This window comes from Zootoca vivipara, chromosome 4 (genome assembly GCF_965207765.1).
Source record: "Zootoca vivipara chromosome 4, rZooViv2.hap1.1, whole genome shotgun sequence".
Taxonomy (NCBI): Eukaryota; Metazoa; Chordata; class Lepidosauria; order Squamata; family Lacertidae; genus Zootoca; species Zootoca vivipara.
Genome location: NC_142587.1, coordinates 24,512,692 through 24,649,722, shown reverse-complemented (window position 1 = coordinate 24,649,722; position 137,031 = coordinate 24,512,692). Strand labels below are relative to the sequence as shown.

Sequence of the window (137,031 nt, the reverse complement as noted above, 5' to 3'; positions counted from 1 at the left end):
CATAATTCTAAACTCCCTGTGAGAAATACCGTCTCCTGTATGCGAAGGGCTGCTTTAAAAGCAAAACAAAAAACACCCAGTTGAAAATCATATGCATGCCTACTCAGAAGTAAACGCTGCTTAGTTGAATGGGACTTACGCCCAGAAAAGTGGTTATTACCAGAGCTCCTCCTTTAAATGTGTAGTCCAAAACGGTTGCAACAGGATCTCTCAGAATAGGTTTCTAAAAACTGAATCACTTGACAAAGAAGGGGGCAAGCCAACAACCGGGGAAAAAGGAGATGCTACTGCAGCTGTCGAGCCTTCTTTTACGCGCGCGCGCGCTACAAATGCGTGCCAAGGTGCGCAACGAGAGGGAGGGCAGGTGAGGCGACCTAAGCCGGGCAGCTTCCGGGCTGGGTTGGGGGGAGATGCCGTTCTGACACTGATGGAGGGGCGGGGCTTTGCACTTCTCCAGGAACAGCTTCAGATGTCTGTAAAATACCGAATTAGAAGAGCGACGCGCTGCCCTTTCGGGCCGTTTGAATGAAGTGTCGCAGCGTTGCGCGCCCCCCGGCGGAGGGTCGGTTTGTTCACACCAAAGGATGAGATCATCAAATCAAAATAGCAGGACTACGTTAACGGTTTTATGGTGCAATGAATTAAAAGGGAGGGATTTTTTCTTTGTGACAAGGGAATGCAGAATCTTAACAGCCAAAAGGAATATTTATCTGGGTCACAGATCTAGGAATAGAAGTTATTGAAAATAGGATGTGATGGCTCAAAAAAAGTGGGAGAGACTAAAAAAATCCTCATTGCATATTTTTAATATTGATCACGGATTCTTAAATCTGCCACAAATCTCTCTCACCTAACACCATTTGGATCATATTGTTCAAGGCTAAAAAATACATTAGAAAAGCATATGGCTGGTTAAAATCAATAAAAATGTGGACACTTCCCTTTATTCAAATGAGGCACTCCTTTTTTATGTGCGGTGGAGTCCAGTGCAGAAACCCTTCTAGTAAAGACCTTGATTAGCTGTTTTTGAAATCAGAATATATTTGTTCTTTGCATTTAGCTTCTGTGGCAATATAACCCAAGATGACCGCATTTCTATTTGCTTCACCTGCTGATTTGTCATAGCTGTTGGATAAATTAGATTGTACCATACACTTTTCACAAGTTCTTTCGTATGCTGTTATTGGCGGTTCAAATCCCCGCGACGGGGTGAGCTCCCGTTGCTCAGTCCCAGCTCCTGCCAACCTAGCAGTTCAAAAGCACGTCAAAGTGCAAGTAGATAAATAGGTAGCGCTCCGGCGGGAAAGTAAATGGGGTTTCCGTGTGCTGCTCTGGTTCGCCAGAAGCGGCTTAGTCATGCTGGCCACATGACCTGGAAGCTGTACGCTGGCTCCCTCGACCAATAAAGCGAGATGAGCACCACAACCCCAAAATTATCCGCGAGTGGACCTAATGGTCAGGGGTCCCTTTACCTTTACCTAAAGGTAAAGGTAAAGGGACCCCTGACCATTAGGTCCAGTCGTGACCGACTCTGGGGTTGCGCGCTCATCTCGCATTATTGGCCGAGGGAGCCGGCGTATAGCTTCCAGGACATGTGGCCAGCATGACAAAGCCGCTTCTGGCAAACCAGAGCAGCACATGGAAACGCCGTTTACCTTCCCGCTGTAGCGGTTTCCTATTTATCTACTTGCATTTTGACGTGCTTTCGAACTGCTAGGTTGGCAGGAGCTGGGACCAAGCAACGGGAGCTCACTCCGTCACAGGGATTCGAACCGCCGACCTTCTGATCAGCAAGCCCTAGGCTCAGTGGTTTAACCACAGCGCAGAAGCTATATTCTTTCTTTCCCCACCACCCCTTTTCTGTTGCATTTTGGCATTCTGCCAGCAATGCTTTTAGCAAGACACAAGTTTGGCAAGAAGAAGTGGGGGAAATGTGAAGCTATGGCAACCCAGGACCCTTCACCTATATTTGTGCCAGATGTGGGGAACCACTGACTCGCCAGATGTTGCTGGACTACAACTCCCATCAGCCCCTGAAAGCATGGTCAATGGCCAGGGATGAAGGGAAGACCAAGGATTGCCAAACCTGCTTAATACCAAAAGGTTGTTAAAAGGTGAACAGGTTCCCCCTCCACAATTAAAAGCTAGTGTATCTAACACTGAAATCTTTAATAGATGCAGTTTTCTCCTTCAACTGTTTTGATTCAAGATGTCCACTGCAACAAATTTGTTAAGTTAAGAACTGGTGGTGAGCTTGTTTTCCTCCTTTTTTCCTTTCATGTCATGTCTTTCAGACATGGATGGTATTATTATTTTTTATGTATAGATTGGTCATGTGCATACTGATTTTTATGTGCACCTGTCAAATGGTTTTAATAGGCACATAAAAGCATGGCATATAACATGAGAGAGAATGTGAAAAAGTAGAGAGATGCATATGATAAGGAGTAACCAGGGCAAAGAGAGAATAGTTTTATGTATGGTTAACCTTTTTTAAAAGAAGCAGGGAATTGGCTTTGGGCATTTTTCTTTTCTGTGTTCATATTTTGATATAATGTGGAATGCTATGTTGCTGGAAATTGCTTTTGATGAAGTGGCACATATTCTGTAACAGCACAGTTGCACCTATTTTAACTATGTGAACTACTTGTGGCCCATAACCATTGAGGCATTGATATAATAGATTCTGCCTGTATCTTCTGTTCCTTTGATGACACCATTTGACTTTTAAATGCTAGTTAATCTTTGGAAATAGGGATTACCAGCCTACTAAAGTTAAATTAGTTGTGCTGTTGCCTGAAATAAGTCTGCTGTAGTGTCAAATGTTGGCATCATTATTATCATTACTGTATCTATAAAGCACCTACAATTTACTAAGTGCTATATAAAGGGGGCGGGGAGAGAATCCCTGCCTGCAGGTTTACAAATGCAGTAGACACAATGCAACAAGAACAACAAGGGTGGGAAGAGAAGAGGAAAATAAGCAAACTCAGACACCACTTATTAATTACACATAGCAGTTCTTATGCTGGCCATATAGGAGGAGTTACAGGTAGGTAGCCGTATTGGTCTGACGTAGTCGAAACAAAATAAAAAAAATTCCTTCCAGCAGCACCTTAGAGACCAACTAAGTTTGTCATTGGTATGAGCTTTCGTGTGCATGCAGTTTAACTGAAGAAGTGTGCATGCACACGAAAGCTCATACAATGGCAAACTTAATTGGTCTCTAAGGTGCTGCTGGAAGGATTTTTTTTGTCTGTTTTTTTTTTTTTAATTTTATAAAATACCTTTATTTTTTTTGTCTGTTTGTTTCATATAGGAGGAGAAAAGTTCAGGGGGTAAAGGAGCCAAATTCCAGTTTATTCCAGCTGAGCTGGTGGAGTGGGTTCTGCTTGTAGGTACCAAAAGAATAAAATGTCATGTATCTAGCAGAATATATTGCACAAAGCCTAGTTCCCCTGATTAACTTGCTGAGGAACATTAATTTTAGCAACATTCTTTCGCCAAGCACTGATAAAAAGCCCGCACACGATGACTCAAGTCCAGCTCAACTTCGGCACCATTTTTTTATAAAAAAAATAATTTTTATTGAGGGTTTTCTTGGTTTACAAGGATGTGTGCAATGTCTCTCTTGGCATTCTTACATATCAGTTTCATTTGTTGAGACATTGGTGAGGAGAGGGGAAGGAAAGTAGATGGGGGAGGGTGGGGTGGGGTGGGGTGACAATGTTTCTGTTTTGCTTAATAGGTGGGGGGGTTCTGTCAGCGTCGCGCGTGTAGGTTCTCTACTGTTCACTTGTTTTCTTTTGATAGTGAGAGATATTGGGGTTGGCCTAGGATATGGTTGTTCCTTTGTGGTTGGCTGTGGTGGTCTTTGTTTTGTGGGTGAGTGGGGTGGGTGAGTGTTTTGGGTCAAGTTAACCATATTGATTCGTATGCTGTTGGTGGATTACTTCGGCAACATTTTTAAAGTGGAAAAAAAATGCAAAATATAATGTGTGACATCTCCTTCAGCACTGACAGACTGCAATATAATTTTCTATCTATAAATATAATTTAGAAAACAATTCCCTTTTTGAATTTCACTCACCAACATGAGTTCAGCACCTGTTTTACCAGGGTGGAGTGGGAGGAAAAATACAAAATACACTGAATACGATTTCTGCAGCTAGCCCTTTCAGATGCTGGTGCTGTCTTTCAGGTAATAATCTTTTTGCATTAGATTTCTCTCTAAATTCTTCTAAATTCGCCCTCCCTTCAGATGTATATACTGTATGCTTGCCCGTTCAAGTTTACACTTCCCGTGTGGACGGTAGTCCACAAATGTTTATGCCATACTTAAATTTGTTAGTTTTTAACATGTTCCAAAACACTGTTGGTTTTGCTAAAACAGATTAAGACAGTTACCCTTCCCAGGAACTTGTGCTCTGTTAATTTATTTATGTTTACTATGTTGCCTTTTATTTATTTTCTACTTGAATTAAAGGAGGACATTATTTTCTTTGCATCCATTTTCCACACTATGCATGCAGATTATTGTATCCCTGTTTGCACAATTATGAAACTGGGCCCAGTGAGTGACAGTCTATATCTGCCATTGAGGCTTTCACTTCATTGCCCAACATAATTGCACACAGATGCCTAATTGCTACTTAGCTTGAGTGTACCTGTGTACAATATCACAGTAAAGAGTAGGCAATACTCCATAACTTAATTAAATTAAGCAGCCTGTGCACAAGTATGCTTGTGATCAAGCACATCACCTTCAAGTATTGAGACATATTCTAATCGGGAACACTTCTTGTGAAGTTTATGCATTCTTTTTACGTTTGCCTGAATTCATGCATCTTCTGTATCGTATGTGGTTCAGCTTCATCACAAGGTAATAAACTGATAAATATATACTGTATGTCTCCAGTTCAAGCACTTTGTGTGAACAAACTTGTACACTGATTGAGCAGGCACTTAAATCAACTGCTTGGCAGACACGGTTGTTGAATGATGGCGGCACTTATCTCCCAACAGAATTCTAACCATGTTGACTGAGGTACACCTGATACTTCCAGGTTGGTAAGCACAAGGGATGCCCCAAAATCTATTTCCTTCCACTCATAAGCAAAGACATACAAAGAATCTGATCATCCCCACCAATCCACAGTCAAGGTTCATATGAGATCCAATTGATTTGCCTCTCAAGGCCATACCCAAGACCTATTCATCTTGCTCATGCAATACCAAGGATTTGGGACTGCTTTTGTGCTAAGATATAGGAATATGCTGTGACTTTACTGCATGTGCTGACGACTTCTTTCACTTCAGTTTTCCAAAGACTAGGTAATTGCGAAGTTGCCAGCAGGTGGTGTGCTGAGAGCTCAAGTGTGCCCATTGTTCCTTTCAGGAACAATGAAAAGATGAGTTGGTGAGAGTGGAATGGCTCCTACACTACATCATTTCATTCTGTGTTAAACGTATATTCAGGTATTGGTCTACCAAAAGGTCTGTGGGTGAATGTGGACAAACATCAGCAAATGTGCACATTTAGCTGAAGAGAATGTGCACATATTAACAGTGTTCACGGGCAACTGTGCATGATGCCTGTGAAATATGCTTAACCACAGAGCAACGCTGGAGAATGGGAGACATTTTAAAAACTGGCTAGGTGAAATGCATATCATAGAATCACCACAAGGGCCATCCAGTCCAACCCCCTGCCAAGCAGGAAACATCATCAAATATGGCTTGACATATGGCTGTCAAGCCTGTTTGAATTTCATACATTGAATGCGCAATATATATGACTTCTCCACATGAAGACTCAGGTCCAAATTAGCATTTAGCCCAATGAGGTTAACAGAATTCAAACTATAAATGCATCAAGCTTCCTTACATAACAGCAATTTATCATAATCTACCTGGTTATAAGGGATGCGGGTGGCACTGTGGGTTAAACCACAGAGCCTAGGGCTTGCCGATCAGAAGGTCTGCAGTTCGAATCTCCGTGACGGGGTAAGCTCCCAATGCTCGGTCCCAGCTCCTGCCAACCTAGCAGTTCAAAAACACGGCAAAGTACAAGTAGATACTGTAAATAGGTAAACAGCATTTCCATGTGCTGCTCTGGTTCGCCAGAAGTGGCTTTGTCATGCTGGCCACATGATCCAGAAGCTGTACGCCGGCTCCCTCGGCCAATAAAGTGAGATGAGCGCTGCAACCCCAGAGTCGGTCATGACTGGACCTAATGGTCTGGGGTCCCTTTACCTTTACCTGATTATATGTCGGTGAATAGATTTAATCAACAACTAGGAACTTGAAATCCTTATAATCATCAGAATAAAGTTCTGGATGCACCATTGGTTAAGTGTTCCATGGGATTACTCTCATGACTATAATGATTTCCAGTTATGTTATGCAATGGTAAATGGGTTAAATGCTATTTGAAGTCACATTATCTGGTGTGTATTTTGGGTGACAGTCACCTGCCTAGGACACTATAAAAACATAGCTGCCAAGTTATCCCTTTTTTAAGGGATTTTCCCTTATGCTGAATAGACTTCCTCGCGAGAAAAGGGAAAACTTGGCAGCTATGCTATAAAAAGCATTAAGTCTGTAGGAGCCGCACCTGCCTATAATTTGGGATGCTTGCAGTGGTATTATCCCCTTGGAAATCAATGTTGTTTGGAATGGGTTTTTTTACCATTAAACTCCCTATTTTCTAATGTAGAATAAATTAATTATTTTTGTTTGTTTTTTGTTTAATAACTTCTTTTCTGAAGTTCTCCCAGTTGTAGAAAAAGTAATCAGGGTCTTGAAACATTTTTGAGGTGGTGAGTTTTTTGTTGAGAAGTTGATACCTCCCCCCCCCCCCTAGCAATTAATTGCATTGGTTGTATGAATGTTTGAATTTTTTATGGGGAATATTTTTGGAAGATACATCTGAGGAACAGGACCTTATCCAGAAGCCTGTCTGCTGCCAGCTGAGCATTCTTCAATACAAATTATAATAATTATTTTTGTGTTGCATGGTTCTTTGCAAGCCTCTCTGAAATATACACTTTGCAACGGCAATAATATTTTACCTACAGTACTTTATTGTAAATAAATTCTCATTAATATATACAATATAATATATAGTATAAAACCGGCAAACTTTTCAGAATGGGTGTTCCTTTGTTTCCCTCCTTTCACCATTCCTATTACAGTCCTGTGGCCTTCAGCACTTTTTGCGGCTGTTCTATAGAACTGTGCTCTTGCATGTGATTTTGTATTCTAACCTTAGTACTATTACTCTCCATACTGTTCTCAGGATCCATTAAATTATAGGGATACAGAAGCCCAGTAACACTGCCAGCATCTGTAAAGGATTTAAAACATCTGGACAAAATGGACTGAAGACCATATTCTCTTGATTTAAAACGCATACACACACACACACACACACACACACACACACACACACACACAATTAGCATACTTAGAATTCTCAGCAGTTGTAAACTGAAGAGTATTTTCTGTAATGTACACTCTTAATTGAAGCCATTCCATTCGCACAGGATGTACTCAACGGAAATTAACCCAATCCCCCTCCCTCAGGCAGTCTGTCATACTCCCAAAATACTCCAGGATGTGCTTGTCAACAAAACTGTGGGCCTACATTATTTACTGGGAACAGAAATGTTGGCACTTCTTTGCCTTGCTGAATGATCAGACATTACTTGATATACAATGCTGATAATTAAGCAATAACCTCTTCATTTTTCTTTAAAGGTTCTTCCCTGTTATTTAGGCTTTCAAGCATATATATCTGATTACTATAAAAGGGCAGGAGGAAAAAAACCTGAGGGGGTGGGGGGGTGGGGAATAAGCCAAAACTAGATAGGAAGCAAGATTTCAGCTTGATATTATGCCCTTAAATGAAATTACACAGAAAAATTAAAACAGGCAAAAACTGTTCTCACACAGAATTGTAGCATTGGAAGGGACCACAAGGGTCATCTAGTCCAACACCCTGCAATGCAGGTATCTTTTGCCCAATGTGGGGCTTGAACCTCCTACCCTGAGATTAAGTCTCGTGTTCTACCAACTGAGCTATCCGCAGTGTAGAAGGAAAATTTTATAAGAGACAAAAAAACTGCTCTCACATGTGAATAAGCATTCATAAGAATTATGTATATGGTGTCCAGTGCAATCCTAATCACACTTACACAAAAGTAAGTCTCACTGGGTTCAATGGGACTTACTTTCTAATAGTTTTGTTTAGGGTGGCAGCCTTAAGCATCAATTAATGCTCCCAGGGACATTGGTTCAAATAACCTTGGGGGGGGGTATGTTATACATAGCCCATTCTGAGATACTGACTGAAAAACGTTCTCAACGTTCTAATAAGGAGAAGCCAGAACCACACCTGGGCCACAAATCTGATTGGCATCATCATCCAGGAACTTATCAAGAGAGTAAAGGTGCGTTTGCAGCAGCTGGGAAGGGAACAGAGGGAGCTGGCCATGGGCTAAGATGAGTGGGTGGGTTGGTGAGTCCATGGCATGCTGGCCAAGCACATGTGCCTAGGGGCGTGGGCATCAGGAGAATGGAGGAGCAGCGCCTCCTGGCACCAGGTATGTTGCAACTGGTTACGCTAAAGGCAATGTCATCATCATTATGAGGGTTAGCTGCTGTGAAAATTTTAAGCCAGAGATGAATATTGCATGTCAGTGCCCAGGCCATTGTGAGCACATTCCTGATGTGCTGATGGCTACCGTGCACCTCATCAACCATGCCATGGCAGACACCTCCTGACCATGTTATCACCCCAAACAGCCCCAGAGCATGCTGGGCCATAGCAGAACAGAAGGTCACCTGGAGCAGCATGATGCATCTGATGCCACAGCCTCACTCCTTATTTCTCAGTCTTCCTCTTTCTATACTGGCCATCTAGTAGTTAGGGAACCTTAGGGAACCCATCCCTTGGTGAGAGCTGGACCATAAAGAAGGCTGATCGCCAAATAATTGATGCTTTTGAATTATGGTGCTGGAGGAGACTCTTGAGAGTCCCATGGACTGCAAGAAGATCAAACCTCTCCATTCTTAAGGAAATCAGCCCTGAGTGCTCACTGGAAGGACAGATCCTGAAGCTGAGGCTCCAATACTTTGGCCACCTGATGAGAAGAGAAGACTCCCTGGAAAAGACCCTGATGCTGGGAAAGATTGAGGGCACAAGGAGAAGGGGACAACAGGGAACAAGATGGCTGGACAGTGTTCTCGAAGCTACCAACATGAGTTTGACCAAACTGTGGGAGGCAGTGGAAGACAGGAGTGCCTGGCATGCTGTGGTCCATGGGGTCACGAAGAGTCGGACATGACTAAACAACTAAACAGCAACAACAACAACATCCCTTGGTAGCTACCCCTGCAGAGAGAGAGAGAGAGAGAGAGAGAGAGAGAGAGAGAGAGAGAGAGAGAGAGAGAGAGAGAGAGAGAGAGAGAGAAGGAATGTATAAGCAAGATTTTTTCTGAACTGTATTCAATAAACATGTTCTTTATCTTTTCCCCCATGCAAGTCACATTGTTTTGTTATGGTGGGCTTTATGGACAACCTTCCACCAATTGCATGTTTCACCTATGTATATAGTGTGTCGAGATATCCCCCATGGAGGTGGCATATCTAGCACTCTGTCAGCACAGGAGAACCTATGCCAAAGCCTCTCAACCCACAGTCTTCAGTACAGCAGAAGGAGAGTTGGGAAGCATGGTATTTCCATCAGGTTGGCTGTGAAACCAGCTCCATCTGGTCTTCCCTTCTGCAACTACTGTATCACCTACCGTAATAGCAGCCATTCCATCAATTTATAGCACAGACAGAGAGACAAAGACAGAGGTCTGAAGCAGGGTCATGCTTCTCCACGGAGTCCCGCTCTCAGTGGTCACTGGGCAACAGCCATTTCATCAGCTGAGGGAGAGATGGGGAGGAAAAATATAGCTCCATCAAGCTCCTCCTCTCCCTGAACTGTTTCCATTCCTGGTCATTATAAGAACCTGAAAAACCGGCAAACTTCAAGGCAGCAACTGTCTAATTTTCATCGCTTGTGTTTTAACTGTTCTGGAAGGCTTTTGAGCTGAAGAGCATGGCAAAGTAAAAAATAAATAAAAATCATTATATAAACCACACTTCAGCGTGAATATGGCAATGAGTAAGTCTTTTAGCTTGTCTTTTAGCTCTGCAATCTGTTATAGTTTTAGCTTGCTTTTATTTTGAATACAGTCATACCTCGGGTTTAAGTACGCTTCGGCTTGAGAACTTTCTGTTTAAGTACTCCGCGGACCCGTCTGGAACAGATTAATCCACTTTCTATTACTTTCAATGGGGAAGTTCGCTTCAGGTTAAGTACGCTTCAGGTTAAGTACAGACTTCCGGAACCAATTGTGTACTTAAACCAAGGTACCACTGTAGTTTTTTATATAAGCAATGTAACACAGGACTGTACACAGTATCTCAGAAAAGCTCCATGGCTTAAACTGTCAACTGAAAATGATGACAGTAGTATACCAAAAAAAAAGAGGGCATAATGGCTACACTGAATCTGAGTCATAGGTCTAACAGTTAATTTAAAAATGAGAGCAGACAAAAAGGTTAGCAACAATGGGTTCCTGAATGAAGAGGAAGAATACCCATACCAATTTGAGCTGGGCAACTAGAACAAGGAAGAGCCAGAGGAGAAAGAGAAGATGTGAATAATGTTGCACCTGACTTGAGCCACAGATTATATTTACGGCTATCAAAGCAGAGTACACACACCAGCCATGCCCACAACTTGTTGTTCACCAAGCTAAATGCAGCCATCAGCTAAACGTGCTTCATAGGAACACAATAAGCCTCTATTATAGCCGCCTGTCTGGCTTGGAAAAAAGCAGGGAGAAGTACGTCAAGATATTGGCTTGCTGCATTGGCTTGTTTTAGTTGGAGGGTCACAAACTGTACAAGCCTGCCCATGCTGAATCATAGTCTGGAACTTCAGTCCCCTCTCACTCATATGCCATGCTTTTCTATTATTTGCCTGACCTGTATTTGTCAAAACACTTTTGAAATTTGCCACAGTTGCTTGCATATGTAGTGTATTTAGGGAAAAAAAAGGTTAATCCAGTGTCTAGTGCAGCAGAACTATTTCCAATAGGAGCCATGATCCCACAAAGAACATTGGTGTAAACCCCCAAAGCATGCCTCCCACACTGAAGTGTTAGTTGGTCCTTAGGTTACTGTAACACTTCTGAATTACAGTTTTACCGATTTACTCTCAATATTTAGCCCCCCCTTTCTGTTAAAAATAAAATTGTTAAGTTAAGATACAGTACCTATTATCTTCTCCCTGGGTTTCCTTACCAGTTCTGGGAATATTTTAATGAGATTCTTTCTGTGATCAGCCAGCCTTTGGCTATGACATTTATCACAGAGGGTTGGATTCCTATGTGCCTGCTCAGTGGTGCCGGATTTTCATATAAGCTAAGCAAGCTATAGCTTAGGGCCCCACTCTCTTGGGTGCCCCCCCCCAAAGTTCACTATTCATATAGCCTACTTCTTAATTGTATTTCAGTTCAACAATTACTTTGATAAAATACATATTTTGTTATGAGCAAATGGCTTTAGATACCTGTTAGGTCCATAAATTACCATATATCATATATATTCAACACAAAAAACCAGCGAGAATTTGTTGTTGACAAAGGACAGCTGGACCTATAAAGGGTCCTATTACCTTCAGTATCTTAGGGCCTCATCAAACCTAAATCCGGCCCTGCTGCTCAGTATGCCATCAAGGTGCTAACTACTGATCAGCAACTTCAAGGATCCTGTTTTTCCATGGGAAAAAAAATTGTTCAGGTGAACAATGGGTGAAAAGTTCTAGTTCCTTCTCTTAGGCTGTGTGCACTCTATACCTTTAAAGCACATTCTTTCCCTCAAAGTATTCTGGGCACTGTAGTTTGTTAAGGCTTGTTGTGAATTTTAAATGAGTAAACCGAGGGCCAGCCCACCCATGAGGCAAGATTACTGTAGGTGAATGCCTCAGGTGGCAGAATCAGCAGGGGCAGCAGATCCTGACATCATTATTAATTCCCTCCCTTGTTTCTGATGTAGATCTTCATTCACCCCTTTCTGTGGTTCGCCTCAGGTGCCCAAATGTCTTGTGCCATCTCTGAAGAAACTAGAGTGCCCAGAATAATGTGAAGGAAATAATGTGCTTCAAATGTGTTTTAAATGTATAGTGTGTACACAGCTTTATGTACATGACCTTGATAAATCCAGCCAGGTACCAAGAAACCGCTTGGCTCCTTTCTAGACATTTAATGTTCATATCTAGATACATGTTCTAAGATATGCACCATGTCCATAGATGGCATCTTGGCTTTCTGTACCCTCTGACCATCTGTCCAGAAGTATCACACCCACTTATTGGTTAGTCAAAACAGTCAAAATGACAGGCAAAGGAGAGGTGATGTGTGTCTGCCAGTCTCTGTGAGCAACATGACTTATTTGGGGGAGGGGGATTCTGTCTCACCTTTAAGAGTATTTTCCAATTATAAATTTAATTTTACTTGCTGAGGAAAACTCATGACCTCTATCTGACTAACACATGAAGATGGCTTAACATTCAAAAACAAGTAGAAAGATGGGTCCACTCTGTTTTTAAGTTATCTCATTCCTGGCACACAGCTGTATACAAGGGTAAGATGAATCACAAAGGACTGACTAGCTGACCTACAAGACAACAGCTGAAGTGACATAAGAGAAGGATTATTAACAGAATCACCCCCTCTAATAGTGAACTCAGATGTTGAGCGCGGGCAGATATGTATCCAAAAGAAGAGCCAATGACAGACCAAAATTAAGTTCTCAGCATGTTCAAGGAACCCCAAGGATTGCAGGAATACAAAATAACAGCAACAATGGATAAACTTGAGGACCACACAAACACCCTCTGGTATTTCAGCGACCCCAGAAAGCTGAGTGTCATTTGGGGAAGCATACGGTAATTTTCCACACTGGTTGGAAAATTAGGGAGAGGGACAAAATACTGGAGGAGGGCCTGACTAGAACTCTGAAAAAGTGTGTGTCCCTGTTAAAAGGGGCAGATACACAGCAGCTTTTGGTTCCAAGCCCCATTTACAATAATGCTTTTTTTCCAGATGTGGCAGAGGACTGAGTCATTCAGAGCTCCCTGGTTTCATAAACTACAAGGAATCAACTTAATTATCACATAAGATTAATCATTGCAGTGCACTTTTCAGCAGACAAAATACATTACAATGCCCTGAATCGTTAACAAAAAGACAAGAAACTATTGTGCTTCAGTATTCCAAATATTTATTTTGGCACGACAATGAGACTGTTTTAATCCAGCTGTATCCTTTGCTGGGCCTCAAGGAAACACTAACATCAAGTAGCAAGGATAAATTACTGCAAGAGGTCCAGAAAGGCAGGAAAAATGAAAAGGGATGCTTGGGAAACACTGTGAAGCAGTAGACATATTAATTATTCTAACAACACAGTAAGATCCTTTCCCTAGCTCTCCCCTAAGCAGTACTGCAATAAAACTTACTAAATTAGACTTCAGGGCTCACAGTTATATTCAGAAAGAGAGCCAGAAGTGAAGTCAATTGGCAAAAGGAGAGTGCAGAGGCAGCATAAATTGGATAACTATTCTACAATAAACAAACATAATATGAGCATTAAAACTTTTAAAGTCATGTCCAGTGAATAGTTCCATTCTGTAATGAAAAGGCAAACTACAATACTGAATTACAAAAAGAAATGCTATGGAAAATATTTAATATAAACTAAACTTAAGCACCCTGTCCTGGAAGATCCCATGAAGACCATCAGCAGCTGGAGCAAGCTGGGCAATGTGGTCTCTTGGGAATAAAAGCATAAAGGTTGGGCTTGCTGAAGGAAGTGGTTACCTAAGATCAGAGAATGATGCTTACGGAGCCAAGGGACATGCCTGGGATGTTAGCAAGGTGATGCACCTCAGTTAACAGTATGCAAGTTCACTCTAAAAAAACAACTTTGGTGGCTATAGTGACATGATGCTAGAGGCAGGGTGGGTTCACTCATCCTATTTTTATTCCCCTTTTCCTCCAAGAATTGGGAGCAGTACACATGGTACCTGGTAGCAGTGGTGGGGTGAATAATTTTATTTCTTGGCTCTATGAGGACAGAAGTAACTGTGTTGATAAGTAGATTTCTGAAGTTCTTTTCTTAAAAATAATACAGGCAACCCTCCATTTACGTGCATTCAGTATGTGTGCGAGCGTGCAGAAATGCATCACGTTGAACTCTGAAGTGACATGAAAAAGTCAGAGAAAACAGGGGTCAGCAACCTTTTTTAGCCGTGGGCCGGTCCACCGTCCCTCAGACCATATGGTGGGCCGGACTATTATGGGGGGGGGGGAATTAACGAATTTTTATGCCCCACAAATAACCCAGAGATGCATTTTAAATAAAAGCACACATTCTACTCATGTAAAAACACGCTGAATCCTGGACTGTCTGCGGGCTGGATTGCCTACCCCTGACTTAAATGTACGGTGCCTCGGAACATAACCCTGGGTAAATGGGAGTTGCCTGTAATCATCATCATCATCATCCAAGTATATGCATTTAACACTGAAGAATAAGAACCTGGTCACAGTCCTTGACTCCATGACTGAGTTTAGGTTACCAGCACCCTGCATTCAGATTTCTCCTGAATTGAAAGGGGATTAATAATACTACAGATTAACATTTGAACACCTACTCATAATAAACCCTGTCCCACATTGACACCTGTGAAAAGTGTACTTACAGCCCACAACCCACTGCCTGCCAATACCAAGTTGCATCTGCTCAGCAGCAGTGATTCAGCTAAGGTTGGACCTTGAGGCTGAGGTCATAAACATAACTGGCTAACCCACCCACCCCTGCCACATAAGACCATTAAGTCTAGGGTCTAAAATTACTTAGGTGCCCCACTGGTCAACACTATTTTATTATTAGCCCAACAGAATGCTGGCATGAGCCTTAAGAGCTGTGCTGGATCAGGCCAGTCCAGCACTCTGTTCCCAGTGGCCAACCAGTTGCTTCTAGGAAGCCCACAAGTCAAATGTGAGCCCCACAGTACTATTCCCCTCATCCTCCCTGCTGTGCCCAGAAATTGGTATTCAAGGGCGTACTACCCTCTAATGCTTCAGGTAGCATAAGCCCACTGGTAGCGATTGATCATCACATAATGTGTGAATCTCTCTAATCCCATTTTAAAACTGCTATTAACGGTAGCCACCACCACATATTGCGGTAGCAAATTCCAAGTTTTAACAATGTGCTATATGAAGACGTTTGCCTTGAACCTCTCACCATTCAGCTTCATTGAGTGACCTCAGGTATTAGTATTGTGTGAGAGGCCTATCCACTTTCTACACACCATACATATAATTCTATATCATATCCCTTCCCCTTGTTTGCCTTTTTTTCTTCCTAAGCTAAAAAGCTGCAAATGCTACATGCCAGTCAACTTTTCCTCATAAACCCCTAGTAATTTCCCCACACCTTCCTGCTTCTCTAGCTATCAACTGGACAAAAAGCCACAACCCTTCAGGCCCAGCTTGTAAGTGAAATGACTGGTCATAACCAGTTGAGCCGGTCTGCATGCACATCTCTGGAAGACCCACCCTTACCCAGAACAGATAAAAATCAAGCCCTTCTAAGAAGAAGAAAAACATCTGATGATGTTAAATCTTTTCTTTCAACTAAATGTTCTAGTCACTTCACTTCAAAAAGAATATTGTATAGCTAGAAAGGGTTGTTGTTTAGTCGTTTAGTCATGTCCTACTCTTCGTGACCCCATGGACCAGAGCAGGCCAGGCACTCCTGTCTTCCACTGCCTCCCGCAGTTTGGTCAAACTCATGTTCGTGGCTTTGAGAACACTGTCCAACCATCTTGTCCTCTGTCGTCCCCTTCTCCTAGTGCCCTCAATCTTTCCCAACATCAGGGTCTTTTCCAGGGAGTCTTCTCTTCTCATGAGGTGGCCAAAGTATTGGAGCCTCAGCTTCAGGATCTGTCCTTCCAGTGAGCACTCGGGGCTGATTTCCTTAAGAATGGAGAGGTTTGATCTTCTTGCAGTCCATGGGACTCTCAAGTGTCTCCTCCAGCACCATAATTCAAAAGCATCAATTATTTGGCGATCAGCTTTCTTTATTGGTCCAGCTCTCACTTCCATACAACACTACTGGGAAAACCATAGCTTTAACTATATGGAAAGGGTTGGGGAAAGGCTAATCAAGGGGATGGAGCCACTTCCCTACAAGGAAAAGTTACAACATTTGGGGCTTTTTGTTTAGAAAAAAAGGCAGGAAAGAGGAAACACAATGGAGGCACATACAATTAAAATTTTTGTAAACCACTTTGAGATTTTCGTACAATCAGTGTACAGTATACATTTTATGAAATAATAAATAAATTATTCATGGTGTGCAGAAAATGGATAAATAAAAAGTTTTCTTTCTCTCTTTTAACTCTAGAGCTCAATATGACATCCAATGAAACTAAATGGTGAAAAATTCAAGTCAGGTAAGAGATTCCCATTTGCTTGGAAATGAGTATCTTCTCTTCACATTTTATGGTGTGTAGCACTACAGACACCAATGTGCACACATGAAATATGCCTATATTGCTGCATAAGTAAATCGTTTGTCTTCTAAGTTGTTTTATTCTGCTATAGTATATGGACTAACACAATACATGCTATTCTAATTCTGAATCATGTGTGACTGGGACAAAGGCTGAGAAACTGTTACGGTATTTGCTATATTTCTACACTAGAAAAGCCCAGGATATGAATTTTCATTCTGCCAACACCTAGAACTCCTAACTCACCATGCTTTAGTTTATGAACTTGTTGAAGTTGCTTAATGGCACTTTTCACGTGTTCCAAACCAGACTCGGCACTGACCCCAGGATCCCTTACTGTTGTGCTGTACAAAGGGTTGGGGCTAGTTTTTCTTCTTTTTCTTCCTCTCCTCCTCATCTCTCTCTCTTTTAAACAAGTGTTAATTTATAAGCAAGACTAAACATTTAAGCCAATCCAGCTTTTGGAATTTCCCAATGGAAAATTGCAGTCTTTGAGGTCAGTGTAATCTTAGCACTAGGACTATCAGTCACTTGAAACTTTTCCATTATAGAGGAACAGTAACTTCTACAAGCTTGCCAGCTGAACCAATTTTATCTGGAGTGTTTTGATGGAAGGACCCAGCTGGTGAAACCATGAGAATCTTGGCTTTCCCCCAAGCAGATGCAGACTTTAAGACTTGTGCATACATAAAAACAAGACACATTGTAAAATCCCAGAATGAGCCAAACAATTTTTAATATTAAGTACACCAATTTACTTGTTCAGTTGGAGGGTTTGGGGCTAAGCAGCAACTCAAATTAGACCATTAGATTTTTTTAATACTCTGTGTTCAATTGTAAAAATACCTAAGACAGCATTGGCCCTGCATTTATTGAACAGCAGCCCTCCATGTTCCATAGAAATAAGCTGCCTTTATAACTGAAAAATATTTCAAAAGCAGCTTGTGATTTGGCATGGGGCTCTGCTGTTCTAAGGGGAGAAAGGTTTTCCAAAATCTCACTAGCATACCCCAGCTCTTTCAATGAACCTAAAGTAACTCTTTTGAATAGCCATTCTGTTATGATTGGGGCTCTCATCCTGTGAGCTCATAACATTTACAGAAATGAGGCCAAGGTAGGGTTGCTGTACTTTATGAAAAGCCTCCTTATGTGAACACTTGCTTTACTCCTACTCCACCTATTCTGCAAATATTTTGAGGGGGTAAAAGAAACTACAAGAGTCACCAACAGGAGAACAAAGACCTTTACCTTTAACATGCATGCATATGGTGCAATAGCAGAAAATAATGGCTGCAATTTATTTTTTCAACCTATGATGTGATAGCAGAAAGGGAAAAAGAAACACTAAGAAGTAGATATAGCCCCTTCTGCTGTCCGTATGAATTATTCCTAAGGACAGGATTTTGGAAACAGTTGGAAATCTGCCAGGATGCTTCCAGATAAGAGTGTTCACAGTGCTACCACTGCTTTTCTGCTGTAAGCTAAAAGCAGAATGGAAAGCAGCCATTATCCATGCTTCTGGAGTCTTGCACTGTTTGGTGTGTGCATCTCACTATATTACATACCTATGGTGGGCATGGCATAGCTATGTGAGCAGTGTTGCCCTCTTCCCCACCCCTCAATCATACTTCTGACATTTTGAAGCATGTGCTTTTCAGAACGATTTTAGCACAATTTAGCACCTGGATTTGTGTCTATAGAGTGCCTACACTACGGGTCAAGATGATTGCAACTCATCTTACTTCCAAGTAAGCATGGTTACACAACTGGGCTCTAATTCCTGTAGATTTCACCTGAGGATGCCAGATTTCTAATGTAGCCAATTCCACAATTGGATCTAAAACAACACAATTTCCCCTGCTTGTTAGTTGTACTATCTAAAGGTAAAGGGTAAAGGGACCCCTGACCATTAGGTCCAGTCGTGACCGACCCTGGGGTTGCGCGCTCATCTTGCATTATTGGCTGAGGGAGCCAGCGTACAGCTTCCAGGTCATGTGGCCAGCATGACAAAGCCGCTTCCGGCAAACCAAAGCAGCACATGGAAACGCTGTTTACCTTCCCACTGTAGCGGTTCCTATTTATCTACTTGCATTTTGACGTGCTTTCAAACTGCTAGGTTGGCAGGAGCTGGGACCAAGCAACGGGAGCTCCCCCCGTCACAGGGATTCGAACAGCTGACCTTCTGATCAGCAAGCCCTAGGCTGATCAGTGGTTTAACCCACAACGCCACCTGGGTTCCCTAGTTGTACTATCTACTACAGCACAATTCTGGGTTGTATTCAAACAAATCTAACTCAGAGTAGACTACTGAAATGAATAAACCTAAATTACTCATGTCAGTTAAATCTGATGGGTTTATCTGACTAGGACTAGTGTTGTGCACTACTTTTCTTTTCTTTTTTACATAGTGTCTTTAGTACAGGGCTGACAGATGCCTGCCTTCCAGGATTATAGGTGGAACCTACATAGATTTTCTAATAAAGCAAGTACATGGCTAGAGGTTTATAACGTTACAGGATTACAGAAAATTTTTTACATGTCTGTACTTGGAAGCAAGCACTGCTGTTTATGGTGTGATCAGCTAATTAAATAGCTTAAATTGAAATGTGTGGGTTGAGGAAATCTCATTCCAGGAAACAATTAATTGGTTGATCAAGAGAAAGGATTTGTGGTGCATGGCATGAAATGGCTCCAAAACCAGAAAAGCATAGCAAGCAGTGGAGAAAGGAGGAACATACCTAACGTGTAATTACCTTATCCAAGGACAACCCATTCCATTGTCCTATCACCATCTGTAAAGAGCTGGCAATATTTACCTCCTTAACAGATTTTGAATAGTAAGGAAAAATATAGAGGAATCATAGACTCATAGAATTGTAGAGTTGGAAGGGACCATGAGGATCATCTACCGTAGTCCAACCCCCTGCAATGTAGGAATTATTTGCCCAATGTGGGGCTCAAACCTCAAACCCTGAAATCAAGAGTCTCGGTTATATAAAAACATAGGACAATATCAGTTACAATGCCAATCTGGACTACCCTCCCTCTGATAAAATTGCATTAAGGAGGCATAGCAATTGTACATTAGACACCTCATCTGGAAGCATTCCAGGCTTGAAAGTATGAAGCACATCCTCCCAAAGTATTTTTGATGGTCAAAAACATATGAAAAACTGCAAAAAAAGTTCTTACAGCATCTGAAAAGTGCCTTTACTCTTTAAGAATGTGAAAAATGTTATCTAGCAGCTCACAAACCTAAGATGATATTTCTCAGTCTTAGGTATGATGATTACTCAAAAGTTAAGCTCTATGTTTACTCAAAATTAAATATGCATTATTTATCCAACTAACCCAGGTGGCGCTGTGGTTAAACCACAGAGTCTAGGACTTGCTGATCAGAAGGTTGGTGGTTCGAATCCCTGCAATGGGGTGAGCTCCCGTTGCTCGGTCCCAGCTCCTGCCCACCTAGCAGTTCGAAAGCACATCAAAATGCAAGTACTGTAGATAAATAGGGACCGCTCCGGCGGGAAGGTAAACGGCATTTCCGTGCACTGCTCTGGTTCACCAGAAGCAGCTTTGTCATGCTGGCTACATGACCCGGAAGCTGTCTGTGGACAAACGCTGGCTCCCTCGGCTTATGGTGCAAGATGAGCGCCGCAACCCCAGAGTCGGACACGACTGGACCTGATGGTCAGGGGCCCCTTTACCTTTAAATATGCATAGGCAAACTAAGCATGTCTAAGATTGCAGTTATACACATCTATATATATATAAAATGTAGAAGCTTTGTCAGAGATCAAAGTGGCCTCCTCCAGTGGGGATTTTACAAGTGTTCTGAAGTTGGGTCAACCTGTGTTCAAAGTGCTTCATGTACTTTATTTCAGTAATCCTTCCAGCAGTTCTACAAGGTCACTATTAATATACTCATATTGCAGACTGGGGAAAGGGGTGAGGAAATAATGGTTTGATTGTTTACAATACTGCACCAGCTGTTTCCCATTCCAGTTAAATATAATTTTTGCCTTCTTAATAACGTGGTATCCTTTGACTGTGCAACAGCAAGTTGTTGTTTAAGAGCAACTGTCTGCCTCCTCCAATTTCATCATTTAGAAGCAAGACAATGAATCAATTAAGACTTCAATCTTAAGCAAATTTATGAGAGAGTATGTCCTATTTAACTATGAGATACTTCTGAGAAAACATGGTGTTATGTACTGAGCTAAATCCTAGAACAATAGGATTCAGAATCAGCGGGAGCTACCCAATCCAACTCCAGGTGGAAGTGAATCCGCAACCTGATTGGCCTGCTGGAGCAGCCAATCAGGCGGCTGGCAGAAGTGAATCTGCTACCTGATTGGCCTGTAGGAGCAGCCAATCAGGCTGCAGGCAGAAGTCAATCCACAATATAATTGGCCCACAGGTGTAGCCCTGAAGTAGCCAATCACGCAAGGCCCATTGTGTAAATAATGTATATAAGCAGATGGTTTTGGGAAAAGAGCCATTCGTCTTCTCCTTGATGAATATGAGCTGAATAAAGAGCATGAAATTCACTCTCGACTCAGAGTATATTTCACTGGCGACGAAGGTGGGATCCTGCTGAGCTGACCGCCACCACGCACTGCACCGCAGCACCGCCACCTGCTGCACCGCTGCATCGCACCGTGCATCCAGGCTTCAGCTCCAGGACCCAAGGAACCCAGAATGGCAACCGACAGCAGCTTCTTGCCATTCAAACCAGCATCAGGAGACTGGGAAGGGTACGCCGCCCGTTTCAACTTCCTCCTGCAAGCGAAAGAAGTCACCAACGATGCCATGAAGAGGGCGACATTCTTCAGCGTCTGTGGAGAGGAGACGTTTGAAATCGCCCGGGCTCTCCTTGCACCTAGAGATGTCGCTACCGTCTCTTACAAAACAATAATGGAACGGCTGAAGGAGCACTTTTCACCACAGCCCTCGGTGGTAGCTTGCCGAAATGCCTTCTACGCAAAGCGGCAAGCCCCGGGGGAAACCATAACTGGGTTTGTGACCTCCCTCCGCCAAGCCGCCCGGTTATGCAACTTCTCAGAGTTGGAGAACATGCTTCGTGACCGCCTCGTCGGTGGCCTGAGGGACGAGATGTTGCAACGACGCCTCTACGCCAAAAAAGACCTCACGTTCCAGATTGCTCTGGAGGAAGCCCTGGCAACCGAAGCCGCCGAGAGGTCAACGCAAGAGGCACGACCGGCCCCGCCATCCCAACCGAGGGTCTACCACGAAGACCTCACCGACGAATCCGAATCTGACAGGGAGGAAGTACACCGAGTACAGCGGCGCACTCAAGCAGCACACACACCACAGCAGCCTCGACGAGAAGGAGGGAACTGTGCAAGCTGCGGGGAGAACCACGAGAGGAGGACCTGTCGTTTCCGCAACGCAGAGTGCAGGCAGTGCAGAAAATTGGGACACATCGCCCGGGTGTGTCGGGCTCGACTCACCCGTCGACAACCATCAGATGACCGACCCAGGAGCCCCAGGTCACACGGCACCATGCACCAAGGCAACTCGACGGAGATCACGGACTACCAGGTATTCCAGTTGCCCCATCCCAGCACAGAGAAAATTTATATAGAGGTACAGATAGAGGGAGCCCCATGCCGCATGGAGCTGGACACGGGTTCAACTCTATCCATAATCTCGGCCCGAACATTAAGGGAACTGTGCCCTAATGGGGGTCCCAAACTAAGGCCGGCCCCATTCACCCTCCGGGACTTCCAGAAACGTAAGGTCCCTACAATGGGGGTGGGGACCTTCAGGGTGCAATATCGAGGGCGAAAGCAACAATTGGACTTGCTGGTAGTTAAGGGCCCCTACGTTAGCTTACTGGGACTGGCATGGTTTGGACCTCTGGGGCTAGCCGTTACCGGGGTGAACCGCACTAGCTTACAAGTGGACGTGGACGCCATATGCAAAGAGTTTCCAGGGGTTTTCGATGGGGCATTGGGACGATATACAGGACCCCCCATTGCCCTACAGCTAGACCCCGCTGTACGACCCATCAGGCACAAGGCCCGCCGGGTCCCGTTCGCCCTGAAACCCCGCATAGACGAGGAATTGGACCGGCTCGTGGAGCAAGGAGTGCTGGAGCCGGTGCCCAACGCCCCCTGGGAAACTCCAATTGTCACACCCGTCAAGCCTAACGGTTCGGTCCGCATCTGTGCAGACTACAAATGCACCATAAACAAGGCTCTCACGGCCCATGCATACCCAGTGCCAGTGGTCAGCCATGTCCTCGCCACCCTGGCTGGGTCAAAAATCTTTGGCAAACTGGACTTGGCCCAAGCGTATCAACAGTTGCCTGTGGACGAAGCCACAGCAGAGGCTCAGACGATTGTGACGCACAGAGGGGCATTCAGAGTAAAGCGGCTGCAATTTGGCGTTAGCGTGGCACCAGGCATATTCCAGAATCTAATGGACTCTCTCCTTAAAGGGATTCCTGGCGTCACCCCCTTCTTCGATGATGTACTGATCGCCGGGCCCACACCAGAGGAATTTGAGGACCGCCTCCGCTCCGTCCTGCACCGTTTCCAGACGGCGGGCCTCAAGGTGAAGCGGGAAAAGTGTTTACTGGGAGTGCCGCAGGTGGACTTTCTGGGATTTAAGGTGGACGCAGAAGGGGTCCATCCAACCGGTGACAAGGTACGGGCCATTTGTGAGGCCCCAGCGCCCAAGAGCAAGCCCGAACTTCAGTCATTCTTGGGACTATTGAACTTTTACCATGCCTTCCTTCCCCATAAGGCAGCGGTAGCGGAGCCCCTACACAGACTCCTAGATAAAAGGGCCCCTTGGGTGTGGGGCCAGCGACAAAGGGCCGCATTCCAGGCAGTCAAGGACTTGCTCGTCTCAAACTCGGTCTTGGCACACTTCGACGAGAGGCTGCCAGTGGTGCTGGCATGCGACGCCTCTCCCTATGGCATCGGCGCTGTCCTGGGACACCAACTCCCGGATGGAAGAGAGGTGCCGGTGGCATACTTCTCCCAGACGCTTGCTGCAGCCGAACGAAACTACTCACAGATTGACAAGGAGGGTCTGGCAATCGTGAAGGGCGTAAAAAAATTCCATGATTTCTTGTACGGGCGGCCCTTTACCATAGTGACTGACCACAAGCCGTTGCTTGGCCTGTTTGCCCCCGAGAAGCAGACCCCCCAAGTGTTGTCTCCACGTGTCCTCAGGTGGTCAATTTTCCTTGCCGGCTACCAGTATGCACTAATCCACCGCCCTGGGAAGGCGATGGGCCACGCAGACGCACTCAGCAGGCTACCACTACCAGAAACAGGCCCCGACCCAGCGCCTGCGCAAGAGGTTATGACCCTGGAGCTGCTTCCCGACCGACCCATTCAGGCACAAGAAGTTGCGCACCATTCCACAAAAGATAGGGTCATCTCCCGGGTCCTGGACTGGGTGTGGCGAGGATGGCCCAGCAGCAGCCCCGGGCCAGAATTCGCTGGCTACACAAACCGCAAACATGAACTGTCGGCCCACAAGGGGTGCCTGTTATGGGGAAGCAGGGTTGTTGTTCCCCAGCCCCTCCGCAAAAGGGTCCTCACAGCCCTACACGAGACACACCCAGGGGTAGTGAGGATGAAGGCCCTTGCCAGGAGTTATGTGTGGTGGCCGGGGATTGACAGAGAGATAGAGGCCTGGGTCCAACACTGCCAGACCTGCCAAGAATCCCGCCCGGATCCCCCAAGGGCCCCAGTCCAGCCCTGGGAGTCCGCCCGACATCCATGGTCACGCTTGCACGTGGACTTCGCTGGCCCCTTCCAGGGAAAAACATTCTTCATAGTGGTGGATTCCTACACCAAATGGCTGGAGGTCGCACTGGTACCGTCCACTTCTACGGCGGCAGCCATCCGGGTACTACGTAAGCTGTTTGCAACCCACGGGCTCCCTGACACCCTCGTCTCGGACAATGGAACCGCATTCACGTCAGAGGAGTTCCAGACCTTCACAGCGCAGAACGCCATCCGCCACATTCGCTCAGCACCATTCCACCCTGCCACCAATGGCCAAGCGGAGCGCATGGTGCGGACCACCAAGGACAGCCTCCGCCGCATAACACAAGGGGACTGGGAATACCGCCTTGCCGCATTTCTTCTAGCACAGCACAGCACCCCAAGCACAACGACGGGCCGGAGCCCAGCTGAACTACTCATGGGCCGGCGCCTTGCAACTAGACTGGACCGACTTCACCCCGACAGAGCTCAGGATGAGGTAGTGGTGGGGAAAGGCAGGAACCCCCGGACATTTGTGGCCCAGGACCCAGTGTATGCAAAGAATTTTGGGGCAGGCCCAGCATGGGTACCCGCCACAGTCACCAAGGTGACCGGTCCCGTGTCGTACGAGGTACTAACGGAAGGGGGGCAATGTTGGCGCCGCCACTGCGACCAGCTACGGCGACGATTCCCAGGAGGAACCCGGGAGGAGAGCGGGACAGAGGGGTCCCAAGGGGACAGCAGGGCAGTGAGGCCTGTAGAGCGAGAGGGGTGGGCAGGGGAAGCAGAAGCAGTAGGCACAGAGGGGCGCCCCGAGGCTGGAAGGACACCGGAACCAGAGTCACAACCTAGTGGTTCAGTGGCGCCAGACCAGACAGCCCCGGCACAGCCAGCAGCCTCGGAACACGAGCCAGAACCAGAACCCCTGACCAAGGAACACCCCAGGCCACAACGCACACGGAGGCGGCCAGCAGACCTTGGGGACTACGAATGCAACTTCCCGGGCAGGACTGGAACTTAGAGGGGAGGGGTGTTATGTACTGAGCTAAATCCTAGAACAATAGGATTCAGAATCAGCGGGAGCTACCCAATCCAACTCCAGGTGGAAGTGAATCCGCAACCTGATTGGCCTGCTGGAGCAGCCAATCAGGCGGCTGGCAGAAGTGAATCTGCTACCTGATTGGCCTGTAGGAGCAGCCAATCAGGCTGCAGGCAGAAGTCAATCCACAATATAATTGGCCCACAGGTGTAGCCCTGAAGTAGCCAATCACGCAAGGCCCATTGTGTAAATAATGTATATAAGCAGATGGTTTTGGGAAAAGAGCCATTCGTCTTCTCTTCTTCTCCTTGATGAATATGAGCTGAATAAAGAGCATGAAATTCACTCTCGACTCCGAGTATATTTCACATACATTATTTTCTGCCTTGTTAACTTTATAGATGCACTTACCTGGGAAAAAGAACCAATGAAGTCTGTAGGCATACATTGGACTGGTATGTATAAATGATGCTGTGCAGCCAATCATTTGTATGTATACTCAGATATGAATCCTGATGTGTTCAGTGTGGACTTACTTTTGAGTAGATGTGCAGAGGGTTCTGATGATGAAGATTATAGTCCAGGAAAGCTTATGCCACAATAAATTTATTATTGTTAACAGCCTCCTTCACTCTTCTGTCCCAATAGATCAGCACTGTGACTCCTCTGGAATTCCTAAGCAGCAATCTAAACACACCAGGAAGAGTCATGTACAGGCTCTGTACATGATGCACAGATATGAAAGGTTCCAGGTTCAACCCCGCCCATCTTCAAGTAGGGCTGAAGAGCTGCTGCCAGTCAGTGTATAGTCAACCCCAAGACAGGAGACTAAACTAATGAGGAAGACATTTCTGATGGTAAAGAGCTGTTTGAAAGTGGAACAGTCTCCCTCGGGAGGTGGTGGACTATCCTTCCTTGCAAGGTTTTTAAGAAGAGATTGGATGGCCATCTGCCATGTATGATCTAGTAGAGATTCCTGCATTGAAGGGGGGGGGGTGTTGGCTAATTATCCCCTTGTAGTCCCTTCCAATGCTACGCAGACCCTCCAAGGATCCCTATTTTACAGGAACAGTCCCAGATTTACAGCAGCCACCTCTGTTTCTTATTTGATACCGGAATGTCCCGCTTTTTCTTAGGATGTCCCTATTTTCATCAGAGAAATGTTGGAGGGTATGGAGTTTTGAGAGCCCCGAGCCAAGGAGCCTTTAGGAGACATCTGATGGGAGCCCTTTATAGGGAAGTTTTTATTATGTTTTTATTTATGCTGGAAGCTGCCCAGACTGACTCCCTGCCACTTCCCCATGTTAACAGTACAATCCCCAATGGCCAGGCATAGGCAACTCCGGCCCTGCAGATGTTTGGGACTACAATTCCAATAATAATAATAACAATATATTATTTGTACCCCGCCCATCCGGCTGGGCTTCCCCAGCCACTCTGGGCATCTTCCCTAGCTAACAAGGTCAGGGATGATGGGAAATGCAGCCCCAAACATCTGGAGGGTCAGAGTTTGCCTATGTCTGCCCAATGGCGTTTAGGGAAACTCAGCAAGATGCATAAATAGTAAAATATAGTAATAATAATAATAATAATAATAATAATAATAATAATAATAATAACTCAGAAGTGAGTCCAGCTAAACTTAACGGTGGTTCCCCTCTGGTAAACTCAAATGGAGGACAACGGGGCGAGGGGATGGAAGGAGCGAATCAGACGAATCGTACACAGAACCGAGGCGGCTGATATTAACAGCGCTTCTCCCGACGCCGCTCAGGCTTCCTCCCCTCAGCGTGCAGAAGGCCCACTAGCGCCACGCCGTCGGGGCCTGCCCAAAACGCCCGCCTCTCGTAGGGGGCGGAGCCCCTTCAGGCCCGCCTCGCTTCCTTTGTGTTCGCGGCTTCCACACAGCAGCGGCAGTCGGCGGGGCTGGAGCTGCGCTGTTTGCACGGCGGCTTCTACCTCGCCACCACCCGCCAGCTTTTGCCGGGCGCCTTCGGTTCTTCCGTGGCTCGAGCGCCGCCGCCGCCATGTCGCTGGGATCCGGACCGGAGGCGGGTTTCTCCAGCGAGGAGCTGCTGACCCTGCGCTTCCCTCTGCACCGCGCCTGCCGCGACGGGGACCTGCCGGCTTTGTGCTCCCTCTTGCAGAGCGCGCCCCGAGAGAACCTGGCAGCCGAGGACTCCTTCTACGGGTGGACGCCCATCCACTGGGCCGCGCATTTTGGAAAGGTATGGCGGGGGAGACACACACAGAGAGAGACCAGAGACAGGGGGACCGTTTCCTCAGGCGGCGCCAGGCCGTCGCGCGCGCGGGGCTGGAGTTCTACGGCTCGAGCTGCTGGCGAGGAGCAACGGCCGGTGGGCGCGCGCCGGCGCCATCTTAGAGCGCTTCTCCCGCCTTGTTCGCACCGGAGGGCGGGGAAGAGGAGGCGGTTGCCGCCATTCCGCCCGCGCGCGTGTCTTTGTTTAAGAATAATAAAATTATAATAAATTTAAACAAAAACCCTCGCATGCCGTTAACTTCCTCTCGGGGTGGTATTGCAGAGGAATAAGAAGGTGCCTTGGAAACGTTGGGAAGGGGGGAGTGGCGCGCGGCACTTGCTCGCGTTCAGTCAGCGCAGGCGAGGCGGCGCCGTTAGCCGGCCTGTGTGGGTTCTCCTCCCCCTTTTTTATTTTTAAATAATGAGCCGAGAGCGATGAATTAGCAGATCCCGGCGGCGAGCAGCATTAGCCCCGTTACTCGGCGACCTCTGAGCGGCCTCGCACAAACCTCGTAGGCGGCAGCCTCGGCAGTGTGAAGCGTTATCCCCGGCCTTTTGCCTCAGCCGGCGCTTTGCGAAACTGGCTCTCCAGCCGTATATTTAACCTTGGGGGGGGGGGTCCGTAGGATCGTGGAGTTGGAAGAGAACCCCCCCAAACACGGTCATCTAGTCCAACCCCCTCCCTGCAATGCAGGAGCCTCAGCTGTGGCTTCGAATACAGTACTTATTATTTATTGAATGTATATACCGCCCTACACTCGGAGGTGGGCGGTTCACAGAACAAAATCAAAATATAAAACCACAACATACATATAGTCAAAATAAAAATAACAAACCAACAACCCCGCCCCCCAAACCCCCACATTTTAAAAGAGAATATGAAGCATTGAGAGATTTAGTAAGGCATGAACTCTCTGTACCTAAGGGAACGCCTAAGAACAACACTCTTAAGTCCATTGCTACATAATGGACTTCACCTTATCTTGCTGTCAAGGGGACACAGATGCCTCTCCCCCCCCCCCGCAGGCATTCCCATCAGCATTGTAAGTTACTAGTGAAAACCTACAACGGATGGGGAGTATTCCTGTTTAGGATGGTCTCTCTGTGAATCTTGCATCTTCACATTTGGTTGCTTCAGCCACTTTCCTCCCATCTTGATTCCGATAATGTAAGTAAGCCAGGAAAGCATAAAAGTATTTGTGGTTCTTTGATTATTGATATACAACTTCCGGTTTTTATTGTCGCAAGTCTTCCCTTGATGCTGCTGTACTACAGTTCCCATCATTTCTAACCTTGGCCTTGCTGGCTGAAGCTGATAGGAGTTGGAATCCAGCATCATCTGAAGGGCCACAGGTGGTTCCCCACCTATATGTCATACTTGTCCAGTATTTATTTGTGCATGGTCTTTGGCTGCTATGCAGAGCTGTGGTGTTTGCCCTACTACAACAGAGTAATAGTGGCAACCTTCTTTCCATATTCTTCCCCTTTCCATCAAATGTTGGGTTGCAAATTCCTCCCCTGTTGAATCAAATTCAGAAGAGGAGAGGGCTCCTGCGTCTTGGGATAATTGTGTAGAAGAGATCTCAGCAAGTTCTACATAACTATTAAAGGAGCACTGCCATCGTCCACATCTGGCCACCCGAATTCTGAATCACAGTTGACCTCCTTCCTCTCTTAGCTACCCTGTTTCTCCTATTTTAAGACGTAGTCATAAAATAAGCCATAGCAGGATTTTTAAGCATTCAGTAATAATAATATAATAATAATAATAATTTATTATTTATACCCCGCCCATCTGGCCGGGTTCCCCCAGCCACTCTGGGCGGCTCCATATAAGCCATACCCCGAAAATAAGACATAGTGATAGGCACAGCAGCAATGCCGGCCACGGCAGGAGGAGGAAAAATATAAGACATCCCCTGAAAATAAGACATAGTGTGTTTTGTTGAGGAAAAATAAATATAAGACGGTGTCTTATTTTCGGAGAAACACAGTAGAGAAAACAGAACTACACCCACTGCTAGATTCCACTTCTGCCTGCTTTCCATTGGTTATCCTTTGTGCTACACATGGGATTGGGTAGATGTGTTCTTGAGTTCATTGTAAAAACCTAATCTCACCTTTCCGCTTTGGTTTGCCACTTGTTATTAAAAACTCTGTCAGCCACCTGTTTGTGATGTTCAAGCTCTTGAACACCTACGCAGTTTGCTCTGACACTGATGTATTTGTTATAGCATCAAAGTTGTTCAGTCCTAGAAGAAAGGGAGTGTTCTGACTGCAACCAGTCCTCTGCCTATGTTTGGCAACAATAAATCTTACAGAGAAATGATCCTCTGATAGTGGACGAAGATTAAAGTAATCAGGACTCTTTGATATGTTGTACACTGGTTTTCTTAGCAGTATCAGCTTTTTCTATGGTTCTGATACATTTTTCTGTAGATCCCTACTGTTAGTAGAATTTAGTTGGATGCAACCAGAAGAATAGGCAATGGTTAAAAATAAAATTCCTTTGTGAGTGTAAGCAAGTACAAACAACTTTATAAACTGACACAGCATGCCAAGTTCCTGCTCCTAAATTATTGCAGCTTCTGTTTCCTTTCTCCCACTCTTGTAATGTTTCTTTTTCCTCATCTCTCATTTTGTCATCCTCTAGTGTTTGCCAAGAAGATGAAACCCTAGGATATTATTAGGCGCCAGGCAAAAACATTCATCTTCTCCTAGGCCATATTGAAATAATGTATGGTCTTTTAAACTGGGGTGGGGGAGAGAGAGAGAGAGAGAGTTTTTGTTTGTTGCTGTTACATATTTTTGTGTTTTTGTATTGTAAACTGCCCTATCATCCTCAGATAAAGGATAGTATAAGAAGTAATAGCAAATAAATAAATAAGAGGAAATAAACAGTATGTAGTGCTTTTAGCCTAATTACTCCCTGTGTAAGACATTTCTTTGTGATCTTATTGGAAACATGTTAACAGCACTAACTGGCAACAATTATCAGTTTGTGTTCCAAAGCAAAGTATGTGTTTACTAAATTACTTTCTCCCAAAGTAGGGTGGGTGAAAATAGATTTTAATAGGGCTTATTATAATACTGCAATTGAAACCCCTTCTGCACCAGGCAGGGATGGGTTGGACTGGGTAGTGGAGTCCCTCAGCCAGGCCTTCCAGCCTCTGCCTGTGAAGTGACACTGCCATCATTCTAGTGGCATGGAGTTCCCATTTCTGCCTGTAGAACACGAAGGCAGGTGGAAGTGCCACCAGTGGAATATCCAATATCTGTTGGATCTGAAGCCAGCCCCCACTACCATCACATTATAGCATGGGTCAGCAAATTAAGGCCCAGGGGCCGGATCCGGCCTACGGACAGTCTGGGAATCGCCGTGGGAATTCTGATCATTCGGACTGTGCCATCCCCCACACACACACCGTGGCAGTGCCTCCTCCCTCCCTCCTCCTGGCTTCTCCCCGCCCTGCCTAGAGGAAGAAGGGGGTTGGCCTTTGTTTTTTTTTTTTTAAACATACTTTTTATTAATTTTACAAACTGCAAAAAAAAAAAAACGGTACATACATAAACATCTTTTCCACCTCCTTCCCACCCACCCACATGGATCCTCCCCTGCCACAGAAGTATCCCATGTAGGTGAACAGTCAGAGATGGTCCATTTTATGCTTGGATTTCTGTCCTCCTCCCCCTCCCCTGACCCCAAAGCCCCCCCCTGCCACCAGGGAGCTCCAGCAAACCAGGGCAGTACGCAGGAGGACATCCATCCAACCATCTATTGTCATACCAAAAAAAGAAAAAAATTGAAATAGGAAAAAAGAGAAAAAAGAAAGAGCAAAAAAAGAGAAAAAGAACAGTACAAAACAGAAAAAATATTTCTTACATTCATAATTGTAAAACCATATTTTGTGGGCTTCCCCCCCCCTTCCCCGGTTTTCATCCCCTTTTTATCATCTTTAACAGTTTCTTACTTTATAAAAATACACCTTTAAATCTTATACAACTTATAAATCAATTGTTATCATTTTCACCTAATGTTCAAATCACTGAAAAATTAAACTCCCATTTTATCTTCCCGTGCCTAATTTTTACTCCCTCTATAAGCCTCCATATTTTCACATTTTTCCAAAATCCATTCACTTTTAAAACTATAACTATTCTCAATTTAACCTTACATCCCCGATTACCGGCTCCACCCCCCCAATCCAGCAAATTCCATAATCAGCAGACCAGTTATAAACCTGTTAATCCATCCTTATAATCACAACATCACTTTCCCTTCACCCCACCCCCTGTTTACAGTCTTTTGCCATCCAGGCCACCATACAAGACCCCTGAATTTCTTCTCTTCTCTGCATATTTTTTCCTTCTTCCCTGTGGGTGTTCTGGAGTTCCAATAATACCAATCGTGCCCCCCTCAAATGCAGGGCACTCCATCCAACTTTTTGTAGAGTAAAGTCATCATTTTTTTCGTGGTGTGCTTCATTTTGTGTTGAATCATCACAGTCCTCATCTTCATCTTTTTCTTCCAAATCACAGTCACCATCATTGTCATTCTCACATTCATCTTTTTCAGTTTCAAAAGCTTCATCTTCTAGAAAATCATATTCTGCCATCACCATCTGAAATTGTTGCTGTAACTCTTGCCGTTTTTTCTCCTCTTGACATAGTTCTATTCTTGTTTCCTACATTAAGGTCAAAACAGACCGCTGGAACTCAGGGGAACACTTTTTTGTTGACATACCGGTAGTTCAATCCTGCCAAGGTCAAAACTTGTCACGTGGGGTGGAATATGATCACAGTTTATTTTCTCGACTCCATTTTAACAAGCTGGCTGCATTCTTCAAGTCTTATTGACAATAAAGTTCGAACTCACATTTCACAAACATTTAAACCAAAAAAGAATTTCCACAAAGTTCAGAAATACAATGAAATAAAAATTGACTTATAAATCCTGATCAACTCACTGGGTTGTCTGGGCTGCCGGCTCCCGAGGAAAAGAAAGGTTTTTCTTAGTCTTTACCTCTTGCTGCAGGGCACTCACAATCACAGTCTCTCTCCCCTTTCACCCTGCATTTAGGGGAGATTCTCTTTGATGCCTTTGAGGGATCCTTTTAAGTTAAGATCTTCTGTTTACGGCTTCGGGTTTCTGTTTACTGTCTCTTATGTTACCATGGGGGGGGTGGCTTCCTCTTTTCCCCCTCTCTCCCAAATCCAAATTGCCTTAATTTAAATTCCAAACAATCCAAATTACTCACAGTCTATTCATTTGCTAATTATTCTTGGAAGAATTGGCCGCCTCCACTTCCCAGACTCACAGCTTCGCGCTCTCAGAGCAGCAGTGTCAGCCTGTCCGCCGCGGTTCACCTCCTCGCTCTCGGGGGCTTAAACAAAGCCGATCCGGGGAGGAGAGAGCCCGCTTTTGGCGCCGCCAGGCAAAATCCGTCCCCAAAAAGCTCGATTTGGGGCTTTTAAGGAGGTTTTGCTTCGCTGGAGCAATTCCCTCCACCTCTGAAGCGCCGAGGTCCGCTCCGCTGATCGGACCCCCGTCTGAGCAAAGATGGCGCGGTCAACCGGAAGCCTCGGGGGTTGGCCTTTGTTGAGCCGCAATTGGCTGAGCGCCACTTTAGGGCCAGCCTTTTCACGTCACTCATCGTCCCAGCCCCTGCCGCTCGCAAGGCACAGGTAAGCAGCCACCAGGGCTCGTCTGGTGCTGTGGAGAAGGGAGGGGAGAGTCAGTGGGGGATATAGTCAGGCCCCCTGCAAGGTCTGAGGGACAGTGGACCGGCCCCCTGCCGAAAAAGTTTGCTGACTCCTGCATTATAGCATTGAGCCCAATGCAGGCCCAATTGCTGTGTCAGCTGTAGGCTATCGGGAGGTGCAGTGGCATTTTGTTGCAGGTTCTACTTCTAAATACTGTATATTTATATATATATAAATGAAAACTAGTGGCCATGTCTGTTAGTATCCACATTTCACTGAAACCGCTTGACCGATTGTGTACCGGTATATTTTGTACCAGAGACTCAGTGGCGGAGCTTCATGCTCCGTCACCGGGGACGGAGAGCAAGCGGGGGCAGTGCTGGCACGCGTTCTGGGGGAGTGGCGTGTGTTCGGGGGTGAAGCGCCCAGCGCGGGCGGTGGTCAGCTGCAATGGCGCCCTCGGGATCGCGCTGCCCGGGACGGGGCGCCCCCATCGCCCCTCCCTTCCTAGAATTGGCCAGCTCAAATTATTGTTTAGAATGTCTTTTATTACCCCATAACACACCTGATGTCATATGTGGTGTTGGATGAGGGGCAGGTGCAAATGTGGCTCCCAGTGCACAAGTGAGAGACTTAAAGTGTGTTCCTGATTGGCAGTGACAGCAAGGCTCCCTTGCCAAAGTGTAGCCACCTCATTGGCAGTGAGAGCAACCCAGCTGGAATCAGCTGTGCTATTGAGTCTCTCACCTAAGCACATACCAGCTGGCAGATGCTCACTTCTAGCTTCCTGGAATCTGCTGCACTGCTAACTTCCACATGATGAATTCAATAATACAGCCAAGTGGAGCTGGAACTGAGCACTGGCAGTTGGTAGGTGCTCAGTTCAAGTTCAATTTTTCTGCAGAAGTCAGCTGCAGATAGCCCTGCTCAGCTCTTTGAAGTGCTGCCATCACCTGATGATGTGCTGTTCAGTGTGTCGCCCCCCCCCAAAAAAAACCCTGTCACATTTGGCCCACAAGGGGTATGGGGAATAAGGATCTGTCTTACCAGACAGATCTAGCTCCCCACCCCTGGCCCTAGGGGAATTTCAACAGCATTAAAACTAACATACAAATCATAATCAAACACACAAACAATATATGGTAAATTTCATAAATATGTACAATAGTCTGATTTCACATGCAAAGTTATAGTAAGTTATATATTTTGTTATGTTCTTGTAATGACAAACCATGGCTTATTTTTATATCTGAGAAGCTTTATGGTGAACAGGAATTGGCCACAGATTCTTTTAACTGTTTGTGTGATATCAGGTTAATACAATGAGCTGTTTATATGACACAAGGTTAATAAAGTGATGTGTATAATTAAACGTGCTTTTTCTGTTCTTTGTTTCTTTCTAAAGCTGGACTGTTTAATGCAGTTAGTGAGAGCGGGAGCTACTGTTAATGCCTGTACAACGCGTTTTGCCCAAACACCAGCCCATATTGCTGCTTTTGGAGGACATCCTCAGTGCCTCATCTGGTTAATTCAATCAGGAGCCAACATAAACAAACAGGTATCGATTTGGGGGGTTTTCTCTAATCTTATGCTGTAATTGTCAAACTACTGTACACTCATAAGATTTTCTGGTTTGTGACTCATGTTATTTGAATATATCCTTGAGAGTGGTACAGTGGAACCTTGGTTTATGAACACCTTGGTTTATGAATTTTTGGTTTACGAACGCTGCGAACCCATCTGGAACAAATTAATTCACTTTCCATTACTTTCAATGGGAAAGTTTGCTTCAGTTTATGAACAGACTTCCGGAACCAATTACACCCATGCTTCGGGTTAAGTACGCTTCAGGTTGAGTACTCTGCGGACCCGTCTGGAACGGATTAATCCACTTTCCATTATTTTCAATGGGAAAATTCGCTTCAGTTTATGAACGCTTCAGTTTAAGTACTCCGCGGACCGTCTGGAACAGATTAATCCACTTTCCATTACTTTCAGTGGGAAAGTTCGCTTCAGTTTATGAACAGACTTCCGGAACCAATTACACTCATAAACCGAGGTACCACTGTATTTCAGTATTCTGGATAGGCTGTCTCTGTAGATTTGCTCCTGCTTGAATGACCTTTTCAGAAGGTGATGCTGGGGATCATTGCGGCACTGGCCCATGGTTGTCATTTCCTGTGCCATTCAGTACCGGCATCAAATGGTTAGGACATGTTATCTGGTGAGGGCTGAGGTTTCATCAATCTGCAGATGACACCAAGCTACCGTGTTTCTCATATTATAAGACATGTCTTATATTTATTTTTTCCTCAAAAAAACACACTATGGCTTATTTTCAAGGGATGTCTTATTTTTTTCTTCCTTCTCCTGCTGTGGCCGGCATTGCTGCTGCACCTATCACTATGTCTTATTTTCGGGGTATGTCTTATATTCCTTGAATGCTTAAAAATCCTGCTATGGCTTATTTTATGCGTATGTCTTAAAATATGAGAAACAGGGTATACACACCCTTTTACATCATATCCATGTGACACAGTGGTGTTGTAAACTACTATAGTCCATGGTTATGGACTGGATGAGGGCTGAAATGGAGACTCCGTTTAGACAAGATAACAATATTGTGAATGGGCAATATTCACATGATCTTCAACTTGTTTCGGATGGGGTTTCACTTCCTCTAAAGCAGTGATGGCCAAACTTGGCCCTCCAGCTGTTTTGGGATACAACTCCCACCATCCCACCCAGTGGTCAGGGATGATGGGAATTGTAGTCCCAAAACAGCTGGTGGGCCAAGTTTGGCCATCACTGCTCTAAAGGATCAGGTTTGTAGCTTGGGGGTGCTCCAGCTTCCTCACTTTTGAGGTACAAGGTATAGGTGACCCCAGTGAGTTGAAGTGTTTTTTATCCTCTTCATTTGACGTACCAACTGTGGTGCTGTCAAGACAAGAGATAGATGGAAATTTTAGCTTGTCCAAAATAAGTGGTCAGAAGTTGATGCTTCAAGACACCTGGAACTCTTTGAGCAGTAGTTTTATTGTTTCAAATATATACTGCTTTTCAGGTATAAAAAATAGTCACCATAGGCTGTATCAGCTGTGGTATGATGATACGTAGCTGGAAGTCTACATGACTCATGTTCTACCTGCCTCTGGTCAAATATTTGCACATCTGTCCTATAGTACAGTCCAAGTTGCTTTGCTAATCTGTCATTACCCATTTTTTGTCTTCGGTCCAAGAATTCTTATTTTAACCTATACATATTTGGTATTAATCTGCTATATATTTTCCCCCAGGATTATGTTGGTGAAACTCCTATTCACAAAGCAGCCCGGTCTGGTAGTATGGAGTCCATAAGTGCCCTTGTGGCTCACGGAGCTCAAATAGAGTAAGTAAGGTTTGGAGATATTTTGAGTAGTTGTGTGTCTAGTTAACTAACATAGAGCAGTAAACTCAGGTATTAACTGAGAAAAGCAGAACAACAGGCAACTAATCGAGATGATTTCAATTAGACATGTTGAATTATGCTAAGTATTGTACCTTTAACATGTCTTGTAACTTTATACATTTTACAGTGCAATCCTATACACATTTACTCAGAAGTAAGTTCCACTGTGTTCAGTGGCCTTTTACTCCCATGCAGGTGTGCATAGCATTGCAGCCAAAAATGAAATCAATGTCTGTCATCTATGAAAGAGTGCATTTTTAAGTTAACACTATTAATTGCACTTTGTAGAATAAGCTATTAAGTATTTAAGAGTCTATAGCTATATTTAAAAATGACAGACCAATTAGTTATTTGTTAGAATAGAATTTTAGGTACTGTATGCACATTAGTAGGATTGGTAGTGTTTCGTAGTAAGTTCTGTTCTTGCACTTTTAACTTTTTCTTTAAAGGTACTGTGTTCTTCAAAACATTCAGAAAATCTCACAAACAATGGCAACATACCGCATGGACAAATTGGATGCACTATTCCCTAGAACTGTTGAGTATAAGCTGTATGGCTTATAATATAAATGACATTAGCTTTTTCTCTTACAGCTAGTTTTAGTATTTAAATAGTACTTTGTATCTTAATCTGAAGTATAAACTTTCCTTTGAGTTTAGTGCAATAAAAGTTCACTGCTTGTTTAACCCTTTGGTTTCCATTTAATAAATCGGCTAATACTGAAACTCAGTAGAGAGATACCTTAAATCCTCTTACACATTTTATAAAGTTATTCAACACAATGGTCTTGCTCAAAAAGTGTATATATCTCATAGGTCTTCCATTGAATTATTCTAATAAAATCTTTAGACCTGTCCAAAATCTTTGGTCTTACCTGAAACTTGGTAAGTTTTCTCTCCCCACCCCCCACCCTGTGTATACCCTTTATAAAGACATGAAATATTATACTGAAGTTTTCAAATGCGGATGCCTGAATAGAGCCACATCTCAATTGGAGGACAAAATTTTATCTTAAATAGCAAATCTGACAATAAAAAATGGAAATATCAGAAAGATATAGAACTTGCTGTGCAAGATAAGTTGTTTGAAGTAATGATTGGGGAAAGTAAAATAAGACTTTGTGTCCTATATAAAGCAAAATTATTGTATTTTGTAAGAACTGTGTTTCAGAATATAGTTGCTGTTAAATAGTTATATTTGCTGTACTTTCAGACATTACATATCAAGCAGAGCACTTACTAGCACTCATTGTTCATGCCAACTTAATACGTTTAGCTTTTCTCTGGCTTTTTCCTGTTAGTTTCTCCATTAGGCCCACAATCTTGACCCCATAGAATTATAGAATTGTAGAGGTGGAAGGGACCCCAAGGGTCACCTAGTCCAACCCTCTGCAATGCAGGAATTTCAACACTCGGTCCCCAGTCATCAAATCATCAGTGATTTGTGATAAAGTGCAATAGGCAAGTAACTTTTGAGTATGCGCAAAGTGTCTGTTCTTACCAATGATTGATTTAAAAAGTAGATTTCTAACACAAGCTTAGTTTCCCTTCTTCCTTTCTGTGCTATTTTAGTTTCGGAACACGATAAATCCTCAACAGATAAGTCATCAGACTCAACTGCTGTAAGGTTACTCAGATTAATTTTAAAAAATTATTCCAGGCTCCATAATTCTATCCCCTTTTGTCACAAAATAGATGTTAATTTTGTCTGGGTTTTGACCATTAGAAACCCCTTAATACAAAGCACCTTGAGTTTCCTACATGCTGGGTTATATATGTATACACCTGCTCATCTCAGGGAACAGTTCTTTAGAACAATGGTGTTTGGTAACAACCAGTTTTGTGTTAGGCAAGCATGGAAACAGATGGAATTAAATTGTTTCAATAATGTGATATCTGAAAGTACTAAAACTTCCAAATATGCAAAGCAACCATTTTTTAATCAAACATTTATTTCATGCCTACTGTCATAATAATAAATTTACTGATCTACCCGCGAACATTTCAATTTGCTTTTGATGTAGCAGTAGTAATGCAAACTATTTGTATAGTATCATAAATATGCCAGGCATTACGTAACCAAGGCATATAAGGGGCTATACATAGGCGGGTGGTTGGAAAAACTGATGAGCACTACTAGAACGATATGAGAGTTTCAGTTCTCGGTTCTAGTTTTCAGATCTTGATGTTGAAAATAAAGATGTTCTCATTAGTTACTGCAAGGTAATTGGCAATATAGGTATCCGCTTTGAAAACTGAAGTTTAAGAGGTGGTCACATTGCACAGGATAATAAGTGAGTTTTTTTAAAATATAAATATAACACTTTAAATGTGTTAAGATTTAATCTCCATACTTTTTTGTCTTGCCTAACTTTGTTCTGATCACAAATATTCAGTAATGCTATTGAAAATAGCTTTTGCAATGTGTAAATCGTATTATGATACTGTATATCAGTAGAATCCCTCCACTGAATTTGACCTTGGTTTTCTCTGGAGCTTAGTTTTAACCATATCTAAAATATTGACATTTTAAGAAAAGATTGGACAAAATGCATTTCTAGTATTTTCATATAACTTAGTTTGCATAGGCAGATATATTAATCTGTCATTTTGGAAACATGGATTAAAAAAATAGAATACAGTAATGCACATCCACCCTTAGGTGTGAAATGAACACATACCCAAGGCTTCATTGTGTTTTTCATGGTGAGAAATCTTGTAATGTTAAATTCACATTACAGTAACATTTCATCATTGAAATACTGTTTTAAAGCATGAATATTTTGCTTGCTTTAGCATTTTTATGTTTTACTAATAACATTTTTGCCAGTTTAATTGGGAATGGAAAGCTCTTAGTCTGAAATTTTTAATCAATTCCTATTTTAAAAAAAATAAAAACCGCCTAGCAATTCTGAAATAAGGGGATTAAAATAAGAAAGTGTTGCTTTCCATAATGCTGAAGTTAGATCCCTTGAGTTGTGTATATTTAATAGACAGCAATGTTAAATGTACCCCAGTGGAAAATATTTTGATGTGTTTGTTGGATTTTACCTTCTCATTTTAGCTGGAGCATATTCTGTGCACTCTATACCCAACAGATATAAACATGGTTGCTCCTTTAACTTTGGTTCAGTGTGCAGGGACACGAGAAGAAGGGACGCAGGTGGTCCTAATGTCCTCATATCAGTAAAAGGTTTGAGGTGTAACTTTTTAATGTGGATACATAATAGTGACTTGATTTGAGAACTGCATAATGACAAATATTTGTGCATTTTACATATTTAATCTTGTACCAGCACATGTACAATTTTGGTGCCATGTTTTCTTTTGCCTTTCTAGTGTAACATTCAGTGAAAGTCAATAAAAATAGTTTTTTAAATCTACATTTTTATAAGATAGCTGAAGTATGTATCTAGGTAAATGAGTGTGTGTAGTATTAAACAGAAGAACTCTTATCACTTTCCTGCAGTCTCTGTCAAGGTTCTTACATCTTGTATTTCTTCTAGAAATGAAAGATGGTATATAAATTCTTTTAGTTATAACTACAATATATCTTCTGTTCATCACATCTTCAAGTACTTCAAGGTAATTGAATGATTGTTTCATCTATATAGACTACTTCAGAGCTACAGCAGTTCAGTTGAGCTGGATTATAAATTTCTGATGAAGGACTATTGGAATTACAAGTTTTCCTTTGTGAACAGCTCTTTAGGTTTTAGCACAAAGATGCTAGAGATGAGACAGGATGAATTGGCTCGACTCTTGGGTATCCCAGGGAGGAAGAAGAAGCACCCTAACCTGCGTGCATATATATATGACAACAGGTTCCCATAGTCTCACAGGGGAATCCAAAGGGGTCTCGCAGAACAGGAATCCAAGGGGAGAGTACCCCAACCCACAATTTCTACCTAATGCCAAAGCACACCTGTACTCATGAAAAGCAACCAACTTGCATCTATATATAAAACCTGCAGATACGTAATTGTAACAGTATAAATTGTGTTATACAAATAAGATTTAAGATTTTTTTTTCTACACAGAATTCTAGAGTCATGAATGTAGTACCTTTCATTGAAAAGTTCATGTGTTCACAACTAGTTGGAGTGGGCTTTGCCAACCACAAGATTGAGTCCAAGACTAAATAGGAATCGCTGTGGTCTGCAAAATACTGCTGGCTCATTACAGTTCTTTTGCTATAAAGCTGACTAACAAGTTTCATTTATATAGAGCTATTAAATAGAAGGCAGAAATGTGCACTATTTTTCCATTACAAGTGAAGATTTAGGACCATAAATAGATTCAGGGTCCCCAAAAGAGGAGAGGTAATGGAATATGTTTGCACAAGGTAGACATACCCAAAATAATTTTTGGGCATTCTGTTCTACTAGCTTACCTGATTTGCTTCTATGACCTTAGCAGGATTAAACCAGCTTCAATTTACATCTTTTTAATCTACATTTATAAACTGAACTCAGTTTTTGTGACAAATTCAAGAAACATTGTTAGGCCTAGTGTTAGCAAAGTAATTAGCACAAAAGTTACACTTCCCCTTTTTGGTGGATGTGAATTACATCAGCTGTCAGGAGTGAGCCCGAAACAAGGTCTACTCAGAGGAGCCATGCCTAATGAGCACAGCAGCTCTTCTCAGTAGGTGAAGCAGTTGTGCCCCCCCCTTCCCAAACTGTCTAAGGCTCCTCTACCAGGTCCATCCCAAACAATCTGAGACTGCGGGCACACTCTTTTCTTCTTCATACCTTTCCTGATCTTGGGAGACCGGGGGAAGGGCTGGCACAGCAGGAGGGAGAGGCACTCTGGCTTCTTCACCAGCCCAACTCATCTATGGTTCTTGGCTTCCCTCCTCCCCTGCTTCTGATTCTGAGCTTCTCTGCAACAAACTTTCTCTGGTCACTAAACCCTGTTAGCTTTTCAGCTTCTGACACCACCACCTCCCAGTCTTCTCCCTCTGAACACTCATCATCATCCCACCACCAATCCCTGGACTTAAGTCTTCTTCACTTGGGGGTTCCCTAGCTGGTGCATTCCACCATTCCTCTGTGTTCACCCATAGAATCCATGATTTCAATTCTCTTCCTCAATGTATCAGCTTTTGTATTGGTTTGTAGGGAAGATAAGCATATGCAGCCAGTTTTCATCATTCTGCTTATCAGAGGCTGGTTCTGTAAGCACCCACAATATATATTTTCTTGGGGCTTCTGTGGAATCCAAGCCATTCTTTATTTTCCCAATTATATCTTCACTTTACATATGATTTTATGAAGTCTCAAGGTTGTCTTCTGTCTCTACATGCAAAGCACGAATACACTATACCTGCAAGTTGTAATAATATTTTGGTAGGAAGATTAGAAATGTTTGTAATTTTTCCTCTTGTTTGGTATGTAAAAGTAGACGTGAGCAGTGTTGTTACTTAACCTCCAGTTCCATAGACAACATTTAATGCAGAAAGGCAGTGTCTTATTAATTTTTTTTTTCAAAGTACACATTCCAGCGCAGTGTAAAAGGCAACCTGTTAAATTTTTGCCTGGATATTAGGGTTTTTTTTAATAGAAATTGCATTTTAGCTACTACAGAGCCTAGGGCTTGCCGATCAGAAGGTCGCCGGTTCAAATCCCCATGAGGGGGTGAGCTCCCATTGCTTGGTCCCTGCTCCTGCCAACCTAGCAGTTCGAAAGCACGTCAAACTGCAAGTAGATAAATAGGTACCTCTCCGGCGGGAAGGTAAACGGCGTTTCTGTGTGCTGCTCTGGTTTGCCAGAAGTGGCTTTGTCATGCTGGCCACATGACCTGGAAGCTGTACACCGGCTCCCTCAGCCAATAAAGCGAGATGAGCGCCGCAACCCCAGAGTCGTCCATGACTGGACCCTAATGGTCAGGGGTACCTTTACCTTTACCTAACTTGGTTATTTAAAGCTTGCTAGCTAGTAAGAGAAGGATAGCTCTTGGATCCAAAATGCACAGTAGCTTTTAAAAAGAGTAAATGCAACATTCAGGGTCATCTTCCGTATTTTCATTTCAGACTATTTGTAAATGACGTTTTACAAATCCAGAATGCTTCAAAATAATTCCCAATTAAGGGGACTGGATTGAACAGCATCTTGCTTTACATAATGTAAGGCTTCTTGTTTCTGTAGTCACTTTGTCAAGATTTAACAGTGCTTGTGTTTTGGCTATGTTTGATATTGCCACCTGAAAAAACTATTGATTTGTCTCATTTAATACACTCCTTGGATGTTTCTTCATCATATCGAAGTACTGTAAGTACTTGTAAAATCCCACAAGAAAGGGTAACACTTAGGTTACACAGAAAGTGCAAACTTGCAAAATATTAAATTATAGCTGATTCAGGGTAACATACCAGTGGGCCAAAAGGCCATCTTTTTTACTTTGTGGGAACCTGAGCATGTCAATTCTTGTCAGCTCCGTGATTTCCGTTATATTATAGGAGAGTGGCAGACTAAAAGAATTGGGAATCTCTTTCCCCTTTTGTACAGGAGTAGTTAAAAACGCATATACAACGGGTTCAGGAATATTGGAATTGGAGGAAAATACATTTATTAGGACTAGTCAATGTTACTTTACACAGCTTTGTGCTCCCTTTCTCACTGAATGTTTTTTTAAAGTGGGGAAATGCTTTTCTTAAGAAAACAGTTTAAAATTCTGCCTGCAGTCTTATTTCAGCTTTATGGCGACAGTGTAGGAAACTTCTGAAGGCTCTTAGACTACGATATGTTAGAAGAAGGAAGCAGGGAGAATATAGTGGTGAGCAGTTCACCATATCTGCGTATTCGATATCAAAACTTGAAGATCTTTGTAAAGCAAAGTACGGAAGCAAAGAAGAAATATAATAATCCTCATGCTGACAAAATGTAGATAAGTTTTTTAATGTGAAATGAAAGCATGGCACCATAATTATGTATGTATGCAGTACATTTCTGCAGCAACTCTTTAGTGAAGTTTTCCCCAATTGGTCTCATGTTATCCGTTCGCCACAATTTCAAGATCATTTTGTTGTACTTTCTATTTTTGGATGCCAAAGGGTTAAAACTTTCAGTTTAGCTTCTTTATCTTATTATTATTATTATTTATTTAATGCTTTAACGGTCTTAGGCTGGGGTCTGAGGAGCCTGTGGAAAAAAAAAACTTGTTCACTTCTGCAGTGCTGTAGCAAGAGTTTTATTCTTTAATCCCATGTATTAGCTACCTTTTTTGTGTAGGCATAGTTGGTAATTCTCTTTACATGCAATTTACCAAAATTTAAAGTAACGGAAGCCATGAATTGACAATTTGTTTCTAGTACATATCATGTTTACATTTCAGAGAACTGACAGAATTACAATGGGCTTCAGGATGAAAATCCGTGCTTGAGAGTCCGTGCTTGAGTCAGGCGCACTGTCTCATTGTTAAGGTGGTCACATGATGATGGCTTAATAATTATGTGCTACTGCACTTTATGTATGTTAATATAACTTTTAATCTTAATGTTGCCTGCAAATATGTGATCCCTTATGATGTAAGTTTCCTGTTTTATGCACCATTGCCCGTTTTTTTTTAAATCAAAGAGAAGATTCTGAAACTATAAAAACTACACATGTCAATGTTTTACAGCTACGTAATTCGAATTGAATTGATTTTTTCAAGTAATCCTAGAAAGGGGGAGCATTCCATATAGAAACTGCTGAAACTGCCACAGGTGCTTCTCCGAAAACCTTACAGTTGTGGCATTGAATGTTCAGTATCGCTTCCTTTCTGCACACAAGGCATACTGTTGAGGTATTTGTTGCGGTGATTGGTTTTAATGCTAATCTAGGAATTCAGATATAGCATATATAGATTTGCATGCTTTTGCTTACCCTAATTACAGTTTTATATATAAAAAAATGCAAACTAACAATATATTAAGTTTGACTATTTTTAAATGGGCATATTACATTAAGAATTGAGGTTTTATTTTCTTAAGATTGTCTCATGGCATTAATGAAGAAACATTTTAAGCTACAGATAAAGTGGCAATCACCTCAACTTAGGGTTTTTTAAATTTAGACCTTTTTAACCCCCCTTTTTAGAGTTTTAAGTAGACCTATGTTTTGTTCAAAGTATGTGACATTATAAGTGGATGATACATTCAGGATGCGAGCGGTATTCAACTCCCCTTTCCCTCCCCTCCACCCAATCGGCCAGATGCAAAATTGCAAGGAAGAAAAGACTAGGGGCAAGTTTCCTTTTGTCAACTCAGAAAATTAACTCAGTAGACCCCCTATCACATTTGTATGTTTATAAGCCTCCTAGGGATACTTTTTGGAAATTTGAATCATCCCTCAATTATTGTAATTAGCAAGGTGATTAAAAAATTTAGGTTGATGCTCTTAAGTGTTTGCTCTCTGTATTCCCCCCCCCCCCATTAAATCAGTTCATCCTGTTGGAATTATCTTGAAAAATCGATTATCTGACCACATGTATAGGATGGACTACCCTTTTCCTTAGGTCACATTATTGAAAAGAAGCAGTAGTTATATATATCTGACAGAGAGCAATCTCCTGGCACTTTAGATTCCTGCAGTGAAAGTTAACTTTGCATTTAGGATAAGGTTGAAATTCCTATTGTAGTCAATGAATATCTACTTGATGACTGATCAATTGGAGTCTGATATGCCCATGAATCTTTATGGCAAGATTGCAATATATTTATACTAAAAGATTGTATGCTGCATCACTGCCATCCTTTAATAGTTGGTTTATAATATTACAACAGTCTCAAATGAATCATGGCCCTAGAATGGATGTCATGGTGACATAGCTAAATGGAAACTCAAAACAAGAAGAGTGAAATCCACAGATGAGAAGACTCCTTGTCAAGACTAATCAGTAGTAATGAAGATTCTGGAAGCAGCACATTGCCCAAGAGGAAAATGGATGAGACAAAGGGGGAGAAATCTACTATGAATGTTACCCTTAGTACTACAAACAAAGGTATACATGTACATCACTGTTAAAGGTCAGAAGATAAAGAATTTAACTCAGATGAAGTTTAATCATGTATGATATAAATGTACATTCAGATACTTCACGCCAAAAGCATTTGGATTACTAATTTTGTTCACACTGACCCTTTGCATTTGGAAGGACACAGTTCTTGCCCCTCCCCCCACCTCTGAACTTTAGTATTGCTGTTTTTATCTCAGTAAACTCTGAAATATGTCCTATGCAGCCCTAGATTAAAGAGATCTTCTATTCCCACCATCTAAGATTATAGGTTACAGGTCTGGTGGTGGTGTTTTTTGTTTTTGTTTTTTTAAAGCATATAACCATCTCTGATTGCAGCAGCAGCAACGGAAGTTAACATCAGCAGGACAAGTCTTAACTTCTGTGCTTGTTTGCAATCTAACTTGTCACTCTTTGTATATTGTCTTTGCAGACTTGCACTATTTCATGAGGGGTAGAAGGGCCATCTAGGTGCAACATTTCAATAGGGCTTGATTTCTGTTTTTCTGACTTCAATTCTATTTCACGAATTATTCTTGATGAATAAAACCTTTGTGCTCTTGCTCAAGTATCTTCCTTTCCGGTTTAAAGCTCAAATTAGTTCCAGAGTTATGTATTACTACCAGTTACGATTTGTTTCACGTAAAAAAACATATTGAGGGAAGCTAACCAGGTGTATCATAGCATTGAAATGAGGATGATAGCAAAAAGGGAATCATTTTGCAGGACCATTTTTCAAAAATGAACAGGAAGACTCTGGACCTTGACTTTTTTTCTGTAACACAAAGTTATGTATTTTAGTAGGTCTCAAGGCCTGCTACAAGTTAATGAATGATCTAGATTTTTTGCACTAGCAGGCTAATCTGTATACTAGTGATCAAGTTCACAATACAGTGTGGGCGTCTTTGCTTTTTTGTTAAGGGCCAAGATTTTAGATCAAACCAATCACTCTTTTAACATGCAGAATTCCCTTATATTCATATTCCTATTTTCTTTGGGTAGGTTTGAAATAATAAAAACTGCCTTAATTCTTGGTAGAGGGGCAAATAAACTTCTGTGCTATTCTGTTCTTGAATATCCTCTTGCTGATTCTTGCAGCTGCCTTTCTCAGAATTCCCAAATACCAGTACTATTAAGCTTATTGCTTTCATCAGATACCGTACTACTTCCTTAATAGAAAACATGAAAGTCTCTAGGTGTTTATAAGAAAAGGAAGCTTTGAGAAAGTCTTAATTAGATCTCACACATATCCCCCTTTAAATTTAGTGGCTTTGGTGAATAGAAAAATAGAACAGCTTTCTTTTGAAAAACATACGCAATTCTCTTCTTTTTCCTTTGTTCCTGTTATTCCAAGCTTTAGCATGTGCTAGTGCGGGCCCTGGGTTAGCTTTTATTTGCCACTCTGAATGGGTGACATTTTGCTTTATAAAATGTCCTTCACAAAATTGTACACTCCTCTTCTTTTTTTGCAGGGAAATTCCCTAAGGTTGAATCATTAAGATTTAATATCCTTATTAATCTTCTCTCTTAAAAACTATGAGTTTCCACTTTATTGATTCTATCTTCCCGCCATTTATTTGCTTCATATTTGGAGCTTTTAATACAGCTTTAAAAGATGCATGGAGGCTTGGGGACTGAAGTAGAAAGTCAGACCCAAGGCTATGTCTTGTTGCCATTTTGGCAGTTTGCTGCCTCCTGGTTATCCGTAATGTGGTGACAATAATCTAACACTGCCCCTCCATTCACAGTTTTGTGTGTAATAGGTGATTGGGACTCTGAGCCCTCTTTCTTCCACCCAGTGGCCCAAGTAACTCTCAGGCCTAGGAAGGAGTGGAGCTGCCAAGTGCTTTTAGGGGAGGTGTGCCCAAGCAGTTCCATTGGAAGTCAGGACTGGAGAGAGCAAGTGGAGTGAGGAAAGTAGATTCTATTGAACCCTATGCCAACCCTCATCTATGTTCAGATAGCTTGCCCCATTTGTTAAAAAAACTTTTTTGTTATTCAGTCGCACACTAGATTGTTTAGCGTCGAAATACATGCTATATGCTGAATTAACTTCATCTAGCAGATAAGCTACATTCTTACACTGAAATCTTGTTTCATTGGTCCATCTACCTATTCACAGATAATTAGCTACATAGCTAAAAAGAAGCTCATGCATCATTACAATTATTCTTCCAGGACTTCCTAGTGAATATTTCATTGCTAGTCTTTTGTGCTATTTTGTACGTTACTACTTGATTGTCCTTTAGAGTATGTGTGTGACAGACAGAAACTATGTAAATATTTTTATCGTCAAGGCAAATCATGAATTCCTCAACTTAAACTGCATCTGTCTTACCATCTTTCAGTTTTAGAAGTTCAAATAAAACTCTTCTGTTCCCATGATCATGGGCTAAAATAGTGAATAATACATTACTTATGATGTCACAAATTTTGAAATAAGCTGTGAGCTTAATAAAAAACACAATAGCAAAATAAAGCAATATATGTGGATATATATGTAAAAGAATTTATTGCACATGCATACCTAGTTTTTATGATTAGAAAGAACGGCGATGTATTTTTGTGGTGTTAGATTTTAGAATGCCATGGACAACTATTCTATAACAATTTTCTTGAGTTTATTTTGTTCAGATAATTCATTTTATCAAATTAATTAGTATAAGACGAATTAAGTCTGAAGTTTGTGTAAGTGTTCAGATACTTCAGACCATAGGCAAGAAATTTTAGCCTTTTCAGACATTTAAATAGGAAGCTTTTACTTTGTGTCACATGATACTTAATTGTACTGCTTCCCAAACTTTGTTTAGAATACAGATATGTACTAAGGGATTAGTTACATAATATACCATTTGATAATTTAAAACCCTTAATGGGAATTTGCAAAATTTTCATCACCTTAGTAGAATCAGCAGCAACCACCAGGTTATATTTATTATGGGGTATAATTCAATATATTTGTATTGTGCAGCTTGAGAAATGCCAGTGGCCTGACAGCAGCAGATCTTGCACATACCCAGGGCTTCCAGGAATGTGCTCAGTTGCTCTTGAACCTCCAGAACTGCCCGCTGAACCATTTCTATAGCAATGGCACTTTAAACGGGGCCCATCAGAATACTAGCCCCAGTCTCTTCGGTAGAGGCATAAGTCGAAAACGATCCTTTGAAGATATGAACAGTGTTGGAATGAAGAAAGCGAGGACTGAAGGTGAGCCATTGGGTTTCTGTCACTGGCTGGAAAGTGGTTTGAATGCAGAGGCCCAATTCAGCCCTAATGGAAAACCAGGGTAGTTCTTTGCGGTCTCTGTGCACTCACACATCTTTTTCAACTACTCAGTACATACTGCTCTTGGCTTAAAAAAAAAGTTTGGAGGTGGCAGCTCTACAGTCACAAGAGATTGCTGTATGAACAATGGAACCTCCTGGTTTCCTCCAGTTCCCCCATTTGCCCTCAAATCTAGTTGGGGAACCTCAAGCAGATGGGGCATATGGGGGAAGGAGAGGAAACAAGCCCCTTTTACCAGTGCAACCCCAGTGTTGCAGCAACAGACACAACCCCAAATCTCCTCTGTCTACAGAAGAACTCTTATTTTCCCGCATCCTTCTCTCCTACCTTAAAAACATAAAACCAAATGCTGTGCATGCTCCATGATACAGTTGCTGTAGACCGCAGTCTCCTGTGCCATGTGGTCCACTGTTGTGTAAAGAAACTTGTATGAACTTGGAACTATTTTCAACCATGCCAATGAAACTGTCTCAAAATGTTCCTGTCCAGTTTACTTTTCCCTTTGAGTTATATGCTATCTACAGTTGTTAAAGATACGGTTTCGTCCAGTAGACTTGCTGAAGTCAGTGGGGTGTTCATTAATTTGAAGGGGCTGGTCTGAGTAGGCCTAGCATTAAATACCACCCATAAAATGTTACTGTAGTTAAATTAAGAAATATTCACCAGTTTAAATCATTTTTTTCCTAAACAGGTCAGAGTTTTGGTGGTCTGATATCTGTGATAAATGGAGGAACTGAAGATGATGCTGACAATATGCATGTTGATAGAGAATTTCCTGCTATATCAGGTGGGAGTGGACAGTTTCCTGTTAACCACAACAGCATTCAAATGGTTGAAGATACCATGCAGAAGAGTGGTTCTGTTGGACCCAAAGAGATTGACATATACACAGTTTCTGCAATGCAGACTCCTTGTCGTTGCAAGAATCAGTATGCATATTATCTCTAACTTAATCTTACTGCACATGTCCCAAAGCCTTAAAACTTATTTGCGTTGCTAAAATACCTTTATAAGATTTTTTAAAAAATAGCAAAATTATCAGTTTTGTAGAAGATGTAAGATATGAGGGAAGATGTTGATGACAGATCCAGATAGATGATCCCATGATTGTTCCTGTGTAGAGATCTGCATGCCTTGGGCCTTGATCAGAGGTGATCCTACTTGCTTCTTGGAAGAATATTCAGCATTTGATTAATGCAGCAATTATTTATTGTAATTAAAAAGGTAAAGCTGCACTGCCTTAGTAATCATCTGATCAGTGTATAGGATTGTAAATTTAACTTGGCAAATGCTACTAGTTTTGCTTCGTAGGTAGCCTGAGTGCATTAAAACAATGGGATGGGTCCTGGGGCAAGCATGTTTCATGAGTCCTGCTCATGACAGTACCCTGAAAGTGTCCCACTGAGTGTCGGGGGGCCCTCCTGAATGTGGTGCAGAGGGGAGTGGAATCCCAAAACGTAGTCCCTCTATCTGGTTTTCAGATTTTACTTGGAGGGGCATACCACAGCCTGTCACATTTAGCAGGGTCCCCTATCCCTTGGAACATAGGGGGGGGGCTATTAAAGCTGCCAGAGTGGACTGAGGGATCCAACCTGATATCTATGTCTTGGTTGTATTGTTAGTATTCAACTAAATTGATAGTCAATGGATGCTTCGGGACTTTAGTTACTATTTGCAACCCATGAAGAATATCCTATTCATACTCCTTTGTTGGAAGTCCAGTCATTAGTCACTCTTCCAATTTCAAGGGCTGCTGGAAATGCATGAAAGTGCATCTCTTCTCCTAAGGGCTTCCTCAGTCACTTCAGTGGAGAAAGCTGCCGAATGCATGCAAAGAGCATACAATGTGCAGAGCTGCTTCAGCTTCCACTGAGATGAATGGAGATGACTGCGCACACTGTTCTCTAAATCGAGTATGTTTTTCATGCTCCACACAGCTTTCTGGATCAGCCCAAATCTGTTAAACCTCAGACTGGTGGTAGTTCTACATTTTAAATGACTTATTGATGCACTTTTGCATGTGTTAACGTGCACATTTGTTCTGGAGAGAATATTTCTCATCTCTGGTGTATAGGAACATAAAGTGGATTGGGTTATAGTCATTGCTGTATAAAATGGAAGGGGGCAGAATCTAATGACCCTTGATACTACTTTTTAAATAGAAAACTAATTGTAACTCTTCACATTGTGTTGTCCCAGTAAATTCAACACAAGTGTTTATATTGTCATTAGAAACATGCCTACATGAACCTTACACAAACTTTAATGAGGCAGTTTTTGTTGAGTAAGGCGGTTAAGTAACAACTTGAGTTGTTTCCATTATAATTGAATTAATGGATGGTGCTCAGTGTTGCGTGAACAGATTTCCCCTTGCTGTCCTCTCCATCCCACAAACTGTTTGAGTGTCCCCCAACTCTAAAGCAAATTTGGATGGCTGCAGGGAAAGGAGAGGAAGGGAAAGTTCATTGTATGAGCATTTCTGCTAGCTGAGTCACAACTGGATAGTGCCCAACGATTTTGCACGGTATCTAATACAGTCCCCCCACATCTGCTGTAGAGAACTGGAGAATCACAAAAAAATCTTCCTCCATTCTGCTAACAGATGGTGCCCTCTTTTAAACTTACTGATACAAAATACTGGTATGCCAAATTATTTCCCCTTTGGGGAATGATTTTTTTGGGGGGGGGGTTAATATTGTTAAAACATGGCATTTTGCCAAAACAAGGCTGAAATTGAGCTATGAGGCAAAAACACCTTCATTTTTTCGTGAACTTCTGCATGTACCCAAAGATCATCCCTCGAATCCATGTAAAATACTGACTTGTCAAACATAGAAATGCCTTTTTTTTTTTACATGTAAGGGAATATTTTACCTTGGTGATTTAATTTATTTTTTCCAAATTGATATTTTTATGTCCTGCTGCTTCTAGTCCCATTATATAGAAACTTCTACTTTAAAAAATATATAAATATATATAACTAATGAGATAATAATGTTTACAGAAAACTATTATTTTGCACTAACGAGTAATGAGAAAAGAGACCATTGGCTTGTTGCGAAAAATTTTTAAAACACCAGATCTCTACATTTTGTGGTGGCCATTCATGGCGTTTTTGCAGCTAGATTGTACCGACTCTTGAAATTCCACTCTAAGGAAGAACATAGATTCATTCTGTGTCCAATATTAAATATAAAATTGATATAAAATAAGTTCTGATCTTATGACATGTTGCATAATCATTCTTGCATTTGCATAAGGCTTTTTATATGCCTGCTTTACTGTGTGCTCATCTGAAATTTAATAAAGCAGAGTTAATTAATATTGGCGTAACCTTTAATGCTTTGAAATTCCAGTCTACTCACACGTTTGGTTTGTATTTCATTGTAGGGAGTTTTATATTCTAGTTAAGAAGTACATCTGACCATTTCTTTCTCCGATTGTCCAAAATATTGCTTGCAGTTTTGTATGACCCCTTTCATAACTGTTAGAAATGCACTTATATACAACCTCTATGCATCTTCACTTAAAAATAAATTCTATTGTCTTCAATGGAGCTTCTTTCAAATAAGTGCATGTGTAGGATTGTGATCTTAACCGATTAACATTTTGAGCATAGTTTACCTGGAGCAGCAGTATGTAAACTTTAATTACACCTTGTACAGAAATTTTGTTTATAAAATGTTTTACCAGACACCTCTGTTTCTAAGGTGTATTAGTAAAAAATAATTGCCTAAAGCATGAGACTACTGGGTTTGGTTTGACCTTAATTTGGAAATCTTTTAATAAAACTTCAGTAAAATGGGAGATAACTTTTATTTTGATCAAGTCAACTTGTGGTGACTGGTCTATTTCTTGATGCAGATATGAATTGCAGTAACTCCATATTGAAAGCATTGACAAATGGACATATCGTCAATGAACATTTGGACTTCACTTCCCCAGCCCAGCTCAATGGAATGAGTGCCAGGCACGAAGAATGCCTAACATTGATAGCATCTAATGCACTAGCCTCTGCTAATAAACATACAGTCAATGTGGGCAATAGTGTTGAGGAACCAGAGAAGGTTGTAAACGGCTCTTCAGAAATGTGTGGCTCTTTGCATCTGAATGGAAGCCCAAGTAGCCTTGTGTCAAGCAGGCCATCATGGGTGGATGATCTCGGAGATACATTGCACTACGGACATTACCATGGTTTTGGGGACACTGCTGAAAGTATTCCTGAACTTAACAGCGTTGTTGAACATTCCAATTCTGTTAAAGTTGCACAGAAATATGATAATACTGTCTTGGGTACAATGTATCTCTATCACGGTTCCTAAAGTTGTCAATACCACATTTTGTGGGTGTCGGAACATATTTTGGAAAAAATACTACTAAGCAATGTAATTTGCCTGGGGGGGCAGTATAATCTGAAGGATGCAGCAAGTAACAGTTTTTACACATTGTTTAAGAGAATTTGACACTTGATAGCCTTATGCTTCTGGGTTTGCATGCACAGAATCCATTAGTTATACGAATAGGTGCTTTTTCAATGGAATGTTTGGTCTTTTTTATGACGAGTTCTAGTTTTGTACTTTTTTTCCTACGCTTATAAACACTGTACTTTAGAACTTTTGTTTTTCTCTTTAATTAAGCTCTTTTAAAACAAAATTTTGTGGCAAGAATCTCATTTTTGATATTAGGAAAGTAAAAATTCTCTGATTTAAGATATTTCTGTTGAGACTATGGTAAGCAATATCAGTGCCAGCTAAGACTATGCAAGGAGAGGGTGGTGACAGTAAAAGCATTTGACGCAATCTATTTCCGCGCTTCTCAAAAGGAGTGGCTTTTCTTTTAATAAGTTAATAAATGAACTACTAATAAATGCAGTAAGTAGTGGTTGTATAGTTCTTGATACGTTTTGTTTCATAGTTATATTTGGGTTGCTGCTTTTTAAAAAAAATGGGTTAGGTTTTTGTATTATAAAGTTCACAAAACTGTTTCCTAGTATACAACTGAAAGCAGAAATGGGGCACTTTTTGCTTTTGCTTTGCTGCAGATATGCATGCTATTTTACCATAGCTCACAGAATTGCATGATGGCACCTTTTTACTATGTATGTGAATTATTAAAAAAAAACTGTTACTCGTTGAAATGTTGTCTGGTCAATATATTTCAGCTTCATGTTTTGTTACTCGTCTAACATGAATATATTTCCTTTTTTTAAGAGGAAAAACACATTGCTTTAAAATGTTACATATTTCCAGCCTGATGTAGGGGCTGTGTTGTTGTTTTTTAAGCCAAATTCAATGGAAATGCATTGTTTGAAGAGTGAATAGATGTATATGCAGAATATGTAAACGTGCACTGCGAAAGCTTTGTAATATTACTTTTGTGATTTTGGGTAAAATTGATGGATGAAGAAGGTGTTGAACTAAAAGCAAACTCTGTGCTTAACTTGTGTTTGTATTTTTTCGTTTCTAAAGGGACCTTTACAAATTGGAATTTAAAATAAACAAGCAAACTCCATCTTGCATTTTAGTTTAGTGTTTTTGTGCAGCAGTATCTGTCTTACGCCTGTCATTTGGCTGCCAGAGCGTTTCAATATGCAGTGACATTAAGTGAACAGTATACCGTGTTTCTCCGAAAATAAGCCATATCCCGAAAATAAGCCATAGTGATAGGCAGTTTAACCTTGTAGGTTAAACTGTACCATACTTAATTTTAAAAAATTAGACATCCCCTGAAAATAAGCCACTGTGTGTTTTTTTGAGGAAAAATAAATATAAGACGGTGTCTTTGGAGAAACACGGTATTAGAATTTTGCCAGATGTTGCTAGAGGGCATTACTAATACGGGTGTAGCCTCCTATTGGAAGGATGAGGCAGATAGCAGTTTTGGGGTTTTTTTTAGTCCTGGCTAAAACGTAGTTCAACCTCTGATTTTGCTATTTCTCACAATTCAGGAGCACGATGGGTGCATTTATCGAGGGGAGAAAAAGGAAAAACCACAGAAGCCCCCATTATGAGGTGAAATACTATACAGCATAGTAAGGGACAAAACTGAAATAAAACGTAGTCTGACAATGTTAAGGCACACGGGCTTCAATGTGGTTCACTAGCAAAAAGTCATCCTGTATACTTAGGACTTAAAACATGTATAAACATATACACACTCAATCTGAGAATCTATTTGGATAATTAAAGTTTCCCATACTAATTTAATACTGAAATCCCATTAGCATGCCACACCTGTAAGATACTTCTTCTTGCAATAGTTGTACCTGCTCAAATATACAGGCATTACACATTTAGGACATTGTTTCACAGTTATCTGATTCACAGGAGCCTCTGCATATGAAGAGGTGCTCATGCATTGGAATTTCTCTGCAGATAGCCACATGCAAGCTCTTTGCTGTTGCAGAAAGAAATGACAGCAGCAGGGCTAAAAGGTCCTAATTGCCCATCAACATGGCTTGCACATGTGTAGTGCATAAGTTAAAAAAAGATAGTGTGTTCTGTCACTCTTTTTTGGTCCTTCGCATCAGTCTTGAAACAACCTAAATAGCTATCTAGTGTATCGCTAATGGAATGCTGATCGGAATCATTTCATACTGTTTATCCAAGTGTAGATCCTTACATAACCAAAACAGCACCATTCGTGCACGTAGCAAGCCAGAGAGGGGTGCGGGAGGACTAAATGGTTTGCAGTGGGGACCTTGTGTGATCAATGAGCATGGAATCCTGGTTAACTACTAGAGGCGAGGCAGAAAACCGGATAGGTGGAGTAAATGGAATGGAAGACTAGAGGGTATGGCTGGCCCCTAATAACCCTGCACACCTTTTTGTTGGTCCTGGGATGGGCAGGCGGGACTTCCATCTGAGAAGTGGCAAAGAGACTTGCAAAACAGTTTGACCCACCTCTCACTCATGTGACATAATGGTGCCATGTGATTTAACAGTTGGGAAGCCCCAACTACCTGTCAGATTTGGCCCGCAAGGCCGATCCCAATAAGGAACTGGCCTGTGGAGCCAAAAACATTACCAACCCCTGTGATAAAGGTGTTGCATCTAACAGGCATGAGTTGTGCTTTTGTTAAAGCGTGCTTATTTAGAAGTAAGTGTTGTGTCAATTTCAATGGAACATCTCTAGACTGGTATCAACCCACAATTTTCTGAAGAAAAAACTACCTTTGTGCCAAATTTCCTGCTCCCATCTGCGTGAACATATTGAGGAAAGTACTAGAGCATCACACTATAACATAGAAAATTTATTATGATCACCGACCAATGAAAATTAACACGGGGTAATTAAGATTCAATGGGGTACCAGCAGCAGAAGAAAAAATACCTGCTTCCTAATTTCCTATTGATAATTTCCTATTGATAAAAGAAAATCAACTGCTACCTGTTCAATAACATAAGAACCATTAATCACTCGAACAGTAAGAGACCAGAGTCTTGCGGGTACAGTTGTTAAAGAAGAAAATTCAGCCTTTCTCTGGATTCCTGACTCCATTGCAATATTTAAAAAGCATAGCCCACAGAAACTCCCAATTCCACAGGGACAAGTTCCTTAAGTGGAATTGTGTTAAATTGGACAGGTTGCAAATCTCAAGGCAGAACATTCAAACTAGTGTTACAGTACTGTTATCCTGTATCTGTAGACAGCTAATGTCTGCAAGTATAAAGCTCTAGCAACTCCCATTATTTAGTAAAATTGTGGTGAGCAAGACATGTCGGATTAAATTCACATATGGTGCAAATCTAGGTTTATTTGCCCTGAATACAAAAGAACCAAACCTTTAGATTCTAATTACCCAAAGGAGATGCTCAGCATAATTGTGACCTGCCGCCAGCTGCAAATTCAACAATCATTTCAAGGCATTTTTTTTAAAATAAAAAAACCATAGTCACTTCAAGATACACAGCCGCATTCCACACATAGGACAGTAAACCTAAAGTCTTTGTAATGAAACTCTTGAACCCTTTTCCAGTTGGAAGTTGAAGCTGGTATTCCACGTGGAAATGTCAAAAGTGCCTTCAGCCAAACACTAAAGGTAAAGGTAAAGGGACCCCTGACCATTAGGTCCAGTCGTGACCGACTCTGGGGTTGCGCGCTCATCTCGCATTATTGGCCAAGGGAGCCGGCGTATAGCTTCCAGGTCATGTGGCCAGCATGACAAAGCCGCTTCTGGCAAACCAGAGCAGCACATGGAAACGCCGTTTACCTTCCCGCTATAGCGGTTCCTATTTATCTACTTGCATTTTGACGTGCTTTCGAACTGCTAGGTTGGCAGGAGCTGGGACCAAGCAACGGGAGCTCACCCCGTCACAGGGATTCGAACCGCCGACCTTCTGATCAGCAAGCCCTAGGCTCCGTGATTTAACCACAGCGCCACCTGGGTCCCCTCACTACTTTGTATTAAAGCTTGAATAGCTAATAGAATAGAATGGCCACCCCTAGAGGTGGCTTGTCACCACAGAACGTTAATTATGCTTTGCTCTGGGCTAACAAAGCACTTTTGGAAGTGTGTTTTAGTTGCTTCTTGTATATTTGTTTGGAAAGGCCTGGATTAATTAGAATTGTAGAGTTGGAAGGGACACTGAAATACTATTTTATTAATTTTTTTGCACATTAGACAGCAAATACTTGGCCGATGGTTTCAAATCATGCGATTTTCTTCTGAAGTGTCTGGCTATTGCCAATGTTTTCCTTCTCTCACACTCCTTCATTTGTGCTTTTCATTCCACTGAGCCACACCCTCTCCAGCACCAATCCTTGTAGCTCTTGGTGTGCAGTCTTCAATTGCTTGGGAGAAACCCTGGCGAGGAGGGGACTTAGACGGCTGCGGGGAGGCAGGGATTTTCCATCTTGGCAACTGATCCATGTAGCAAGACCTCCTGGGGGTGAGCTGCTGAACTCATTAGGCCTGACACTCCTGGACAGAAGGTGTTTTTACTAATAAAGAGTTGACTCCAACTTGCATGGTGTGATTAATAATAATAATAATAATAATAATAATAATAATAATAATAATAATTTTTTATTTGTACCCCGCCCATCTGGCTGAGTCTCCCCAGCCACTCTGGGCGGCTTCCAGTCGAATATCACAACAATACAGCAATAGCACAATTACAAAAGTCACAAACAATACATAAACCACATCAAAAAATACACAACCGAATAGAAAACAATTTCGACATAAATCAGTATCTAAAACTAAGAATACATCCTTAATACAGTTTAAATAACATAGGTAAAAAATAACAGGAATTTAAACAAAACAAAACAAAATGGAGCCCTCTCTGCCCAGCAGCAGCGGCGGCAACAGTCCTTTATAAAGCCCATCAGGCCCTGGCTGGTAGCAGCAGCAGTTCTTATAGGCCTCAGGCCCCGCCCAGGCCAGGTGGTGAGTGGCAGGACTGGGGCCTTCAGGCGCTGAGCAGGGGTTCTGGCTTCTGACATTTATTACAGCAGGGGTGGGCATCCTGTGGTCATTGCTGATTGGCTGAAACTCTTGTCAGCCCCAGTTTTCAGTAGGCTCTCCCACAGTTTGTTTCCAAAGATCAAAGTGGCAGCTGTGTGCAACCAAATCATACTGGAGAAAGAAAGGTACGTGTGTCAACCCCAATTAAAAATTCCCTGTCCACCAGTTTGTTCTGTGAAGGAACACATACTGCTTGCTCTGTGGTTCTTGCATGTTCACCACAGATGGGGGAAATAACTCTTGTTGAAGAGCTTAAAGGTAGAGGTACCCCTGACCATTAGGTCAGTCGCTGACAACTCTGGGGTTGCGTGCTTATCTCGCTCTATAGGCTGAGGGAGCCGGCCTTTGTCCGCAGACAGCTTCAGGGTCATGTGGCCAGCATGACTAAGCTGCTTCTGGCAAACCAGAGCAGTGCACGGAAACGCCGTTTTCCTTCCCGCCGGAGCGGTACCTATCTACTTGCACTTTTTGGCATGCTTTTGAACTGCTAGGTGGGCAGGAGCTGGGACCGAGCAATGGGAACTTACCCCATGCACGGGGATTCGAACCACCGACCTTCTGTTCAGCAAGCCCTAGGCTCTGTGATTTAGACCACAGCGCCACCTGCGTCCCATTGAAGAGGAGGCCATTTTAATTGGGAAAACGGCATAGGAAAGGGTTCTTACCACCTTCCCTTGGTATTATGGCAGCCGTTGGATTTGGTGATCAAATCAGCTTCTATGGAATGCAAGATGATGTACATAGGGTTCCCAGGAAATACTGCATCTGTGTATTGACTGGACCTCGACTTGCTTAGCCGAAGCAGTGTTTTCCTTGGGCTGTTTCTAAAAAAAGAATTCAGAGATCCTAGTCATATATCTGATGTCCCATGTGACAGCTACTTTGGCCTAAAGTCTCTCAATTCTCAGCTGGCAGTACACAACCCGAGTGTTCACAAAGACAATAAGTGTGTGCTTATTCATAATTGTTCTTTGTTATAAGTTAATGCTGTTATGCTGCATATTAGTTATCTATCTCCTATCATCTATTTATCCAAACTATCAAGTACTTAGCCATCTCATTAATGGCTGCGTTTTAGCCTGTACTTTCATCTTGTGAACCGCCCTGACATCTTCGGATAAAGGGCTGTGTGCAAACATGATAATACGGTAATACTAAATAGATCTCAACCCATCTTGATTGGATGCTCTGTAGCTGGGCTCTCACATCAACTTTCACTCCTTGTGTCTGCTGATCAAATACTTCTTCAAGGTTGATTTAAGTTCCTTGGCAAATCACTAATTTAATTTCACTATTCTTTCTTACACAGTCATACCTCATGTTGTGTCAGCTGCGGGTTGCATTTTTCCAGGTTACGAACGTGGCGGACCCGGAAGTGTTTACTTCTGGGTTTCGCCGCGCATGCATGCGCAGAAGCGTTCTGTGCTTCGCGCATGCGCAGAAGCGCTCTATTGCGCTTTCGCTCATGCACAAAAGCACCACTCGGGTTGCGGACTTTTCGGTGTGCGAACGGCACCCCGGAATGGATCGGGTCCGCAACCTGAGGTTCCACTGTAATGGCTTCTATCTTCTCCTGGTAAAATTGTCTGATTGCTGTTAGCTCTGTTTATTTTATCTTGGCATGTGCACCAGATCAGTTTTTCCCTCCAGTGAGACTTCTGCCTAAGTCGGCTACTCCTCACTTCTCTGAAAGATGAAGCACGCTGGAGTAGTCACTACCTGGATAGATAGGGGTGTATGTGTGTGTGAGAGAGAATATGAGAGAGCACATTCAGTGTAATATCAGCTTCATTTACAAATACACAGCGGAACCTAACGGAAGCAGAACTACAGCAAAACTCCTAATACGGCATCAGTTTCCCAAAGCAACAGTCTAGAAAGATCTGCACACATGCCACATGTACACAGGCTGCTTCCACTCTAGCTAAATTTAGAGCTCAGAATTATCAAAACTTTGCTTCTGTTCAATTTCAAAACTGCGACCAAAGTTCCTCTGCCCCCTTCCCACTGGCAAAAGAGTGTCACAGGCCAAGGGTGTGTGTGTGACATTTCCATCAAGGGCCATTCAAGGTGAGAGGCCCAATTACATTAATCAAGACAGTCAGATTCCTGCCACTATGTTTCCTTTATTACATTCTTTGTTTTCTTATCAGGCTTACCAATTTGTAGATAGGAGCCTTCAGAGCTATTGTTCTTGCCTTCAGCGTTTCTGATGGCTTAAATTCCTCCACGTAGAGGAAGTTAACCTATGAGCTAGTGTAGCCACATGGTCCAGCTTCAGCACAGATGAACATATTTCATTTGCCAAGAACTATAGCCTGTCAATATGGTTGTGTTTAACAACTTCTACGTGGCTGGGATAGGGTGCCTCTTCATAGAGTTTGCAAACTAGGCATTCAAATGCTATCGTTCAAAGCCCAGAAAATGAAAACTCTAGTGAGAAGTTTGCATAAGCAACCTTAAAATTTAATCTATTGCAAAAGATGGTGAAATGAAGAAAGTATTATAACTCCCAACATAATTTCAAGGGTTGTTTTGCTGTAGTCATGCAACCAAAACAGCTGTTCCTAACTCTGCACCCCCGCCTAGTGGAAATAAAAGGGAAACCATGCTCCATCCAGTTTTCATCCTAATTCCAGTACTATAGTATATTTTAGCAGTGTTTTTCAAAGCTTTTTCTCTGGGCCACACAGAATAAAAATTCGCTCGTGGCACACTGAATATTTTATTGGTACATTGTAAAACACAACTAGGATTGTCCTCTGTATCACTTGATGCTCTTGCTCTCATTTTGAAAAGATATCTGTTCTACAAACAAACAAACAAACAAACAAACAAACAAACAAACATTTTGATACTATACTACACTGAAATGTCTACATGTTTCTTTGATTGTCCTTGAATCTTCCTGCCACACCCTTTCAGAACCACTGCTTTAAAGTATTCCCCCATTACCAGAACAAATGTGCCTTAAGCAATGTTATATTTAGCAGGATATTTCTGCTTTTGCTGTTCTAGTGACAGCAATCCTTCATAGTCTTAGAGCCAGGGTAACAGTGCTGCTTTCTGCAACTTTCCCACTACAATTTTTTTTGTTTTTAGCATTTCTCTGGTTTTTAACTTTCAGTTCTTTTTGTTTCATTGCAATATGGTGAGTTCATTGGATATATATTTGCATTTGTTCTTAATCTGTTACTATCACCTCACTTTGACTTAAGGTTTTGTTCAGTTATCATTCAATCTATTTCTGATGGTTGGTCAAGTAGGCCACATATTTAGATCCTGCACAGCCCCACCCCTGGATCCAGCAACGGGATCTGTAGAGGAGATACCACAGCATTTCCGGCCTGCAGAATGGCATGCTCAGAGGGCAAGTGAAATCATCTGGCAGGAAAGGCGTACTCTATGGTAAAGTGGCGTCAAGAGAGGCAAGGAGAATTTCCCAGCGGGATACTCTGGTGAAGTGCATCCAGGAAGTCTTTCTGGATTTGCCAATCCCTGTACCAATGTACTACAAACTATGTAGGAGCTTCCAGACTATTGTGATTTTTGTGTGGAATCCAGTCATATCCTAGCCATTTCAGGTTGCACAGTTATAGTGAAATTACGAGTGAAAACAATTGTGACTACAAAGGTGCTTCTCCAAAAGACAGGACTGTTTGCAATAAGGAAAGTTCTGAGGAAATGCACTGGAGCTTGTGGGGTAACACATGCTTGGATGCAAATAAACCTCTCCACGAAGAAATAAGAATGAAGGCTCATTAAATAGGCATGCCTGATCTCACCTCAAACAAATCTGCTCTGCTCTGGTCAGACCTCACAGTACTCACCTGGAGTACTTTGGCCAGTTCTGGGCACCACAGGACCCCAGATTTGCAAATCCTGTCCCCGGAAAACGTGGCAGTGGCAGCCTCAGCAACCCGGAGCCAGCCTGGTAGCGCAGTTGGCTCTTGCTGGCTTCAGGAGCTGTGACGCCCACGATTTTTCCTTGCTGGAAGTCCCCATCAAGAAGGATACTGAAAAGCTGGAATGTGTCCAGAGAAGGGCAACCAAAATAGTCAAAGGCCTGGAAATGATGCCTTATGAGGAATGGCTTAAGGAGCTGGTATGTTTAGCCTGGAGAAGAGAAGGTTAAGGGGTGATATGATAGCCATGTTCAAATATATAAAAGGATGTCATATAGAGGAGGGTGAAAGGTTGTTTTCTGCTGCTCCAGAGAAGCGGACACGGAGCAACGGATTCAAGCTACAAGAAAGAAGATTCCACCTAAACATTAGGAAGAACTTCCTGACAGTAAGAGCCGTTCGACAGTGGAACTTGCTGCCAAGGAGTGTGGTGGAGTCTCCTTCTTTGGAGGTCTTTAAGCGGAGGCTTGACAGCCATCTGTCAGGAATGCTTTGATGGTGTTTCCTGCTTGGCAGGGGGTTGGACTAGATGGCCCTTGTGGTCTCTTCCAACTCTATGATTCTGTGAAAGCAGGACTAATGCTCAATAAATAGATTGTCTGAAAGCACCTGTTGTGTATAGACCACCAAGAAAGAACACAGAATGTGTGATACTGGGCAAAGTTCTCTGAGATGCTCAGCTTTAATTTGAAGACACCCAGATTTCTAGCCCTTAAAACTCTGCACACAGTTATAGGTTTATAGCCAGATTGTGGGGAGGAAGCAGAACAAGTTTTGCAGAGGGATGGAAGAACAGAGCTTCAGTACACTGCACCACTCATTACCTCTCCCCGTCACTAGCAAATCCGGAACAAATCTGACAAAATAATAAAAATCACAGAACGAACTGTGCAAAATAAGAGAAACTATGTTTGTCTGTCCAACTTGTTCTGGGACAAAATTGCCACACTTCTGTAGGCTTTTGAGAATAGGTAGGGATTCTTCCATTCTTTAGGTGTGTACATGTTATAGGTTTTGCTGCCTGCTTAAATTGTAATTTTTTATGTCTGAAACAGCATTTATATATTTCGCCACCTTCATTTTGTATAATAAACCAAGCTTTCTTTATTCCTTTTGTGTGGGAACTTCTTGTGGGCATAAGGTTAAGGGTAAAACACATATTCATAACGGACACTCTAGCAAAGGATCCTAAACATTAGTGTGTATATTACAATACGTGAGTGCTGAACATGCATGTGAGTTCAAACACGTGTGAGTGGTGCTGTTTTGGCTATACAAGCAATGTCACTCACAGCCCAAGCGTAATAAATAGATTGAATGATAACTGAACAAAACCTTAAGTCAAAGTGAGGTGATGGAAACAAAACCTGCTTGGATGCTAGATGAAAGAGGATCCACAATTCCTATTACCTAATTGTATATGCTTCTCAGAGCAAAGGTTTGAAGGGAATCACATACTTTATACAAAACACACTGTATGAAAGAGAGCTTTAATTACAAAGAAGAGGGTTGTCTGCACTTCCAATAAATATATTTGCAACCTGGCGGGAACCGTAACAGAAAAGAGGAGAAATTCGTTGAAGGAAATATTTGAAATTGACTTCTGTGAGAGCTAAAGCTGTGAGAGCACGGGGTCTGTGGGGAATACATTTCCTGGCTGTTTCCTAGAGCTGAGCTTTTGAAGCATCTATATACCAATGAATTTGGAAGGGGAACCAGGGGTATTTCCTTGGCTGGTGTGCCAAGCCTCCCTCTGCCTTTGCAGTGCCTTCTTTTTCAGTTAAAGCTCAGAAATGGTGCATAAGGTGAATCCATGCCTGCCGTCTTTCAAGTCTGAGGTTCAAGGCCCACACTGGTTCTGTTTCTGACACTGTTTTCATATACTGAATGGAACTTTTGGCTTGGTGGGCATCCCTTAGCGCCTCCTCAGTGCCTAGAAACTTTGCTCAGTTTGGAAGTAAAGGGTGGGTCTGCCAGGTTTGGTAACTAAAATAAATAAGCGGCGTCTCAACAAATGAAACTGATTTGTAAAAGTGTTACGAAGACATTGCACATAGTTTTGCAAATCAAGAAAATCTTAAATAAATAAATGAGCAAGCAACAATTTGCTGCTTTTGAATTGTACCCAAGTTTGCTTGAAGCGGCCCCTTGGCTGTCCCTATCCACTGGCATACAGGCTCATATACTGTACAATAATGAGCTTTTTTGGCTAGTGCCATTATATAGTTCAATCACTAGGTGGTGCTGGACTTTTTTGTATAGAGGTGGAGTTAGGTGCTTTCCTTGTTCAAGAGAGACAATACATGTAAATGTATTTACTAGCTTTCCTGTTTGTTGTGTTAGCGTCTAAGTTTTCCATGAAGATGCTCCTTGCCAGGAGATGGTCTGTTCCATTCTGTATCCGTTATAAAAACCGGCTCAGGGTCAAAATCACGGTGTGTGTGGCATTTTTAGGCCTCGTTCCCTCATGGACAAACTTTTGGGTGCTTACCAGTGGTGGATGGAGCAAGATGCAAAAGTGGGCAGGGGCTGCAGCTCAGTGGCAGAGCAGGTGTTTTCCACGCAGAGGAGGTCCCAAGTTCAAAATCTGGCCTCTCGAGGGAGGGTTGGGAGAGACTGGCTGAAAGCCTGGAGTGCTGCTGCCGGTCAGAGTAAACAATACTGAAATAGGTGGACCAATGGTTTTGCTTGGTATAAGGCAGCTTCCTATGTTCCTAGGTTTCTACATCAGCGTTTCTCAACCGGTGTTCCGCGGCACACTACTGTGCCGCGAGACGCTGGCTGGTGTGCCGCGACGAGAAGGGCGATTTGCATTGTCACGTCGCTGACCCGCTGGAAAGGAAGCCGGCCGGGTCACGACGCGAGGCGTGCGAGGTTAGTGACGTATATTGGCGGCCGCCAGGCACATGACAATGCAAATCGCCCTTCTCGTCGCCGCACGTCGCAGCAAAATTTAGAGCCGGCATCCAGCCGGAGGCCAGAGAGGGCGCCGCCTGGGGAGGAGGAGGCAGGCGGGGAAGGCTGCGCAGGGCTTCCCTTGGCCGGGCCAGAGCGGCGGCGGCTGCCTGGGGTGGCCGGGAGGGAGGCGGCGGCAGCTGCGCGCCCGTGTCTGTCCGCCTGGGGTCTGTGCGTGCCGTCTAACGTGTCCCCGCTCGCTCCGCAGGCTCTGCGCCTGGTGGGTCCGCCTGGCTACCGTGCAGCAGTTCTTCAGTGGCATGCTTTACGTCTCCCCTCCAAACTAAACTAAATATAGGGCGGCACAGAGTTGGTGTGCCGCGGGATTTTTTTTTATAGAACAAGTGTGCCGTGGCCCAAAAAAGGGCATGAGTCAGTAAATAGTATTTTAGAAAATATCTGCTTAATTAAATCTTCAATCCTACCTCTCAGTACAGTGGGGTGGGGAGATCATGTTGCACTAATATAGTCACTCTGGAAGAAATGCATTCCTATGGAGACCCTAGCCTAATTTTTCTTTTAATGACAGTACACTTTTTATTCAAGGTGCATTTCAACAATTTGAGCAACTGCATGCTTGATTTAAGGCTAACACGTTGAGAAACATGTGGATATTAAAATGTATTTGATGCCTCGTTTGGCACAAGAAATAGCACTTACAGTATTGTGCAATGACCAATCTGATTTTTTCTTGCACACTGCCAACAAAAGTAAATTACGATAATAATAATAATAATAATTATCATACTCGATCATAACTGAAATTATAGCCATCAGAGGAAAATGAAGAAAAAGCAATGCACTTGGCCTCAAAAGAATTTGCATGGAAGATAAATGCAACAACAAAGTCACAATGGTTGCAAGTCAACACAAAGAAGTGAGGGCACAACTTAAATTCCGAAGCAGTGTTGAAAAAAATCATGCTTGGTTTTAGTTAAATTTCTGTCTGAACCTTGGAGGTGCGAACGGCAGACACAATCAAAACTAGGACATTGGAGTAGGATGAACTTTTGTTCAAATGTCAACATATTTTGGGGGACAGAAGAGGGACAACAGCTAGGCTAGGCTTACACCAGGGTTCAGCAAACATTTTCAGCAGGGGGCCAGTCCACTGTCCCTCAGGCCTTGTGGGGGGGGGGGGACGGACTATATTATTTTTTGGGGGGGATGAACGAATTCCTATGCCCCACAAATAACCTAGAGATGCATTTTAAATAAAAGGACACATTCCACTCATGTAAAAACATGCTGATTCCTGGACCGTCCACAGACCTGATTTAGAAGGTGATTGGGCTGGATCCGACCCCTGGGCCTTAGTTTGCCTACCCATGGCTTACATCGTTACAGTTCACATGTCCCCCCCCCCCCTTCTTAATGTTCTTTATTGAGTTTTACATTGATTAAATATATACACTTTCCATTCGTTCTACAAAATATGTTAACTTATACACAAAGGTAAACCAAAATAAATTAATACTTCTTCGCAAGTGACTTCCCTCCACCTTATTGCGGATTCTTCCTTCTTCCTTATCTTTTTAACTGTTTTCCTTATTTCACTTCTCTTACGTAATATATGTTGTCTATCTGTTATTTACTTTGCAAACTTTAGTCAAAACACATCAAATATTTTGTCTGAGAACAATGGTTCTCCAGCTCCTCTTTAAAGCAACCCCACTCTTTTTTAAACCCTGTAGGGAATTAATGTGGGGCAAATGGCAGGTGGCTGGGCTGAGAAGGGGTTCAGCCCCAAGCAGTTTACTAAGAATTTACTAATTCAAGTGCCTTCTATAATATCACATCATGAACAGTTTAATCACCAACAGTTTTCATATCCCTTTAACATTTTTCTGCAGTTTTAAGTTGTTTGCCTTTTATCATTTATGTTTTTCTGCTGCCTTGACATTTCAGTGGGCAATTACTTGCGTCTCTTAAGAGAAATAGAACTTCAAGCATGACAGTGCTTGATAAATTGCTAAGCGCCTATGCCTAACACTCTTAAAGAAAGGCATGACAGTTTTAAAATTAACTTTGAACCAAATTTCTATGCTACCCAATGGAAGTCAGATTGCAAGTCAGATTGTCTGATTTTGTTTATGGAGCCATGCAGTCTGCCTAGAGATTGAATTCTTCCAAGCTTTATGAAGGTTGATCACCAAGGACAAGACTATGGCCCAGGTGATTGCAAAATCATTTTGAAATGTGTGTAACTTTCTCTCTTTCCCTTTATTTTTATATTTTCAAAGGAGTCACTGGCATTTAATGCCATAGGTGTATCTGTTCAGTACTGTAATAGCATGCCCATGTCCCAATCTTTGGAACATGTGTGCTAAGCCTAGTATGGCATTAGTTTCCTCTAGTGATCATTGTGCTTTAGCAGGTAACTTCCCGAGAGAAGTGGAGTGGAGAGACGGGAGGAAAGAGGCATGGGGGTAGGGGCCAACAATAAACTTTCTCTCTTTTTGGTAATATATGAGCCGAGCTTTTGCTTCAGCATCGTGTGGGTAGGTATCTTGATTTTGTTGGCATAGCAAGAAATCAGAGGGCCCAGGGCATAGTTGGTTGCAACTGATTGGTTGCATTGCGTTTTGTTTGGGGCAGGGCCTGCTGCTAGGTTAAGTTAACCAAATTGAGTTGATGTTGTCTGCTGGAGGGGTTATTGCATTTGTTTCACAAAAAACAACTACTAGAGAAAGTGGATGAGAAGATATACAGCAGTCTTTAGGCAAGGAGAGTTGCTTAAATCAGAACAGCAATATCTTCCCCAATGAAAAGAAGGAAAGATGGCTGCATATATTTTAATTTCTTATTGGGAGATCCCGCAGACATCTATTTCAAGTGTCTTTTTTTACAGCTGTTGTTCTGCTGCTACTAGATCTTTCAACTCAACAGGGACCTCTCCTGAAGTTTCAAGTGGGAAATATATGAGCAGACCCTCAGATCTTTTCCAGTCTGTTAATTTCCCAGAGGTATGAAGTGTCATGTAAAAGTACCGTGTTTCTCATATTTTAAGTCATCCCTACAAAATAAGCCATGGCAGGATTTTCCTGAGTTGAAGAAATATAAGACATACCCCAAAAATAAGCCGTAGTGGTGGGAGCAGGTCTGGATGGCGCCATGGAAGAGGAAGATGCCTGTCAGCGCCCGGAACCGGCTGCTGTTGCCCCTCCAAAATGTCCAGCAGCATGCACCGCGCCAAGCGCTGACCCGGCGGCGGGACTGGCAAGAGCCGCAGTGCGTGCTGCTCCAAGCCCCAACCCGGCGGCGGGACGCAGCAAGAGCCGCAGCGCGCGCTGCTCCGAGCCCCGACCCGGCGGCGAGACCCGGCAAGAGCCTCAGCGCACGCCGCGTGGAGCCCCGACCCGGCGGGACCCAGCAGCGTGCCCTGCTGAAGCGCCGACAACATGCGCAGCAGCAGCCAGTTCCGGGCGCCGAGCCGCGACAGGAAGAGGAGGGACGCAGCTACAACGACAAAAAACACCCGGCCGAGCCTTCATTGGCCGCCGCGGCTGCCACTCGCTGGTCCCTCCTCTTCCTGTCGCGCGCGCTGCAGGTCCCGCCGGTCCCGCCGCTGGGCTGGCGCTTGGCGCTGGCGCTGCTCCAAGCCCCAACCCGGCGGCGGGACGCAGCAAGAGCCGCAGCGCGCGCTGCTCCGAGCCGGGATCCGGCAAGAGCCTCAGCGCGCGCCGCGTGAAGCCCCGACCCGGCGGGACCCAGCAGCGTGCCCTGCTGAAGCGCCGACAACGCGCCCAGCAGCGCAGCAGCAGCCAGTTCCGGGCGCCGGACAGGGGAGGTACCATACTGTAATTTTTTAAAAAAATAATAAGACACCCCCCGAAAATAAGCCATAGGCTTATTTTCTTGAGAAAAAAAGATTATAAGACATGACTTATAATATGAGAAACACGGTATCAGCTCAGCTCTGCCAGATTTTTGGGGAGCACCCCTTGGCATATAAACCAGCAAGAAGTAACTATGAAGTTCATATATCAGTTTAATTTCCTAGATGATATTTACACAGCAGTAATGTTATTTTAGCACACTATACACCCAAACAGCATTCTGCGATAAGACTTTGCGGACACTGTACACGATAACCCTGGTGAAAACCACTCCAAGCTCCATCACAGTAACATATCTAGAAGGCACAAATCTTGTATCAGTTTCTACTTCCAAAGTCTCAAAACAGGCATTACGGAAACTAGTGTTTAACTTCAGCAGATATGAAACTGAGCTACTGGCTGCAGATTGAAGCTACAATGAGTGGTGACTTAACCCATGACTCTTTTAACAGAATAAAAATAAGCCATAAATGGTACAGAGACATGATTTTTTTTTTGTACGAGTTTTAAATATACATAGAATAAACAAAGGTACTGATCTTACTCAGTTCCATACCCTGGCTGTAATAGAGCCTTGACATGGTGGTGGCAGTAATACCACACTTTTTGGCAATTACAGGTTGTTTTGGATGAGGAAAAGGACGGACTGCATTCTGGCCAATACAATTAGGCCAGGAGGGATTGAGAAGAGATGGATAAAGGCGCTGTGAATAGGTAATCAAAGTGGTACTTGTTAGGCATTTGGGAAAGAGAACTGCAGCAGCAGTTTGTGTGCACAACTCCCACAATGAAAAGTGTTGGAGTGGAAATATATACTGACCCTGAAAGGGATCGAATTGTGGCAACCACTAGCACAACCGTCACGCCACTAGTGGGAGCCCTGTCCTTAATGTATTGCAACAGTCAAATCCAACAGGCTGCTTGTGCTGGTGGAAGCATTGTGCCGGGTTAATATACAACATTTTTGCATTGTCACGCCGCTATCACTTGTGCAACAAAATGCCAACTCTCTCACCTTTTGCACGAATGTTGCTTTGGATCTTTACGTACCTGTGTATCACGTACCTGGAATTAATTTCCTAGGTCAGTTTTATATTGAATTCCATCCAGGCTAGTGAGCTTCTTTCGGTGATAGCTTGTTTTGGTTTCCACGCTGGTCATGGATGATGTGAAATTCTTTTCTTTCCCAGCCGCCACAGAAATGTAGTGGACAAACCAAGAGGTAGGGACTGATGACTCTGTTCCTCCTCTTGCCGGCCTACTGTGTTTCCATGTTGGCTGCAAAAGAAAGGCAAACCCCATCTTTCGCAACCAGCACAGAAAGCTACCGGTAATGTGCTGGCAAAAGTGATCCATCCCTCCTCTGCCAGCCTGCTTGGTAGAAGGCATTCCCCCTCCCCAAGCCTCTTAGCAGACTTGTTAAAAAATGTTCATGATAATAACTATTCTTGCATACAAGGCTGTTCTAAGCCCTGTCTGTAAATAAAAAGATAAGACAGTCGCTTCCCTGCAGGCTCACAATCGAGCAGACACAACACAAGAAATGGGGAGGAAAACGGAAAGCAAGTGAACAAGCCTATCCAACTTGTTTAATTTATTCCTTAATATCACAGCTGTACAATTTTCATACATACAGAGAGAAATGCATATTGGCTACACCATGTCATGTGGATGCATTTCCAATTATAATACAGTTAAGTGCAACTCCACTTGAAAAATGTACATTTTTACAACTTATACAAAGTAAAGACTGCTACACTATTATCTGTGACAGTATAAAGCTTTGATTTATGTTAAGTTTCATTACTAAACCACTTCCTGGTTAAATACAAAATATACTAAATCATTTTAAAAAGGCCCTTGTGGTATTTGGCCAGTATATAAAATACGTTGTGTAAAATTTAACCTTTTGCACATTTTTTTAAAAAATAAGCTTGTAACTTGTAAGTTAAACATTTGTTATTGAGTTGCTAGAGTCTGACATGTAACAGGACCCATGCTGTAACTTTTTCTTTGCTATTGCATTGATCGTCACCAGAAGAAATGAGCACCCTGATCCTAAACACATCCCTTAGAAGCAAGTCCCATTGAAAGAAATGGTCCTCAATTCCCAGCAAGTTGTTTAAAATTGGGTGTAAGGCTGCAATCCTAAACCACTTTATTAGGAGTAGTTATGACCGAAAAAAAATGGAACTTATTTCCAAGTAAACGGCCATAATCCAACTCAAGAGTTAAGTGCACTTAAGCCCAGTGAAATCAATGAGCATAAATATACTACACTCTTATAATGGATTTGATTGATGTGTTTAGGACAAGTCTGCAATGCACTGCTAGTTTATTTAACAGACTATAGAACAATTTTCTGGAAAGAGCAACAGCATTCCCGTTTAAAGGGAAAAAAAGGAATGCTATCCAAAACATGTTTACTATCTACATTTTCATGGGGAGTTTAACCAACTTGTGGAAGTATGTTTTTAATAAAGATGAACCCAGACTTTACGTGCCAACTCCTTATCATCTCACTGTATGTTTGGGCCCAAAGAACCGTTTTGTTGTTGACAGCTGTATCAAAGGAAAAAACAAACATTTCCTCAGTCGCCATCCCTATTACAAGAATGCTTTGATTCGTAACCTCCTTAAAAAATATACATTTTACAATCCTGGCACCTCCACAAAAGGTGAGACAAAGAGAATAAATATTTGTTTTCACTCCGTTAATTATCCTCTGATTTGGAAACTACCTGTTGTAGGCTCTTTCTTTTTTAGATTTCTCCAGCGCTTTGTCCATAGTTTTCTCATTTTCTCCTCTGCATTTGGGACAGTACCACTTGCCCTTTGGTTTATGATTGAGTCCCACACACGAAAAGTGAAACCATTCAATTGGGCACTCATCATTATCACAGCCTATCATTTCTCCATAGGAGACCTGATTACACAGGCAATAGGTTGGCTCATTAGGGTCAATGGGGAGGTCGGCTGGAGAAGCCTCCCTCTCTGCTTTGGCCTTGGAACGCTTCTTTTTATTGGACTTTTTTGCTTTCTTCTCCTTAGGAGTTCCTGAGGTGATATCGTCGTGGTCGTGATTATTAGACGCATTCTCTCGGTTCTCATTATTTCTTTGCCGCCGGGACCGTTTGTTGTTGGGCTTCTCGGCCTGAGTGATTGTCTCGCTCTTTGACTTATCTTGGTTAGTTTTGCCACTGTTTCCAGTAGTGTCATTGGTCTCCTGGCAGGTCTCAAACAGTTCTACGTGGCTGTCAACTTGCCTGGTTCTGTTCTCAACAAGTTCTACCATCTGGCTGACAATCTGAATCTTCTCGTCTCCCAGTTCTTGACTCCGGATCAGGGCTCTCTGTATTAAGTGCAACAGCCTCCTCTTTTGTACTGCATCGGTCTCTCGTTTGAATTTTTCGTAATAATCATCCAGCTCCTTTAGGATCTCTGTGAAGAAAGAATAGGATTATATTATTTCCCAACCTCATGCATAATACAGCAGAAGCACTTGAGCTTTGTCACAGATATGTCATCAATAATAATAATAATAATATAATTATTATAATAATAATTAATAATTAATAATTAATAATAATTAATAATAATAATAATAATTTATTTATACCCCACCCATCTGGCCGGGTTCCCCCAGCCACTCTGGACGGCTTCCAACAAAACAGAAATTCTAAAATACAGAAATCCATCAAACATTAAAATACAGAAATCCATCAAACATTAAAAGCTTCCCTAAACAGGGCTGCCTTGAGATGCCTTCTAAAGGTCTGGTAGTTGTTGTTCTCTTTGACCTCTAGTGGGAGGGCATTCCACAGGGTGGGTGCCACTACCGAGAAGGCCCTCTGCCTGGTTCCCTGTAACTTGGCTTCTCGTAGTGAGGGAACCGCCAGAAGGCCCTCGGAGCTGGACCTCAGTGTCCGGGCAGAACGATGGGGGTGGAGACGCTCCTTCAGGTATACCGGACCGAGGCCGTTTAGGGCTTTAAAGGTCAACACCAACACTTTGAATTGTGCCCGGAAACGTACTGGGAGCCAATGTAGGTCTTTCAGGACCGGTGTTATGTGGTCTCGGCGGCCGCTCCCAGTCACCAGTCTAGCTGCCGGTTTTGGGGTTTTTTTTTGGGGGGGGGGAAACACCTAAAACTTTCCACACTTTAAAGTGTGGATTCTAAACACAGGTACTCTGAGGTGAGTTGCATTGAAATATGTCCCATATAGAACAAAATAATGGAACTCCTTTCCTAGGGAGGCTTGCTCCACCCTATGTTTACTATCTTTGGCAGTAGTCTTATAGCAAGACCTTCTGGGGTGAGCAGGGCTAGGATCTAACACAGGCACCCCCAAACTGCGGCCCTCCAGATGTTTTGGCCTACAACTCCCATGATCCCCAGCTAACAGGGCCAGTGGTCGGGGAAGATGGGAATTGTAGTCCAAAACATCTGGAGGGCCGAAGTTTGGGGATGCCTGATCTAACACATCTCTGCCTGAGCAGGGAGGTTCCTGGTGCAGTCCCATTCCCATCCCCTACTCAGCACAGATAGGCCTGCATATCTCTCTAGCTCAGCCTGGGCCCATTAGGTGGGTGTCAAGCTGGTATTAAGTCATCAAAAAGGGGCATTGCTTGGGATAAGACAGGTGGGAGGATTTAGGCTGCACCCTAAGCCCATTCAGCATGCTCACTGTGAATTGGAAGCCCAGCACTAAGTCAGGGGGAAAGTGGCATAGCTCAAGCTCTGTTTAAAGGCTTCTTTCCTCTCTGCTAGGGTTAGGCCAGCTCAACCAATGGTGGACTGGACTGGGGCGAATTTTTTTTTGCCAACCCTTGCTTTACACCCAACTTAACACCAGGTTCTTTGTGTACAGGCTTGCCCTGCCTAGCAAGCAAAAGCTGTGCTTTTCCAGTGGGCTGACAAGACAGTTTGTGGGAATGCTTTGATGACATTCTGCTTGTTTTCTATCTGGAGCTTAACAACTGCATTCTTGCCTCTGTTTTGCTTATGGTGTTTTGTTTTGTGTTTTGTGAGGTGCCTTGGAGAACTCTTTTTCCTTTTTTAAAAAGGTCAATTACCTAAAACACTTAATCAACATTTAAAACGTTTGAATACGCACAGGAATGCACTTTATTTTAAAAGCATGCTGCATACTAAGTAAACAAGCCCTCTTTCTGGGCAAATTGCAAGGTGCAGCTCAACCTCACTGACATCAGCTTGGGTCTTACTCCCAGGTAAGTGCTGGGCACAGGGTTGCAAGCCCAAGTCCACTTTACCCAGTCAGAGAAAAGGGTGGAGTAGAAGTAGATATATAAAATATAAGAGAATTGGTAGTTTAATAGGTTTGAATTCATGTTTACAATGGGCAAAACATAAGTAATGTAATATAGCAGCTCTATATAGTAAGAAAAGAACACCATGGAAGCTTGGGTGGGAAGTCAATGGATATGAGAGATTGGTGGTAAATGTTGTTTAAAAGAATTTGCAAAATCTGAAAAATTAATTAAAAAGCTTGTGGTTAAAAAAATGAATATATAACAACTTCCGTTGCTTCGCATTTTAAAAGACGTGTGCGTAGCAGGTGTCTCGCGTGTACCAAAACACGTAACGTGTGAAAGGAACGAAGCAACAAAAAGGGGGGAAGTTGTTTTTTTACAACAAGAGTGTCGGTTTAGGTTACCTCCCGGTGCCAGAGCGCGCACACGGTGAAAAACCTGAAGAAATAAAATAAAACAAAATTGCTAATGGTAAATGCCGGCGAGCATAAATGCTGGAGGAGCAAAGCAACAGGGCGAAGAGCCGGAAAGGGTTAAAAGAAGTAACTACATGCCCCGCCCCTTCACAAAAAAGGGTCTCCGCGCCCACTGAGCCATTGGATGAGGGTCCTGTTTATCACACCCACCTACCCGGGCCCTCAGCCAACCAGAGAACCCCTGCCGCCCTTGCCCCGCCTCCTCCTTTTCGGGAGTGAGGCCACACCCTCCCCACGGGATGCGTCTTCATGGTCCATTGTTCTTAGAAGGGAAGTGGCCGTGTTAAGAGCCGTTTCTCTCCTCCCACCCCCGCCGCCTTTTTACGGCTTCTTCAGCCGAACGTACGCGAGCAGAAGAATCAGCTCGGCCGGCCAATCACCACCCGGCAACTCCAAGCAGTGCCCGCCTCAGACTGAAGCAAGCCATACGGAGTAAAGATTCAGGTCCAATAGCCCGCCCTCTGCCTTAAGAGCGTCTCCTCCAATCGAAAGGGAAAGCCCCAAGCGAATCTCCACCCGCTTTAAGCCAGCGTTCCAATCAGATGTTTGAAGGCGGAGCGACTGCGACCCTCATATTTCTACATCCACCCGTCAGTCACTATTAGCGTTCGACGCTTCCTGCAACTAGAGGAGCCAATCAGAGACTGAGAAGCGGACGGGGCAGTTCGAACTATTACAACAAACCTCCCACTGCTCTCTCTCTCTCCTTCGCTCCCCCTCCCTCCCTCACCCGGTTTCCACCGTTCGCTTTCGTCAGCGCCACTAGGAGGGGCTTCGTAGAGAATTCAGCGGGACCAATAACCGGGCAACAGGGCGGGGCCACGGCTGTTTCATGAGGGAAGTTCTGGCCAATAATGGAAAAATGGAGGCGGGGCGGGCACAACAGGGTAATGACGGTGAATATAAAAGCCGCTGTGACGGCGCTTCTCACTCTTTCTAGAGCTGAAGCGCGAAGGTGCCTCCCTTTAGCGCAGTACGGAGTGCTTGTAGCTGGTTGAAATGCCCGCCCTTGTCCTTTAAAACAACAGCCCCCCCCCCTCATCCCCTAACCACGCAGCCAAGCCCTCAAGTTTTGATGTTTCCTCACTTTCTTTATCTGGCGCTTCTCCTCTCTCCCTGTTTACGACACATTAAAAACTCGTCCACGAAAGGTCTCGAATGGATACTTGCTGCGTTCTCCCTCCTCACCCCCCACTCGCTTCATAAGCACAGCAATAGCCTGCCAGGTTTCCAACCCCACTTCCTCGCCCCTGGAGAAAAAAGGGGGAGCTGAATGTGTAACGGGCACCCCTGTGTCACCTCTACCACCGGCAACAGTGGCACTCTTTCCACCCCCCCCCCGCATTTTACCTCTCTCAGCTCCAAGTGACAAAGGACCTTTCGAGCCCCCTCAATAACTAAAAAATAAAATAAAAACCCCACCATTTCCCTGGCTGCAGACTTGAGTGCGGGAGAAGACAGCCTCCCCTCCCCTCACCGCCAAAAAAGGGCTAGAAAATACTGTATGAGTTTCAGCACAGGGAGGAAAAGAAAAAGAGAGAGGGAGGGAAGGAAGGAGGGGGGGGTCACTCAGCAAAGCAGTACATCCCCAACCCACACAGTATTTATATAATCTTTTTCTCTTTCCATAGTCTCTCCTTCTCTCCCCCCTCCTCGGCTCCCCGGTTTACAGATACTTGACAGGAGAGGACTGTTTTAAAAGCAAATGCCCATTGAAAAAAAGAAGAAGCGAAGGCAACAAGCCCTGCCCACCCCCCATTCCACTCTCTATCTAATCCTCCCTCCCCTCCCTTACTAGCACCCTCTCTCCTACTACAGCCATTGCGAAGGCTAGAAATTCCTCAATGTTGTAACTGTGATCGCTGCCCCCCTTCTTTTTACCCTCTTTCTTCCAACACCCCCCTACACACACACCGCTGTCCCGCTGTCCCCACAAAACATACTCTCTCAACCCAGAAAAGAGAAACAGCCGCCTCAGTGCCCCATGCGTCCTGATCCTCCAGCCCCTCCTCTGCCCTTTCTGCTGCCGCCGCCTTTTTTGTCAAGCAATTTTTAAAAAAAACCTTAAAAGCAAAGTCCTTGTTTTAATAACAGGAGCCCCAAAGAAGACCTTTTGTTCCGCCCCAAGGAAGGGAAGGGGAGGGAAGCACACACACACACACACACAACCCACCCCTCCATCTATCTCTGCAGAGCAGCCCCCTTCTCCTCCTCGAATCTTTTCGCCCCCCTTTCCTTTTGCCTTCTCACAAAATAAATAAATAAGATTTTCAAAGCTTTGCCATCCGCTTCGGGATGAGACCGGGGAGAGGGGGTGGTGGTGGTGGAGAGAGAGAGAGAGAGATCAACCCTGCAGAAAAGGCAAAATAATAAAAATAACCACCATCTATGTTGCTTCTACGTACTCTCCCGCACACGAACACATAAAGGAGAAAAGCACTTACCTTGATATTTGGCGTCAATTTCCCTCATCAGGGAGACATTTCTCTGCAGATCGAAGGGCAGAGATTCGATGGAGTCCAGGTAATCCTCCACATAGTTCGCTAAATGAAGCTGCTCTCCGTTTGCAGGGTTCAACATTTTCATCCGGCCGAAAATTGTGAGTATAGATATATCTATATCTATCTCTCTCTCCTTCTCCTCCTCCTCTCCTCTCACCCCTAAATGGGCGAGAGTTTTCCTTTCAAACACAGCAGCCCCCAATGGCAGAGTCTCCGTCCTCGCCGCTCCTCTTTTCCGTCCTCCTGTTCCTTCGGATCTCACAAAAAAGGAGAAAAGAACCCACTCCAAAAAGAGGGGGGGAAAAGAAAAAGAGCGAGCGAGCTACATCTGAGTCCTTTTCTTCCCAGAGTAGAAAGGCAGGCAGGCAAGGCAAGGCAGGCGCGCGCACACACACACACACAGCCCGAGAGTCCCTACAGCCTCAGAGCAGCCGTAGCAGCTGATTGAATGGCTGTCGTTGTCGGTAACTCACCAAGGAGGTGGTACGAACAATCGGAGAGGGATTTGTGTGTGTGTGTGTACAAGAGACGGGAGGGGAAAGGAGAGGAAGATTATTATTTTTAAAAAAAGACAAATACGATCTGTTCTGTTCTGCCTACAGATAGGCAGAAGGGGCGGAGAAGCTCCTCTCGGCGAATGCAGCTGCTGCTCCTGTTCCGCCGGTGGGTATGAATGCCGCCTTCTCCCCTACGCGCCGCACTTGATCCAACGTGGAAAACCCAAATACCAGTTTCAAACACTTGGGAAACATTCAGCCCCGCCGCCTAGGGCGCATGCGCACCACTCCCATCTACAGTACCTTGAACACCACCACCATCAACCCCCCCCGCTCCCTCCCTCCCCGCCGCGACACTAAACAGCGGAGGCGCTCGATGTGCTTCTCTATCTGTATAATCGTTGCATTTCCCTGCCTCGCTACTGGCGGAGAAGGAAGTGAGGAGACACGGGTGGGGGGGGGAGGAAGCAGCAGCAGGCAGCTCGCTCGCTGCTGAGATGCGCGGATCCTGGGTGTCGTGTGCATGCGAGAGCAAAACAACTCTTCCTCCCCCACCGATGCAGACGTGCCTCACGCATGGAGGGGCCGGGAGTTGGAACTGTGTGCTTGCTTGCGGCTTCCGTGAATGCACACGCATGCCAAAGGATCCACCGCGCCGGCTGCATCGCAGAGTGGCAGCAACTTAAGGCAGCAGCGGAGGCCTTCCGTGTCTTCATTATTTGTTGCTGTTTGACTTAAAGCAAAGCAGGAGAGCGAGTTAGCGAGGGGTGTTCTCCGCTTAAGTGCGCGGGGGGAGGTTAACCCTGGCGCTTTTGCACACATGCTTGGAAACACGCGTGAAACTCCCGAGGATGGCCAGGATTGCTGCGAGCGAGCGAGCCCCGGTTTCTGACAACGAAAGGACCGAGGGAGGCGTGTTGTGTTGTGTGGGGAGGGTGCGCTGTGAAAGGCACGATGCTCTCTACACACATGCACACACACATCCCTTCCCTTTAGTTTGCAGGACTCCCCCCCCCCCGGCTTAAAACAGGCAGCCTCCCCCCCCTTCCCTCCTTGAAAACTAACAACCGGAGCAACCGCATCGAGAACTATAATCCAAGTTAAAGGCAGCGCCTCTGGCCAATCGCGGCTCAGCCTCGCGCTCCACCCCTCCGCTTCGGCCGCCCAATGGGAGGTCGCGGGTTTATGGTGCTGGAGGAGGTAGGGTGGTCCGGAAGAGAGCGAGCGACGAGCAAGGCAGCGGCGCGTGCGCACACCGTCATCCATGGAACGAGAAAATGGAGGGTGCGAAGCGGGAGGAGGCGGGGTGCAAGGGGACTACATTTCCCAGCAGCCTTTTCTTTCTTTTCTCTCCCGCACCGCAGGCCGCATGCGCATGGGTTGTGGCCATTGCAGTCCTGACATAGGGGTACCCCCACTGCTTTTTAAGGTTGCCTGATCTGAAAATCAAGGCACACTCGGCTGCAGAAAACAAAAGGAGGGGGACGCGTGAGGAACAAGGTTACTTAGTGCCCGGCAGTTATTTGCCGGTGTTAATTCATTCAGATGTATTCCTCACCCACTCCCCGTAGCCTGGGAATGGAAGTAGCTGGTGCTAAATAGGCGTGCTGCTGCTGGTTCGAAAGAGGCGTTGCGATTTAGGGCACATGGGTGAAGGGAAGGAGATTTGGGGACTTGGGATCGCTGGAAAAATGTGGCCGGGAGCGGGGGGGGGGGGGTGGAATAAAAAAAGGCCTCTGCAGCTGGAAAGTGGTAGCAAATGCCATACTTCTCAAAAGGTTCCTGCTACCGGCTGCTCTCGCCCGCTATAGATCTCGAACGGAAAAGGCAAAATGTTTTCACAACTGGGTTTGTGTGAGCACTTTCCACAACCCAACCTCACTGGGTTGTCGGCAGGATAAACTTAGGGTTTTAATGCACGCTGTAGCCTGGGATGCTGTATAAAAAATAAACAAGAAAGACGATTTGTTTTTAAAAGCAAAGCAAGAAAGCAAACTTATCGCGATTTCCTGCAAACGGCTTCTCTTAAAAGTATACGGAGGATGCGCAGCAGCCGCTGTCTTGCATTTAACATTTTTAAAAGCGCGATATTCCTGAATGGCACTACGGGGATGCCTGCATACTCTGCGCAAGCGGGGTGGCGGCAGCAATGCCCACTTGGGGCGGGGGTGGGGGGGGGAAAGAGTACTAATCCGGCAGGCGAGGAACAGGATCACCAGGGACCATTACGATCCGCAGCAAACTCTTCGCCCACCATAAAGAAGAGTCAGGAAGACGCATCAGCCACCTTCGCTGCTCATTACTTAGCTCAGCTTCTGGAAATAGCATTGCCAAAACCGCGGGGGTGGTGGGAGAGATGCCTTCCTTTAAAAGCATTGGACCTGTATCCATTCCAAACGGCTCGGTATTTCCCTCTCCAAAGCGCGATTAGGGGGTGGGGTAGATTTCCAAAGGAAGCAGCTTCTTTTATTCTATCCTGTCCTTCACACCCCGTTTCCAAGAACAGGGATCTGGATTTGCCCAAATAAGCTCGTTTAAGAGTTTCCCTGATCCGCCGCCACCGCCGCGCCGCTTAAGCCATGATAAAATAGTGGTGGATCTCGCTGGTAGCAGAAGGGGAGGAGCTCTCCCAAAAGACACGGTGCTTTGTTGTCTTCCACGTCTCCACCGGCTAGCAGGAAGGTTCAATTTTCCTTTCTGCATTTTCTGCACCAGGCAACAATGGCTATTACATGTAAGAAGCAAGAAACACCCACACATCAGCCCCCTAAAAAAACCTTGAAGCCCATTGGCTAAGTCATGAAAGACACACTCCTCTCCTCCCCCCAATCTCTCCCGCCTTTCGCTTCCCGGAATCTGCAGCCTGTAATTTGTTAATTTTTCCTTTACTCTTTCTCTCCCTCCTGCATTTTTTAGTTCTGTCTGGTAGAAAGCGAAACAAAGTAGGATTTCCTAAAAACGATGCTCAGTGCTTTACAGTCTTCTGGAACTCAAGAGAAACTATGGCTCCAAATCTAGACACACTTACCTGAGAGTAAGCTCCATTGAACTCAGTGGAGTTTACTTTGAAGTACCGGTATAGGTTTGCAGGGTTAGTATTTGTATGGTCAGTCTATTGGACAGCACAGTACAGTTTGGGGCAGGAAGATTTTTCTCAACTTGGGTGGCCTCAACCCCCCCCCCAACCTAGAAATTAGATCTGTTGATTAGCCCCTTAATTTAGCCTCATTTACTCCAGTTTAACGAAAATAATGCTGTTGACTTAGACAAAACATAAATCAGGTGTTTTTTATTGTGTTCTCTTAAACTGCTGCATGCATTACAGTAAACGTTATTTTTTGCGCACATAGTTGTGGATGCAATGAAACAGAACACGTTATACAAAGATACAAGCATTGGATCCAGATTAAGGCTGCAAATCTGTACACATTTACCTGGGAGCATGTCCCATTGAACTCAAATGTAACGAGAAATTTTCCTGCAGTCACATCAGGTTTTGGTGGGTAGGTGGGGTGACCTGACTGCAGGAAAATTTATCAGGTTACATTCAGGAATCCTGAAGAAAATGATAGGATACCCGTGGGCCCATTTCCTTGTCTGGTTGTAGAACAGTGGGTGCTTCTTGACTTGGGGTGTGTGTGAGAGAGAGAGAGAGATTCAAACACATACTGGAAAATTCACCTTGTGCAGAAGACTCTTGTGATGACTTAAATGCACTTTTTAAAGTACATGTGATTTTGGACTACCACTGAATTTAATCGAAGATAAAAATGCTTACCTTCATCTGGATTGTGCCCTTTTAAAAAAAACCTGCATTGCTACTGGGAGATGCTGATTTCAATAGCGTATTGGATGCTGTAGTAGTGTAAAACCCCATCTTGGGGAAGAACACCTAGTTGGTGTTACCAAGAACACCTATTTGGGACCCCACTTGTTTGGCACACCAAAGGCAAATACCTGCTGCCAACTCGTCATGGACAAGACCAAGGACAAATGGACTTTCAGAGGCGTGATCCATTTCTGTACTCCAAAGTATGTCACATTGTGTTCTGTGGAGCTTCCTCCCTAGTCTTGAACTGCAGCCTTAATTAGACTCATCTAAATGACTCAACAATTAAAAAAATGATTGGGTGTAGAGGCCCAAGTGCTGCAAAATGATGTAAATGAGCCATTGACAAGAATATATTCTGGACTGGCCACCTCAATAAAAGCTATCAACCTTTTCTGTTGATCTTCTCCCTGGGAATAAGTGGACTGGTGCAAAATACTAATAATCAGGAAATGTTTAGGCATTTATAGGAATCCTGGCTAATTTTTCTCCTATAATTACTACAAGGCAATACAGTAATAAGTACCGCAGTAATCAAATAACACATTTTCTTTTAAATTTATCCCCCTCCCCAATACCTTGCACTCTGTAAAAAACAACAACAACCTGATTCCAAAAATTAAGATCCTGCTTCCCCTTAATAACTTTGCTATGCGATGCTCATTCAGATTTGAAACTTTGCTCTTTGTAGACGTGGAGCGAGGCTATTGCTAAAACCAACTGCCGCCGTCTCCCGCACTCGGAGCTCTCCGGTTTTTTTTTTACATTTTACGGTGCTGACCAGATCCGTTCCACCGACTTCAAAAAAAAAAGGATGTCGCGGGGCGAGGGAGAGGAAGGAAGCCTACGCGCCTAAGGCGCCCTTTCCCAGCAATTCAGTCTCCTCGAAGGACTTCACGCGCGCATTGCGTCGGAAGCTATACTTTTATCTGCTAAGGACGGTCGCGCTATTTCCAAGGTCGGTGGGAACCGGGAGAGAAGGGGATTTGGAAAAAGAGAAGAGGGGAGGGAATGCGAAAGCCATTGCAGCCGAGGCGCTGTTCTACCAGCGCGGCAAGCAAACAAACGCCTCCTCCTTCCCTCCGCTTTCCCCTTCCAACTTCAGGCAGAGAAGGCTCCTCCTTTTCCTGCTGGGTTTTCTGGCTGTAGCCGCACAGGCGCCGCCGTCTGTTGCTACAGGCGCGGAAGGCTGTGCGCGTCTCCCTTTCCTCTTCCGAGTGGTTCCGGCGTCGCGTAGCGCCGCCCTGGTTACGCCAAGGAGGAGGCCCTCGCCGGGGCGCGCTGTCTCCTCATTGCATTTCTGCAGCCCGATCATGCGGGCTCTGCAGCCCGTGACTTTGCTGGCTTGCGCGCAAAGCGGCTGATTTGTAAAGAGGAGCCGGGAAACCAAACCAAAAGCGCCCCAAAAACAGGCTTGGGTGCCGCCGTCGAGGAGCATGTTTCGCGCTTGGTTCCTTCCTTGGCGCGCCAGCGGCGGCGGCTGCTCCTCCTCCTGCTCGCAGTGTCTGGGTTTCAGGCGGTATGGGAGACTGGCCCTCCTCCGCCTTTCAGCGGGCGAAGGTGCTTCAGCTGCTGAAGGCAAGCATCTGCTGGGCGTCGCTTCCCGAAGAGCAAGGTGCAGCGGCGGTCCGGAACGCGGGACCAAGTGGATCAAGCCCGCGGGCCGGGACAGCGGCATCCAGGCGTACAACAGCCTGAGCAGAAGGAAAGAGCCTCTCATCCTGCGAAACGCGGATGTGGTGACTTGGTTAGAATACTTAGAAAATTGTGCTCCTATACTTTTTAATTTATTCCCCCCCCCTTGCCGGGACACCTTCATGGCTAGCAATAAAATGGATAGGTGGGATTCCTCTCCGCCCCCCACCCCCAGCAGTGAAGAGGGAAAAGTGTCACCTGTTGAGATGTTGCAGAGTTTAGAAACACAGGTACTAAGCTCCCAGGGGACCTAGTAATTAGTAATGCAGTACATTTGGGTCTAGCTAAATATTAAAAACCAGCAAGAGTTGTGGCACAATCCTTGGGTGCTTTATGTGGAAGTAAGTTGGATTGAACTTACCATTAGGTGTGCGCAGGATTTATTTGTGGGGTTTTGCTCAGTAATCTTACCCATAGCTATATGTGGCCTGCGCTTTTAAAAAATTGAAACCAGAATTGCACCATGGCATAATGGACACAGATTTTGAGAGAGGTAGGGAAGCAATTTCTCAGAAGATGTGCAAGTAGGGAGAAGGCTGAGACACGGTTGAGAACAGGGACACTGAATAGAACAGATGTGAGTTAAAAAATGGGGAACTCTAGGTGTTGGGTACCTCTAGGAAACAAGGGACAGAATGACAGAAAGCTTTAGGCAGCTGTAAGGATGCTGGGCAAGGACCAAGCCCAGAAACATCATATTGTTTGCTTAACAAAGACTTACTTTTTCGGTGTCGGGGAAATTCGTTTCCCCTACTGTGCCTAAAGTGAGCTCCAAGTTCAGAGGTCATGTGCTTCACCCTCCTTATTCAGCTGTGTAAGTGGTTGATTTGAATTTTGAAACTAATCATTATGTAACACCTTCTGGTGTTTTTCTTAGTAGATCTTAATTTTATTCACAGGTATAGCTGTGGACCTACTGTCTATGACCATGCACACCTTGGGCATGCTTGGTAAGCCTTCACATCCTAAAATTTCATTTATTTTTGTCGGAATTAGTTCTGCACCAGCCGGCTTCAATATAGTCTCTTGCTTTGTGTAGATTCTCTTCTTATGAGTACATTAGCATCAAGCTGTTTTCCAGCAGAGAGCAGGAATCCTAGAATTGTAAAGCTGGAAGGGACCTTGAGGAGTTAGCCAAGTGCAAGCTATCAGCATCCTGCAGAATAAGAAGTCTAGTTAAATGCACCCAAGTGAGGCATGGAGGAAAAGATAGGAGAAATGTCAGCTTGGTGTGGAGAAAAATTCACTTTGGAGATCTGAAATATGATGGGTCACTGTGCCTTAACAAGGTGTTAGCCTTCTGCTTAGACTTCTGAAGCAAAAAATAAAATAAAATCCGATCTTTAGTATGTCTACTTAACATAAAACCAACCTGTTTCTTATCTAGCTGAGGCCCATAATACATGTGCCGTTCCCCCTCTCTTTCAGCTCCTATGTTAAATTTGATATAATTCGAAGAATACTGACAAAAATATTTGGAAAGGAAGTCGTCATGGTGATGGGGATTACAGATATAGATGACAAAATAATTAAAAGAGCCAGTGAGGTAAGTGTATATAGTTCAGCTTGCTTTTTGGTTCACAATCCAGTGGATTTTACAAATGTGCTCTGTTATACTGTTCGCATTACAGCCGGTCTAGGTAGGCAATGAAATGAAACAGATATTGCGTGGCAGGATCAAAATTTGGGAGATTTGCAGACTCTTTTATCCTTTTGTAGGTGAAAAGTTCTGCTAGGCCTCGGCCAAACGAGAGAGGTTTCTCTCAATTGCAGTTAGGAGATGTGTCCGTTAGCCTGTCCCTCTTTAAGTAAATTTTCATCTCCTACCTTAACCTCTGTTAAGTAATGCAGCTGTGGTAGTGTTAGCTGTGATAAAGGAATGAAGGCACTGGATAGGAAAGCCTTTGAAGGAGGAAGTGTGTCTTTTGGGATTTCTCTGTGATCCATCAGTGGTTTTGAACACACATTGCCAATTTTGACTGGTGCAACCATTCCTGGAGAGGGATAGCCTTGCTAGAGTAGTTTATGCATGGATAGCCTCACAATTGGACTACTGTGATGTGCTATTTGTGGGGCTGCCCTTGTACCTACCTGGTTTGGAATCTGCAGCGTGCACCAAATGCAGCTACCATAGTGCTTGGTGGGACACCAAGCTTTACACATGTTACACCTGTGTTGAAAGATGTGCACTGGCTATTAGCTACTGAGCCATGTTCAGAAGGGTTTGGTTGTTGTTATTCAAAGCTTTGGGAACCAGAATATTTTGCAGACTGCTTCCCCTGGTACAGACCAAGTCAATCTTTCAAGATCTTCAAAGGAGAGCCTGCCAGATCTTCTGTGACCACCTGATTGTTAGGTACTTGTTGATAATGCTTACCAAGTGAGTCTTCTTGGTGATAGCACTCATCTTTGGGTTATTTGTGAGGCAGAAACAGCAATTCCTTTGAATGCTTCTTTAAAATTACATTCACCTAAACTTTCCTGGACTTCTTAATGTTTATTTTGTTTTGCACAATGCTTGTTTTTTTCTTTGTGCTCTACAGTTTTGTGTTCTTACCACATTTTTAGGAACTTTTATTGGTGGTGCTGGTGGTGGTTGTCATTTTTTTAATAGCTTTTGTGTAATCCACCTAGAGATTTATATATATGTATAGAGTGTGTGTGGCCAGGGTTTCCACTTAACAAGGACTGGAAATCATTATCACATTTTAAAGCTTCTCTTCCAGTTATCTGTCACAATTCTACCAGGATGTCCCAGTGCCATCAAATCAGGGCCGGCCCTACGGCCAGGCTGGGTGGCGCAGGGCACCAGGGCGCCCGCCCACCCGCCGCGGAGCTGCACGCCCAGCAGCCGCGCTGTGCATTGCGCCCACCCGCCGGCCCGGCCGCGCATCTCCGCCCGGGAAACGGGGCGGGGGCACCGGAGGATCCGTCACGCCAGGGTGCCAAATATACTTAAGACGGCCCTGCATCAAATGCTAACCTACCTAAATGCAGTCAAACCAGTTCTATCCTTGTGATTCAGTGCATTTTTCTGTTTCCTCCTCTGCCCAATTTTCTGTCCTAACATTTGGCATAATATATTGGCATTGAACAGCTCAGTTTTTGTATGCCAAGAATTTCTGAAACATTTAAATGTAGCAACTCGAGTTGTTGACGTACAGTGCCTCTTGTACCATATGGGAGTCCACCAAGCTCTCGTCCATACAGTGTTTAACATTTTTACTTGTCGCTCATAGTTCCTTCTTTCCCACCAGCTCTGAAGGGGAAGATCCAAAGTACTGAAAAATACTTTTTAAAACAAGCAAAAAATAATAATCCCAGGCTGCTTCCCGGGTGATCCCAGATCAGCCTTCTCCAACCCAGTGTTTGTGCTGGCTGGAGTTGATGGGGAGTTGTTGTCCAAAACATGTAGAGAGCACCAGACTGGGAAAGACTGTTCCAAACAATCTGGGATCCTGTGGACAGCATAATGATGTCACATAGACAATAGAATTTTGGTTTTGTGGTGGTTCCCCCTCTGAGTGGACTTTCTGGTGGTGCTAGGGAGCTAAAACCAAGGGAATTCCTTCAAAATGATAAACACTTGATTTTGTAGGCCTCAGCCCCAAACAGTAATCAAAACAAGTGGGTGCGCTGCGGGGCATATCTCTCCATTACCAGTCTAGTTTGGCCCATTTTGAACTGTATCTTCCTTTATCTCAGTGAAATGAGTAATAGTATTAAGTGTTTCAAAAAACGTTGGGTTTTTTTTGTTGTTGTCAGGGCTCCGGAGAGCTGTCACCTGTCATTCCTGTTTGACTATGAATGAGGGTATTTTTAATTCCGTGTTTGAAATTGAAGCAACCTTTGGGTTAAGGATACCCCCCCCCCTCCAAAAAAAGATCAGTTCCCTTCTCCCTTGATATGTAAGATTTTTGTGCTCCTCAGGCATAAGTTAATGTGGCTTATTAGTTTTATCTTGGATTTCTTTTCTCTCCTTCAGTTTGCTATTAACTAACTGATCAAACAAATTTACCTGTGCGTTCCTTTTTTACAGATGGGCATATCACCTGTGTCTCTTGCTCGTTTTTATGAGGAGGACTTCAAGCAAGACATGAGTGCTTTGAAGGTACAGATATTTCCTCTAATATGGAAGACATCTTTTATTGTTGAAAAAGATGCCTGGGCAGTGGTGGACCTCTTCCTTGGTCTGTTGAGCTAATTGCCTATGCATATTTAGGTTTCTCCACAACTTCATTGGGGCTTCCTGTGAAGTTGGCGTTCTTTTTGTTATTCTATTGACCAGGTAACACGTAAACCCGCTGCTGATAGTCCACATTTGTTAATCAAAGCCGATGACTTCTTTTAAATTTTCAGGTTCTACCCCCTACAATATATATGAGAGTGACTGAGAATATTCCTCAGATCATTTCTTTTATACAGCAGATCGTTGCTAGCGGGCACGGTTATGCAACGTCGAAAGGTAAATCTTCTGAACAATGCAATTGCATGTTAATTAGCGTAGAAGACATTTTTTGGTGTCTGTTTTTTTCATGTTGCCTTGAATACGTCTTGTACAGCTGTTAAATAGCAAATGCAGAGTTAATGTAACTATTAACTTCGAGCCGTTGTGGCCTACCGGTAGTAGTTAAGAGTGGCAGATGAGGACTTGTGAGAGCAGGGTTCAAATCCCCACCCAGCCAGGAAACTCATTGAGTGACCTTGGGCCAGTCCACTTTGGCAGATGATTCCACATGCAGCCTGCTTGGTTTATGTGGTCAGCATAGGGGTACCATCTCCCCATGGTTGCTGGCACTGTGTGGTGGTGTGGTGGGTGCATAAATATAGAGGAATGTGTAGATCAGGGTTTCCCAAACTTGGGTTTCCAGCTGCTTTTGGACCACAGCTCCCATCATCCCTAGCTAGCAGGAGCATTGGTCAGGGATATGGGGATTGTAGTCCAAAAACGGCTGGAGACCCAAGTTTGGGAAACCCAGGTGTAGGTTTCCCCCTTAATCCAAGGGTAGTCCTTCATATATTGTTGCACTTCAACTCCCATCGGCTCCAGCCAGCATGGCCAACCTTCAGGGATGCTGAGAGAGCTGTGGTCCAACAATTTCTGTAGAGCACTACATTGGCTACCCCTGCCTTAAATCAGTAGGCCTAATCGCTTCCATCTTTGTAATAAGACCAAACTGTTTATTTCCGACAGGTAATGTTTATTTTGATGTCCGTTCTAGGGGAGACAGATATGGAAAGCTAAGGCAGGTTTACCCTGACACCCAAGAGGAACCAGGTAAGTTAACAAAAGCTGTATTGGCTTCTGCATGAATTACAGAGGCTTTGTATGTACTTATGCAAAAAGTACATAATACATAGAAAGGAGGCTAGTAGCCCTGTTTTAACTCGGTTCTGTGTAAACCAGGGGTGCAAAGCTGTAGCACATGGGCTGCATCTGGCTCCCAAAGGGTCTTTTGTGGGGGGGACCCCCCCATTTGAAATTTAATTTGTACAGGTTATTTTTAACTGCTCCCATAAGTACATCACTGAGGTGCTCTGGACAACCCCTGCACCCATGTTTGTCCATTTTTTAAAACAAAAACTGACAACTCCCACAGAGATGCCCTCCTAGTGGTGCAGCCATAAAACTTCTAGCACATTTGCAAAGTTGAGCAGGGTCCAGTATGGTTTCAAATTGGATGGAGTACCATGTGTTGAGATTCCTTGCGTTGCAGGGCGTTGAACTCGGCGACCCTCGAGTTCTCTTCCAACTCCTACGATTCTATGATTCTGATTCCCCTCCTGTGATTTTGTGATGTTCCCCTCAGGTGACCCCGCTCCTGAAATATTTGGCCTTTAAAATTGCACTGAAAGTGGCCTAAGGCCTAGTGGCAGGTCTTGAGACACGCTGGTGAGACATATGAAGCTGTCCAGATTACTTCCGGAATACAGCAGAGATCTCTTTTACACACTTAACTTGTTCTGAGCATCTTTGTTAATGCGTTGCCCCTTGTTATTGGCAGTTGACAGCGATAAGCGTAATGTGAAGGATTTTGCTCTTTGGAAGGCAGCCCAACCTCAAGAGACGTGCTGGGATTCTCCCTGGGGAAACGGAAGGCCTGGCTGGCACATTGAGTGTTCAACGATATCAAGGTCAGCCGGTCTGGACTTCTTGGTCTTTGTTTCTTTATGAGCGTGCATTAGAAAGCGATTGATACAGTGCAACCCCCGCCCTGCGTGAATCTCAGAGGGTTTCTGTTGAAAACAGTTTTATTAATGGCAGTTGCAGTCTGGGGGAGAAAACAAACAATGAAATCACATTTTAAGGACAGCTCTTCTGAGTGGAAGGGCTGCAAACTAAAGGCAGTGACACCTGTTGCCTTTGTTGCCCATATCTTGCTCTTGCTTTGATGCGCCATGGCAAGTCAGGAGGGCACACCGATAAGAGAGATGCAATGATCATACAGGGGAGTCAAGCCGGTGATTCCTAAACTGCGGTTTACAGTGTTGTTTTAGGCAGTCTGCAAAGCCAGAATAGAAACAGAGAGAAGCTGGCAGACTTTAGGCTTCCTGCAAGCATCTGGTTAGCCCCTGTGAGAGCAGGATACTGAACTATCCTGAGCTATTGGCCTGATCCAGCAGGTTCTTCTTACTTTGACTTACCTGGCGTTTATGGCGGTGAACGTTGAACAAAATACCAGCTCCTACGTTGTGTGCATCTGTACTTGGAACACACAAGGTGACATCATTTTTAGGTGACAGGTAGGCAAATGTCTTAGGGATCTAGGACAAGTCTTTGTAAACCTGGCAGCGCTTCCCTCTTCTCCACTTCATGCTGTCTGTTCAGTTCAGCTGGATTGAGGGCCCCAAAGCACTTCAACTCAGAAGCCGTTTCAAAAAACAGCCTCTAATGTAGTTCATGGAAAACAAGAGACCAGAACAAGTAGTGCTCAACACGCAAAGTTTTAAGAAGCATTTGGCTAAATTTTTTTTTTTTATTGAGAACAAATTGTAAACCGCTTAGTCAATAAAATATCTATAAGCAATATCAAATAATGATCAGTGTCGACGTCGTTGGCCTCAGTCTGCCTTGAGAGACAATGGAGGTAGGTAGTCTTTGACAATCTGGAAGCTGGACTAAGGCTGTCTCAGTTAAACTCTTTTGGGGGGGGGGTTGAGATTAGAGTGTTTAATAAGGGTAAGGCCACTTCCATCTAGAGGTAAATGGCAGTACTGCAGCATTCAAGTAAGTGGCTCAATTTAATGCCATCCCTTTATATGTGTGCAAGGGAGCAGAGAACAGGCACCTCATACTGTATTGAACTCCAAACACTTCGTTAACAGAGCTCAGCTTGCTGGTTAATTTGGCAATAACGAACGGCACCCAGAACTATCGTGCTGCAGTTGCATCTGCTTCTGCCTTATTGAAACGCTTGTGCATAATTGCTGCTGGTTGCAACTGTGGTTGCCTTGTTCAAACATTAGATTTGCTGATGCATACCCAGGGATGCTTGGGGCTTCTTGCATAGGAGGAAAAACTTGCTACACAGACTGTCCCTCTGTTGCTCTTATTCTGCAATAAACACCACCACCAATTGAATCAATCTTAGAATGCTGGAAAAACACACTTTGCAAGGTGCTCCTCTTAAACTGGCTTTGCCTTGTAATGTTTTAAAAAATCTTTCTGCTTGTTTGGAGTGAGATCGGAACAGATTGGTAAAGTGCCATTGTTGATCTACTCCTGTGGATCTCTCTCTCTCTCACTCACTCACTCACTCACACACACACACTTCATTTGGATAATAGAAAACCTATATATAGATCATTCCTTATATGATAAACTTAAGCTGATGCAGTGATTTGAATAAATTCCAGAGTTGGCTCCCAATTCTTCTCTTTACTGATCTGTAACAGGAGAGTATTTCTCTCTCTTTACTCTCCCCCCCCCAAACTCCCACTCATTGATTGTTTTTTGTTGTAGTCTTGTGTTTGGAGGACATTTGGATATCCACACTGGTGGAATCGATCTTGCATTTCCTCATCACGAAAACGAAATTGCCCAATGTGAAGTTTATCATCAGTGTGAACAATGGGGAAATTATTTTCTACACTCTGGTAAGTGCTTAAGTAAACCCTTTTTTTTGCTTTTGACACCCTAGCATTCCATTTCATTCAGTTATGCCATTCCAGACAAAATCAAGTTTTTAAAGGTAACATTTAATGAACATAATTACCGCATGTCGTAACTTAATTTTGATGCTCTTTATCTGTTCTTCTGTTACCTCTCAGTGCCTGACAAACACAGTTTGCTTATTGAGACTGCAGAAGTTGCTTGTGTATTGCACTACTCTGCAATATGGGGTGTGTGTAAGTTTATGCTGGGCTTTTCTGAATGAGTCAGCGCAATATTTTGGAGCCTCTCCAAGCCATCTTCCTACTAGGGATCAGCTGTGGCCGCGTAGAAGTGGCCTGTGCAATTGGATTGACTCACAGACCGAGCTCAGTACAAACATGGACTTGGATCCTGTGATCTGTGAATAAGGATATTAATTCTGTTTATTAGTTGCAACATAAGGAGTCTCGAAGCAACTTCCAAAATTTTAAGATCATAAAGCAAATCAGAAGAACAATTTGTGTATGTTACATTTAAAGGCATGGAAAACCCATAGAACAGACCCAATAAAACAGCAGGAGATCTTCAGCAGCAAAGTAATATCAAGAAATAGCAAAATCAACATCAGCCACCAGCTGCCTGGGAAAAGAGAAGTTAACAATGGCACCATGTCGACCTCACTGGGGAGAGGATTCCGCTCTCGGGGGCTGCAGCAAAAGACCCTCGCATTGGTACCCTTGAACCTCCCTCTATAGCCCCATTAATGCCTCTTTGGAGTTGGGGGACCCAAGTGAACAGTGTGGGATAGGACGTGAGCTGTTGGTGGTTGTGGGAATTTATCCAAAATCTTGAAGAAGCACCTGTAGGAATGGAGCTACAATTTCCTCTGCCTGATTTTGGGTCACCTTTTCAGTGCTGCCCCCCCCCCAAATGCTCTTTCCCACATTGCTCAGGAAAGTTCCCCAACCCTCTGGATAGCCCTTTTGGGAGCTGTGAGTGGTGGGGAGAAGAAAGAGGACAAGTCCTCTTAGGTGGACTTCTTTCCATTCGTGGTTTTCAAGATGGAGGCCATTGTGCCCTCCTGTGTGAAGCTCTCCTCCTAGAAGTGTTCTTCAGCAGCCTTCATGTGCTGACATTTGATTTGGCCCTCTGAGGGGAGTGGAAGGGAGAGAGGAACATGTTGTCTTTCGTAAGGGGAATTACATATCCCTATCCTTGTTTATGTGGATGTTACCAGATCAGGGCCCAAGGTGCCTTTGTCCTACCACAAATGTTAGGAAGGAGCATTCTGGGATATTTTCACATCACATCTCTTCTCGGAGTGGGAAAAGTAAGGAGAATAGTTGTGCTCATAAAATGTGCGCATGAATTGACCGAGAGTAAGGCAAGCCCTTCTGAAAAAGAGTTGCCTCACGTGTGTCTTTTTATTTGGGAATTTGTCTTAGGCATTGGTTTATTTTAAGCCTGTTGATGCAAGGGCAGATTTAGCTGTTTTTAAGTACCTATCTCAGTACTACCTTTTCTCTTAACAGTATGAAACAAATAAATACCTGAATGGTGAAATTTCAACAAGCAGTCAGCCTGGTTCGACCCATTTTTACTCTTTTTGCAGAGTTGAGTGATTATTTCTGATTAATGGTTTTCCCTGTTCCTATAATACAGTATATCCAGTGGTTCCCAACAGGTGGTCCGCGGACCCCCAGGGGTCCGCGAGCTATGCCAGAGGGGTCCGCAAGATGCTATTAGAATAAAAAATATATTAAATATATTTCGTATGATAACAGATTTTTTGTTTTGGCCGCTTCCTGCATGAGCAGAGTCTAGCGCAAAACTAGAATTAGATAGAGGCAGTAGTTCTGCTGTATGCCGTTAGGTGGCGCTTTACAAACACTACTGTTTTGCAAAGAGGCAGCGCGCGCATTCTACTAACGCTCACCTCCCCAAGATGCTTTGCACGCGTCGGCTTCATTTGTGCGCTACTGCGCAGGTACCCTGTCTTCTCCATTCCCCTCCCTCCTCCCTGGCACGCGCTGCCTCTTTGCAAAACAGTAGTGTTTGTAAACAAAGCATTGCTTTTCGCGGAAGCTACAGTTCGCGTAGTTAAAAATGGACCGTTGGTTAAAAAGTGGTTCATCTCATTAAGAACTGAAAATTAAAACTAACTGTATACTGATGGAGTACTCTGTTGTAACTGTAAAAAACGTATAAATATAAAATATAAAAAGACTCTTAATTTGGCTCTCACTTTTTAATTTTAGGATTAGGAATTAATGGGGGTCCTTGTCACAATAGCAGCTCGATGAGGGGTCCTCGAGAAATTTTTGTTGGGAACCCCTGGTATATACACAGTGGCACCTCGAGTTACAAACACTTCAGGTTACAAACTCCGCTAAGCTGGAAGAGTTACCTCGAGTTGAGAACTTTGCCCCAGGATGAGAACGGAAATCGTGTGCCGGTGGCACAGCGGCAGCAAGAGGCCCCATTAGCGAAAGCACGCCTCTAGTTAAGAACAGTTTCAGGTTAAGAAAGGACCTCCGGAATGTAACTAGAGGTACCACTGTACAGTATATATATTTAGGATGCAACAGCTTACTTAATATTGTAAATCAGAATGCTGAATGATTCAGAATTTTCCTATTAGAGATATTCACTCCATTATTTTTAAGACTTTGCTCTTAAAAATTACTTTCTTACACATGCATGCTTTGAATGATGTAGAGTGCTATTTCAGTGTTCAGATTACCTGTATCTGATTAATTTACTTATCTTTACCTTTCAGTGGCACTATTGTGAAAGCCGGCATGTTGCATTCATTAACTGATTTCTTCTTCCCATAACTTAATGTGAATTATTCATAGGCAATTATTATTGAGTTTCAGAAAATAACTTGTCAGTGTTCCTTAACAGATTGTAGAGTTTGGGCAAGCTCATTAATGGGACTCTATTCAAGACTGCTCGCCTCTCTTGAAATATTTGTAGAAGGAGCTGATGGAGAAAAGGCACAACTCTCTCTCTCACTTTTATGTGTGTGTGTATGTGTGTGTGTTACAGTACAATGGTGCACAGCAAAATCTAAGAATCATTTCACACAATACATGTTTCTAGCATACTTCTATGTAGAAATTGTGTGAAAGCCGTGTGCAGATTGTCACACACGATGCCTGCACATATGCTGTGGTCATTCGTGACGTCCCACCACATACAGGTCCCCGTGGAGTCATGCTGTGCGGTTGTTGCAAAGTACTGTCCATGGATAGGGTCTCCTTCTGTTTCTGCCTTTTCTCAGAAAAGAATGAGGTAAAATGGTCCTTGGAAGCCATCTTGGGCTCGAAAGTGGCACTTTGCTTAATATTATATTATTGATTTGTTTAAACAGCTTATATACCACTTGGTTACAATAGTCCCTACGTGGTATACAGAAAATACAATGCAGAAAAGGTGAAAATTGGTTAAAACTATTATTAAATCAAGCTTAAGTGAAAATGCCTGCTGGAATAAAAGTCTTCGGTAGGTTTCTTCGGGTAGGCATTTTACCTCAACTGGAAGGAGGTTCCATAAAATTGGGCCCAGTTTTATGAATGCTCCATGCATGGCAAATGAAACTGGAGCCCATTTGCTCCAGTTGGAAAACGGCCCTGGGATGATTCCTTAATTTTTTAGTTGAAGAATTCCCTGGGGAGTGGGGGATTTTGATCTGTGCTGTGGTGCTTCAAATTAAAGGGCTAGTTGTGTTTGAGAATATTTTAGTTATTGTAATAGGGAAAGAAAAAGAAAATATTGGCCTTTCCTCCTAGCACTGGGTAATAGTAATAGGCTTACTTAGTTGAAATTTACATCCTGCTTGCTTCAATATCTGGAAAACCCTACATTAATATGGAAACTGTTTAAACCTAAAGCAGTTAAAAGGCACAAGACCAAATCAGTTACAGAAATAGCAGCACTGTTTTTATATTTAAAAAATTAACCTTTCTATTCCTTAATATAGAACAACAAACTGAGTGAAATAGACTCTGATCTACTGTTTTCTAGCTCCTGCTATTCTGAAAAATAATTTAACCTTGTCTTTGTCTTTTTATATATATATATATATATATATATATATATATATATATATAAACTGCTCAGAAAATAAAGCAAAGTCATTTTGCTTTTGTCATTCCAGGACACCTGCATGTTAAAGGAAGTGAGAAAATGTCAAAATCACTGAAAAACTACATTACCATTAAGGTATTGTGATCTAGCGCGCGCTTCCATTTACTTAAATCCTCTGGACAGTTGCCACCACCAGAAATGTGGGGTTTTTTATTTAAAAAAATCAAGCTCTTCTCAGTGGATTTGGCCTGTGCAGGAAGAAGCTTGAATGAGCTTTTAAGATCAGAGGGTGGGATGCAGGAATGCTTGAGGCCTGGCCCAGCTCATATTGGAGATTACCTGTGCCACCCTGTGCCACCATGTCTACTCAGGCACAAGTCCTATAGCATTCAAGAGGACTTTGCCCCAGGCAAATGTATTCAGGATTGCAGGTTCAGTGCAGAAGAGCACTGCCATCTTCTAACTAGGGCTGGGCCATATCTGATTTCCATCATCATCATATATCACCAGCTAAGCATTGTCATATTAGGATGTCTGAAATAGCATGGAGTTATGTAGAGACATTGGCTGGCTTCACAGTTTTCCCCGGATTGGGAATTTTGCATAGTGTGTGCGTGTGTGCGCTCTCTCTCTCTCTCTCTCTCTCTCTCACACACACACACACACTATATTGCTATCAAAAATTATGAAAACAGTATGGCAATATGAAATACAAACCAGCTTTGGACAATATATCAATATATCGCCCAGCTCTACTTCTGACTCTGCACTTGCTTTAGCTTCATTGGTTCATGAGAGGGCTCTGTGGTCTAAACCACTAAGCCTCTTGGGCTTGCCAATCAGAAGGTCGGTGGTTCGAATCCCAGTGATGGAGTGAGCTCCTGTTGCTCTGTCCCAGATCCTGCCAACCTAGCAGTTCGAAAGCATGGGAAGATAAACGGTGTTTCCATGCGCTCTGGTTTCCGTCACGGTGTTCCATTGCACCAGAAGTGGTTTAGTCATGCTGGCCACATGATCTGGAAAGCTGTCTATGGCAGCTCCCTCGGCCTAAAAGCAAGATGAGCACCGCAACCCCATTGTCGCCTTTGACTGGACTTAACTGTCCAGGGGTCCTTTACCTTTACCATTGGTTCATGAATTTATGTCTTAAGCAGAGATGACGCAGGATTAAATAGGTATCAAAGAGAACATGACTCTGTATATCTATTGTAGTTGTATTGCACTCATCCTCTAAGGAGTCCGTGGGGACCTCCTTGAGGTTATTCTACAGCAGGGTTCGGCAACCTTTTTCATCTGTGGGCCAGCCTACTGTCCCTCAGACCATGTGGGGGGCCGGACTATATTGGGGGGGGGAAATGAATGAATTCCTATGCCCCACAAATAACCTAGAGATGCATTTTAAATAAAAGCACACATTCTACTCATGTAAAAACACCAGGCAGGCCCCTCAAATAACCCAGAGATGCATCCTATATAATAAAGTCCAAGTTGTCCCTGCGTCCAAGCTGTCCCGTGTGTCCCTGGGTCACTGCGCATGTCCCCCAGGCACACAGGGATTGGACAGCAGAGACTGCCCGCGCGCACTCTCCCCCCCCCTCTGCCTCCTCCAACCGCCGCTCCCGCCGGACAACGCCTCACTGCAGGGCACGTCAGGGAAGCGAGGGTGGAGGCCGGCGAAGGCCTCCTCACAACCCTCCCTGGCCCGTGAGGAGCGGCGGTTGGAGGAGGCGGGGGGGGGGAGAGTGCGCGCGTCCTTCCTGTCGGCGGCTGGGGGAGAGGAAGGAAGGAGAAAGCGCTCCTCCGTTCCTGTCCCCCTGCCGCCGACAGCAAGGACGGGTCCCAGGGTTCGGAGAAGCGCTGCGCAAGCGCTTCTCCGAACCCTGGGAGGTCTCCTTGCTGTCGGCGGCTGCGGGAGAGGAACGGAGGAGGAGAAAGCAGCGCTTTCTCCTCCTCCGTTCCTGTCCCCTTGCCGCCGACAGCAATGACAGGTCCCAGGGTTCGGAGAAGCGCTTGCGCAGCGCTCCGAACCCTGGGAGGTCTCCTTGCTGACGGCGGCTGCGGGAGAGGAACGGAGGAGGAGAAAGCAGCGCTTTCTCCTCCTCCGTTCCTGTCCCCCTGCCGCCGACAGCAATGACAGGTCCCAGGGTTCGGAGAAGCGCTGCGCAAGCGCTTCTCCGAACCCTGGGAGGTCTCCTTGCTGACGGCGGCTGCGGGAGAGGAACGGAGGAGGAGAAAGCAGCGCTTTCTCCTCCTCCGTTCCTCTCCCCCTGCCGCCGACAGCAATGACAGGTCCCAGGGTTCGGAGAAGCGCTGCGCAAGCGCTTCTCCGAACCCCAGGATTCTAGCGCCCGTTATTAAACGGGCTGAAAACCACTAGTTTTAAATAAAAGGACACATTCTACTCATGTAAAAACACGCTGATTCCCAGACCATCCGCGGCCCGGATTGAGAAGGCGATTGGGCCGCATCCGGTCCTCGGGCCTTAGGTTGCCTTGCCCTGTTCTACAGTATCCATGATTCTTCACACCACATCAAAACGTTCGGTTGAACAGGCTTCTTAAAATGTAGTGTTACTTGTTACAGGGATGGGTGAGGATCATTGGGCTCTAGTTGTTGGACTAGAACATCATTTCTGACCATGGGATTCTGGGCTTGGTGGGAGTTGAGTCTAACAACATTTATATCCAGCTCTTGCTCAGAGGAGGCCATCATTTTCCTTATTTTGTCCTCGCAACAACTTTGAGGTACAGTGTAGCGCCATCCAGTCCAGTTATAGTCTGCAGTGAGTCCAACTGTGTTCAGGATAGCAGCCCAAGCCTGCAAGCTTACCTGGCAGTAAGCCTTATTAAACTTAACAGGCCTGCTGTCTGAGTAAACAAGCGGTAGGAAGTGTTAAGCAGAGGTGGGGAAATGAAAATGCATAGTTAGACTTCAGCTCCTTCAGTCTCAGCCAGCATGGCCCAAGGCTAGCCTCTTGTCCACCATGCTAGCTTTAAAAATGCCTGCATGTGTTGGGAAGAGGACATCGTGATAAATGCTTTGGAACGCGAAGGCGACATTTTGCTTGTGGATTTTTTTTTGCATGTCCTTAGCAAATATTGTAACTGGGGGAATCTTTTGGATGGGCTAGTTGGCATAGAAATTGATGGGTAATTTTTTCTTCACTCATCTTAAAGAAAACATAAACTCCTGAAGGTGAGTTTCAGTCCACTGACCCAGACTTCTTCTTGTTTAGTCATGAGAAAACTCTCGTGTGGAAAAATCCCCCCTAAAAATCTGCTTTCCTTTTGTCTTCCTTCACATTTAGAAATGAGCAGATTCCAAAGGACTAGTCAGGCGTCGTTTCCCCCTCTTTCTGGGCTCAAGTTGAATAGTGTCTGTCAAGCTGTGCTTGTTCTTTTGAGTCTTCCTTCCTGATACTCTCACCCCGAGTTTAGTTTGTTGCTAACAGTTAACAGTATAATACCCTGTTCTGTGTCCTGCTCAGAAGACAGGACATAAAAATAGTGCTTCTAATACTGAGCGGAGAGAGTATCTGCGTTTCTGTACCTAGGAAGCCAAACTCAGATATTTCACTCAGGCTGTAAAATTATGCAGATACATGCCATGTGTTTAGATACACACACAATATTCCCTTTATTCTGAACCTGCTATTTTGATTTTTTTGCAAAATTTGGGTTACATTTTTAATTTTGTGAAATACTAATGGGTACTAGGAGGAAGTTTAGCAGGCAGTAACTAGGAGGTACATAGCCAGAAGCAAATGACTGTAGTTCATGCAGGTGCCCAAATTCCATCCCTGGACATGGGGCCCATTTGCAGCCACATGTTTCTGTGCATTCTGACATTTCTGCAGTATTGAGAACTAATAACGACATTTCTGCAGCAATGAGAACTAGAAGCTTGTCCCCCCCCCCACTTTAAATGAAAACTAGAAGCTTGTCCCCCGTCCGTCCCCCACTTTAAATGAAAACTCAAAATTCCTTGTCAGATTCTGCCGCAATATGTGCTCATGGAAACAGACATCGATATATGCCTTGGTATAATCCTCTTTATGAGGTATATAATATCAGAGGGTCGGGAGCTTTGAGGTGTGTGGAAGGACTTGGGGTTGTGTTTGTTAACAAAGGTCTTCCTGTTGTAAATTGGAAGGTCTGTCCCAAACTTGCAATCTCAGCCCTGTACGCAAAAAAATTAATTCATGTGAGTATTGAAGGCTGAATGGTGATGATGATGATTTCCTTCTATCACACCTTTCCTCAAAGTTGCTCAAAGTGGGATGCCTAGTTCTCTGCCTCCTCCCCATTTTATTCTCACAACCCTGCAAGGTAGGTCAGCCTGAGACACTCTGGTAGGCCTGAGGTCTTCTAAGTCCTAGCCCAACACTCTGACCACTACATGCAATATGGGATTTTGCAGCGAGTCGGATTCTGTCATGGAGACCATTTTCCACGACTAGCAATGTCCTGTATGACCTACTTGTAACTGTTAGTTATAAGGAGAGCTGGAGCTTAATTTGTATTTATTTTTCACTTGTCTTTAGGATTTCCTGAAGAAGTTCTCACCTGATCAGTTTAGGATGTTTTGCTTACGGAGTGGATACAGATCATGTAAGGAAAACTCCTTTGAGTAGAGATGGACTATCCATAAAGTCATAATTAGGTGTATGCTTTGTGTACATATTTGTAAGGCAGATCTTTTGGGTTGGGGATTTTTTTGAGAGTGCTATGATTTTTTGGGTGTGTGTGTGTGTGAGGGTTTTTATTCTTTGTCTGTACTCTTGAACGTCAAATCAATTTTCAGATGTAGCCTTGTGTTGGCTGGTGGTAGGAAGAGTGAGGGGGCAGTTAAATCCATTCGCCCACATGAGCCCCATCAGATTACAGTGGTACCTCGACATACGAATGCTTCGACCTCCGAAGGTTTCGACTTACGAAGTCAACAACCCCGGAAGTCTTTTCGGCGCGTGCACGTTCTGCACCTGCGCAGAAGCGCAAAATCGCGCTTCGCTCATGTGCAAAACGGGCACTTCAACAACCAAAGACCTCGACTTACGAAGAGCGCCGCGGAACGGATCGCCTTCGTAAGTCGAGGCACCACTGAAATAGTTTTTAATAGTAGCATAACCATTGTTCTCTGTTTATATAATAATGCTGATGCTTTGACAATGCAACATAAAGCTGAAATTATTTTCCTAGCTGTTGAATATAGTGATGACAGCATGAATGATGCAAAGAACATTCTTCAGACAATCTGTTCTTTTGTGAGCAGTACACATGCCTACATGAAAGGACAACTTTTGTGTGAAGCCGTTAGAGAAGATCTACTGTGGGAGAGGTGAGTGCGAAGGCCTGTTGTGTTGTGTGTTTTTGGCCTGGTATGTGATAAAATTTTGAGAAGTTACCACTTCAGCTGGCACGCAACAAGTGCCTTTATATGCTTTCCTTATAAACAAGGTAAGAAAATAATCCCTGCAAGTAAAAATAACAAGCAGGTCAGAGAAAGAGGTTTTAACTCATCCTGTTCCCGGCAGAGTATTGTTTTCCCCTCCCGGGTATGTGTGCATCGCAGCAATATTTTGACCCCTTCTATTTTGTAGTTTAGCCTTCCTTGAGTTGTCTTTGCTTTGATTAATTAGCATACCCTGTTCACTATTTTCTTTTAATAGTTTTAAAGAAGGTCCAGGCACAACGCAAGGCTGTCACATATTTTTTCTATTGATTGATTATATGGTCATGAATCAAAATCTATTCAGTCGTATTAGTGAAAAGAGCCATATTCTCTGAACACCAGCTTCTGACGCTTCCGTAATTTCTTTTCCAACAACACATAAATCTTTCCTGTTCCTCAAGAAACAGATTTATAGATCTTCCTTCCCCGAGTTTAATACCGTATATTATCTTCAATAATGCTAATGTCTTCCAAATTTTAATGAATTGGACGCTAGGAATTGTATTTCTACTCCAGCCACTTGCAGTAGCCATGTTTGTGGAGATTAGGAATATCAACCAATCTTCATTCTCAGTTTTGGTGGGATCCAATGATACAGCTGCAGGTATGGGTGTCTTTATAGAGAGGGGGGGAGAAAGAGAGAGAGTTTTCTTTTTTTACATATCAAATTTTTTAAAAAAACAACTTTGAAACATCCAATGACTTCCCTTCTTCTCCTTCCATTGAATTTATTTTAATGCCGCCAGCGTTTTGAGCTGTGTACAATTATTTTCCATATATTCAATAAATATTTTCCACTCTTCTCTAAATATACGTTTTTCTTGCTCTCTTATTCTGTGGGTTAAACCTGCAAGTTCTGCATATTCTAACATATTAAGTTGCCAATCCTCTTTACAAGGGACCTCGCTCACTTTCCATTTCTGGGCCAACAAAACACGGGCCGCTGTTGTTGCATACATAAATAAACTTTTCTGGGACCTGGGAATTTGTGTCTGGGTTATTCCCAACAAAATGGGCTCTGGTTTTTTTGGGGAAGGTAAATTTAAACATCTTTTTTCAGCTCATTATAATTCATTTCCCAAAATTATTTCACCTTTCTGCATGTCCACCACATATGGAAAAATGTTCCTTTCACTTCTTTACATTTCCAACGCAAAGCTGATTCTGCTTTATACATCTTAGCCAACCTACTGGGAGTTAGGTACTATCTAACTACCTTAAACATACCATATATCTGGTGGTATCGTAACCAATCCATAACATGGCTTCTTAGGTTCTCCATAGGTTTCAGTCTGGGTTCTGCAAAGTCCAGGAATTCCCTGTAGGTTGCCCATTGTCTATCCATATTAACACTCTTAATTGTAATTGCTTCGATGGGTGATTACCGTTAAGGTGTGTTTTTTCTTTCTAGCAGATTTTTATATTTCTCCCAGACTCTATACAAATTCTTCCTGAGAATGTGGTTCATAAAACTCTTACAGATTTTAGCTTCCCCATACTAAAGACATGCATGCCGGCCAAATTCCTGAGAGGAAGAATGAGGCAGCCTGCTGCTGGAGTGCGTTAGAGCCCAGTGACCGCGGCTCGACCGCCAGGATGGCCTGGCTCCTATCGGAACTGAGTGCGCCTGTTGGGAGCTTGCTCTGGTCACTGCTGGACCCCACAACATCCTGGTCATCCACAGGACCTCCTTCAGGGTGCTTATTGCCTCCGAGCTACCCCAAAATTCCCAAAAGCAGCAGCCCGGGTTGCTGTGATAGCGGCGCTGCCTTCCTTCTCCCCTTGCGGCAAACCGGAAGTCCAGGAATGGCTGTCTTAAAACGACTAGAATGTTAGTTTACGTAGAAACCTATACATTCACAAAGATCATCTGGAACTCGCAACACCCACATATTAATGCCAACGTTCTCCACTCTAAGAATGCAGTGAAAACGTAATGATGATTAGCACAAGGGAGTTTGTCCAAGGGGGCTTGCCCAGTCTTTTCACAGAGCATCAGTTACGTGGCAGAATTTTGCCCAGTAAGCCCCTGCCATTGGTTGGTGACAGCTATAGCCATTTGGATTTTTCTTCCCTGTTGATGCACACCTTTGGTAGAGAAATGGCAGATTTCAAGGCCACCACTAGACGTGATGGCTGCCGAAACGTTTTCAGAACCTTTATCTGTCCTAAGCACACATACAGTGTGCCTGGAAGATGGGCTGCAGAGAGGTAACAGGCAGCAGGAAGTCTTGTGATCTCCCATTTGTTTGTCCCTTTTGTTGTAAGAGAAGTATCCGTCCTCCTTTAATAGTGATTTACCAAATGGCACTTGATCCAGCTTGTGTGAAGCACTTTTGCTCCCCATGGGAAAGTTGGAACAGGAACTTAGTGGTCAAATTACTTAACCTGGGATACATCCTGCCAAAAGTGCATTTTAACTAGCCGGTCGGTTTATGTATGGGGCTTTTCTAAAAAAACAACAACACTACTGTTGTCTTAATTTTTTTCCTCCTTCTCCAAGGCTAGCCAACACCAAAGCAGTGGTAAAGTCTGCATGTGCCGATGACTTTGACACCCCCAGGGCTGTCGGTGCAATTATGGACCTCATTCACCATGGCAACAGGCAGCTGAAGGCCATCACTAAGGTAACCCGTTAGGAGATGAAGATCAGAAACCGACCATTGTCTAAACAGTTCTGTACTGACAGGTTGGTTTTATTATATTCCTAGGCGGAACCTATAAGGAAAAATAAAAGACAAATGATTCTCTCCCCCACCCTCTGCCACATCGCAAGACAGGCATTTATACAAACTGCATTTCTAGAATCCGAAACCCCTCTTGCTGTGTTTCAGAGCACCAAAAGTTTTATTTCCTTCTTGCTACTTGGTATGCTTAGGCAGCTGAAGAACTTTTACACGAGCCTTTTTTCTTCACTAGTCACACCGTTCTGGCACCTCTTTTTCTAGAGAAATAGCACAGGTGGCAGCATCACGGACCAAGCATCCAGGTGGGGCAGAGTGATCCTGAACTTGGAAGTCAGAGTTGTCCCCACCCCCAGGCTTACCTTCCAAGTCCCGGACTGCAGAATCCGGGACCGGCAGCCGTGTGACACCGGAAGTTGTGTCGACGTAACTTCCGGTGTCGCTTTGCCCTTCTATGGGCACAAAAAATGGCCGCCGGCAGCTTCGAAAGTCGCTTGTATGCATGTCAGGAAGTGCGTCGATGCAACTTCCGGTGTCACTCCGCCCATCTATGGGCACCAAAAATGGCCGCCGCTGACACCGGAAGTCGCGTCTATGCACTTCCGGACATGCATAGATGCGACTTTTGAAGCCGGCGGTGGCCATTTTTTGTGCCCATAGAAGGGCAAATCGGAAAGAAAAAAAATGGCCGCCGGCAGGAGAAAATAACGGAGAAAAACGGGAGACGAAGTGATACGGGGGAACACCGGGAAAAGGTAAGTAAAATCGGGGTTTTCCCGGAGAAAACGGGGTACTTGGCAGCTATGCCCCCAGGGGGATCACTAGTGGTGGGCTTTGCTGCAGGAGAACCAGGAGGAGTCTGGCTCCAAGCCACCATAGACAGCTCATCCCTGTTGGTTTGCTTACAGACAGAGCAGCACGTTGCTGGTATGGGGCAAGATGGTGATGCACAGTGACCACTGTTAGTATGGCACTAGGATATATTTACCAAAAAAAAAGTTTTCCCCCAGAATGGCATGTAATTACCACAGAGGCCATAGGAGGATCGAGGATTTATGTATTGTATTGGGAAGGCAACCCTGTACAGGCAGAGTGCTGCCCTGCTTGTGCAGAGCAGTTTGGAGCCTGATTGCGGAAGAAATTACAGTGGTGCCTCGAATTACAAATTTAATCTGTTCCGAAGGCACCTTCGTAGGTCGAAAAATTCGTAAGTCAAAAAACGCCATTGGAAACGCGATTTCCCATAGGAATGCATTGGAAATGGAAAAATTTGTAAGTCGAAGCAACCCTATCTAAAAATGCGTAAGTTGAAAAATCCCTATCTAAAACCGCCGCAGTTTCACTTCGGATGTTGAGACATTTGTAAGCGTGCGGCTATTAGCCCCCTTCATAAGTCGAAAAATTCGGTTGTCGAGTTGTTCATAAGTCGAGGTACCACTGTACTAGCAAATGATTTTTTGGTCGGTCCACTTTTAAGCCTATCTTCATGCCCATTAATGTCTAGAATTGGTGAGTTAGTTATTAAAGGGCACCAGATATTCACGGAGTGTTGAATACTCTGCCCAAGTCAAAATGTTGAAATCCATGTGTGTGTGTGTGTGTGTGTGTGTGTGTGTGTGTGTGTGTGTGTGTGTGTGTGTTTTGGGAGAAACCGCCTGCTTCCTACTTGCTTGATACCCTTCTCATTTTGAGTCTAATGGGTAAAGTCCCAAATGGCCAATAGTTCTGGAGCACTGAACTCTTTAGTTCCATGCTTACTGTTTTTAAAGTGCCTTTTCTGTAAGCCACTTTAGTGAGCCATCTGATTGTATTAGTAAAGTTTTATGTACGTATAGCACACAAACACACACACGGTTAACTGTTGACAAAAGAACACAGTGTTTTGGTGTTGTTTTTTTAAAAGTATTGAATCTTGGCATTATAGATTCTAGCTCAGTGAATATCTGCATGCAATCCATAATCTGTGACATTATTATTATTTCCTAATGTTTTGCCTCCTGTTAAATTGATTTCTTGGAATTATGATCTTCACTAAGGCAAAGTTGCTTCCCTCCAAATCTTGACTTGCCCGAGATCTGTTATGTAACCAAGGCTATATTGTAAAACTCTACAGATACTTTATCCTCCCTACACAAGCATTGAAAATATGAAAATCATTCACTATGGTTAGCCAGGCTCCGCAATGAGAAAAACTGGCCTTTGTAACCTGTATAAATTGTACAAATGTATACAAACTAGTGTTTTGACTGCTCAAGATGAGGGACTAGTAAAGGTGCGAAGCCCTGTTTGCCTGCTGAATGAAACAGGAGTCTTCAAATGCTCTTGAATTTCTGTAGTTTCAATAGGTATGGTTTTCACACTGTTTTGTGCTTGGCCTTTGCAACAGTAAAAGCTAGAAATGTGTGTGGAGCACTTAAATGGAGACCTGAGTTTGGCAATGCCTGGATGTTGAACTCAGTGTTAGTGCTGTTGCACAGAACTGCAGAATCAGTAATATGGTGGTGGGAAACATTTTCTGGGATGGGTCAGAGCCTACATTTCCTTAAGTATAGTTAGTTAGAGGAGCAAAGGTCAGTGATGAGGGACACAATTTTTTTTCTGTCTTCCCACTTGTTATCTTGCCGTCCAGTGTGCCAGACAAGAGAAAGAACGGATCACTTTTGCTAAATCTCTGCACTGATCACTTTCAGGGGGCTTTCTCCCTTGGTTCTTCCATGTGCTGGCTCCCCTCACCCCCCACATTTATCCCTCTGGGCTCCCCATGCCTCCATTGCAGAATAATGGAATGCAGTCAGCCCTATTTATAATACACACACGAGCACACACAGTCTGATAATGTAGCTTTCTTTGTTAGTGACAACCATGATGACCTCTGAATCTGGCAAAAGCTGTAGATGTAAAATACTGGATGGAATCACAGAAATGTAGAGTTGGAAGGGGCTACCAGGGTCATTTAGTCCAACCTGCTACAATGCAGGAATCTTTCTCCCAACTTGGGCCTCGGATCCACAACCCTGAGATTAAGAGTCTCATGCTCTGAGCTTATCCTTTCACCTTAGCCTTGGAAGGTACAGTATTTATTTCGGAGCTTTTCCTAGATAATGTAGATTTTAAAAATCTCATAGCAAGAGTTGCAAGAGGGAGAGTGGGCTTGCTGTCCCAAACTCTGCCCCTCGGCCTTACAAGTGCGGCCCAGCTTACATATGAGCGGCATTTTGTTTTCCTAAAATATTCTTCTACTGCTGCTCTATGGCTAGTTACTGTGGTTAAGAAGTCTTCACTCTTGGGAAAGGGAAGGTTTAGGCAATCTAGCAGATAAATAGATTCCCGCAGAGTATTGTTCACTTTCATCTTTTGTCCGCGTGCAGACAAAATGTATCGTTACATCAGCTCTTTTGTGTGTTTTGAAATCAGGAAAGTGGATCGCCTAGGAGCGCTGTTGTGTTTGGAGCCATGCTCTCCTATATCATGGAATTCCTTCACACAACTGGGATCACCCTTGCAGAAAGACAGGTAGGAAACCACCCCATTTACCCGAGAGTAAGCCCAATCAAATTCAAGAGGACTCTGAGGAGCCTGGTCCTTTGTCCTTCCGAAAAAAAAACATGTTTCCAGGTGATTCCATCTTTATGTGCATGTACATTTTTTATATGTTACTCACCCTAACAGAGGGCAGTCTCTAGGTGATTTAGAGTCAATTTTTTTTAAATAAAAAAAGTTAAAAACAACAGCAATCAAAATTGTCCTCCTACCTGATCCTCAGAAATCGATCTAGATTGATACAGTTCCAAAGCACTGAGGCTTAGAAACCAAAAACAATTAAGGCTGAAAATGAGAAACACTAAATAGGAGGTATTTTCCTTTTCTGAAAGTCCTGATAACGATCTCTTAATGTACAGTATTCATTTTAGTTGTGACGCAAGAGTCTGTTGACGAGCACCTGCGGTCCATTTGGCTTTAGTTACTGCAAGCTTTGTTTTATATTACTTTACTTAGTTAGGTGGGGTTTTTTGGCGGGGTGGGGTAGTAAAAACATTTATTTAAATAAACTCAAACCAGTAAAAACATTCATTTTAATAAAATCATCCCTACCTATCAGGACCAGTGGTCAGAGATTATGGGAATTATAGTCAAGGAGCAGCTGGAAACCAGAGTTGGGGAAACCCTGGTCTATAGGGTGAAATACACACCTGTACAAGTCACCTGTCATCCTGGCTTAGATGCAAGTTCTGGACTAGGTGCTTTCCTTGTAGGTCAGGCGTCTCAAACTCGCCCCTCCAGATGTTTTGAGAGTACAATTTCCATCATCCCTGACCACTGGTCCTGCTAGCTAGGGATCATGGGAGTTGTAGGCCAAAAAACATCTGGAGGGCCAAGGTTGAGGAAGCCTGTTGTAGGATTTTTTGTTACATTTGAAGAGGGCCTTCACTGTTTCGTTTTACTTTTTAACAAGATTTATATACCCCTTAATCGAGAATAATATATTTGTTTAGAAATGGCAATAAAAACAAGCATAATACAAGCCCGCTTTGTTTCTTATTTAAAAATTATTTTAAATACAAATGTATGCAGTTAAATTACACGTCTGGGTACTCCTGGTGCGGTTCTGGACATGCCGCGCATAGCTGGCTTCCTGTGTAAGTGTGTTGCATGTTGGGATTGAATTTGGGTTTTTGTTTTATAGGGAGCTCCAGAAAGCGAACATTCAGCCGTGCTCTCCAACGTGATAGAGGAACTGGTGAGCTTCCGAACCAAGGTGCGCAATTTTGCCCTTGCAGCACCCGAGGCTGTGGGGGGCGTGTCCACGGGCAGTGCCCCTCTGTCGAAGGAAGCCCGGCTGCAAAAGAAAACCGAAAGGCAGCAACTGTTGAAGGACCGAGTGCCCCTCTTGCAAGCGTGTGACAGCCTGCGTCGAGATCTAGCCATATACGGCATTGACATAAAGGTTCGCCTCTTTCTCTGCCCAAATCCTCCTTGCTGAACATTTGTGGCATATCTCCTCTGCGGGTTGTTTTAGGAATAGGGAATTATTATTATTATTATTATTATTATTATTATTATTATTATTAGAGTGGCTAACACCAAATATATAATACATTAAAAACACAAAATCAAACAATTAGTTTAAAATACAATTCGAATCACGTTTAAAATAAAAATAAAATTAAGTGGGAACTCATGAATCATAACCGTAGGGGTAAGGAATTAAAAGTTCACCATGCCCGGCCACCCATGCTGGTGCCATATGGGCCGATAGAAAGAGCCAAGGAGGCCACTTGCAAACAGGGTCCCATAGAAAGAAGGGGGTCAGACTGGGCCCGGAAAGAACAGCTGTCTTGCAGGCCCTACGGAAAGATGTCAAATCCTGCAGGGCCTTGGTCTCTTGCGACAGAGCGTTCCACCAGACTGGGGCCAGCGCTGAAAAGGCTCTGGCCCTGGTTGAGGCCAGTCTAACCTCCTTGAGGCCCAGGACCTCCAAATTATTATTGTTTGTGGACCACAAGGTCCTCCGCAGGGCGTACTGATTATTGTGATATTTTCTCCTGCCTCCCCTCCCGGAACAGGCAGCTTTCGCCCTTGCATCCTGGATGGTTAAAATACAGTAGGAGCAACAGTAGAATTAAACTTGAATGGTCGTCACGTTTGGTTGAAGCCAGCAAGTCCTTATTACTGCCCTGTGTAGCTGCCTTTGTGGTTCCCAGTGGAAACAACTGTTGAGCGTTCTTTTCTTCTGAAGAGCCCTTATATTCAAGCAGTCCTGTAGTTGCATCGTGAAGGCAGAGGAGTGGTGCTGGCTTTGGGGGAAAGTGCTCCACAAAGTTTACTTGCCCCATAGGTACTAGCTGTGTTTTTCTTACCTGCCATGCAGGGGGTATGTGTGTGTGTGGGGGGGGGGGGTATGTGTGTGTAGATTTTAGAAGAGCAAATAAATGTGCAAAAGTGCTCTGTTCTTATGCATACCATTTGGATCCGAGAAGCCCTTTTTATTATGAGTAAGTTGGGTTTCTGCAAGGGAGCTGCGATGATGGCAAAAGCAACCTGGGTCGCTATCCAGCGAAAGCAGATTGGGGGCCAAAAGTCCCCTTGAAAACTTTGTGTACTCGGTCCACACTTACGTGTGGGCTTGCTCATGCCGCGGGTACAAACAGGGCGTAAAACAGGAAGGCGATTGTTGTAGCAAGGTCCTCCTGGTTTCACAACCAAGAAGGAGGACCCAAAAACCGAATGCTGGTTTAGCTTTATTCTTGTTAGTCGGCGTTGTGGCAGCAGGTGCCTCATATCACCACCGCCTCAGAAAAGCTTCAGCCATCTCAATAAAATAATCTTGGCCCTGTATACCTGAAGGAGCGTATCCACCCCCATTGTTCAGCCTGGACACTGAGATCCAGCACGAGGGCCTTCTGGCAGTTACCTCACTGTGAGAAGTGAAGCTACAAGCAATCAGGCAGAGGGCCTTCTTGGTAGTGGCACCCTCCCTATGGAATGCCCTCCCATCAGATGTCAAGGAGATGAGTAACTATATAACCTTTAGAAGACATCTGAAAGCAGCCCTGTTTAGGGAAGCTTTTTAAGGTTTAATGTTCTGTTACATTTTTATATAGTAGGGACCCAGGTGGCGCTGTGGTTAAACCACTGAGCCTAGGGCTTGCTGATCAGAAGGTCGGCGGTTCGAATCCCTGTGACGGGGTGAGCTCCCGTTGCTTGGTCCCAGCTCCTGCCAACCTAGCAGTTCGAAAGCACGTCAAAATGCAAGTAGATAAATAGGAACCGCTACAGCGGGAAGGTAAACGGCGTTTCCATGTGCTGCTCTGGTTTGCCAGAAGCGGCTTTGTCATGCTGGCCACATGACCTGGAAGCTATACGCCGGCTCCCTTGGCCAATAATGCGAGATGAGCGTGCAACCCCAGAGTCGGTCACGACTGGACCTAATGGTCAGGGGTCCCTTTACCTTTACCTTTTACATTTTTATTTAGGTTGGAAGCTGCCCAGAGTGGCTGGGGCAACCCAGTCAGATGGGCGGGGTACTACTGCTACCAGCAATTCAACATTCTGCTGATTTATGGCACAATCCTATGTATTATTTATTACTCATGAGTAAGTCCCATGGTGTTCACTGGGACTTACTCCCAGGAAAGTGTACATAGGATTGCAGCCGTCATCAGGGAAGCATCTTAGAAACATGAATTCTGACTGCTATTCCAATATCGCAGATGAAGTGAGCCTGTGAAAAGATGGCGATGAGTCTAGGGTAGGGTGCGGGAACCTGTGGCTCTGCAGATGTTTGCTGGACTGCAACTCCCATCACCCTGACCCATTTGCCACGGTGGTTGGAGCTAGAACATCTGGAAGCCCCACAGGTTCTCTGCCATTGGTCTAGGGCAGAGAGCTTTCAAAACCTTTCATGTTGGTGACACGCTTTTTAGACACACATCATTTTACAACACAGTAATTCAGTTCTACTAGCAAACTGGAGGTTAAACTAACCCCCTTCCAGTCCTGGGAGGAGCGTGGGGAGCATTTGTGCGACACACCTGTACACTGCAACCAACACACGAATGTGTTGTGACACAGTTTTGAATGCTCTGGTCTAGGGCAAGCCAGTATGCCCACATTTGAAGTCCTGTGGGGCCTTCTTTGGAAGTCAGGTCTACTGAACAATATAGCATTACTTTGCAGCATGAAAAGGACTAAGTAGAGGCTTTTCCAATTCATATTTGAGTTCTAGAAGTAGTTTGTGTTAAAGGAAATGTGAGCACTTAACACACACTCTTTTTTGTATTTATGCAGGATAGAAGTACCACTTCTACATGGGAACTTGGAGAGCCCAGTAAAGAATGGGAAAAGAGCTGATAAAAATAAGAAGTACAGACTGAATGACTTGATACTGTGGTGATATAATGGATTTTAAATTACCCTGGCTGAGAGAATCCTCCTCCTTGAATTACTAGGTGGCAGAAATAATTCTTAAAACTATCTACTTCAAATTTAAAAGCAAGACGCTTCGTCTGTTTCCTGAAAAGATTTGTGTTTTCTTTTTGGGGTGTGGTGGGGAGGAACAATTGCAAATCTGTCATTTATCACAGCAGCTCGCCTGTATTCTCACTTACGGAATCCTATGACTCTACTCCAGCACCTCAAGAGTTTAAACACTGCTTCAACTGCGCTATCTAGAAAATAGAATTAAGTGAAAATACCATTGTCTCCTGTAGTGGCACAAGAGGCGAGTTGACTTAAATGTGCTTTTACTAATAAGTAGTTGGTATCCTTCGGCACGGGGAGATAGAAGGCCTCTGCCTCAAAAACAACACAGCCTTCGAGAATAACTTAAAGCTTAAAAAGGCACTAGGATTTAGATCAAAAACTCCAGGGTTTGGAGGGAGGGTGTTTTGTTAGCAAGATGCTGAATCGTACATAAACCCTTTTCTATTGTAAGAACTTCAGTTTGATGTTGCAGTTAAATGCTAATCCATGCTACAATTTTTCTATATATCCACTTTCTTCCACATTGGTGGAAAAGTGTTCCAGACCAGATTCAGACTTGTTTCAAAGTAGCTGGCACCAAACAAGCCTACAGTATTTATGAATTACGGATCAGGCAGAGAGCAATCTCTGCAGAATTCAAACCCCCAGAAGTACCTAGAAGGTCAGAAACATGGAAGGGTTCCTTATGCCAAGTCAAAGCATTGGCTTATATAGCGCAGTAGAGTTAGCATTGATCTTCAGCCTCCTGCTAACCAGCCTTAACTTGAAACATGAGTGGCAGATATTTTTCACTGCATCAAAGCATTGTTCAGAAGTAGAAGGCTTCTTTTTAGCAATGTTGGTTAACAAAATGCCATTTCAGAGATTTTTTTATTTTTATTTTTGGAGCTGGACTTTGTTCGAATGAAGATTTACAGATACAGACTTGAAATTTACAGATACAGACTTCAGGCCAGAAACACACATCAGTCTTTGTTGGTAAATAATATATAAAATACTAATCCAGAATATCTTGCAGTAAAATATCTCTTTTCTGCTGGGTTTCTCCTAAACATTCAGCATGGCCTTTTATTTGCTGCACCAGCTGTTCAGAGGAGAAGGGATTGACGAAGACCAGGGCATTTAAGGTAGCGGAGATGTGGATTCAGAAACAAGCTTTTTGCATACCCTCTACTGAGATGAGGCATGGCCTCCATGCATTTCAGTGACTATGCTGTAGGGACTATGCTGGCTGACCTGTAAATCTTTAAAGAGATGGCAGGGACTGGTGCCATCTTTAGAAGGCAGTTTCTAATTTCAGGTTTCGTGCAAGAGTGTATCAAGATTTTCTCAATATCGGTGCACAAGAACACTTGGACATTAGAAGGGAAACAGGACCTGGGGGTTAATGCAAAGCAGCGCTGGAACATAAAAGAAAATGAACTTGCTTCTCTACTTGAGGTAACTTACAAACTATACAAGTCTCCTACTTTTCTTCCAAACATAAACTCCAGGCAGGGCCTTGGAATTTGGAAACCAGCCATTTTATACTAGCCTGTTATGAACCCCAACAATATGAAAGGCATTTTCAAAACCGATACCTGTATGTAAATGATGTATTAATAACTACTGGGATCTGGTTTATTTCATGCCTTGATTGTCCCCTCTGTTATAATCTAAGGCAATTCTCTCTGTCCCTCACTGCGCAAGCATTATTCAAAGCTTGGCTATTAAATATTTTTATGATATAAGATGTATGGATTTTAGCTAGTAATGCAAAAATGTTAATAAGAAAGTGGAGAAAAAGACCTAACACATTTTTCGCCCCCAAGAAGCAAGCATCCTGTAGAGTCTACTAGTTAAAATGTAAATGAAACTGTGTCCAGAGAGTTTGAAAGAACTGCAGTATGATAGTAATGTTTCTTCAGTGTCACCTTATTAAGATTGCAGTCCTGGGCACACAGACCTGGGAGTAGACTCTATTGAACTCTGCGGGACTTAAGCGAACTGCAGCTGAAATGCAGTTTGCATTTCAAAATGCACTATTATCAAAGGCTCTTGTGGCAGCTGAAATGCAAACTTTGCTTTTCTGATACCAAGCTAAATGCCATTTCAAAATACTTGATCTAAGATTTAGGCTGCCAGTTTAGAGCTGGGAGTTTAAGACATCCCTGTGCTGCTTTATTCTTTACCTGCAAGCCAGTCCGTTTGTTGTGGCTGATCAAACACACTCACTTTGCAGATTAGGAACCTGAAGTTGTGACTAGAAAAATGAAACCTCATCTGCTTTAGCTTGGAATGTGTTGGTTCTGACTAACAAAGATAAGCTCCCCTTCCCAAACATTCCTTGAGAGTGACTTGCTCAGGGTCCTGCATCTGCACAATTTTGAGGATTTGTGCTAATGATCTAAACCACCCTTTCAACAATGGTGCCCTCTAGATGCTTTGTCCTCCCCAACCTTTGGCTGTGGCCAGTGGAAATAACTGTAGTCCAAAACATCAGGAGGATATCAGGTTAGAGAAGACCCTGGAAAACAATAGTTGCAGGCTTGCCTTATGTTCATCCGTGGATGGAAGGGATTGTTATCAGAGCTGGGAAGTTATAATATTCATGGTATGTGCATTGGTGGATTCCTGCCACAAAAAATGTTAGGTGTGCTAACTACTGGTATTCGTATTTCATTTAAACAGCGTCAGAGAGAAAAAACATTGAACTGAAAATAGGGCCTACAGCTAAGAATGTGTAACACAGTAAGGGAGACAGGGACTTGCACTCATCACCCCCTACCTTTCATGAACACTTAAGGCATTGACTGGAGAAATGTCCTCTTACAACTTAGAAGGATCTGCAGGTGGTTGCCTTCATTTTTGTTCTCCTGGAGAGATGGAAATAAATCTACATCCTTCAACCTGACAGTGCTGCTACGCAGAGTATAATAAGCTGTTCAACAAAATATTATTCCAGATTACTGAACAAGAACCCTCATGTTCCCTTTGTCAGTGGAAAGATTGGCACTCGTTGCTTTATATCTGCCAGGTTAGGAATACAAATTGAACAAAATGGAGAAGTCAGCTTGTCAGCACATTGCAGCTCAGTTATAAAAAGCCACTGAATAAATACACATAGCAGTTGTTTTAAGCCGTCATTTTTATTTCATCAAGAAATCAACTGCTACATCTTCAGATTGCTTCAGTTGTAAAATCTTTATACACTAGTGGACAACATTATTTGCAACTTCTGTAATACAATATAAAAAAACAACAAGCAATTCAACTCGATAGTGACTGTTCCGATCAGTTTGAAAATCCTAGTTCCTATTTGGCTTCCCTACAAATAATAGCTTTGAAAATTCTGCTGCCTATTTTGTTCAGCATTTGTACCTCAATTCTAAATGACGGTAACTATTTAATAGTGTGTTCTGGAGAATGGATATAGGTTAGTTCAGTTGACAGCACCAATCTGTCTCCCTCACTGCACCAAGACAATGCTGTGATTTAAACCATTGGGCATACGAGTCAATTGCCCCATGAGTGCAGGGCGCACATGTGGAAGATCCCAAAAGGGTTCAGAGCTTTGGTCATGCTGGCTCCTACCCACTGCCTATAGCAGAGGGGTGAAACCTGTGGCCTTCCCACTGTGGCTGAACTACAGCTTCCATCAGGCCCAGCAAGCATGGCCAAGGATGATGGGAATTGAAGTTCAGCAACTTCAAGAGCACCGCAGATTCCCCACACCTGCCCTGTAGGACAGGGACATTTGCAAGTACAGTCCAGTTTCACCTCTCCTGTCCCCATCTTGCAAGCACAAGAAAATCAGGATGGATAATTTAACACAAACGAGCCTATGTGAAGTAATGTTTTTAATTCAGAAATTTTACTGTTCCCCAAGACTCAGGGTAATATTAAATCCGAATATAAGCAGGCTTGCCTTGCAGTTGAATCAATACCTCTAGCAGATGCATGAAGCCAAAGGAGGCTTTTCTAGGTAACTCCAGTGATGAACCAATTCAACCATTATTTACATTCTCAAGCACAGGCATTTTGCCTTCACCCAATGAAAGCAAACTACTCTGGGTCTGCCAGTTACTATCCAGGTTTTTAATTAATCATTCATTGACCCTTGTTTGCTACCTTGCTTTTGAGAGGGTGGGGGATGAGCCAAGGCACAGTGAAGCGGAAATGACTAATGCTAGAAAGTCCAGGAGTGGTGACCTTAGGGTTGGGCAAACAAGGCAACCGCCCAGGGCCCCAAAATCTTGGAACAAAATGCTGCCTGCCTCCTTTATAGTCTGTCTCAGTCTGCCTTGTCTTTAACCCAGCAGCATTGCAAACAGGCATTGTGAAACCTGCATCATTGCATTGAAGGCAAGGAGAACAGGGTGCTAGAGCCATATTGGGATCTTCCAAGTGCCAGGTTATATAGTGTAGGATTCAGCCCAGTACAAGTGAATCATGCCTTGATAATACATTTTGCTTAAACCTTTTCTTAGAGCCAATTTCAATAGAAAGAAAAAGTACATCATACTAGCCATGGTCTACATAATTGGAAGCAAAGGGAAAGCGCATACACTTTTCCTGGTTTAGAAAACATGAGAAGCTATCCCCAACTTGTGTTCTGAAGCAGTAGGGACTGAACAAAGTCTTTTAAAAGTTTGAATTGGTGCTCTGAACTTTGCTAGAACTAAATAATGGAATATATTTAAAAAACAAACAAAAAAAGGAAACATGTATTTTTCTGAGGTAGTAGTCACAGTGCATCCAAATGTTACTGTAGTTAAAAGCACGTTGCATTTATACAGAGCAATATCCTGGTTGCAGGTAGACCGTGTATGCTAAGCAACGACCGACTACTATATACTGTAGCAAACCCTAACAGCAGTCTGTCCCTACACAAATGGGAATGTTCGTTTAACAGCTAGATAAACTCTGGCTGCAGGTTTCCATATACTAACTTCAGAGTAAGTCCCAATGAATTTGGTGGGGCTTACTTCCAAGTAAATATACAATGCCATCAGGCGGCAAGCGCTTCAAGTAAAAACAAAGGTATTCTGCCATAATCTTTCCTCCTTAAAACCATTATGGGGTGGGATTTCTAGAGTGGAAATGCTACGTGCATAGATCCTACCAAAAAGTGAGTTTGCATCTAGTAAAGCAGCATAACTAAGCAGGATACGCATAGAGCAGCTGACATACATCCTCTGGAATACCCCCCTCTATTACAAAGAAGCTCAACATTATGGTAGGGACAACTCGCTACTGTGAACAACCTATTCTCTACCCTGTAGTCTGCTGGGCACTGCCAGTTCTTTAATGCTGTGCAGTTTTAAAAGGGCAGCCCTTCCCCTTTCACTCTTCAATTACTACATGCCGGTGATTCTTTTAAGTGTGTCCACACATTAGTGTCCCACTGTAGCTTTTGAAAGTTAAAACAAAAGCATGAAGGGCGCTTTCTACTGAAAACCAGGTCTTATGACAGGAGCTGCTCTTTGATTAGTTGTTTCCCTAAAGCCTTCATCTTTTTGATCCCCCCCCCCAAAAAAACCGTTCCATCACAAGTTTAATCTGGTTTCTCTGCAAATATTTTATGATCTAAACTAGCCCAGCTCAGTAGATGAAACTTCAATACATTCAGCTAAATAAATTCTATTTTTCGCATGCCATGTTCTACAGCTTCTTTGTAGTGGTTTTTTTTTAAATAGACCAGTGATACCCACCCCTCCCTCATCGAAAAAGCAAGGAACGAAAAACAGTGTCTCTGTACCTAGGACTCGAGGGAAATTTCATGCAGTGCCTCCTTGAAGATGGCATGTCTCAAAATCAGCACAGACTTGTGCAGAATTGAAACCCTGCAGTAGTTCTCAGGCCAAAACAGTGATGAAGTTGGTGCAAACCAAGGAACTAAGTTAAGCTGGTGGAAGAATATTACGACACAATCCAGCCAAAGTTAAGAGTTTTCAAATCCTATTTATTTCAGTGGGAGACAGAAATGTCTACTTCTTCCACTGAAATGGAGACTTGAGCTGCAATCTCAAATGCACTTCCTAGGGACGAAGTCCCACTGAATTAATTAGGACTAAATAGGCCTTAGCTTAACTTTGGTTGGACCATGTCCTTATTTTTATTTGTCTCTTAAGTGCATCTTTTGCTACTAGCACACTCTTAGTTATTGCTCAATAACTGTGAGATAGAACAGAGGAAATACTTTCAGTTTAGTTTTATTATATTATAACATCTGCAACTACAGCTTATTCAGCCAAAAAAATTGTATTCCAAACTCTTTTAAAAATATCTACATTTTTTCTATTTTAAAAAATAAAAGCTACCTAGTATACCAAGACCGCTAACAGCACTTGAAAAAGGGTGCATTACGCATGGATATCCTACTGTAATTTCCGTTGCTGTCCATGTTGTGTATTTCTCCTTCCTCTGCTGCTTTGGTCTTAGGTTTCAAAGAGTTTATTAAAGGCTGCTCCAATTTCTAAAACCATGTCAGAGGCTGTCATAGACCGTCCACACTTTTGAAAGGCTTGGTTGTTGCACTGCCTCGTAAGTGAACATGCTCCAAATGCAGCCACTAGGAAGGGGTTTTGACTAAAAAGGAAACAATAATCTTCATTAAAACTGGAATGTGACTGAATTTTTCAAGAAGCTTCAGAAATCTTAACCCACTCTAGGTATTCAGCGTGGAAAGATATTTCAATTTATTGGGAGAGATTTGCATTTAAGTATACTGCCTTACCTAACAGACAAGAATCTCATATTAATTTTTCTGCTGCCGAATGTACGTTTTATTGTTTATCTACCCCTTCCTCCCCAGTAGTTTCCCTCCTGCTCCCAGTGTAACTCCAGTGAAGAACTAGGCTGCTGAAAATGCTCAAGTATGACCAGCACCTTACCCATTTGTTTTTTCTGGTCCAGCAAGAAAGGCCCAGTGTGCTAGGACTCCAAGAGAACCTGAGAGGAGATCACCTTGTCCACCACACCTTCTGCTGCTTCCTTCATGACTGCATACAAGCACTACAAAAGGGGAAAATACCAGGCTTAGGCTGGCCCAGCCAGAGGCAGCCCCACTCCTGAACAGAGTTTGAATCTGGCGTAAATTTTAACACCAACTTGCTTTACGCCAGCTTCCTTTATAGGATTTGCTCGCTAATTCATCAAAGTTTTCCAACTGTATTTTAAAGGAGAGAGGCTGGAGATGTAATGAGCAGTACCAAGTGGGCAGGCTTCCTAGGGCTCCCCCCAGAATTAAGAAGTGGCAAGGTTTATCTGTTACATGACTGCAGTGCCATCTATTAGCTGCAAGGGCTAGAACAGAATTTCTGCCATATCCCTGAAGGGCCCGTTATTTGTGCACACATATGAATATTCTAGATTATTATTATTATTATTATTATTATTATTATCATTATTATTATTTGCATTTATTAGTCGCTTAACTTATGGAAATGACTCAAAGCAACTTACAGGCACAATGCACAGTGTATACAGTTGTACCATGGATCTCAAACGCCTTGGCTCCCAAATGATTGAAACTGCAGCTTATTAGTCGCTTAACTTATGGAAATGACTCAAAGCAACTTACAGGCACAATGCACAGTGTATACAGTTGTACCATGGATCTCAAACGCCTTGGCTCCCAAATGATTGAAACCGCAGCTTCTGATTCCAATCGGAAACCACACTTTGGTTTCCTAACATTTTGGAAGTCGAACGGACTTCCAGAACAGATTCTGTTCAACTTCCAAGGTACGACTTTATTTAGTTGTCAAAGCCCAACTCCTGAAGTTTGCCAGTTCTTGGCCTCTTTTTTTGCAACTGACTATGAGGAACTTTGTGCAGAGGGGCTCTAGCCTCATGCTTTGTTAGCGTAAGTGAGGAACAACACAAACTCTCTTTTTAAAAGGACATGCAGAGGGAACCACTGATTTGTTCTGCCATAAGGATTTGTAGGCAACAGCTTACATCAGCTGCATATGAAAGCACCCTGTGTGTTTGCTGCTGCATGTTATGTAATTATCTTCTGTAATTACTCACTAATTTCTGTATAATTCTGCAGGACTAATTACTTAGGAAAAATAAATAAATACACAAAATAATCCCCTTTGTGGCGAGATGAACATTCTTATTAGCATGTAATTTTATCACACATTTGATGTGCCCTACAGCCCCAGTAACTAACATTAACATCTTAAATCATAATGTTTGCTGCCATTGAGTATAATATTCATATTTAATACTGACACTTTTACTATAAATTCATTAGTCAACAATTTTTATCCATCTAATAAAACATTATCCTCCTAATGCTGACAAGCATCTATTCAATATTGAATAGATGCTTGTCAGCATTAGTTTTTGTTTTTCAGGATTATCTATCTATAATAGGACCAAGCAACTGTATTTTTCATTCTGTTTGCTGTGTTTATTCTTCACTTACCTTTTTCTCCATCTGAAATAAGATCACGTTCTCCTTTCTGAACAATTGTCAAATTCCCCAAGGCTTGGCTGAGCCTTAGCAGACATCCATGATGATCATTGCTATCGACAGGGTCCCTAAGCTAAGACAGAGGGCGGTGGGGAATCATACAGAATCAAAATATGTCTTTCAGTGATGTAAAATAATGCATGTTACCATCATTTTATGCACACATTTTATCAGAAAAAATACCCAGCCATTAATTAAGGAATGGGCAACCTGTGGCCTCATTTCTGGTCATCTGTGGTGGCTCCCTGATTGTGGAATGCTCTTTCCAGAAAGGCTCACCTGGCACCATCATTACATGTCTTTAGACGCCAGGCAAAAACATTCCACTTTACACAGGCCTTTGGCTATTAAATAATCTATGGCCTGTGAAAGTGTGTGAGAGAGGATTGTCATTTATTACGGTTATTTTACTACTATAGGCTGTGTCTGTCAGTATGCTTTTTTATTATGTTTTTTATCATTGGTGTTTTGCAATTTGTTTCTAATACTGTAGCAGCAGCATATGCAGGGGTGGGGTGGGGAGAAAGGGAGTGGAAAAGAGGTAATAGAAAATCCACTTTTGGTCAGTAATTGGCCAACATTATCAAGCGGCCCCAGAGACCCCCAGCAAGTGACCTCTCACAGATTACCCTTAAAGGAATAAGACCCTTGCCAGAAAAAAGGTCCTCCACCTCCGCACTAAACAGTTATTACAGGCGGATGCTGTCTCATGCAGTTTTTACTTAAACATAGATATTAGTGTTAAGGCTGCAACCCTGAACATCATAATTAGGGAGTAGGCCCCACCGAACCCAGTGCTGTTCATAGGATTGAGCTATAAATGTAATTTGGTCTTGGATTTAATTTGCTTTCCTTAAGTATCACTGAAAACATAGTATGAACTCACCATAGCTTCATACAGTCTGCTGAACTCCATGGCATTTGGAGTAAGAATCGCTTGAGGGTAACCCTGAATGAGAGATGGCTGCTGGGCAATTAGCCATAAACCATCCTGCATCGGGTAGCAAGAGAGAAACATTTACTGGCAAGAACAACATCATGCAAATAAGCTAATGAAAACATAATACTTACAGCATCAATTATGATAGGAATTCCTTTGATCTTCGATTTTTCTATGATACCCTGTGTTTTTTTAAAAAAAGAGCAGACTTTTAAGAACTGAAAATGAAACCTCTTCCCATTGTTCAATTAACTCTTGCAGTTTCAAAGTAAAAACTCGAAAAACAGCTGTCTACTCCAAATAGTTCTTAGTGGAATACAACCCCATGCTTACAAAATTGTTTCTCTTCCGGGTTACTCTAATTGTGGCTGAAACACAAAACACATACTGCTGGATCTTTAAAACCACCAATGCAGGGAGGGGTGGTCAACCTTTTCCAACCTATAGGCCACATTTGCTGTTAGCCAGACCTCGGAGGGCTGCAGGCCAGCAGAGGATGTGGCCAAAGCTTGCACATGCATAAGCGTTCAGGCGGCAGGGAGGGTTTTTCTCTTTATCACAGTGCTGAGCTGGGAGGAAAGCAACCTCTCCTCTGAGAAATGCAATGAGATGGGGAGATCTCTCCTTGCTTTTCAGAGATCATTCCGAAGAACAGATAAGAGTGGGAGGAATAGCATTCTCTCTGTTCTTCAGAGATCACTGAAGAATGGAGACAATGACTATCCCCCATAGCATTGCTGGGCTGATAGAAGGAACCTCTCCTCATCGTACAACAATGGGAAGAACAGCACTTACCTGGGAAAGGTGCCTCTCGTTCTGGTGCACCACTACTGTTAAGAGGCACGGGAAGTAGCACCCCTTCCTGTTTCCTGAGTGCTAATACCTCTTAGCAACGGTGGTGTACTAGAGAAGTGACTCTGCAAAAGGAAAAGGCACCACCCAATATGCCAGGCACTAGCAGCACGTGCTAAGTGGCTTGGTGGGCCTGACTGGATGCACAGCCTTGCCACCCCTGCAGTAATGAAGCACTGCCGTTATAGAATATTTGTTTTCTGACCACTGACCTGAGAGGTCAGTCTCTACTGCTACACAGCATTTCAAGCCCTAACCTCCCACAACCATACTTTTCTACCCGGCACAATAACGTAAGGCACAATCTGTTATGTCATGATTTATGTCACCTGTGCACCCTAATCTGGAACCAGATTTCATAGAAACCGCAGTTTGGGATCAGGGCATCAGAAGAACAACAGAGGTGATCACTGGGCCATGTGGTTCGTCTGTGTATAGTATATATACATTAAGGGATTTGGGAAGGTTTACAAACATGTAATTGTTCCTTTTTTTAAAGTGAGATGGCCAGAAGATATTGATAGTTTACCCAGAAGAAGGAGGCTATAAAGTGGTGCTAATCATATGATGTCATTATTATGGGACTTCTGCACTTTCATTTCAATTTCTCAGTTTTTTATAATGCAGATTGGTCCTACTCAAAAGTACAATCAAGACAGTTCTCTAGATAACAATAAATGCTTCTTCACTTGCTCACCTTTTAGTGTAAGTGGGGGGAAATACTGTGACCTATTTCCATTGGTCACTTTTATCACTGCCAGGACTAGGTAAGCAATAAAACCAGTGCCCTTGTTGCTGAGCTCTATCAAACACCAGCAAGCAAAGGATGGCTTGGATATTATGATCCATCCTGAAACCACATTTACTGATATTTTGTTTTGTTAGAGTGGCTCAACTGTGCCTCTATGTCTATTCCAAAGGGAGGTGGAGCTCTCCCACACACAAAAAATCACAGGAGCATTGCGGATCTTGGTGATTGTTAAGTTATCTGTAAGAGTTTCACATAAAGGCAACTTTCATCAACTTTAGCTGCTAATCCTGCCATTTTATAATTGCCCTCAATTTCCAACATCAAGAATATCAACAACAGCGATGAATTCAAAACAGAAATTTAGTTTCATGAAAAAGGGTACATTAAAGAATCATTACTATGCAAGGTACTGTCTGTCCAATTTACCTTGGCATTCTCAAGCAGTACATCATCTCTACCCAATCCAGGTCCGATAACAACCGAGTGTAGACGTGGGAGCCACTTTTCCACTTCATGAACAGCATCAGGGCTGTCACTAGACAGAGTAGAGCACAGATTGGCATGTTTCCCAAAATCTGATTTCTTGCGTTTGCAAGGAAGTGCATTTTTCAGCTTAAGGGTACTGGGTGCCAGCTCCCCAAGCTGCCTTCTGTAAACAACCACAACCAATTTCTCAAAGTATTTGCAAACCATTTTCCTCCTGAATAAAAGCAGGCCATACCATACATTTATATAGATAATGTATCATTTCGGCAAAAGTCCCTCAGGGATTTACAGAAATTACAATTTTTCCTTTTCTACAGGAGATGGCATTATGTAAATATATGTGGGGAACACGGGGAACCTTCCATCTGCCTGGAAAGCTGACAAATGAAAGCAGGAAAGGGAGATGAAATTCCCACATGGCTGGCTGCCATGTTTCCTTTTTGGTTTAAGAAGAAGAAAGGAGGAATTACCATGGGTAGGATACACTTCCTGTCCCCTCAACTTCCAATCCCTATATGCCATGTGACTTGTTTCATATTTTATTTTCTGGCAATGTCTTGATTTTATTCTGCCCCCCCCCCATCTCAAATTCCTGACCATCTCTTTCAAACAGCAGTTGTAGCAACCAAACTTTTAAGATTTACAGTAGGGTGTAATACCTATCTACGCACATAGGCTTGTTTTAGCATATGGCATCATTCAACTGGCTGCTGTGGAAGAGTCCCTTCTGCATCTCTACTGGTGCTTTATTGAGGCTTTAATGTGTCACTTAAAAAAGAACTGTAGTTAAGAGACTAAACAAATGGTTTGGAAGCTGCTTGGGTAGATAGCAAAGTTAATGCTGCAGTTGGGACATTCAGCACCACCACTTTTGGAAGGCAGAAGTTGACACTATGTATTTGCAAGTTTGGCGAATACAATTAAAACATCATTAAAATGTTGTCTTGAAGTTTAGAGAAGTATTGGCATCTGGATTGGTTTTAGTTACAGCAGAACAGAAGCTGGCTACTGTGAGTCAAAGCATGGCAAGTGTGGCAGACATGCGGGATTGCCCCATATACCATTTTTTTTAAAAAAAAAACATTTGAAATTCCAGCCATTAAGACAGATCCAGAGACAACGTCCTCTGGACAGGATGTGAGCATCCATCACAGCATGAAATGATTGAGTATAGGATACAAAGGCCCAGGTTCAAAGCCAGTAGGTTCACAAAAGGATGGGTGCCCTTCACCTGATCCTGGGAACCTAGCTCTGAGCTGCTACCCTAATACAACTACTACATGATCCATTAAGTCAAGTGAGAAAAATATAGGAGGAAGTGCAAGAGACAAAAACGGAAAGGATACTTACAGAACAGGATGAACTATCAGCTCTGGGCTGTAAGACTTTATTACAGTTGCTGCGTCTTTGGTACAAAATACATGGGATATGTCTGCACCCTACGAAAGTTAACACATAGTTAGTTATCCATTGATACTAATACAACATCATCATGCAATGGCTAGTCATTAAAACCCAAACAAGCCAGTTCCATGCTTCCTAGCTTTAGTCTGCCCCGTGACATTCTTACTTAGTGACTTACAGAACAAAGTGATTTTTAGGTCCATTTCTCATACTAGTCCTAAATATATATACTTGAGCATGTCTCATGGACATCAATGGAACAAATTTGTTTAGGATCCAATGTAAGTACTCTCGCTACATATAAAAGCCTGTTTCCAACATTCCTTATCTAGATGAAAAGCGCATTCATATCTCTTTTCTCAAACACTGATAGCTTGGCTTTAGCAATACCTTGAACAGTAGAACATTTTGTTGATATGTGCATGGGTAGCTTCCTCCCCACTGGGATTCCGTTGTTGAGATCACAGTAGCGAAATACATTACAGACAAAATTCTATGCTGTGTACGATGGCTAGCTACACTTTATTATTAAGATGACAAATAGTATTTATTAAAGCAGCCTTCTAAGAACACAATCAGTTACTATCCACATACTCAAGTTGGTCCGATTCCAAAGCATTTTAAGTACACTTGAAGTTCAGAGATACAACCCTCAGAAAGCTATGATTCAACAGCACACATGAGAGGCTGTTTTCACTGGGTTTAAGTACCCTTAACTGTTGAATAATGGGACGCGGGTGGCACTGTGGTCTAAACCACTGAGCCTCTTGGGCTTGCCAATCAGGTCGGTGGTTCGAATCCTCAGTCCCAGCTCCTGCCAACCTAGCAGTTCGAAAGCACGCCCAAAGGGCAAGTAGATAAATAGGTACTGCTCCGGCGGGAAGGTAAACGACGTTTCCGTGTGCTGCTCTGGTTTCAGTGTTCCACTGTGCCAGAAGCGGCTTAGTCATGCTGGCCACATGACCTAGAAAAACTGTCTGTGGATAAACGCCGGCTCCCTCAGCCTGTAAAGCAAGATGAGCGCCGCAACCCCAGAGTCATCTGCGACTGGACTTAACTGTCAAGGGTCCTTTGCCTTTTTTTAAACTGTTGGATAATTACCACTGCCTTTGAAATAGGGGTGAGGAACATGTGGACCTCCAGGTGTTGCTGGACTACAACTCCCATCAACCCTGAACTAGCCATGCGATGTTCCTTACCGAACATTTTAATGAAAAGATAAGAGAGCACATACCACTTTGAGAGCTGAAATTGCAGCAAAATATGGTGCCCCTGTATACCTGGCAAAAAAAAAATTTTTTTTTAGGAGGCATCTTTATTTTGCTAACAAGTTTGATTGCTGAATTGGGATAAAGACAGCTAACTAAAAATTATAATATTTCTCCCCACCTAATTATGCATATATTTTGAAGTCTTAAATATTAGTTATGACACTATCACAACCGAGCACCAGCAGAGAGACTCTTGCCTACTAACAGTTAAGGGCGTTTATGTTCAGTTAATGTAGTACCTGCAAAGTAACAGGTCTCTTCCAAGGCTCATACTTCATAGCTGTGATGAACAGACTTTATTCTATGATAACAACTCTAAGTCAGCCTTTTCACAAATAACCAGACTCTCATTGCAGTTGAGACAAACGTGATTGTACAACTGCTTCTGTGGAACCTGAACATAACCAGGAGGAAACTACTATGGGAACTGAATATCAGATGCTCAAATTAAGACAGACGTGTACTTTTTGTAGTTTGTTTGTTAGGCCAAGCAGAAGCTCTTTTAGATTAGGCATTATTGAATATAAAATCTAATGTTAAACTAATAGTTTCTTCTTAGCATTATGAAACATTTGTCATCTTCATGTTGGGTCCTGCATTGCAGGGGGTTGGACTAGATTACTCTCGGGGTTCCTTCCAACTCTGCAATTCTGTGAGTCTATGAAAGTACACAAACAGGTCTCCAGATTTCAAATCCTTGTGCTATGCTGAGCTGTATTAGGACTGGGAAGCATCTTTGCTACCACCATACATTCTAGTGTATTATACTAGCAGAATATTAGGAATTTATTTTTCAAGGGGGAATGAAGACCCAGAGGCAGTGAGGAAGAGCCTGAGGTTATAACTTCCCTACCCTTAAATCAAGGAGATGCAGGATTTTGTTTATTTTGCATCCAAATTCAGCATCGGGGGGAAAAGTTAAAGTTTTTTACTTACCGTATTTTTCGCTCCATAGGATGCACTTTTTCCCTCCCAAAAAGAAAGGCAAAAGGTCTGTGCATCTTATGGACCGAAGGCTCCCCCACCCCCACACGCTCCACTCGCAAAAGTGGAGTGCACTGACGGCAGCTTGGGCGGTGGTGGTGGGGAGAGAGGAGAGCAGCCCAGGGGGGAGGACATGTTTGACAGGGAGCAGGTAAGGAGGGGCGGGCGGCAGCGGCCTGCCGCCCACCCCTCCTTCCCTGCTCCGTGAAGCATCTCTTCTGCTACCCCGCGCCTCCGCCGCGTTCAGTGAGAAGCGGGGGACAGCGGAGGGATGCTGCTTGTTCTTCCCTGCCAACCCCGTTTGCAAAAACAAGCCTGCTTTCGCAAATGGGGTTAGTGGAGAGCAACCAGCAGCATCTCCTCTGCCTGCCCCCTGCCGTTTAACGAGAAAGCCGGTGTCGAAAGGGGGGGGGAGGCAGGGGAAGCCGGACTGGTCCCTCCACCGCCGCTGCCTCCTTCACTCCCCTCCCCAACAAACTTTTAGAGGAGGAAAATCAGAAAATTTTTTTTTCCTGGTTTTCCTCCACTAAAAACGAGGTGCGCCCTATGGAGCGAAAAATACAGCTTAAGGGAAAGCAACTTAACTCTCTTTAGTGGAAGCTGAGATTCCTGGAAAGTTGAATTCTATACCTAACAGCACATTCTGCCCCTTTTCTACGCTCACGGAATTGTACCACACATGCGCACACACAAATTAATTCATTTCCTTAACAGTCAGCCCAAATAACACTTATCATTAAAGCCAAACATTTGCACAATGATGGGATCTCAAAAGGAATTTGAATTATGGCTGATGATGCAGTTAAGAGCTAAGCTCTCAAGGTCAAATGGTACACCTTTCTTATTTCCCTAGGAGCTATGGTCACATGACATATGTACACATTTGGTCTCAAAGTTTTTAAAAAAGGATTAAAATTACTATTAAGATATCTTCAGATGTTTGATTTAAATGTGCAAGAAAGAATGTGAGAAATGCCTCTAGACAACCAGGCAGGAAACCATGCCTAATAAAAGTAAGAAAATGATTGAAAAATCTTTTTTGCAAGTTGGTAAAGTGTCAAATGGAACTTTTTAAAAAAAGGCATGCTCAAGGAGGGCTAGTAAAATGTGTTGCAATCAAGTAATACTTGAAAACTTGCTTGCAAGGATGTTATGCATTTTCTTTTAACTTACTCTTGGCATCCTCCAATAATTCCTATTCGTCCATCTTGGCCTTTATGCTTTTTGGCAGTTAGAGGAGGAATAACATTCCGCACCAGTTGAAATATATTCTCCATTTCCTTTACAGAATGTGTTTTGTGCACTGAAAAAGATCTTTCTATAACTGAAAAAGAAAGAAAGACATTTAAATAATTACTTTAAATCCAAACTTTTCATAGCATTCACTGATAACATGAATATTTCCAAGAAATTAGAGTATTAAATATTCTTGTTTGCATCTTCAATTAACCAGCCCTATTCAAATAATAACACTTCCATGTTCCTCAACAAGGAACACACCAAAGAGCCCTCCCCACTAGCCTTCACATGATGAACAAAATCACAATCTACACCTCTGTGAAATCTGGGTGCCAGGTCCAGTGCCAAGTCTACAGGTAGAGCTGTGCACACAAAGGTTCAATTGATACAACTGGCTACATTGTTTGCATAATGTTGCGTGGCAGGGGCAAACCAGCATGCCTGGTGAAGATATCTGATCAGAAAACTGTAAGAACAGTATTAGCACCAACTTGGTTTTTTGCATCTGTGTCGCACTGCACACCCAAAGTAACCATGGCATCAAACCATCATACAGATGCTTATCTCTCTTGTGTGGCCAACTGGCAATGTCAAAGGGACAATGTGTGTGTGCATGAGGGGTAGGAATACAAGTGAGAGGAAGGTGGTGGTGCCTGAGCTCCAACCCTACTAACGTTCATGTGGTGATCTCCAAGATTTCCCAATCATCCAGTTTTATTTGTTGCAAGCCAACTTTCATACAAAGATGTAATTAACTCCTACACCTGGAAGAACAGCACTGAGCAAGAAAAACTTGTGCTGGCAAGAATTATGAACTTAGGCCTAAGCCACTTATATCTCAAATTGCAAATTAGAAAAAAGACTAAAATGGTCTTAGTTAACACTCACATTTTTTGTAACAAAAAGCACATAATTAATAGATACCGAGTCAATGATTACGAGTTAAATAAAATGCTGGTCTGAAAAGACCCAAAATTAATTCAAAATAAGCAACAAAATATCCTTCCATGTTTCTGCAGCTTAAAAAACCCTGGTTACAGGTAGGTAGCCGTGTTGGTCTGGATCGAAGTAAAATAAAAAAATTCCTTCAGTAGCACCTTAAAGACCAACTAAGTTTTTATTTTGGTATGAGCTTTCGTGTGCATGCACACTTCTTCAGATACCTGAAGAAGTGTGCATGCACACTTCTTCAGGTATCTGAAGAAGTGTGCATGCACACGAAAGCTCATACCAAAATAAAAACTTAGTTGGTCTTTAAGGTGCTACTGAAGGAATTTTTTTATTTAAAAAACCCTACCGTACTTTGACAATTACGCTTCCAATTGACAATCGTATCACATAATTAGTAACTACCAATCAGACTGCTGCTCTTCATTAGTGTTTCTGCTGAAGTGATGCCTACTTTTTAAACTGCCAGTTCAAATTGTGCTTAGTTATCACAGTCAGAGAAATCTAACAAAGAGCTCAAAGTATCCAAGTATCCACAGGGCGAAAAACCTATCTGAAAAAGTCAGCATCAAACAAGAAAACTCCCAGTGGTTGCAAAATCAGCAAAATCTCTTCATTCTCAATATAACCCCTTCCACAATCAAACTTACTTTTTTCCAGTAAACATTAAGTCCTTTCAGGTCAATATTCTGATCTCATCCTTTACAATGGAAACAATTCTTTAATTAATGCGCTCCGCTTCCACTGATGTTATTTACACAACATGTTGACACATCTGTAACATATCTCGAACTGCATTAGAGACCCCAGCATGGATCATTCTAGGTGTAACTGTTTTATTTTGGTCGTAAATCCAAACAAGGAAGTCTGTAGTCACGGTAAAACGGTTGCAGAGAATAGAGAACCATGCTGAATGCTAAAACCCCTCCTCCTTTCCTTTGGGACTTCTATCAATGGCAGAAACTCCCCACATATATTTATACATTTCTGCACTATCACAAGAACGAAAAGCTTGCTCACTTACAACAGCAATAGTGTATCCTACGATATTCAGACCAAAGTACAAATCATGACAAAATTAAAAAAAATCCATACTTGTAGACAGAAGGGTGAGAGCCACCGAAAGAATATGAGCACAGAGAAAGAAATGGAACAGCTGCATTGCTGCTACTGCCTTCACAGTACAATTTATGTACTGTGTCCTCTCTCTCTCTCTCTCTCTCTCTCTCTCTCTCTCTCTCTCTCTCTCTCTCTCTCTCTCTCTCTCTCACACACACACACACACACACACACACACACACTCTCTCTCTCTCTCTCACACACACACACTTTTCTAAAGATTTATAACTTTTCTAGCAGTTTTCCTTGTGTTTTTTAAATGGCATATTCTTAGACAATTGGATAAAACGTCCAGAATTCACAAAATAGGTTATATAAAGTGATAGTGAAAGCAGATTAATGTCAACTATTGAAAGCCTGAAAGGAAACTCCAGTTTACCCAGAATATGATTAAGGGTGAGCGAACACTATCACTTAAAATAGATCAGTTACCTATTAATACCCTGTTATGCTCATGAAGGGGGTTAAACATTGGAGTATAATTTTATTTAGAAGTAGTATTGTAGAGGCAAAGATCTCCTCCAAATTACCTACACGATCCTACGTATGCCTACTTGGAAGTAAGTCTCCATGCATCAAAGGGGTCCTAAGCCACTAGCGATTGAGGTCCCAGAATACAACAACATGATTTTGTGAATAGAACCTACATTTAAACACAAGTTGGTACCTAACAAATACATAGTTCTCCTGCATCTTGGCTACCTCTAGTCCTGAAGAACACCAAAACAATCTTCAAGTAGGTAGCATTAGAAGACTCACTGCAACCAGTTTTCAAACTGTGTTCCTTGTGAATACCAAGATGACAAGAAAATATAGCATGCACTATTACTCATCTTTCAATGTGAAGTTGGATGGGAGTATTAAACATATTTAAACCAAGGGCCTATCTGGTTCCTGATCTGTGGTATGCACTCCAGTTGAGCTTCTGATAATGTGCTTGTAAAGCATTTTGGAGTGACCCTTCTGACTTGGGTAAAAAGTTGAAAGCCAATCTCCTCATTTTTTGGACGTTTCCTCTTTCAAAGTCAAACGTGCCCATGTTGCATTTTTAAGGCAACAGCTATACTGACATTTGAACTCCCTTGCCTTGCAAATTAAAACTAAGGCTACCCTAATACTATAGAAATGAGGTAGGAAAATCTATTGCAGAAGACAGCCTTAGGACCATCTTTCAGTTGTGGTGAAGTTATTACTAATGAAAATATTTTGCTGACCAGGATGCGATTTTACGCTGATTGCCAGCCCAGAAGTAGAATATACAAAACTAATTCTATTCCCTAGTAAGATGGAAGTAGACTTGGATACAAAAAATATAAAAACTGCTCTAAAACCAGCCACCTTCTAAAAGTATCTACTATAAGTACTTATATGCTTTTAGACCATCCCTGGCAATTACCGATGCTGTTTCAAGTGCAAAAACTATTACTTCCAGAATTTCTATGAAACACTAAAGATCAAGCAATATGAATTTTATTTCAAAGATGAACAAAATTCCCTTTTTAATCCACTAAATTCACAACTGGTTGCTCTACATTTTTAAAAAGAGCTATGTAAACTACATCAATGATCATGATCTGTTCCATTAACAACTCTGCAAAAGAGCACAACATTAAATGAACACCATTATCTATGTAGACTTTTATCAACCAAGCCCAGTGTTTTGATTCATTTTTCACATATACCCATGAACCACCACCCCACCCCCCGGGGACCATTTCACTGACTTTAGAAAATGTACACAAAAATCTTAGCTACTGGGTCCCAACATCATTTATACAACAGAATGTAGTACCTATGGGTGGCGAAAGTGACGTGGACATAGAATTAAAGTTAAAATTATCTCCGTATGATCGGTGATTTGATCTCTGTGAAGGATTGCTAGGTATATACTGGGACCTTTGTGAAACTGTGGAAGAAATCCCTGCTAACATCTGTCCCAACATCTGCAACATCTGGAGCTCTCTGGCGTGTTCAGCTTCACGCCGTTTGTCTTCGATTTTAAGCCTCTGCTCTTCATATTTGTAAAATTTCTCTTCGGTATCCATACTTTGTTGCAGAAACCTCTCCATCATTTTGTCCAGTGTTAAGTTTGCATGGCGTTTTTTTGATCTTTTAGCCTGAGATAATAAGGGTGGTGCATTGGTGTGAGCATTAATTTGTTTAAAACCTAAAACAAAAGTAGACAAGTTAGTCATATTTTGACCAAACTTAAGAGAAAATTAAATAGTGAAGACCATCACTTTAAGTTACACAAATATTTCCAGTAATCAGGTAGTTTTCATATTGACATAATTTATATGTTTCTATAACATTTATTTATGTTCGTATGGAACTTGAACAACCAAAATTTTAAAACAAGTATTTGTGTATTGGAGATAATTGCTCATTTCAACTTTTTACAGTACAAGCCTATGCTATGCATGTTTACTTGGAAGACCCATTATATTCTATGGAATTTACTTCCAGATTAAGTGTGCACAGGACTGCAGCCTTAATGCCCTGCTTCCAGATCTGCATTACAAAAGGTCACAATTGTAAACCTCTCTCCTTTGATGTTATTTATGTGTAAAAGGTTTGTTTCAAGTGGGACTCTATTAGCTTAAGGACACCAACTTGATGCCAGATTTGTATGGATATGCAGATTTATGCATGTGTATTAGCCTTGCCCAATTCAAATAAAACTCAACAGTGAAAAAAAGACAAAGGCACAGATTCCAGTTTTTCTGCCTTAGAATTGTTTTCTAAAAATAATACACACACCTACATGTGAAGGAAGTACAGACCTCTCTCTCTATATGGTATCGCTTCAATTTGTTTGTGGAAATTTAAATTTAGTCCAATCTGTGTATGTGAACAATAAATATGAATGTGGAGGGCTTTTGTTTTTAACCCAGATGAAAAGTTGTATATTTACAAGAGAATACTATGGAATATATTGTCAAACAAAGATGCATGGTGGCCTTTAGGCTTGCCAGCCTAACAATCCTCCTGCTTTATAAGCATCATCATGCAAAAGAATTTCAAGTTTGGGGCACTGTACACCTGATTTACACTGCATGCAGTATTCTTGCATTTGATTAGGTGTATGAGCTCGCCATTTGTGTTTAAATAAGAGATATGACCATATGTAAATGACCATAGATTCTCCACAATCGCAGAAGGGAAGAGGGGATGGACAATGATAGCTAAGGACTGGTGTGTTTGGCCCAAGTTGGTGCTTTTAAACTAAAAAAAAGAGGATGCAAAGGTGATAATTGCAGCGCTGTTGAGATGGCAGACACTTTACTGGGTTTGGGGCCCCAGAAGGTGCCCACCCTCACAACAGTGGAATGTGGGATGGTGTAGTGCCTTCAGAACTTTGGACCATCGCTATACACAAAAAGGAAGCCTTGATCTGCCACTGTATTTTTGTCTATTGGATATGCCTTTTATGTAGGTGGTATATCCAAGACAAAGAAGCTCCCTGGTTATATTTTATGACACACTCCTAATACGGAGTATCAGGAATTCATTTTAAAACAGAAGTCACCTGACAATACCAAAGGAAGGACCATTTAGGCAACGGGCAGTGCCACAGCTATGGGTTTTTTGTTTTGTTTTTTGCCACTGGGTTAAGTCTCCCAGTCCCCCCCCCCCTGTGTGTATAAACACAAATGCCTGGGCTCTTTTCTTCTTTTGCCAAACTGGATCTTTGACCAGGGTGAAACAAAGCCTACTTTCACCCGTCAAATGGAAAGGTTAGGCGGAGAAATCTCCAGAGTTGTTTGGGTGTGTGATTGAAAGTGGGGAGCGGGGCATCGCCCTCCGTTTTAGACAAGAGCAGGGTAAATTAAATATACAGCGCTGCTCTTCCTCTCAGGGTGAAGTCATAATGAGAACACCAGCTTTCCCCCAACTCCTTTGGAGAGATAAATCTGCACAGACTGGGGAGGAACAGGGCAATAAAAAGAGGGCGTGTGTGTTGTGCGCCTGTGAGGGGATGCGATTGTCCTATGGATAACACCCCCCGCCCAAAGCAACATTGTTCAGAAAAGCAGGTCGGGATAACGGGGCTGTTTCTTTGTGGCAGGTGCCATAAGGGGGAACAGAGAGACAGACACTTTTGCTGTGCCGCCCTCGACTTTCTTTCCTTTCTCTCCACTCACCTTCTGCCGGCGGTAGCGGGATGGCGAAGGGCGGGCACTCCACTTTGATGGCGTGCTCGGCGTAGGAGGAGCACTCCCCGGACTCCTCGTGGTCGTGGAAGTTGTCCCTCGGGGGGGACTCCAGCAGCTCGCCGCCTTCCTCGTCCAGCTCGTCCTCGTCTTCCTCCTCCGCGTCCACCTCGCGAAGCAAAGCCCCGCCGGGCCTGGCGGAAGGGGGCGCGGCGGAGGCGGCGAGGATGGCGGAGGCGGCCAGGGCGCCGGGGTGCTGCTGCTGCAGATGGTGCTGCTGCCTCCGCCGGCACCCGGGGTCCCCCCCGGCCGCGGGGCTGAGAGGCCTGTCGTCGAGGCCTGCCGCCCCGGCCCTCCCGCTGAGGATGCGGTCCATCTCGTCGTAGTACTTGCAGATCTTCCTGGCGTGCCCGTTCTTCTTGAGCCCCTCCCGGGCCTGGTAGTACTGGCGCTTGAGGCCCTTGATGCGGATGCGGCACTGCTCCGGGGTGCGCTCGAAGCCCAGCTCGGCCAGGCGGCAAGCCACGTCCCGGTACACATGGCTGTTGCGAAAGTTGCCGTCCAGGGCGCTCTGCACGTCCGCTTCCCCCCAGATCTCCAGCAGAGCCTGAGTCTCCAGGTCCGACCACAGGAAGCCGCGCGTGTTTGTGATCATCCTGGCGGAGGCGGCCCGCCCACCCGGGCGGCCGCGATGGCCGCGCTCGGACGGGAAGGGGCGATCAATGGCAGGCAGGCGGGGGCCAGCCGCCCGCCCGCCTCGCCGCAGCCCCTCCTCCCGCAGCTCCCCCTCTCAGCGTCCCCGGCAAGGCGGCAGTTGCGGCGGCCGAGATCCCATCCCTTCTCTCGCCGGCCGCGCCTCACGCGCCCCGCTCTCCGCTTCTAGCCCACCAACCGAAACTTTCCACACGCAACGAACGGGGCCGCCTCCGCCGGCCTGACGGGCCTGGCCTTCCTCAGCCTCGTCTGCGGCTGTCGCTCCCTCGCCTCAGGCGGCGGGAGCTCGGTGGTGGTGGCGGCGGCGGAGGGGGCTGCGCTTCGAGGCCCATCGCCTTGCGGAGGCCGGAGACCACGGGGCTCGGAGAAGAAGCGGCGGCTGCCGAGAAGAAGGCGGGCGCCGAGGCTGAGCAGCACCGGCGCGGCCTCTTTCCCCTCTCCGCTCGCTCCCCGGCGGGCCCAAGCCGGCCCGGCGTCAGCAGCGCGCATTGCGCTCCAGCTGCCCCCTCCCCTTCGTGTGCGCGCACACTCACATCCACACACACACACGGCAGTCGCCAGTCACACACAAAGCAGCGAGGGTGTCTGTCGCACAACTTCAGTGGTGGTGGGAAGAGCGGGGCAGGAAGGCGAGAACAATAGGCAACGGTCTCCTCCCGAGGAAAAGGCGTCGCGTACCTTACCCCCCCCCTTTCTCCCAAAAAACAATGAACAATGGTGCATTCAAACAAAAAACGCATGGTGGAGACGAAGGGGTTTCAGGCAGGAATGCGAAGGAGGGACCTCTCCACGCGTCCGAAGAGATATGGGAAACGGGTTGGAGGGAGCACGCTCACGCCAGCACGAACATTGCTAGACGGCCTCCCCACCTCCCCACCTCCCCACCCCCAGTTCCCCAAAAGCGCAGACAGGGATAGACTCCAATCAAGCAGTGGAAAAGAAAAGCGCCTTTCGTTTGCTTTGCTTGACAGCTTGCTGTCGTTTTCGACGAACACTACCACGAATCAGAAGCAACGGGCAGTTTTATCCGCCCGTGCTCCCCACCAGTACCTTTCCTAAAGCGAACGTGAGAATCAGCTGGCACAAGAGGTGCTACTCGTACTTTTTCCCTCCTCCCCACGGTGAAACCACAACAAAGACACGCATATATTTTTTGTACGGGCGTTTTCGTTGGATGTTACGTCGCAAGAAATGCCGCCGCCGCTATATAACTTTTTAAATACTGGGTTAGCGCCAAGAATGTACGACGAGAATACAGAAATTATGGCCCTCTTTATTATGTTGAAAACGCTAAACCGCCATATTTAAAAAAGCAAGAAAGATAAGCAATTTTAGCTCTCGCCTGGAGGATTTTCTCACCATACAAACTACTATGAACTACTGTACTTCGTAATTTGCTGTCTGCAGCGTTGTGATGACTTGCACCAGTGAAATGGGTCATCACAGGTGTAACCGGACAGATTGCTTTCACATCACCTCCTGATGGATTAAGCTACCTACCAATAAATCGTGTAGAGAAGTGAAGAGATGTCCACACATCGTATAATCAGCCCTTTTTGTCAACTGTTCGGAGGCGAGTCACCCTTCACAAAATCTAGACTGGTCGATTTTGTATTCTGTGGTCCAGGGCTTCAGTCTGCGGACATTACATTCTGACCTGATGCGTTTCTTTAAATTATCGGTGACTATAGAGAGATGACTGCAATAGGGTTTAAAAATATAATATGCACACACATACGTTTAGACTCAGGCCCTAAACCACATCTTGCTTATATATTCCGGTATGTCATGCATCCAAACTCATCTGTTTATCTTCCCACTATCT

At 43.6% G+C, this 137,031-nt stretch overlaps 4 protein-coding genes across 7 annotated transcripts; 2 read left to right on the top strand and 2 right to left on the bottom strand.

Annotated features, from left to right (window-relative positions):
* Window positions 1-27,337: 27,337 nt before the first annotated feature.
* On the top strand, window positions 27,338-54,645 carry ANKRD10 (ankyrin repeat domain 10). 3 transcript variants are annotated; one of them, XM_088667568.1, is made up of 6 exons: window positions 27,338-27,664; window positions 34,805-34,957; window positions 36,696-36,787; window positions 48,816-49,051; window positions 49,821-49,903; window positions 52,963-54,645. In XM_088667568.1, exons 1-6 carry the CDS (start codon window positions 27,464-27,466, stop codon window positions 53,449-53,451), a joined length of 1,254 nt encoding a protein of 417 aa, XP_088523694.1. In that variant the 5' UTR covers window positions 27,338-27,463; the 3' UTR covers window positions 53,452-54,645. The 3 variants fall into 3 exon arrangements, with proteins under 3 accessions (XP_088523694.1, XP_034970961.1, XP_034970962.1); XM_035115070.3 differs by having other exon boundaries at window positions 49,821-49,916; window positions 52,994-54,645; XM_035115071.3 differs by lacking the exon at window positions 49,821-49,903 and having other exon boundaries at window positions 52,994-54,645.
* Window positions 54,646-70,862: 16,217 nt separating this feature from the next.
* ING1 (inhibitor of growth family member 1) lies at window positions 70,863-78,557 on the bottom strand. The gene is made up of 2 exons (XM_035114480.3): window positions 77,495-78,557; window positions 70,863-72,741 (listed from the first exon to the last, which is right to left on the bottom strand). The coding sequence occupies exons 1-2, from the start codon at window positions 77,634-77,636 to the stop codon at window positions 72,038-72,040; spliced, it is 846 nt and encodes a 281-aa protein (XP_034970371.1). The 5' UTR covers window positions 77,637-78,557; the 3' UTR covers window positions 70,863-72,037.
* Window positions 78,558-82,670: 4,113 nt separating this feature from the next.
* CARS2 (cysteinyl-tRNA synthetase 2, mitochondrial) lies at window positions 82,671-111,914 on the top strand. Of its 2 annotated transcripts, XM_035114490.3 has the most exons (15): window positions 83,079-83,624; window positions 84,472-84,522; window positions 85,001-85,118; window positions 87,612-87,683; window positions 87,932-88,037; window positions 88,767-88,850; window positions 89,578-89,707; window positions 91,536-91,669; window positions 95,830-95,894; window positions 100,303-100,369; window positions 100,958-101,096; window positions 103,714-103,837; window positions 107,309-107,407; window positions 108,579-108,839; window positions 111,683-111,914. In XM_035114490.3, the coding sequence occupies exons 1-15, from the start codon at window positions 83,314-83,316 to the stop codon at window positions 111,743-111,745; spliced, it is 1,824 nt and encodes a 607-aa protein (XP_034970381.3). In that variant the 5' UTR covers window positions 83,079-83,313; the 3' UTR covers window positions 111,746-111,914. The 2 variants fall into 2 exon arrangements, with proteins under 2 accessions (XP_088523693.1, XP_034970381.3); XM_088667567.1 differs by lacking the exon at window positions 84,472-84,522 and having other exon boundaries at window positions 82,671-83,624.
* A 6,141-nt stretch (window positions 111,915-118,055) lies between these two features.
* Window positions 118,056-135,899, bottom strand: NAXD (NAD(P)HX dehydratase). Its single transcript, XM_035114481.3, has 11 exons — window positions 134,484-135,899; window positions 132,131-132,505; window positions 128,206-128,356; window positions 126,012-126,057; window positions 124,724-124,812; window positions 123,314-123,422; window positions 121,416-121,466; window positions 121,231-121,335; window positions 120,297-120,417; window positions 118,753-118,873; window positions 118,056-118,447 (listed from the first exon to the last, which is right to left on the bottom strand). The coding sequence occupies exons 1-11, from the start codon at window positions 135,145-135,147 to the stop codon at window positions 118,297-118,299; spliced, it is 1,983 nt and encodes a 660-aa protein (XP_034970372.3). The 5' UTR covers window positions 135,148-135,899; the 3' UTR covers window positions 118,056-118,296.
* Window positions 135,900-137,031: the final 1,132 nt, after the last annotated feature.

What these genes read in the sequence shown, in the direction of transcription:
- ANKRD10 (XM_088667568.1), top strand. Translation starts at nt 27,464, where the DNA reads ATGTCGCTGGGATCCGGACCGGAGGCGGGTTTCTCCAGCGAGGAGCTG. An exon ending in GAGCCAACATAAACAAACAG is followed by an intron (nt 34,958 to 36,695) that starts GTATCGATTTGG and finishes ATTTTCCCCCAG; the next exon opens with GATTATGTTGGTGAAACTCC. An exon ending in GCTCACGGAGCTCAAATAGA is followed by an intron (nt 36,788 to 48,815) that starts GTAAGTAAGGTT and finishes TGTATTGTGCAG; the next exon opens with CTTGAGAAATGCCAGTGGCC.
- CARS2 (XM_035114490.3), top strand. Translation starts at nt 83,314, where the DNA reads ATGTTTCGCGCTTGGTTCCTTCCTTGGCGCGCCAGCGGCGGCGGCTGC. An exon ending in GAAGATCTACTGTGGGAGAG is followed by an intron (nt 101,097 to 103,713) that starts GTGAGTGCGAAG and finishes TCCTTCTCCAAG; the next exon opens with GCTAGCCAACACCAAAGCAG. An exon ending in TATACGGCATTGACATAAAG is followed by an intron (nt 108,840 to 111,682) that starts GTTCGCCTCTTT and finishes GTATTTATGCAG; the next exon opens with GATAGAAGTACCACTTCTAC.
- NAXD (XM_035114481.3), bottom strand. Translation starts at nt 135,147, where the DNA reads ATGATCACAAACACGCGCGGCTTCCTGTGGTCGGACCTGGAGACTCAG. An exon ending in CTGATAGTTCATCCTGTTCT is followed by an intron (nt 123,423 to 124,723) that starts GTAAGTATCCTT and finishes TACTCTGTCTAG; the next exon opens with TGACAGCCCTGATGCTGTTC. An exon ending in TTCCTATCATAATTGATGCT is followed by an intron (nt 121,336 to 121,415) that starts GTAAGTATTATG and finishes TACCCGATGCAG; the next exon opens with GATGGTTTATGGCTAATTGC.
- ING1 (XM_035114480.3), bottom strand. Translation starts at nt 77,636, where the DNA reads ATGAAAATGTTGAACCCTGCAAACGGAGAGCAGCTTCATTTAGCGAAC. An exon ending in AATTGACGCCAAATATCAAG is followed by an intron (nt 72,742 to 77,494) that starts GTAAGTGCTTTT and finishes CTTTCTTCACAG; the next exon opens with AGATCCTAAAGGAGCTGGAT.